The 137,344-nt window shown below is 50.4% G+C and overlaps 5 protein-coding genes and 1 non-coding gene across 13 annotated transcripts; 4 read left to right on the top strand and 2 right to left on the bottom strand.

Moving 5' to 3' along the window:
* Nucleotides 1–17,055: 17,055 nt before the first annotated feature.
* On the top strand, nt 17,056–50,784 carry ZP1 (zona pellucida glycoprotein 1). Its single transcript, XM_019484929.2, has 27 exons — nt 17,056–17,292; nt 17,951–18,072; nt 18,199–18,403; nt 19,348–19,491; nt 20,196–20,380; nt 20,468–20,565; nt 20,713–20,808; nt 21,207–21,334; nt 21,423–21,612; nt 21,703–21,853; nt 22,682–22,766; nt 23,263–23,388; nt 24,570–24,695; nt 27,116–27,173; nt 29,310–29,376; nt 40,715–40,949; nt 41,499–41,620; nt 41,906–42,941; nt 43,481–43,624; nt 44,315–44,499; nt 44,587–44,684; nt 47,810–47,937; nt 48,021–48,210; nt 48,313–48,463; nt 49,297–49,381; nt 49,897–50,020; nt 50,632–50,784. Exons 1-26 carry the CDS (start codon nt 17,109–17,111, stop codon nt 50,004–50,006), a joined length of 4,449 nt encoding a protein of 1,482 aa, XP_019340474.1. The 5' UTR covers nt 17,056–17,108; the 3' UTR covers nt 50,007–50,020; nt 50,632–50,784.
* Nucleotides 50,785–62,330: 11,546 nt separating this feature from the next.
* On the bottom strand, nt 62,331–71,919 carry PRPF19 (pre-mRNA processing factor 19). The gene is made up of 16 exons (XM_059722482.1): nt 71,528–71,919; nt 68,087–68,236; nt 67,630–67,706; nt 67,332–67,473; nt 66,985–67,058; nt 66,832–66,894; nt 66,591–66,632; nt 66,320–66,394; nt 65,271–65,346; nt 64,854–64,963; nt 64,473–64,628; nt 64,256–64,325; nt 63,954–64,039; nt 63,378–63,548; nt 63,014–63,119; nt 62,331–62,887 (listed from the first exon to the last, which is right to left on the bottom strand). The coding sequence occupies exons 1-16, from the start codon at nt 71,544–71,546 to the stop codon at nt 62,790–62,792; spliced, it is 1,515 nt and encodes a 504-aa protein (XP_059578465.1). The 5' UTR covers nt 71,547–71,919; the 3' UTR covers nt 62,331–62,789.
* Nucleotides 71,920–71,990: 71 nt separating this feature from the next.
* On the top strand, nt 71,991–78,070 carry TMEM109 (transmembrane protein 109). Of its 8 annotated transcripts, none has more exons than XM_014593462.3 (4): nt 71,991–72,067; nt 72,903–73,168; nt 74,885–74,987; nt 76,318–78,070. In XM_014593462.3, exons 1-4 carry the CDS (start codon nt 72,064–72,066, stop codon nt 76,704–76,706), a joined length of 762 nt encoding a protein of 253 aa, XP_014448948.1. In that variant the 5' UTR covers nt 71,991–72,063; the 3' UTR covers nt 76,707–78,070. The 8 variants fall into 8 exon arrangements, with proteins under 8 accessions (XP_014448948.1, XP_019340834.1, XP_059578466.1 ...); XM_019485289.2 differs by lacking the exon at nt 71,991–72,067 and adding an exon at nt 72,084–72,144 and having other exon boundaries at nt 72,906–73,168; XM_059722483.1 differs by lacking the exon at nt 71,991–72,067 and adding an exon at nt 72,092–72,144.
* A 3,129-nt stretch (nt 78,071–81,199) lies between these two features.
* On the top strand, nt 81,200–96,443 carry TMEM132A (transmembrane protein 132A). Its single transcript, XM_006264603.4, has 11 exons — nt 81,200–81,384; nt 88,266–88,480; nt 88,625–88,843; nt 89,322–89,698; nt 89,927–90,076; nt 90,760–90,952; nt 91,039–91,182; nt 91,842–92,047; nt 93,147–93,423; nt 93,766–93,957; nt 94,403–96,443. The coding sequence occupies exons 1-11, from the start codon at nt 81,312–81,314 to the stop codon at nt 95,630–95,632; spliced, it is 3,276 nt and encodes a 1,091-aa protein (XP_006264665.2). The 5' UTR covers nt 81,200–81,311; the 3' UTR covers nt 95,633–96,443.
* A 2,098-nt stretch (nt 96,444–98,541) lies between these two features.
* On the bottom strand, nt 98,542–109,918 carry SLC15A3 (solute carrier family 15 member 3). Its single transcript, XM_006264602.4, has 8 exons — nt 109,120–109,918; nt 107,535–107,833; nt 107,282–107,447; nt 103,108–103,218; nt 102,381–102,549; nt 101,987–102,145; nt 101,468–101,626; nt 98,542–100,837 (listed from the first exon to the last, which is right to left on the bottom strand). The coding sequence occupies exons 1-8, from the start codon at nt 109,681–109,683 to the stop codon at nt 100,659–100,661; spliced, it is 1,806 nt and encodes a 601-aa protein (XP_006264664.2). The 5' UTR covers nt 109,684–109,918; the 3' UTR covers nt 98,542–100,658.
* A 5,672-nt stretch (nt 109,919–115,590) lies between these two features.
* Nucleotides 115,591–115,663, top strand: TRNAK-UUU (transfer RNA lysine (anticodon UUU)). Its single transcript has one exon. It is a non-coding gene; the product is annotated as a tRNA-Lys (tRNA).
* The last annotated feature ends 21,681 nt before the right edge of the window (nt 115,664–137,344 follow it).

The raw sequence follows: 137,344 nt of genomic DNA on the forward strand, positions 1-137,344 counted from the left end.
GATCTTGTTTTCACTCCTGCTAAAAAAAATTGAAATGTTTATAATGTGTGATCAGTATCATTCTCTGGGTAGGAAATGTGTATTTTAAGAAGTTTTTCATTTAGATACATACCCATGCTTTGCATAGTCGCACCAATATTTCCCTCCCCCTGCTAAGAAGTACCTTGTCTAATACATTCTGGAATTACGCTAGTTGCTCATGGCTATCTTATGATCAGCCAATGCATCCAAATCCCTCTCTGCCTCCAACCTTTAAACACCCAGCATGTAGCTGGGTCATTGTGTCATGCATTACCAGATGCAACAAATCAGGGCAACTCAGCTGCTTCATGAAGATTTATCTGAGAGATTGCAGTGTCTAAGCCATGCAGCTGAGCTGGAGGAAGAACTCAGACTCCATTTCTGGATCATAGGATGTAGGTGGTTGGGAACTGTGACTTGCCCAATATCCCCAAGAACACTCTATAGCCAGACCCAGCCCAGGATGAAAGCATAGAATTGCTGAGTCCTTGATGAGCACTTGGTCCTGCAAGGCTTCATCCAGAAGGTCCCTGAGCACCTTTACTGCTGGGTACTCTATCCACATGACAGGATCTATAGCACTTGTGTGAGAGAGCAGAGTCATAGCCATCTCGGTTCTTCTGGAGGTGAAGTCTCTGTACTGGGGAAAAAGAAGTGCTCTTCCTGTGCTAATGCCCTACTCAAGTCAGATGAGTCTTGCTAGGGGCTGCTAGAGCTAGTATGAAGGGCATCTGCTTCTCCCTCACATAGCAGATTCTGAGTTTCACTCTGGGAGCAGGCAAGACACCAGCGTGGAGAGCTACTCCTTGTGCAAGTCCCTGATATAAAGGTCCTCTCAAGCCTGCTGGGCTGTGACAGTCCCATCTGTGCTGCCAAAGAGGCCAAGCACTGAAGCTGGGAACCTCAGGAGAAGAAGGATATGAACACATTCCTTGGCCCATAGCTGTGTCACAGCCAAACCAGGGCTTGGTGTGCCTGCCTAAGACAGGGGATGGTCTGGGGTCTAAACCATTTCCTTCTCCTCTTGCAGCCAGGAATGAGAGGGAACCCTTCCACCTGGCCAGGTCTGAGACCCTGCCCCGAGATGTCAGACTGTGGCATCACTCTCCGTATTGCAGGTGACAGGGACAACCCGGGGAGGGCTGGATGGCCAGTCTGAATCATGCTTGTGTTGAGGGGGGGAGAGTAGGGCTCCAGCGCAGCCATCACATTGGTTGCTGGTGCCTCTGGAGAGATAAGCAGGTGCTTCCACCCTCTGTGAGGTGCAGTAGGAGATCCTTGAATGTAGGTCAGCCTCCTCCCAGGTGTATAGTTATTCTCCCACTCTGCCTCTTGGTCAGCCAGGGGCGCTTGAGGGAAATGGGTCTGAGCCCAGGCTCTGTGTGGCACCACTAGAAGAACTTGGCCATCCCCAGCTGCTGCTCTGGACTGTGGCCTCTCTTCCTTCAGCAGCCTCAGTTTTAAGCACCCCTTGTCTGTATCTTCTGGAGTAGACATGGGAAGCCTGCTGTCCCCTGGGTCTCTGTCAAAGGAAGGGGCAACACACTGTGTTGCAGAAGTTGCTGCTATGAAGTGGGCCTGCTGGGCCATGCCAGTCCTGAGGCCTGATCTGTGTTGGCAAAGCACCCAAGCACTGAAGCTGGGAGCTGCAGGAGGGTAGGAAGGACTAGAATGCATGCCTCAGCACATAGCTGGTACAGAGCCAAACCAGCATGTGGCACACTTCCCAAGAATGAGGAATGATAGCCCTGTGGCAGAGGGGAGTTAGCCCACCATGATGGTCTTGGGCTCAAGACCTGTCTATGCACTGGGTTTCCCGATGAGTTCTTCTCCTCTGCCTCATGTAGAGAGCCAAGGTAGCTGCTCCAGCAGGCTTTGAGGCTAACAGGAGCTTGAGGTTCAGGTGATCAGCATGCAGCATCCCTTTAGACACCATTTCTGAGTGCTGAGGCTGCAAGGCCAGGTGGTTGCAGCCTCACTGGAGGGGTGAACCAGGTGAGCAGAAAGGCTGCTCTGGGGGGCTGGGTCAAAAGTGCACAGTTCAGAGGCAAAGAAAACTATAAGTCTAGCTCTAGCCCTCACCTCCAAATTCAGCCCCATGCTGCTGCCACCAACATCCCTTTCTGGGTGTGATTTTGTGAAGGGAACTTTGCTTACCTTCTCCAAATGCTCTTCTCCCCCATTCCCACTCTCCTCTATGCCTTCTCTGTCTCCCACCTCCTCTCCCAATAACACTCTTCACATCATTATCCTCCCTTTGCCCTTTTATCTTTATCCCCATCTGTCCTCCCTTCATCTTTCTCTCCCTCTCCACCCTCATCCTCCCCATCTTCACAAAATATCTACCAGAAGGTCCTCCCACCCTTTATTGTGTGGGCACTATAATCACATGCTGTTCCTTTAGGCTAGGGACAGACATTACACATAAAGCAATTTAAGTGATCAGAAATTGATTTAAACCTGTAACAGAACATATGTTCAGTGCACATAAAGCAGTTTGAGAATGGCTGAAACCAGTTTGAGATAAACCTGGTTGAGTGTAGTATTAGACTTAACTAATTTGGCTCAAACTGGTTTATGCAATGTCTGTCCCAGACCCCTTGCTGGTTTAAGATAAACCAGATATGCCCAGCATCCTGGCATGCTCTCTGGACTGGGTGGGGCTCTCTGCTCCACAGCAGGGCTGGCCCCTCCCCCACTCCTTGCTAAGCAGGACTTTCCCCCTCCCCTCTGCCTTGCTGAGGAGGTGTCTGTGTATTAGCTAGCAGACCACATGCTGGCTACTGTCTACAGGCAGAATCAACAAGTATCTGGTAATGTCCCTTCTTGTTTTCTTAATTGGGTGATAAACACTGTTATCAATTCCCTGTTGGACTAATCAGAGCTCCTGCAGAGCCTGGCCATGCCCCCCTCAGCTCCATGCTGTGGAAGGAAGGGAGGGCTGTTCTAGCACCCCTCAGCTTCTAGCTTGAGCCACTGCAGGTGTGTACCTGCATTTCTGGGATGTCTGTTCAGTTACAAAACTGATTTAGCCTAGCCAGGTTAGACTAACCTGCAAAGATTGAATCAATTCAGGCTCAGGCTTTTTGAATGTCTGTCCCTAGCCCTAAAGAGATCAAGCACCTGCCTCATGAAGAATGCTGGGGGATTGCTGAACACTTGGGGTAAGATTTCTCTAGCCCTGGCTTCAGGGTGGGTTGTGACTTGAAATACAACCCACAGATGTGCAACCACCCCTGGGGTTAGCAGCTCAGTTCTGGGAATGATGTTTCCAGAAACAGCTGCCAGAGGTGTGACTAGGGCAGCTGCACATTGTGGAGTGGGAAAAGGTTTCTAATAACTGGATGTGACGATTGGAATTGGCAAGAGTGTTTGCTTTTGTTGAGGTTTGGGCAGGGAGATGGTGGTTGGGGGGAGAAGCAGAGAGCTAGAGTTCTTGGATTTTGGGGTGTTGTGTGAGGAATCCAGTCAGTGGGTTATTGATTATTAGCCTTTTGGATATGGTGGGATATAAACCTAATACATAAATACATTGTTTTCTGCTAGGTCTGACCAAAATATTGGTTCATAGGATTTAATGGAGCTGTGTGGTAGTGCAGTTGAACTTTGCAGGATGTCAAAACATGCACAATGCAGGGAGGGCACTGGACACCATATCAAGTGCTGTGCAGTAACTACAATCACAAGTGCTTCAGCCCTCTGCACCTCTGCCTCTTTAAATAGTGGTCAGCATAGGCAGAGGGAGCAAAAATTATTTGGGGGTGCTGAGCACATGCGTGTATGCATACCCCCTCCAGCAGGTAAGTCTGTGGGGGAAGGGGTGGGGGGAGGGGAAAGGGCTGTTGGGAGGTGCAGATCGAGGCCCCAGCAGTGAGGGAGGGAGTGGGGCACAGGCAGGAGTAGGGGCTGGGGTGGGGGCCTCAGCTGGGCCAAATGGCTGTTGGGAGGTGCAGATTGAGGCCCCAGCAGTAAGGGAGGGAGTGGGGCACAGGCAGGAGTACGGGCTGGGGTGAGTGGGGCCATTTGGGCCAGCCGAGGCCCCACTCACCCCAGCTCCTACCTGTGCCCTGCTCCCTCCCTCATTTGCTCATTAACTCATCAAGTCCAGTCCCTCACTGCCACAGGCAGCTATGTACTAGAGATGAAGTCTAAAAGACCATCCAACCTGTCCGCAACCCCTGCAGTCCCACACTCCACTACATGGGCAACTGGTGCCTCCTGAGTCTGAGGGGGCACCAGGTCACCAAATGGGGGGCGGGTCCCCCAGTGGCCAATCACCGACTGAGGGGGGGAGGTCCCCCAGCGGCTGATCGCCGATCACTGAGCGTGGAACCACCAGCAGTGAAACTGGCAAAACCGGAAGTGCACTTCCGCTGGCACTTCCGGTTTTGCAGCTGGTGCTTCCAGGGGGTGCACAACCAATCTCAGGGGGTGCATGTGCACCCACATGCACCCCCTACGTGTTGCCGAACCCAGAGGACCCTTAACAATCTTGGTGTCTAGACTGTAAGCAACGCAGAGAAGGCAGTTGTTAACACACTTCTCCATGTTCTCTCACATCTTGGGCCACCAACCTTCTGCCTGTACCTGTGTCAGTGTTTTATCGATCCCCAGGTGTCCTTGGTCATGTACCATAAGGATCAGTTTGTCTCAGATCCCTGTAGGGACCACCCATACAGGAGCCTCTTTACCATTCTTCTTCTGGGTCAGGACTAGCCCATTTGGGTGTTTCCAGATCTTCCAGCCTTGGGATTCTGTTCACTGCACCAGATCTGTAATAGAGGGATCTTCTTGCTGCGGAGCTATTAACACCTTTTGTTTAACCGGGCTACAGGGGTGGCCCTTGACATTTCTAGGTTCTCTGGCTTCCACAGTTGGCCTTCAACTACCCCCCTCTTTGCTTCTACATCCGCCATCTGGTTCCACTCTGCATACAGCGTGTGCCTTCACTTTTCCCAGCAATATTGGGGTGTCCCATTGCTGGGCCATTCCCCAGATGTACCTCAATACCTCTGCATGCACCACAGACTTACCATCTACTGTTTTCATTCCTCTCTTTTCCCAGACCGACAACCAATCTGACAGCACTCTAATAACCCAATCCAAATTAGATAAAATTACCACTGAGTGCTCAATTACTGACAACAGAGCCCATGCCACTGCTACAACTTCTGCTGCCTGTGCCGAATGTGGCTGACACTTCCCTATAACCTGAATAGGTTCTGCATCTAGACCAGCAGGTGGCACTCATACTACCACAAATCCAGTCTGTGGTTCCCCTCCTTCATAATAACTCAACCCATCAATAGCCCACACCTGCTGTTGCCCTCGATTCACTTTCTTGAGAGGTATGACTCTGAAAGGAAACTTGTCAGGTCTATATTCCTCTGGGAGGGGGCACAGGTGTTCAGCTGCCTCTATGACCAAAGCATATGGCACAGGGGACAGGCTGGGTGCTTTCTCCACCTGCATGTTGTGATTCAGTAGTGCTAAAGTCCACTTAGCCAACCAGGGGGATAACACTGGTCTCTCATTTGCCTTTCCAGACAGCACATACTTCACCATTGTATGTGTTGTTTTAAGAACCACCGGGGATATCCCAACCACATACTCTCAATGCTGGAGTGCCCACACCAGGGTGAGCACTACTCTCTCACAGGAGAAGAATTCCTGTTCCACCGGGGTGAGGATTCTGGAGGCATATGCTGCTGGTTGCAAACCTGTACTATGATCTGGCATGAGGACTGCTCCTATGCCTTGGGAAGTTGATCTCAACTGGAGCACAAACAGGTGGCCATACTGAGGGTATGCCAGAACTGGGGCTTGGGCCAGTGCCTTCTTCAGTGCTGCTACTGCCAAGCCTTGCTCTGGTCCCTGGCTCCAAGGTTCCCCCTTTCAAAGCAGATGGTGCAATGGCTCTGCCTTTGAAGCATAATCTTCGCTGAATTCTCTGGAAAAAACAGTCAAGCCTAGAAAAAATCTTAGTGATAACATCTGCAGGTCTTGGCAACTGTACAATTAGCTTGATCCTACCTTGGTCAGGGGACCATCCTTCTTCCCCTAGCTGTATCCCCAAGTATTTACAGGAGGTCACCATCAGCTGTGCCTTTCTGGAGTTCACCTTGAACCCTGTCTCTTGAATAATCTGCAGCACTCTCTCAGTGCGGTCCAAGCACTCCTGCTCCTCCCTACCAAGCACCAGAATATCATCTACATAGGACAACACATACCTCTGATCCTCAGCTGTCAACCTGGTCCACATCTTAACCACATGGTGATGGCATATGTCAGGGACATTATGGAACCCGAATGAAGGTGTACTGTGTACCTTGAAAGGTAAAAGCAAATTTAATCCAACAATCAGGGTGCAGAGAGATTACAAAGAATGCATTAGACAAGTCCAATACTGAGAACCACTTTGCTCCTTCACTGATGGATGCTATGATCTCTGGGAACTTGGCTACCACAGGTGCTCGGAGTGGTATCACATTATTGAGAACCGAATAGTCCACTGTCGGCCACCAGGTTTTCCCGTCACTTTTCCGCACTGGTCAGATGGGACTCCTTGTTCCACCAGATCATCAGTAACTTTCCTGATCCCAGAGGAAGCAGTCAGTGGTAACTTGTACTGCAGCTGAGGGACTGAATCCCCTCCTACCTTTTCCAATGCCTGAATCTTACCACACTCACTCTTACTCCGTGCCCAGGCTGACTGGAACCACAACACCAGATCCTGTACAGCAGGAATCCAGTCCTCTGGCACTTCCAGAGGCTCAACTGCCTTCAGGGCAGCACACCGATATGCTGCTTCAATCACTAATCCTGCACCAGAGCCTGGGCTTTCCACTTGCCTAAGCTCCCAGTTAACCAAGTCTGTTCTCACAGACAACTTCTGTAGTGTAGCAATATAGGCTTCCCTTGCTTTATGCTGTACATGCGTTCCTGGAAAATGGTGTATAACTCGAATTCACATAAAGGGAACCCACTTTATAATGTAACAAATAGGGATATGTTGTACTGACCCCCAGACCCCACTTCTGCCACTTTCACAAGACAATTTTGGCACTCACCAAACAGCAGACAGTACACACAAACACAGGGTGGTGGTGAATGTTACCGCAACAGGGATGGCAACTACAGAAACACGTGTCACAGACAACAAGTGTGGAGCACAGATCCACACAGTAAACTTTATTTTGGTGCATGTCACTCCCACAATGCACCTCACAAAGCAGCTGACTGCAGGTTTCCATCACATCGATCGCATAAGAGTGAATTTACCTAGCATATAGCGAATTTTTGGTATAAAAAGGGTCATCGCATAAGAGTGACTTTGCACATACAGAACCCACATAAAGCGAGGGAAACCTGTACCTAGGATCCCTGCCCCACTCAATCTTGCTAGATCAAATCTCTCTTTCCCACACAGGGGACTCTACTGAACTCCAAATTCAATTTGACCCATACTGGGGTGGAGGGGTCATACTCTTCTTCCCATTAAAGCATTCCAACATCCTGCATTCAGCAGTTGGCTTTGGTGTTTCAAATTCCAAGCTCAAAAGCGACACTGAAGCGCCTGTATCCACTAGCATTGGCTGAGTCCTCATAGCCCCATTGCCATCTTCCCACCAGATTGTAACCACTGGCCATCCCCACTAAAAGGCGCCACAATTTCAGGGGACAAGACCGGGGCAATGGGGTACCCCTATTGGGAAACCCCAGGGTGGGGGCTTTTCACTTCCTCTTCCCCTCCTTTCTTTCTCCTTGTCCCTGTGAGCTGCCAGCCTACGCAACAACTCAGCGGTCGGCTTTCCGTCAGTGTCATCCCTATTCTCATATTTCAACAACTACCTCCACACTTCCAGCCTCTCAGGGTCATCTGGCCATTTCCCTGGAGATTTTCCTCACTGACCTTTACCACGACCACTTAGTATGGCTGCAACCTTTCCTCCCTGTCTTGACTTCCCAAAAATCTGGGATACAAAATGACAAACATCTGCTAACTGGTGTTCTGTGGGGAACCTAGCTAGCAAGTTTTTGTCTGGGAAGTACACCATCAATGCATCCCTGTACAGGAGAGCCATATTTCTCCATACCCCACACTTGGCATCACAGCACAAGTTACTGTCTAGGTCAAGGTTGTCCCAATACCCTAAGGAGGAGAGATCATAGGGTGGGGGAAACAGCTCAGGATCATCTTCAGGGAATCCTCCAGCCTTCACAGCAGTCACAATTCCCTGAGCTCCCAAAAACTGCTTCCTGAGTTTCCCTATTTCCTGGTAACACTTCAGGTGACTCTCCTGTTAATGAGCTATCTCCTGAGTCTCCTTAAGGGCCTGTCGTATCCCTGCCTTGGATTCCTCTGTTCTGGCCTTCCAAGCCTGCACCTCCTCCTTTAGCTGGCGACATTCCAGCTCCTTCTCATCTACTTTTCTCATAGCAGCCTGAACCTCCACCATCTTATCCAGAGTCTGACTCACCATAGATTGAGTCTGTGCCTGTCACCTCTCCACATCCTTACTCAGTGGGGCATTAATACTCTTTTTCTCATCCAATTCTCCCCGCAGCCTGGACACCTCTTCATTCAAAAATTTACACACCAGCAAAAGCCCATGCAGTGCAACTCCCTTACACTTGTTCTTATCAAGCTTGCGTTTTACACTATCAAGCATATCCCAAGCTGACTGCAGCTCACTCCATGCATTCAGACCTTTAAGCTTGTCAGAGGACCACAACTTTCTCATCACCCAGCCTCCTGCACAAAAGACTCTAACACAGACATAGTCACTTAGGTTAATATAGGTAGGTTCCTGGTTGGAACTACTACACAGTTTTACCTTACCAACAGGTCTCCACCGGCAGTTCCACAGCCTTACTCCACTACGAATCTTGGCTGACCCCTCTAGAAAGATGCACTTTGTATCAACAAACTCCCTGATTGGTCAGGTTACTGCCCTTCAGTCCTGGTGGAGTCGCCAATTTTTGGCACTGGATTCACAACCCAACCCCAATACCTTTGCTCCAGGTGAGCACAACCCTCGGATCGACCACAGCATCTGCCAGTTGATAATAGGCGAGTTTATTGATACACAGTGATAAGAAATAAAAGCAATGCAGGCAAAACAAGCACAACATACGTTACCCAAATTCCCCAGTCCCAAAATATACACAAGGTGAGTGGTCCTTCTGGCCGGTACATAAATGCCACCTTGAGGTTCTTTGCTTGAGCGTCCAATGTCAGCAGCCTTGGAGGTCAGGAGTTGATCCCAACTGTTTCCCTTCCTGCTGTTTTGAAAACTCTTCCTTTTGTATGCTTTCTCCGCCTGGTGACTTCTGATGATTCTTGATCCGTAGCTGTTGCTGGTTGGTCACACAGTCCATGTCCTATGTTGTCAGCCAAAACCCCATTTTCATAAACCTATCACATGCCCGCATGGGGCTTTACCTGTGTCCTCCTAATTTGGTCTGTCCCCGCAAAACCAGAAAGCTTGAGGTTTCTTGCAAGCATGCACTACGGCCCTGAAGCCCTGGAGCCCAGCCTATCTCTATTATGAAAATAAAGTTTGGATGTTTTCAGTAACCCAGGATGCATGGCCTTGCTGTTTTCCTGCCTGGGTTAGACACCCTGTGTGCTTCTGAAGGCTGGGAAACCTGTGTATGAGACCCAGTCTTTTAAAAAATCCATTAATCCTTGCTGCTATAACCATTATTCTAATACATATATATTACCCATAAGCCAATTTTCAAAACCAAATCTCTAAATATTATTCCTAAGCCAACAAAGTGGCCACAAGGACTTCTTGGGGTGACTTGCCATTGATTTTACATTTCTTCACCCTGCACATTAGGCTAACCAGAAAGCTAACAGCAGTGTCCTGTGAGCAGGGTTGTGGCTTCCTTGCACAAAGCTCACTAGCAAGAGCCACCTGTCACCTACCCAGAGCCACTACCCAAAACAAGAGTGACCCTATACATCATCAATAGCCAGAGAACGCTGTACCTGGAAAGTGACCTCCAGTTACAGCTGATCACATCAAGCAGCTGATCAAGCAGGAAGGGAAGTTTGGTGAGCTGGGGACCATCTCTGTGCTGTCAGGGACTCAGGAGCTCACAGACCTTGGTGCTGCAGGGAGTGACAAACCTTGCCCAACTGTTCCTCGTTTATAAGCGCATGGATAGGGGGGATCCCCGGCATATGAGGCAAGATGATCTCTGGCATACAACTAAATCAAACACAAAGTCTTTGTCCCCAGCTGAGTCTTTGAGGGACTTCTAGGGCACCAGACTATGTGGGAGCACAGTGCTTGTTGCTCGGTCCACTTTTTCATGCTGGGTTTAGTTTAAAAAATACATTGTTTTTTAAATAATTGCCTTTTGCCAAAACATTTGCCAAAACTTTGCCAAAATTGGAGGATTGGGCCAAAAGGAATCTCAGGTTCAACAAGGACAAGTGCAAAGTCCTGCGCTTAGGACGGAACAATCCCATGCACTGCTATAGGCTGGGTGCTGACTGTCTGGACAGCAGCTCTGCAGAAAAGGACCTCGGGGTCACAGTGGACAATAAGCTGCATATGAGCCAGCAGTGTGCCCTTGTTGCCAAGAAGGCTAATGGCATACTGGGCTGCATTGGTAAGAGTGCTGTCAACAGGTCAAGGGAAGTGATTATTCCCCTCTATTCAGCACTGATGAGGCCATATCTGGAGTACTATGTTCAGTTTTGGGCCCACCCACTACAGAAAGGATGTGGACAAATTGGAGAGAGTCCAGCAGAGGGCAATGAAAATGGTGAGGGGGCTGGGGGACATGACTTATGAGGAAAGAATAAGGGAACTGGGCTTATCCAGTCTAGAGAAGAGAAGACTGAGGGGAGATTTGATAGCAGCCTTCAACTACCTGAAGGGGGATTCAAAAGAGGATGAAGTAGGACTTCTCAGTGGTGGCAGATGACAGAACAAGGAGCAATGGTCTCAAGTTGCAGCAGGGAAGTTTAGGTTAAATATTGGGAAAAATATTCTCACTAGGAGGGTAGTGGAACAGATTACCCAGAGAGGTGGTAGAAGTTCCATCCTTGGAGGTTTTTAAGACCTGGCTAGACAAAGCTTTGGCTGGGATGATGTAATTGGGGATGGTCCTGCTTTGAGCAGGGGGTTGTTCTAGATGACCTCCTGAGGTCCCTTCCAGCCCTAATTTTCTGTGATGCTATGATTTCTTACAGACCTTCTCTCCAGACCACCCCTGGCCCTTGTGTTCCTTGGCTGGGATCTCAGCAGCACTACTATGACTCTGCTGTATGTCAGAGGCCACAACCCAAAGCCTTAAGAGGATTGCTGTAGAGAGGGGATTGGGAATGATAAATCTTGTTGCATCATAAGAGTGACCTGGGCTCACTGCTCTCCTGTTTGCAGGGTAGCTTATAGTACTAAGATGTGTCTCCATTGTCCAGCCAACTAGTTTGCAGAACTATCGAGCACTGGTAGGAGCCTAGTGCAGCGCTACAGAAGTCAGTGCGCATAAGGTTGGTTGTAGCTGTGTCAGTCTAAGGACATAGGCAGACAAGGTTAATACCTGGAAAAACAGACTCCCTGTGACTGAAGAAGGGTGTTCGTACCCAAAAGCTTGCAAAGAACAATTTTTCCAACTATTAATTTGGTCTAATGAAAGATATCACATTTACTCAAAGAACCTTGTCTGCCACTGAGCTAAGGAGCATTCAGCAGACACTGTCCAGTAGTGGGTCTTGCAGTCCATGCTGAGTTCTGATGGTGTGACTACACCTCCCCCATCCCTTTCCCTGCAGACTTTTCTGCCTGAGAGAAGAGGGGGCATGTGCACTCAGCCTCCACCTGCAAAAAAAAAATTTCTCCCTCCACCTATGGCTCCGTGCCTCCACATGAGGCTTCCAGCATTCCAGCGGGAAGCTACATGTGGGCACACAGAGCCCACTTGGCCTGATGACATGCGACTCTGTGCTTCCATGTGCAGCTTCCTACCTGGCCCAATGATGTGCAGCTCCCGGGTCCATGCACCATCGGGCCAGGCCGGCCCTCCATCTGGGGCTTCCAGCACTCCAGCAAGAATCTGCACATAGAGGCATGGAGTCGCACAACATCAGATGCTTCCACCTGCAGCTTCCTGTTGGAGTGCTGGAAGCCACACATGGAGGCACTGAGCTGGCTGGCCAGCCTGGCCTGATGGTTCACGGCCCATACCCACCCACAAACCCCACACCACAAGCACCCCCATGCCTACCCACAAACCCCACACCCACGCCCACTTCTCTCCTGGAAGAAGGAGCTCCCCTCTCCACTTATCCAGCTGAGCTGTCCAGTTGCATGGCTCTGTGTCTCCACGTCGTGGAGGTGGAAACACAGAGCCCGCCACAGTTAAATTATGCCAAATTGTGCAATTATGCATGGCAATGCCTTTTATGTGCAAAATTGCATAAGCACATAATTGCATAATTCCCCAGAATGTACTTTGGACATCTGTACCCTGTTGCCCATGTCCCTTCCAAGCCTACCTGAGAAGAGGAGCTCCTTTTCTCTATACTACATGAAGGGCAAGGCTGAGGCACTCCCAGCAACACCTCCAAGATATCCCTGAAGAGAACACTAGAATCCTTCACTGTAGGACTGCACCAGTAGGCTACTACTGAGCTTTCTTGTCTTCCAGCTTTCTGCTCTGGCATGTTGTTGCCTGCTTCTTCCTCTAATGCCTTGAAGAGCCTGGGTGGATTTCTTCAAGTCAGAGGGAGCTCCACTTGAGAAACCGAGCCTAATTTTTTAAGGCTAACACTCTTTTCATTCCAAACATCCTATTTTATCTAGGTGGCTCTCTACCACCTCCAGCTGTGGGAAGAAGTGCTGCTATGAAAATGTGCCTCTCCTGCTCTGCTGTCACTAAATCCTAAACAATGCTGTACAGCCTGAAAGTGGAGGTGGACCTGCCCCAGATAACAGCCTGAGCAGCAGGAGTGAGTGGGCAGGATGCATTTTTATGACAGTGTTTAGATCCCAGAGGCTTAAAACCCCAACAGTCAATTTAAAAAAAAATCCAATACAGAGTTCTCAACATATGACTTTTCCAGTTACAATGAATGGCACTTACAATGTTTATAAATTGACACCATGTTTCGACTTTCTGACTCGTGATCTGACACAAAGCCATGCCAGCGAACAAGTTCACTGCGTCGCCCAGCTCTCTGGCGAGCATCTGTCCAAACTTCCTTGGACACTTCCTTTAAGAAAGCAGACAAGACTCCAGAAAAAACCTGCAGCCAAGGCTCCTGAGAAGACTCCAGCCAAGAACCCTTCAAAAAGTCCAACCAAGAGCCCTTCAAAAAGTCCAGCAAAGTCACCTCAAAAAAGTCCTTTCAAATCAATATGATTGCTACTTACAATACAAATACATTAATGTAGCTATATTACTCACCTATAATTGATTGAGTACAAAATTCTGGGTTATTTTTGGTGAAAATAGGGTATCGAGCCTTGGTTCAGGAACCAATCCCCCATTTATAACATTGTTCCTATGGGAAAATCGGTTCTGAGTTACATTTCAACTTAAGACGTGGCTTTCAGGAATCGATTGTGCCGTCAGTCTGAGGACTGCCTGTATTGCTAATTCCCACACTTCTTTGATCCCTGACCTGAAATGTCAGAACAGCAGTAGTCTGCAGGACCGGGACTCATCCAGCTTCTGAGTGGAGGTCAACACCTTCCTGAGGCAGTTGTTGAATGAGTGATCTCTTTTCCAGCTCACTCAGCCCTTCAGTACAGGACCAAGCCACCCAGCCTGTGACAGCTGTGGTGAGATGAAGTTAGATCAAATCTCTAAGACATCTCTGAAAAAAACACTGGTGACACAATCTCCCTACCCTGCTAAGAAACCACTGGCTGCCAAATATCTAATCCCTGCTGTCCATTGCTTCTTTTTGCCACCAGCATATGTTGCGGCATGACAGGAGGCCCTTATGCAGTGCTTTGCCATACGGGTTTCCACCAGAGGTACTAAGCACAACTCCCGAAGTCTAAACAGGCTTACCTAACTCCTTCCCCCCTCCTTTCTCCATTAGCCCAGTGAACAGGGACTGTCCCTATCCATGTACATGACTGCCTGTGTTCAGTACCCAGCACAAGGAGCCTGGATCTCAAGCAGAGCCTCTAGGGGATGCTGTCCTACTACAAATTCACGAGCATGCCTCATTAATCTCTCAGTGGTGACAGACGACAGAAAAATGAGCAATGGTCTCCAGCTGCAGCAAGAGAAGTTTAGGTTAGATATTAGGGGAAAACTTTCTCACTGGGAAGGAAGTAAATCACTTGAACGGGTTACCCAGAGAAGTGGTGGAATCCTAGGTAGATTTTCAGACTTGGCTAGACAAAGCCTTGCCTGAGATTATATAGTTGGGGTTGGTGCTTCTTTGAGCATGGGGTTGGGCTAGATGACCTCCTGAGGTCCCTTCCAGCCTTAATTTTCTTTGATCTTATTATAACACACAGCTCAGGCTGCCGGGAGGCATATTGTGCCTTTCCAGCAAAACTCAACTGTCCTGAATGCCAAGAAAGGAAGAAACTAAAGTCATTCCAAATTCAATGCCTGGCAACTCAGAACTGCAGGAATAAGGCCCACATCCACACACCCATAACAATTGCTCTAGGCCATGCATGTACTCCAGCTACTTTTGCTGGGCTGTAATGGAGTAGGGGAGGGATGAGCTGGAGCAGCTCAGTAGCACTGTGATCATGTAAGGAGAAGCACCTGGTGTCCCTCCCTGATGTCACACCCAAAGGCCCTCAACCTGCCCTGACCCCCTTCTGCTGCTGTGGCACTCCGCTCCCTCCCCAGTGTCCATGCATGCCTTCAGATACTATGAACCTATGGATAGTTCCCTCCATTAAGCCCTTTGCACCCCCAAAACCAATGAACATATGTCTAGACTCTCTCTCTCTGTGTGTCCAGACAGTGGGCATTGATAGGGGACATGGAGAGATGTTTCTGTCCCTACTCCACCTTCCTCCTCGACCCTCCATACACCTTGAAAGTTTGAGGGTCCATGGCAGTGGTGTGAGGAATGTACCAGCTGGAGGTAGCAGAGTGGAGATGCAGATTAGAAGTGTGCTGCTGTGTTGGCAGAGTCCATCCTGGGAGTACATGGTATATAGCGGAAGAAGAGGCTTTTGCTACACCCTCCTCCTGAATGACATGAGCTAAGCTCGCACCAACCCTGTTCTGCCAGCCAAACTGCATCCATACTGGGGACATGGAGGTATAGCTACACTGCTGGGGGTATATGTGTGATCTTTTCATGCCCCTAGCTGACATCCCTAGGCTGGCAAAACTTGGTAGTGGAGACCTAGTGTTAGGGCCTGTGTGCACCTGTGCTGCACAGGAGGCTGAGAAGTGTGAGATGGCCCATTTGCCTCCATGAGATGCTCTCAGCTGAAGGAGAATACCCCATGGAAAGGATTGCAGCCTGAGACAACAGTAATGAGTGCTCCATCCATCTCCTTGGCTGTCCTCATGCCCTCTCACAACTCCCAGCCAGTGCTTGAGAACTTGTGGTATGCACCGAGCATGCCTGTTCTCAGCTGCCCACCCAGAGAAGCAGGGCTCTGACCCAACACACAGAGGGACAAAAAGAAGGACCCTAAGATCCTGGCACAAACATAAGAAGAGGAGAGGGGCTCAGGCTTCCTCAGAGGGGCAGTGCCACTCCCCACATATCCTGGTTCTCGTGGGGCATTGAGAGGTCCTTACACTCCCCCAGGAGGAGGCAGGCCTCAGCTCAAAAGGTGATTTAAAATGACACTCAGATGCTCCTTAGGCAGCCCCACTTCTGATCCCAGCACCCCAAGGCATCCAGAACCCTATAGCAGCTGAGGCTCCTGATCCGGGCACACACACAAAAGCTCAGGGAGGGGGCTTGGCCCCATTAAACAGGGCAGGGCCTCCCTCAGGGCCTGGTTCACACATAGAAGAAACAGGAGGGGCTCAGACACCCCCAAAAGGGGCAGGGCCTCCCCAGCTCCTGGCATGCACACACCCATAGGAGGGGAGAATTCGTATCTGACAGCCCTGCCAGTCCCTAATGCCCCCATTCACCCTACTACACACCCTCATGTCTACCCCTTCCAATCACTGGAGACACCTCCTGGCCTGAGCCCCCCGCCATTTCTATCCCATCACCCACCCCTTTCATCCCCTCTCCCAATTCTCCTCTTCCCCAGCCAAGACCCTAAACCCCTCTCTCTTGGCTTGATTTGAAGAAATGCTGTTATTTTTTTCTTTTTCAGGGGGCTGTTTCTCAGCCACTCCTTTCTGACCATGACTTGAGGTCTGGATCATTATCCCACAAGGTACAGCTCATTTCAAGACATTATTGGGAGCAAATAGGCTGATAGGAGACCACTTAGAAGAATCATCTCTTCAAGAGAAAGGACTTCTCTGCACCTGTAGTAAAAAAGTGGCTTGGCTACAGCCACCCAGAAAAGCTGTGGCAAAGTTAAGCTCAGCCTATTCTGAGCCCATAACTGTGCTCAAGCATCTAACCCTTCCCACCCCTGCAAACCGCTGGCAGGGTTCTGGACCTTTGCTGTAGAAAACTGCTGTGATTTCTTAAGCAGTGGTTGCAGGGGAGTTATCTTGGAGGCTGTAAGGGATGCCCAGGGTGGAAGGGTGAAGAGATAGAGTGGGGTCCATAACACCTGTAAGCACAATGCCAAGCTTAGGGCCCGCCTCCAATTACTCAATCACAGCAACTCCTGCCCCCCACCCAGCAAAGAAAGTGACTCTTGGAATGAAGCTGCCCCAAACTGATGTCTTGCAAGGGGGCAGTTACAAAAGGGGGAGTGTGAAAGTCCTGAAAGGGGAGAGGGATTCAATGGTTAAGCTTTGCTTTCACCCAGAGCTTTACACTTTTGACACAACCCCTGAGATCTGGAAGCAGCTGCCCCAGAGCTACACCCTCTCTGCTCACCTGGGTCACACTCCAGCCCCTGCTTTGTGTCTATAAAGCCCCAGCCCCACAGCCTCCCTTTCTATAAAAAGTAATTGGTCAGTAGGGCTTCTCTGTTGGCTGTATAGCCATGAGGCTGGGCTATAGGTGTCTGGTAGCCTTAGTGCTGTTCTTTCTGGGGACAGCTCAGAGGCAAGATGCCTTCCTCAGGATCAGCTTCTCAGTCTTGCAGCACAGGTATGACTGTGGTGACTATGGGATGCAGCTGGTGGTTTACCCCAGCCAGGGCTACACCATCCACTTTAAAGTTATGGGTAAGTTGAGAGGATGCCTGCTTGGCTTTGTGCACATGCATGATAAAGGTTTTTTCTGAGCCACCTGTGGAAATCCCTTAAGAATATCACATGCAAGGAATTTTCCCTTCCTTCTTTGTTCCTGCTCCAGTCTTTTTGCTGGCCTGCAAATCTTCAGGCTTCTTAAGACACATGTGCCTTCCTACTTTGAGGTTTCTATCTCCTTGGGAAAACCCTGGGGTTGCCTATCTGTCTACAATAATGTTAGCTGTAAAAATGACTTGCAGTAACCTCTTTGTGAGCTGATGCTGAACTGAGGGCCTGAGGAGACTGTAAAAGTATCCCCCTCAAACCATGGCTTGGCATCTCTTACTTGGTGGAAGTTGCCCTTCTGCAGTCTGGACACCTGACACTGCCACGTTTACCTCCATGTTGTAATATGCCAGCATGTGAAGGCAGTGCCGTGCCTGCTATTTGAGGCTGTCGCCCATGGCTGTAAAATGGGTTGGGTAATGGGCCCCTTCCCTGTGTCTTGGGAAGGTGTTGAGCAGATGGCAAGTCTGCTGCCTCGAACGTTGTGACAAACTGCAGTCCCCATTCCAAGCATAATTGCCAGAGGAGGACACTTTCTGAAGAGCTTTTCCTCTTAACTATAATGAACGTGACTTTCTTTTCCCAGATGAGTTTGGGACGTCTTTTGAGGTTACAAACTGCTCCATCTGCCTCCACTGGATCACAACAGGCTGGGACGGAGCTGTGGTCTTCTCCACTGGTTATGATGGCTGCCATGTGCTGAAGAAGGTGAGATGGCTGGCACACGCAAACCCTACACATCCAAGCAACTACAGTAGCTGTCCTTGCAGCCTCTGCAACTGGGGACAGAACTTACACCACTAGATGATAATGCTCCTTTTGCTTTCTCTGCAGGATGGTCGTAACTATCTGAGGGTCCATGTAGAGGAACTGCAGAGCACTGGGGAAATTGCTACCACCCTCAATGTCAATATGATCTGCCCTAAACCTACTGAGCATGACTCAAGTTCTGAGGGAAATGTGCATTCTCTGCCTCAGCCCAGCCTCCAGCACCCAGCACCACCACCTGGATTGGTGCACTTGGTGCCAAGCAATATAGGTAGGCATGATTTTTCTGTGGAGTGTGTAGAAGCAGGCTGCCTCTTGTAAGTGGTTGTATGGGAGTCTTATGATGTGGTGGTGAACAGGGGACCTGCAGACAATCTAATGCTCATGGCTACCATCCCATATTGTACAGACCATACTCCCAACACCCACACTCTAAAATGTTGGTTACCTGAAGGACAAAATGCATCTTAATCTCAAAATGTATGTGGAGGGGGCCATCTACCTTCAGGGTTTTGAAGCTCTAGGGAGAAGCCTCTGCCCCAAAGCATGTGAGGTTTCTTCTTTTTCTTTTAAGAAGGCAAGCCCAGCCTCAGGGGCAAGTAAAAGCATTCCCCACTGAATGGTTGAGCAGAGGGGTGTCCCATCTTTATTAGGATATGGGAGCTCCTAAATCTATCCCTTCAACTGCCCCATGCTGCTGTGCCCCATGCATCTCTTTCCATAACATCTCTATTTCTCACCATCCTTGTATCCTAATAGTACCTGGCTTCCATAGTGTGGAAGCCATTGAGGGGTGGTTAGTTTGTTTTCCCACTAAAGATATTAAAGTGACTGCACAAAATGTGAGGTGGCAGCCATCTTTTATTAAGAGCAGCCTCACTTCCACATCAAAACAAGCTGTAAGCAAACAGCTGCCATTCTGAGAGCATTAGTTATGCCTTTCCCACCCCTCTCAATGATCATCTAAAGTAAGGGAAAACTTAATGAGTTGGCAGTCTCTTTTCTCGAGTCATGAGTCTGGCATTAAAATTGACCTCAAAGTACAAGAGTCCCCATACAACTTGGGAGTTGGCCGTGCTATGGATTCTTACAAAGAGGCTGTATAAAGCTTTAGGGGTGCTGGGATTTGCACAGAGATCCCAAAAGTATTGGGGAGAGCATACTGTGGCCCCTGTGAAGAACTCTTGCTCACTGGTCTCCAACCTACTCTCCCAGGGTCCCACCTCACATGGCAGCAGTGCCAAGTGCCAGCTGGCAAGATCCCATGTGCAGATACCCCAGGCCGAGCTGCTTGCTTGCAGGCTGGCTGTTGCTATAATGAGATAGACCGAGTGACTCCCTGCTACTATGGTAACACAGGTAAGAGGAGACCTGCCCTCACATCAGCTCTTGGAGCCTGTTGCTATGTGTGTCCCAGAAGTCTGGTGACAGACTTTTCTCCCCATTGTGGTTACCACCCACCGGTGTGATTTTTTTTTTTTTTTTTTGAAGGAGCTTTGACCTAAGCTACTGCTATAGAACTCTCTTCTCCAGTGGGGTCACTCTTCCCACTGTACCTCTTATTTGGGGCTGCAGCAAGCACAGACCTGGGGAGTTGGGGGAGTTACCTCCAAGAACATGGTCAGTCTGTCTCATCACTGTTGATCACTTCATGACAAATATCTAGATAAAACACCAAATGTGTGTTGGAAGAGGAGGAACAGTTGACTAATATAGGTTAGCATTTATCTGACTGGTAGATAACTCCAGTATCTATCACCTGTGACAACAATTCATCTTCATGTCTGAGAAGGCAGGTGGAGTATACCCATTCCTGGCCTAGAACCTTAATTTTAAGCTTTTATGGCATGGACCTCTCCTGAGACCGAGGGAAATGCTGCCCAAAACCCTACAGCATGAGAACTACACTGTCTTGGTTGGTGCTTGTTGGGGTTTTTTAATAAACCTGATCAAGTGCGGTCCATGCAACAGGATGCATTTTTAATTTTTGCCTTGCCTTGCCTTGTCCCAGCTCCCTCTTAGCCTGGAGTTCCTGTATTTACTCATGTTCCCTTGTGTTGCAGCCACAGTTCAGTGCCTCATGGATGGCCACTTCATTCTAGTGGTCTCCAGAGATATGTCTGAGTACCCCATCAAGCTGGATACTGTCCGATTAGCTTATGCCCAGGCAGAATGCAATCCCATCCACATGACGGAGGCTTTTGTGATGTTCCGATTCCCCTTCACACAATGTGGCACCACAGTCCAGGTAACAACACCTGAAAGCCAGGGAGAGTGCTCTCCTTGGGCCCTCCAAGAAGGGCATAATCTTCTCCTATATCTTATCTTTTACCAGTTGACTAGAAGCAAACTGATTTATGAGAACCAGCTGATATCCAGTATTGATGTCAAGAATGGACCATATGGTGGTATCACCCGAGACAGCATCTTTATGTAAGCTTGCTTGGCTTCCATATGAGAGTGGGGAGAAGTCCTACAACTTGCCCCACCTGGATCAGGGGTGGGAGTGAGAGGACTTTTTTTTTTTCTTTTTCCCTTTTCTACTCGCCTCCCAAATTGAGGGTTTGGGCTCTCCTACAGCCTATCCTGTCCTCTGTGTATCCCAAGAATTTTGCAGGCTCCAGATAAATATCCTGGAGTTGGTGATGATATAGACCTTCTCTGCATACCAGGAATGTAAGTGTCTCTTAATCCAGAGGGAACAGTATCTAACTGACTAATTAGGTTTTCCTGAATGAGGAAACCCTTTGCTCTTAATCTCAAATGGCATTTGTAATTTAAAGCTAATTCAAGTAAGTCAACCTCCTCTTATTTCTCCTGAGATGGCCATCTCAGGAGAAATGAGGCACTTCTAACTCGATGGGGCTGGGGCAGGTGGAACACCACTCCAAGTTGTTGTCCAAACTAATATAGTAGCCCAGGGAACATCTCTGGATGCGGCTTCTCCACATCCTGGCTCCTGCTCTAGTGACAGGACAAGATCACTTCTGGGGTCATTCTGACTGGAAACCTACAGTGTCTGGACTGACCTAGCATCCTACTGGATATCCTAACTCTCTCTCTGTCCTGCACAGTCTTCATGCTCGTTGTATCTTCAACACCAGTAACTTCCTGCCAGTCCAGGCTGAGGTTTCCTTGCCTCCCTCGCTTCCTCCTGTGTCAGAGGCTGGGCCCCTGCTGCTTGAGCTGCGTATTGCCACAGGTAGGGGATGCCTCCCTTCTACACCCTGCAAGATCTACATTCTTTGAGGAGCCCACAAGAGTCTCAGCTCTGGCCACACTTCTCACAGATGGTACCTACAGTACCTACTACGTGGACGGAGAGTACCCTGTGTTGAAAGTGCTCAAGGACCCTGTTTATGTGGAGGTTCGCACCCTGGAGAGAACCGATCCATCCCTGGTTCTACTTCTAGAGAAGTGTTGGGCCACCCCAAGTGCTAACCCCTTGGAGCAGCCACAGTGGCCCATCCTGGTGAATGGGTAAGCGGTGAAGAAAGGAGCATACATTTGGGAGGAGGCGGGGGGCACAGTTTCTAGGATCATAGTTTTATTTGTCTATTTTGCTCTCAGGTGCCCATTCATGGGAGACAACTACAGAACCCAGCTGGTGCCCACAGGATCTGCCTCCTCTGAGCTACCCTTCCCTACTCACTACCAGCGCTTTGTCATCTCTACCTTTGCCTTTGTTGACACGGCCTCCACGGTGGCACTCGGTGGACCAGTAAGAGGAAACCTGGCTGTCATTGAAGGGGGAGCATTTAAGAGTTCCTATTCCAGTGGTCACTTGTCACCTCTGCTTTCTTGCTTTTTAAAAAAAGCTTACTCCCATGCATGAAACACGTGTCCAATGCACTTTTGGGTGGAAGTGCATAGAATTGATGTTTCCATGGGGACAGTAGGATCAAGCTTAATTATCTTGATCCTGTTGGCCACCACCCAGAAGTAATTACTGGCCTCTTCTGTCTCTTGCTTTCACCATATGATTTAAGGTGATGGTAGTATTTGCCTTGAGTGCATCATCCTGTGAATTCTATAGGCCTTTGTCATATGCCTGATCAGTGACCAGCTGATGACCCAGTGTCTAAAGATGTGAAGAGTAATGTCCTAGCTTCTGCCAGCTAAGCAGAGAGCTCTGTAGGGTTTGACTCTTCACTAAAGAGGACATCCCCTTCTTAGCAGCAGTTGCCCATAGCAGTGTAGCAGCATAGCAATGCTAGGTACAAGTCTGCCACCCTCCCCATGTGTATTCCTTGGGTTTTTACATGGATGAGCTTTTATATCCATCCCAGTGCATGACACCACTATGTGGAATCTGTTCTGATCAAGTCCTTCCCCTTTACCAATACCTGGCCAAGAAAACAAAAGCCCTAGTCTGGCTAATTGGGCTCTCCAGCAAGAAGTGGTTGGGCCTGAAGGACCCAACCTCTTCTCTCTTTTCTGGGTGCTACATATGGACAGATGAATTGGTCACAAGCCCATAGCCCCCTGTGACCCACAGCAGGACTGGCCCATCACTCACTACCTCTGTTCCAACTTGTGTGGGTTTCAGGTGTACCTCTTCTGTAGTGCCTCTGCCTGTCATCCTTCCCAGCTGGAGCCCTGCAGACCCATATGCAGCAATCCCCGACTGGACAGTAAGTTGGAGTGGCTTTCTCTATCTGCTGGTGGCTAGGCTCTATATGTGCTAACTCTTCCCTATCAAAGTGGAGGACCTGATGCTGTGTTAGAGCTCTTCCACTGTGATGCATGTACTGGGACAGGTAACTTTAGTCAGGCTTCCTGTTCTTGCTAAGCTCCAGGTGTAAAGTAGCTGGCTTAACTGTATGCCTAAGGATGATTACATTGTGGTTTATACATGAAATATTCCATAGCCATTGGGCTCTCCAGAAGGGAATCGTAATGCCTTGTATTGCTGCTGAACCTGTCCCTCTTCTCACTTGCTCCTATGATCTTGAGAAACCGATTCCTGAAAATCTGACTTGCTTCTGATTTGAATACAGCTGTCCCATTGAGTTGGACAAAACAGCTTGATAGAGGAGTCTATCATGAATCTGCAGGGCATTTTGTACTCTAGACATCACTGAAGAGTCCTTTAGTTGCAGCTGCTAAACTCTCCCATCCATCTTCCAGGAGTCCGACGGTATCTGAATACCAACAATGGGACAGAAAAGCCCTTGGACCTGGTGAGTTCTCATGGACCTGTGATCTTCCAGGGGATCCATGAGCCACGAAGAGAGAGAGTCTATGAGAATGAGGGTGAGTTATCCTTCATGATCCAATAGACAGCAGATGTATTCCAAGTTATTGGAATACAGCACATCAACACTGTCTAATTTAGGTTTTAATCAACACTTTGAAAGAAGCCTCAGGGGAGAGGGGGGTGATAATTCTAGGTAGAGATGACCCTTCCTCGAATGGAGGAGTTTCACTAGATCTCTCTCTATATTGTAGACTAGCATGGGAGCGTGCCAGAGTGCATGGAGTTGGCTGCTTCCCTCCTGGGGCTGCCTCACCGCCCAGTTTTCACCCCACATGACTGCTGGCAGTAGAACCCACTTGCCCAGGTGGACAGATGGGCATTTGATCGGGTGGCTTGTTCCACAACCTGGCAGCCAACCCTTCATGGCCTGGTACTGGGCTGCAGCCCAGTGGTTGGGAACCTCTGCACTAGATGACCTCTTTCCAGCCCTACTTCTCTATGATACAGGGCACATCTACATGTGCCACAAAGGTGCTGTTGTTACTGCATCATCACTTTAGTACTTCCTTTTGGAAGTACTAAAAGATGGCACAGTAACAGCCCATGCTGCACCATGCCTCCGCATGGCCTATTTTTAGGCACTACATCACCCATAGTAATGTGCTATACTGAAGGAGCATGTCACTATGGTGATAGAGCTGTGGCATTACAGGCTTTTGCCCATGGGTGCTACGTCACTGTAGCAGGTTGCTATGGCAACATAGCATCACATGTAGATGTGCCTACATATGAGCAAAGGGATCTGTCTCTTTGTAAGAGAACTTACAAAAAGACTGGCTACTTGTCTGAGCTCTCCCACGTGTACACAATTTCTTTCTCTTTGGGCGGGGAAGAAAAAATAGCTCCTCAGCCTCTTCAAAGGGTAAAAGAAGGGAGCTTGTGCAACTCTTCACAAATTCTGAACAGTGACTTTACAACTCAATTTCCTTGGCTTGTAATACATGGGAGTGCCTATCTCTGTTCTAGTCAAGCATCTCAAAGTTGGATCCTCCAAATGGGACTGAAGTTACCACTTCATCTCTTCCCAGAGGTGCTGCTGCTGATGGCCTGGGTTGGAGCATGCCAACCAATCCCTGTTAATGGGTAGAAGGAGGGTAGTACTAAAGCAGGTGTATCTCATTATCCCTGCATTTACACCATTCTACTCAGTATTGGCTCTGCCTCTTCTTGTCCCCAGATGTGGTCTCCAGAACACACCCAAGCCCTGTGTTCCTGGGTGCACTTGCTCTACTGGTGATGACTTTGCTCATAGCTCTACTGCTACTCTACAGGAGAAGAGGTGGGATGATGACCAGGACCCAGAGTCTTTGAGACTTTCTCCTATTTTACAGTGATCAGAAATAAAATCTCTGGATTGTACTAATGGCCTGTCCCTCTGCAGGCAAGGAACAGCAACTGCCAGTAGGGCACAATCTACTTCAGTATTGACCTGAGCATATTCTACACTGCAAGGGGGTGGAAAAAGTATTTTGTAGACTTCTGATGTTTATCACTGCACTAAAATAGGACCTGAAAAGGAGTCCTATTAGCCTGCAGCAGGGATGGGGCACAGCAACAGCACCCTCAACTTGCTGGGGTTCTGGAGAAAAAATGCTATTCAGATTGGAGTGTGTCCGTCTGGTTCAAAGGCTTGACTGAGAAGAGTTGGATTGTAATTTGACTGAGTAAGAAGATATATTGCATTTTGCTAAACCTTTTGACAGAACCAGGATGGTCCAGTTCACAAAAAGCCTTCTGGACTTTGGTCAGAGAATGGCTGTGCTTAGGGAGACCAAGATGGCCTCCAACTATGGCTGGAAAAACTAAGCCCCTACCTTCTGGCAGTAGGGAAAACCATGGTGCAGCAGACATGCTGTGCTCCACATATGATACACTTTGAAAGGATCCAGGCTTGTTGCCCTTGGCATGGCGCTAGGCATGTGTCACAAGTTCCCAGTCTGCCTTGGCTGTGCTTATTGGTATGCACTGAGCCTAGCAGCTCTACTACCTTTTTCTCTTGGGAACAATGCAGTGTGCATGGTATACACATGCTGGTATTTTCCCTACAGCACTTGCTAGCATAGTCATGAGGCTGTATAGGTAGATATAAAAATACTCTAATACCAAGCAAGTGAGGTTCCCTGGCTTACATGCTATGGATAAGATTAGATTTCTAAAGCCTCTGTAGGCTTTCCTGGGTGTATCCACATGCTGGGCCCTCCATCCTTTTCCCTGCCCCACTTTGCTCAAGCAGGCCTATGAAGTGAGGAAGACTTTGACAGAGGGGACCTAATCCAAAACGCATTCAAGATGATGGGGCTCTTGATAACATGACTTTTGACAAGTGGTTTTTAGAGAAAGTACAGAGAGCAGAGTTTAACATGACAACTCTGGAGTGGAAAAGGACTGGATTGGATAAATAGTAGAGTGAGAAGCTTCTTCCCCACAAGGAGAAAGCCAGACCCTACAAGCAAATGATCAAAAGTGTTTTTGTGTCTTAGTCCTGTGGGTCCTCACTGACAAATGCTTTAAGCCTGGAACTAGTGGAGCAGCTTTCTTTCAGAAGTCACCAAGGTAGGCACCACTGCTTGCCTTGACTTGTTGAAAACTTCTATAAACATGAAGTTTGTCTGTTGTCCCTCATTTCTTCTGCTGGTCACTACAGAGACGGATAGCAACAGCATAGGTTTTCATCAGTGCAACCAAAATTGTCTGTTCTTTTTATACCCCCACCACCACGAAGTCTTGGATGTTGCCATGTGCTACCAGAGAATACAGAACTCTAGCTGATTTTTTTTTTTTTTTTTTTTTAAATATATTGGGTATTTGTACTTCTCTCCTTTAAAAACTCCCAGGGTTTACCAGACTGAGGCAGCTGCTCCAGAGGAGGCATCTTCCCCCTACTGGTACTGATGGCCAAAGGAAGATGGTAATTCAGTCCATAGCTGTAATGGTAACTCCGGTCCATAGTTTTATAGCTAAAACTATAGCTGTTGGATGCCCATTTTGGTTTCCTTCTGTATTGCAGATCCCTGCTGCTTCTGTTAGTGTGAACATACTCCAGTATTATTTTCTGTAAACTTGCTAGTAAGAGGATCCTATTATCTTTGTAGATGAGTACATTGGTAGTTGTGCCTGAACCACAGTAAACTTTCTCCCAAAAGAGTTGTATAATGGATTGTGTGATTGTTCAAACACTGCATGGAGTAACAAGGCTGTGGTGCTAAGCATTGTGTAGCTTTCTCATTTGTCCACTTATTCACATACCATCCATGTGTTTGTTCAGTCTCAGCCGCACAGCCAGTATATTTCTTCTTGGGCCAATATTCTTTTGCTGCCTTGAAACAGCTGCCACCAACTGCAATCACTTCTAGAAAATTAGATGATTTATTGCTCCTAAGCTTCCAGGCAGGAGTTAACCTCTTTCCCACCCCACCCCCTTTCTTTCTAATATCAAACTAGAGATGCTAGTACACTAGCAACCCCAGAGGGTACTGTAAAATTAAGATGGTGACATAGCAACACAAGTGCAAGGGCTTTCTGCAAAAGTCACTGTACATCCTTTTTAGGGCACTGACAAAGCAGTTATCTGCTGGGATATCCCAAAGAGCTGGAAGGGAAAGTGGAGCTCCATCACCTGCAGGGCTGATTCAAAGAAGAGGATAACAAGTGGGATACAGAGGCCATCTAAGGGGTTTGGTCCTGCAGCCCAAGTAACAGACACTCTGGCTGTTAATGCTGAAGATTATAGTTTTGCCCCAATGCCAGCCCAAGCAGAGGTAGTTAAAGCTACAAAGCAAAGGTAGGTAGATAAGTAGGGTCAGAGGGGTGGGCAAGTTGTGGCAGAGTAGATTTTGCAGAGCTGTGGACGCACAAGCCAGGATGAGCAGGAGTCTCTCTGGGTCACATCTGAAGGACACTGGCAGCACTCTCTGTGGGGAGCTCACATGGCACTGGGCCAAGCTCAGAGCAGAAGTGTCGATTCCCCATTTTCAGGAAGTTTCCCCTCTCCCCTCACACCCAGCAAGAACCAAGTGTCTTTTGAATAAGTTTCACTTCCCTCCATCAGTGACCCAGAGTGTCAACAGCAGACCTAGAAAGTGAGACAACAGGAAGAAGGGAGATGGGGACAGGGTCACAGTGACCTGAAGGAGGAAACTGGCAGTAATGCCTAGTGGGAGGGGTTCTGATGAAAGGATCTGATGGTCATGGTTTTCTTTCGCCCTGAGTTTCTCCTGACACTGGTTCCCCAGAGCAGGAATCAGCTTTCATGGAGGCTCAGTCTCTCTGCTTACCTCATTCACCCCACAATCAGTCCTCCTCATTTGCCCTGTAAAGCTCCAGACCCCTAGTGTTACTAGCAATGAGAAGTCATTGCTAAGCAAGGATTCTTTCTTATATGTTTTATCCATGGGATAGGGCTGCACCTATTTTGTGGGGTCACTTCTACTCTTGTCCCTGGTGCCATCCTTTGGGCAGAGGTGTTCACCCAGGGTCAGCTTTCACTTGCACCATAGGTGACTGTGGACACTGCAGACAGCAGCTTCTCCTCCTTCCTAGCCAGGGTTGCACCATTTGCTTTAAAGCTGTGACTAATGGCAACCTGGCTGCCTATTAATAAATGCAGTGACAATCTTGCTGAGCTTTCCTCTCTTACATGCAGAAAGAAGATATACTCATGATATGGCAGGTGGTTGGACACTCTTCCCTGAGCCCCACTCTAGTGACTTTTAGTGGTTTGACTGTTATCCACAATCCTTAAATTCCTGTGTCCCCTCGGGAGAAACCTGCATTTGCCATGGATAAGAACAATGGAAATCTCAGGCCTGCTGCTGTGCCAGAACAAAACTCCCTTAAGTCTTGCAGTTCTCCAGACATGGCTCCTTTAGGACTGGACAATAACAGTGGATGATATTGGCACATCCAGCATTTAGAACCGTCTGGCTTTCAACAGGGCATGTATGCAAAACCTACTTAGTGAGATCTATGGCATGTTTTGAGATGGGTATATCTCACTCCCAATATGACTCAAACAAGGTTACAAATTGTGATATGAGGGGAACATGGAGACGATGTGGGTTGTAATTTAGCCAAGGGTTGTCCAACCTCTGTTATTGCCCCCATAGCATTCCCTTCTAGTCCTCTGTAGTAAGCGTGGAGGATCAGGACTCTGTGACACTCCACACCTTTTCTACATCAGTCATTCCTTCTGTACAACCAAAGCTTTTCAGCGCAGTTAATGAACCTCTTCTCTACCCATGATCACAGAACAGTAAGGCTGGAAAGGACATTTGGAGGTCAAATCTAGTTCAATCTCCAGCTCAAGGAAGGCTCATCCCTAACTAAACCATCGCGGTCAAGAGCCTGTCTAACCTGCTCTTAATAACTTCTAAGGATGGAGATTCCATCCTTGTGATATGGTTGCCTGTCCCCACAGATGAGTTTGAGATGCACTTTCAAGTTTCAGATTGCTCTGTCTGCTTCTGCTGGATCAGCTTGGGTGAGAAAGAGGCTGTGCTCTCAGTCAGTTAATGACAGCTGTCACATGTTGAAGATGGCAAGACTCTCCATGGTGACACACAAATCTTCAAAGCTCCTTGGCTTATAACTCTTGGGATTGAGAATCGGATCATCTGCTGTTGGATGGAATCTGCTCATGTAAAATTTCTCTATTAATAGAAACTTGCAAAGAATAGAAGTCACAGCAGCTGGGAAGAGAGGGACAGAGTGATTTCTGAGGGAACCGAGTTGGGATGGGATATCCTTAAATGCGATAAGCACCAATCCATCACTAATAGTTGGTGGAAAGCACCATTAAGACAAGAATATTTAGTTGTCATCTTTGCGTTTGCATATCACAAAAATCAGTTTCTTTCCCACCTTAGTCCCAGTCTCCAGTGCAGACGTGATCCCTGAGCTTCCAGCTATGCTCTCACAGGTGGCTGCAGCCTCCCTCACTGCTGTACTCCTTCCCTGGAGAAGAAATGAGCTGGGTGAAGATCACTGTAAGATAAGGGTAAAAAAATGATGCCAATGCCATTAATGACCTGTGGTAGCATTTGGAGGTATTGTCAGGGTCGGTCTCCAGCTCAGTGCTCAAGCATTGTTCTACCAGCTTTCAACAAGGAGAAAAGCTGATCTTTGCAGTACCTCTCCTTTCACAGACCAGTTCTAGAGTGGGTTGGGATGGGCAGGGCAGCAAAGGAGCAGACTAGAAGGGGCCCCAAAACATATAGGGCAACTTTATCCTCTGCCTCAGGATTCAGGGAGGAAACTGCCAGTCCCATCAGAAGTCTCGGGTCCATATCCTGTTTGAGGATCCAGTTCAGCAGTGCGTGCAGACAAAATAGCTGGTGCTTGCCAAGTTGCTGGAGAGGACAGAACATTAAACCTGCTTCCTAGTCTTGGAAGCTCCTGCTTCTGTTGTCATGCTCAAGTACAGACTGAGTCTCAGAAGCTAGTACTGTACCACACAGGGGAAGTCCAACACTGTTCTTGTCATGCAACCAACAAAAACTGAGGCTTCACAATCTCCACTGACTAGACTGACTAATATAATGTATATCACTCCATCCCTTCCAGAGTCCTATCAGCTACCCATGGCCAAGTCTTTGCTCCACTATCATGCAGAAGTAGGGAAAAGGCCTGTTGTAACTGTTGTCAGTAATGCCACTCTCCTCCTGTCACTCAGCCTTGCCCCCTTGAGTTTACTTTTGCATCCTCTAATCACCAACAGGTTCTTCTGAAATCTTGTCCCTTCCCTTCCCCTGATCCACTTCTCTCCCTCTCAGCTGGACACTGACAACCTCTATCTCAACTCTTCTCCAGGAGGTACTCCATCTACCCAGTATCAAGCTGCTAAAATGAAATTCTCCTTGCATCACTCCTAGCATAGCAACATGTTCCTCCCTGTGATATCCCTCTGGGAAGCTTTGTTATTCTCTATATGCAAGCAAATACCCTAACCCCTCCTCCCACAGGTCTAGCCCTGCATTGTTTTTTGACAGCATCTATTACTGTATTAACTCGCATATCACATGCACCCTTTCCCCCAGAATCAGCCTTCCTAAATTGGGGTGAGTATTTTATGTGGGGGACACTATTTTTTCCCCTGGAATAGAAACAGGGAGGAATAGAAGCAGACGCATGGTCACTAATGGTTTTTGGAAACTAGTAGTGTATTAGGGAGGTCAAGATGCTGCCACTCCTCTGGCCCCAGCAAGCAGAAGGGGAAGAATCCTGTGTTAACCCTTTCACAGCCACTAATGGTTTTGCAGTAGCTATTGGCTATGCACTGCAGCTTGCACCTGAAGCAGCAATCGAGCTGCTGCATGTAGTATCTTAAGGAAGGTTGTGGTGTGGGAAAAATGCTTTATCAGAACATATATAAAGATCTATTTACAATGAAGAAGTAACAGTCTTGCTACTGCCTTTGCAAGGGTCTTGTTGCTGTCCTGCCATACCAGCAACTTTCTGTTGCTTCACCAGACCGTACCCTAGGATGTCACACTTTCTGGACACTCCATGTTTCCAGGAGGACTTACTCTGTCACATGACGGGGGGCAGTTAGTCCTCAAGGTTTTATTCTTTGCTCCCTAAATTGAAGAGGTGGGTTTTAATTGGAACCCATAATTTCAATGTTTCCATCACATTACGGTGAGGGGCCCGATCCTATTGTTTTGTTTTAGTTTTTGTTTTGTCTGTTGCCGGGGGGAGGGCAAGCTGCCGGTGGGCTGAGCAGTCCCTGAGCTGCATGGGACCCTGGTCCTTCCCTCCATGGCAGCAGTGTCCCCTGGGGCCACCCAGCTGGGATGCTAGCGGGCTGGGTGCTGCCCTAGTTCAGAGAGCATCTGGCTTGATTCAACTCTTCCTGACCCCAAGCTGGGGCAGCACCCAGGCCACTAGCAGCCTTTCTGGGCAGCCACAGGAGGTGCTGCTGCCATGGAAGGAAAGACTTGGGCCACCCATAGCTCAAGGGCCATTCAGCCCATCGGCAGCTCACCCCCTGGCCACAGGAGAACCGGGCAGGCTCCACCAAAAAATAAACCAACTCTCACCGCTTCTGCTTTCAGCAGGCTCCTGCAACTGGCAGGGCAGCTGGGGCTGCCTGGAAATAGGCTGGCTTGCCCTTGGGGCTGTGCAGGGAGGTGGCAGGTTTCCTGCCTTTTTTTTAAATCTCTTTGTTACTTACCTTTAGAAGATGCAAGGTCTTCTTGGTAGGAACGACATGTGTCTTGAGCTTTGTAAAACATCACATAAAGTTAAAACTGTAAATATCCCTAAAAACTAACGAGTGCCTATAGAGGTGCTCAGGGATGGGGTTGGGGGTGTTTTTATTACCAGTTTCCAGAGAGCCGATCTAATGAAAATGCCTGTGTCACACTGGATACTGTGTCACAGGGCACTCCTCTACTCATGTCTCTGGGCAGAGTTTCACTGGTTGGCATCCATAGGCTCCCTCGACTTGTTCAACGGGCAGTGGGCACTGGCTGGTGTGCTCTGCTCAGTGTCCCCTTCCAAGTCCCTTGTTATCAACCTGTGACCTCTCTCCCATTCCTGTTTTCTTTTTTATTGTCCCAAGTATTCAGTTGATATGTCACCAGTGGCCTCCCATCTTAAGGGAGGCTTATAGTTTTTCATGATGGGCCAAAGCCCATGACCCTTGGCATATCAAATAGGCTATGGCAGACAGTGGATGATGAAAGGGAGAGTGAACTAGGTATTACCAGGGTTTTTTCCCCTGTTTCTCTCACTTGCAGCCTCCATCATTTAAAGTCTAGGCAGTTCTAATTCAGGGGCTGTACCCCTAACTCCCATGCTCAATAGCTACCAATGCCTCTCTCCTCCACTAATTTGTCCAGTCCCTTTTTGAATCTGTCTAAACTGTCAGCTTCTACAACAGCTGGTGGCAAGGAGTTTCATACTTAAATTACACACTGGGCATATCTACATGTTGCCATACAGTGACATTGTTACTGTACCATGTTTTAGTACTTGCTGTGCAGAAGTACTAAACATGGCACAGTAACCGCCCATACTGCGGTGTACAGGCGACGCACACTTAGATTCACCGACTTTGTCACTGTAGCAGCACACTGTAGCTGAGGAGCACACTACTATGTTGCTGTAGTGTGCCATAAAGCAACGTAGCACATTGCTATGTCGTCATAAGGCGACATGTAGACACAGCCACTGTGTGAAAATACTTCCTTTTATTAGTGTTAAACTTACTATCTAGTAGTTTTATTTTGCCTGCTTCATATATTTCTTTTTAGTGTTTTTCTTGGCATAAGGTAGAGCCAAGGTGGAATGTCCTCGAGACCTCAAGGCTGACGGGACATAGAAGAAGTTACCACCAAATTGCAAAGCACCTGAGAGAGATAAGGGTGGTTGAGGAGTTGTAGATTATGAGGCCAGAAGAACACATGATCTTGTCTTTCCTCCTGCCAGATGTAATTGTTTATAATACAAAGTGGAGCAGTACAAAGTGGTTCACTCAAAGCTGGACCTTGGATATGAGCCCCTACATCCTAGGGGAGTGCTCTGATCATCAGACTATAGAGTTGGTCTTCAAAGCCTCACAAATGCAAAGCCATGGCTGGAAATAAACAGGATGGCTACAAAATAGGGAACTATAACCCATCCCTGCAAAGAGAATTTGTTATTTTCATACTGCCCTTGTGGCTTTCTGTGTAGCCAAACACCAGGACACAAGTGGAGAACTTGGACTGGAATGCATCTAGGAGACAATCTATACCAGGGGTAGGTAACCTTTTGTAGCTGCCTGCTGGAATGACCTACCCTGGGTTGGAGCTGAACAGGCAGGTGTTAGGACTCTGCCTCCAGTACCACTTGTCTCCCTGGCAGCACAGGGAAAGCACCCACAGCTGGCACTTTTCCCCATGGTAGCATGGAGAGAGCACCCACAGAAGGTCCCCCTGCTGCCAAATGCCACCAAAGCCACACATCCATAGGTCAGATCCAAAGGTTCCTTGAGTTAAATCTGGCCCACAGGCTGTAGGTAGCCAACCCCTGACCTAGATCATGAGAAATGAGCTGTAGGAGGGAAAAATAAGAGAACATCAGATATACAAGCTTACATGTATTTTGTGCTACAGCTCACTGAATTTTTTTAAACTACAAAACAATTACTGGAAAATATAATTTTGTCAGCTTGGAAATTTTTTTTCCATCCAGAAATGCAAAATAAGCCTTACATTTCAAAGTGTCAATCCGAAACTAAATGAATTATTTATTGCTTCTAAATACTGATTTGAAATGATTCCTCCCTCCCTCCATTTTGTTTTGAATTATTCATAGATTGTGATTTTGAAAATGAAAATGTTGTCATTTTTTAATTTTGGGTCTATTCCTTTCCTTCTCCCTCCTTTATACTTTATTCCTTTGATTTCTTTCCCTGGAAAAATGATGGAATATAGTAAAAAGTGGGGGAAATGATAGTTCTTGCAAAAACACCCAAAACAGTTTGAGGGAAAACATTTTAAAATGGTGATTTTCCTGGTAGCATTTACCGCAGAGAAAATGTCTGCTTTCCTACTATCCCTTCTAGAATCTTTCAGATTGGCATGCTGTGATGGGATAGTCAGTATTTTAGCAATCTATACATGGAAATTTAATTTCAGTTCACCTTTCAGATCCTTTGAGGGGTGGTTTAATCTCTCTCATTCTCTCACTGCACATAAATGATTTGATCTCTTGAGGATGGTGAGGAACCTGATGAGCAGAGCTAGAAAAGAGGAATGTCATGGCAACTGCATGCTTTTAGCTGCCTTGAGATTGCTTGGCAGAAGGCAGGGTAGGGCTGCATTTTGTAAACGGAATCAAAAGTGCATAAACTATCCAGCTTGTTCCATTGTCAGACCCCTCCTGGGAGTGTAACAAGGATGTGATAAATAGCGTGGGAGGACTAGGCAATGATTGTATATATTCTCTATTCAGTATCCCCTTAATCAAGGCATAGCTTTGCTTCCAGATTAACTTGGAAGATTGACAGTAGTGTAAAAGAGATGTTGTAGCCTCGATGGTCCAGAAGGTATGTGAGAGGAAAGGATTTCTTAGAGTGATATCTTCTACTGGACCAACTATGTAGCTGGGATTAAATTAGACAAACTTTCTAATGCAAGGCCTTCTTTGTCAGGTCTCTGATCACAGGAGGCCAGGCACAGCATAGTGAAAAAAAACAGCAGAGGGGACAGAGAGAGAAAAATCTTAGAGATAGTAGACACACACCAGTACTAGGCATCTGTCTGTCTCATGAGACAATAGAACTATGCTGAGTGAGACATCAGCTTGCTGAACATAATCCTCGCTTGAAAATAAAGTGAACCAGGACACAAAAGCCTGGGCAGTGTATATGGAGATACTGGGCTGCCCACACACCAGTGTCCCCTGATATACCAGCAGACACACAATTAGGCAGAGTGACTAGTGCCTCCTGAATCTGGAGGGGCACCCGCAGAAGCCGCCGACCCTGTCGGGGGGGCACCAGCCCTACTGACAGCATCAGTGTCGGCCGTCGGGGGGGCACGTGCACCCCCATGCACCCCTTACCAGTCGCCTATGCAATTAGGAGAAGAAAAGCTGATACTGGAAAATCAAGGCATATCAAAAGGGAGGAGTGCCGTTCTCACCTTTCTTCTTATGTTAATGTGGAAAGGATTCAGGAGTTGAATAAAATATAATGTGCCTTAAACCCGATATCAGTGTTTAGTTCTTGGTTCTTTGTGTCTGAGCAGCTTATGTATTTTTGTTCCCAAGTTTGCCTTTTAAAGGTGTTAAATAGATTTCCCCTTCAGGTAGGGAGGTCAGAGAGGGTCAGACACAGACTTGGTCAGTGCTGTGAGAATTCATGCTGGCTGTGTTTAGCTTCACTCAAGATTGACAGGCAGTCAAGGAACGTGGAAAGTGGATTGAAATGGTAATGCACCAACAGGCAAGAGAAAGGAATGGTATCTAACTGTACATCCACGTGTTACTTGTGATTGGATGGTTCAAAGAAGACTGTATTAAAAAGTATGTTTTCTTGGAGAGCTTCAGACTGGTGTGTATTCTGGCATGTTTCCCCTCTTCCAGTTAGACAAGGCAGACAAGTGAGAGGAGAACAAAGGCTATTTGGATTTTTTATTTTTTATGGGGGGGGGGCTCTCGGTGGCAAACCAGCAGCAGTGGGGTAGTGAAGTGGTCTGGAAGTTGCAGCACACAATATTTGCAGCTCCCTTCTCCCTCCCCCATTTGACATTCATAGTTGATTGGCTTTGTGACGGTGAGGGGCTTTGCAAGGAATGAACAAGACAACAATGTTAGAAGCTGCCTGCTTCCTACACAATATTTTGCAATGGTCCTTCAAAGCCAACCAGATGGATTTTAGGGCCCTGATACTGTAAGGAGGCCTGGGCAGACCCTTGCCAATACACGAAGCCTGTGGAAGTTAGACGGTCTCACCACAAGGAGCCATCCCATCTCTGCTTTCTGCTTCCTACAAGGGCTGCCTTGCAGAGTTGGGTCCTCAGTGTCCAGGGCTGCACTGGCTGGCAGGACCTCAAGCAGATCCAATTCCAGCTGCTGCACATAATGCATGCGAAACTCTCACCTAACTAAGCCTGCAGTGTTTTGGTAATACTTGCCTGTGACCCTCCAAAGCTGCTGATATTGCCCTTGCCTCCATCTTGAGGCTTCAGATGGATCTGAGCAGTGGGGACCAACGTTTTTGGCAGGCATACCATAAATTAGCCCTATACCCTCCCCAGGTGTCATTCCAACCCTCTTTCCCTGCCCCATCTGTGTCCCTGCTTTCTGCTTTCTATCCTGCGTTTCCTGCCTGATCTGTTGCTTTGTTTTTTGCTGCTTGCCCTGTCTGCCCCTGGGCTGCCTGCCCCCTCCCTGGTCAGTGGTGCATGCAACACAGAAGGTGCCCATGCTGCTTTTGTGGTGCACAGGCCACAGGTTTGCCACCTGTGGGCCATGGCCAAGTGAAGCCACATTCCTGAACAGGCGTAGACCCAGGAGCTTTCCCAGTAAGACACCTACAAGATTTGTCATAAGGTATTTAACCAATTAAATATCCCTGTTTAGCTCATTCCAGAGTTGGAATTGAGCCAGGCCATCCGGGTTAACACCCCTGCTCTTGTTAACTTCATCCATTAGTTGAATTAGGGGAGCACCTAGAGGTCTCCATGGAGATCAGATCTCCCTGGTGCTAGGTGCTGTACACGAATGCAGTAAGAGCCTGTCCCTGCCCTCCAGCTCTTACAAGCTAAGCAAGAGAGAGACAAAGGATGGGAAGGGAGGCAGAGATATAGTAGACACTGGGCTGAACCCGAGCATTTCTGTTGCATTACTCTCACCAGCAGACCAGACAACTTTTCCCAGAGACTGTTGGGACCATTCAAGCCCCAGGCTTCATAACCATGATACCTATGCAGATCCTGGCACAATGCTGGAGCACGTAACCCTGACTTGGAGAGAATGGGGTGACCCACAGAGCATCCATACCACCTTTTCCCACAGATCCACCACCCAAGTGCTGATCCAGCCTGACCCTCTTCTGGTTTGGGAAGTCCTGTTAGCATCTTAGCTTTAGCTGGGCTTCCTGGTAACCTGATTTCCTGGTAAGCTTTCCCTGCATAGTGTCATCCCATAGTGTCCAAGCTGTGGCCTGCAGGTCACTGATAATTTATGAGGGGATGGTAACTTATCCACTGATCACACCAGAGCCCATGTGCTTTCATAGCATTTCCCATTAAAAGCTTGATATAAAGGTGCCCATTTGTCCATGAGAAATCTTGAAACTTGATGGTTGCCCATTGGTTGAAAAAGTTGTAGAGCAGTGGTTCTCAACTTTTTTTGTACCAGGACCCAACTGCAAACATAGATGGCCAGCCCCAACCCAGTGCCCCTCACTCCCGACCCACTGTCCCCTACCCCCAGGTTGTCCCCCAGTGTGTAGGGAATGGGGGGGAAAGGGGCAAGCAACCCCTGGCAGGTTGGAGCTCTGCCAGCCTGCAAGGGAAAAGCCACAGTTTCCCATGTTTTTCTCCTTTAAAGGAGAATCCATTTTAAAATTTTGTTTGGGACCCTCTCATATATTCTTGCAACCCACTTTTGGGTCAGGACCCATGGGTTGAGAAATGCTGCTCCATAGTGCTGTGCTAAGCAACAGTGTGACTAGTGTGTCTGACTACACCTGCCCAGGTGTGATTATGTTACCCTCACTAGGGGAATGTGGGGCTCCATCACCTCCAGGGGCTGGCTCACAAAAATGGTTAACGTGTGATACAAGTGTGATACAGAGGTCACCTAGGGGCATAGCCCTTCAGCTCGAGCAATAGAGTCTCAGGGTTTTGATGCTGGAGATGACCACATACCAATGCTGCTGTTGGCTTGAGAAGGGGTTGTTAAACTTTGAAGCCAGGCACAGACATACAGGGCCAGAGGGGTATGAGCAGATTTTGCAGAGAGGAGAAAGCCCAAGTCCAGATTCATAGATTCATAGATGTTAGGGTCGGAAGGGACCTCAGTAGATCGAGTCCGACCCCCTGCATAAGCAGGAAAGAGTGCTGGGTCTAGATGACCCCAGCTAGATACTCATCTAACCTCCTCTTGAAGACCCCCAGGGTAGGGGAGAGCACCACCTCCCTTGGGAGCCCGTTCCAGACCTTGGCCACTCGAACTGTGAAGAAGTTCTTCCTAATGTCCAATCTAAATCTGCTCTCTGCTAGCTTGTGGCCATTGTTTCTTGTAACCCCTGGGGGTGCCTTGGTGAATAAATACTCACCAATTCCTTTCTGTGCCCCCGTGATGAACTTAAAGGCAGCCACAAGGTCACCTCTCAACCTTCTCTTGCGGAGGCTGAAAAGGTCCAGTTTCTCTAGTCTCTCCTCGTAGGGCTTGGACTGCAGGCCCTTGACCATACGAGTTGCCCTTCTCTGGACCTTCTCTAGGTTATCCGCATCCTTCTTGAAGTGTGGGGCCCAGAATTGCATGCAGTACTCCAACTGCGGTCTGACCAGCGCCCGATAGAGGGGAAGTATCACCTCCCTGGACCTATTCATCATGCATCTGCTGATGCACGATAAAGTGACATTGGCTTTTCTGATGGCTTCGTCACACTGCCGGCTCATGTTCATCTTGGAGTCCACTAGGACTCCAAGATCCCTTTCCACCTCTGTGCCACCCAGCAGGTCATTCCCTAGTCTGTAGGTGTGCTGGACATTTTTCCTCCCTAGGTGCAGCACTTTGCATTTCTCCTTGTGAACTGCATCCTGTTGTTTTCTGCCCACTTGTCCAACCTATCCAGGTCTGCCTGCAGCTGTTCCCTGCCCTCCAGCGTGTCCACTTCTCCCCATAGCTTTGTGTCATCTGCAAACTAGGACAGAGTACATTTGACTCCCTCGTCCAAGTCGCTGATGAAGACATTAAAGAGTATCGGTCCAAGGACCGAGCCCTGCGGGACCCCACTGCCCACACCCTTCCAGGTCGAGACCGACCCATCCACCACAACTCTTTGGGTGCGACCCTCTAGCCAATTCGCCACCCACCGGACTGTGCAGTCATCCAAGTCACAGCCTCTTAGCTTGTTCACCAGTATGGGGTGGGATACCGTATCGAAGGCCTTCCCGAAGTCTAAGTATACGACATCCACCCCTCCTCCTGTGTCCAGGCGTTTCGTAACCTGGTCATAGAAAGAGACTAGATTGGTCAGGCACGATCTGCCCGCCACAAACCCGTGCTGGTTTCCCCTCAGCATAATTTGCCCTGCCAGGCTCTCACAAATGTGAGCCTTGATAATTTTTTCAAAGACTTTACCAAGGATGGAGGTGAGACTGACTGGCCTATAGTTGCCCGGGTCCTCCTTCCTCCCCTTTTTGAAAATGGGGACCACGTTAGCCCTTTTCCAGTCCTCTGGGACTTGGCCCATGCACCACGAGCGTTAGAAAATTCCTGCCAGTGGCTCTGCAGTGATGTTGGCCAATGCCTTCAGCACCCTCAGATGGAGCCCATCCGGGCCTGCCGATTTAAAGGCATCCAGTTCTTCCAAATGACTCTGCACCATCTCAGGATCTACGTATGGAAGTCTGGCGCCTTGCTGCTGCCTCTCTACAACCCCAGTGAGAGACTTGTCGTGTCTCTCACTTAGGAACACTGAGGCAAAGAACTCGTTGAGGAGTTCAGCCTTGTCCCCCCTGTCCGTCACCAATTGTTTCTGCCCATTTAGCAGTGGTCCTATTCCTCCCTGGGCCTTCCTTTTACTCCCTATATATCTAAAAAACAATTTCTTGTTGTCTTTTACTTGGGTTGCCATCCTCAGCTCCATGGTAGCTTTGGCCCGCCTAACTGCCTCCCTACAAGCACGAGCAGAGGAGGTATATTCATCTTTGGTGATCTCTCCCTGTTTCCACTTTTTATGTGCTCCCCTTTTGGCCCTTAGGCTGCCCTGGATTTCTCTGGTCAGCCAGGGAAGCCTCCTGGCCCCTTTCCCTCTTTTGCCTCGCTCGGGGATCGTCTTGCTTTGTGCCCAAAGGATCGTTTCCTTTAGGCACAGCCACCCTTCTTGGGCTCCCATCCCTTCAAAACTCCTACTCTGCAGTGCATCCTTGACTAATCGCCTGAGTGCATTGAGATCAGCTTTCCTAAAGTCTAGCACTTTCACCCTACTAGTTACCTTACCCACTCGCCGTCTTATGTTGAATTCTATTATTAGGTGATCACTGTCTCCCAAATGGCTACCGATCTGGAGGTCCCCTATCATGTCATCTCCTGTTGCCAATACCAGATCCAGGATGGCATTCCCCCTAGTGGGACCATGCACCTCCTGTGTCAGATATGCAGCAGATCCCATGGGTCACATTTGGAAGACACTGGCATTGCATGGCACTAGGCCAGGCTCAGAGCAGCAGTCTCTGATTCCCCATTTTCAGGAACAGTTTCTTCTGACTCCTTGCCTTTGGCAAAGAAAGCAAGATGCGCCTGAATTAATTTCACTTCCTTCCTCTATCAACCCAGTGTCAGTCCTGGGAAAAGAAGAAAGTCAGTGGATACAAGGGTGGATATAGGAAAGATGAAGGAGATGGAAATGAAGCAGGGAAATAAGAAAAGTGAGAGTGACTGTAAGATCCAAGGAGATGGGGTTTTTCTGATCGAGGGATCTGACAGTTCCACCTCCCCCTCACCCCGAGTTTCTGATGTTGTTGACACAGCCCTTCAGAGCAGAAGGCAGCTTTCCAAGTCCAGCCCTTCTGATCACCTGATTCACCCACATCTTTCACCACCAACACAATGAGCCCTATAAAGCCCCAGCCCCAGATCCTCATTCATTCTGAGTAGTGGCTGCAAAACCAGGCTTCTGTTTTTTATTGTCCAGCTATTTCAGCCATGTGGCTGGGCTGCAGATGCTTTATCCCCTTGGTACTGCTCATCTCCCTGGGAAGAACCCATGGGCAGCTGGACTTCCACCGGGTCACGCACTCATTCTTACAGTACAAGTATGACTGTGGAGACTATACGATGCAGCTGCTGGTCTTTCCGAGCTGGGGCCACACCATCCAATTTAAAGTTCTAGGTAAGTGGGTCCCTGGCTGCTTAAGAAAGTTAAGAGCAATTCTGATTAGTTTTACTGTCAAAAGGGCAGGAGGGAAATGCCTTAATTACAAGGCATGGGATGGGGCTTCCAAGTTCCAAGTCATGACTTAGTTGTTGCCATGATTTTTAGAGTTTCTGGATTCCCTGTAGTAGTAGGAATCTCCTACTCTGGGGGGCTTGTCTCCTGACAGTATCTCACAGTGCTTGCTGGAGTGGAGCTACATTCCCTCCACTTTCACATTCCCAACCTTCTGATAAGGAGTGTCTCTATAACTCTGCTTTTATAATGCAATTTCCTACCTGACTGTGGCACTGTAGAGTGCCAGAGCAAAATAGCACCGTGCTCTAACCCCCCAGGATTCAGGCTTGGCCAACTTTCAACAATCGATAAAAGCAATCCTTGATAAATTGGGACTGCTATATGGCTAGAGGTAAAAGACTGTTGTCCCTGCTCTGCATCCCATAGCTCTTCTTAAGCTCCCATGCTTGCACTCTTCTCTCCCTGTGATATCTGTGCTTGTCCTCACAGATGAGTTTGGGACACCCTTTGAAGTTTCAAATTGCTCCATCTGCCGCCACTGGATCAGCTCAGGCGAGGGAGGGGCTGTGATCTTCTCAGCTGGCTATGATGGTTGTCGTGTGCTGAAGAAGGTGAGGTCCTCCATGCATCTGAAACTCAGCAGTGTCAGTGTCATACCTATGGGGCTCTTTAACTTGGAATTGGCTATATTGAAATGACCCTCTAAATTGGTCTGTAGAAATAGCACTGCCTCATGCCTCATGTGAGAGGACAGCAGCTTGCATGCCTGATGTAATGTATAATCTATAACAACCCCACCCTCCACCTAGCAAAGGGCAGGAGGTCCATTACACTGACAATGATACAGGTAGTCCATTGCACTGCAGTTCTGACTCCTCACTTCTGTTTCACTGTAGGACAGCCGTCACCACCTCAGGGTCCGTGTTGAGGAATTGCTGAGCACTGGCATCATCATGGCCTCCTATGATGTGAACATGACCTGTCCTAAACTGATAGAATATGACTCCACCTTGGAGGACAATCTGCGCTCTGTGTCTCCACCCAGCCTGGTGTACCTTGTCCCTCAGCCCCAGCCTGGCCTGATGCGCCCAATGCCCCAACCCCAGCCTGGTCTTGCATACCCTGTTCCCCAACCTCAACCTGGCCTGCTGCATCCTGTCCCTCGGCCCCAGCCCCAGCCCCCGCCCCAGTCCCTGCCTGGTTTGGTGCACTCTGTGCCCCAACCCCACCCTGGTGTGGTGCGTCCTGTCCTTCAACCTCAGCCCCACCCTGGCGTGGTGCGTCCTGCCCTACAACCCCAACCCCAGCCCCAGCCCCAGCCCCTGCCTGGTCTGGTGCACCCTGTGCTCCAACACCAGCCTGGCCTGGTCCGTCCTGTCCCTCGACCCCAGCCCCAGCCCCTTCCTGGTCTGGTGCACCCCATACCCCAATCCCAGCCCCAGCCTGGTCTGGTGCATCCTGTCCATCAGCCCCGGCCCCAGGCCCTGCCTGGTCTAGTGTACCCTGTGCCCCAGCCCCAGCCTGGCTTGGTGTACTCTGCTTACCAACCTCAGCCAGGCTTGGTACACCTTAACTCTCAACTCCAGCCCCAGCCTGGCCTGGTGTATCCTGCTCCCCAAACTCAGCCTGGCCTGATGCGTCCTGTCCCTCAGCCGCAACCACAACCACAGCCTGGCCTGGCCCGCCCCATTCCTCAACCCCAGCCCCACCCCCAGCTCCCCAGCCGGATACGCCCCGTAGTTCAACCTCAGCCAGGCCTGGACCAGCCTATTCCCGGCCTTCTGCGCCCTGTGCCCCGGCCCCAGCCCTTGCCTGGGTTGGTGCACCCTATCCCACAGCCCCAGCCTGGCTTCGTGCACCCCATGCTGCAGCCACAGCCACATCCCAGCCTGGTGCGCCCTGTGCCGCTCTTCTACACTTCCACACAAGCAGGTACGTCCAGCCCCTTAGTCAGTGCACCTGGGCCCCTCTCATGGGAGGCCACATGGCCATCTTGTGCATCAGGTCTTCATCAGACCTGCACCCTGTCTCCTCCTTGGGGCTGCCATGGTAGAACTGACAGTGGTTGCGCCACTGTGGGCTTCAGACAATGGGGCCTTCTGGAGCAAAGCAGTAGGCCTGGGACATGAATTCACCTGTGCAATTTTATCTTTGTTCCTTGTCTAGTATGCCAAGAGGAGACAGGTCATGACTGGTGGTGTTTGGAGGCATTGGTTGAGGGATGTGGGTCCATGGCTGTATGGGGCAGTAGGTGGCCTATAGTTGTTGGACTATTTGGTATCTGAGCTAGAGGGAAACTGGGGGAGCGCTCAGCAGTGTGAGACGAGCAGCATTTATAAAACCCACTCAACTAATTGGATGCTTGTGAACAGCTCCTATGCAGATACTTGATGTCCTCTGACAGGGGCACTGTGGAGGGCACAGTGTGGCCCCTGTGAAGAACACCACCTCTCACTGGTCTGCTCTTCCAGGAGCCCAGCTCACATGGGAGCAGTGTCGAGTGGCAGCTGGCAAAATCCCCTGTGGAACTACCCCCGGCCGAGCTGCTTGCTTGCAGGCTGGCTGCTGCTATGATGAGACGGACCGAATGACACCCTGCTACTATGGCAATACAGGTAAGAGGAGAATTGCTCACACATCAGCTTGTGAACTATGGTGCTGTCTGTCATGAGCATCACCCATCCTTCTCAGATGAGTTTGGTCACTGCCTGTTTCTTCATGGAATGAGATGTGGATTCAGCTCCCGCTATAGAAGCCTCATCTCCAGCAGGAACAATTTCCATGGACTGCTTCCTTGTGACTGCAGTGGGCACTCTTGGAGGGCAGCCTGATTGTTGCTCCCAGACCAAGGCCTCTCTCCTCTGTCTGGATAGGCTCATGGCACCTCTTCTAAACAAAACTCAGAGGAGCAGAGTCAGAGAAGGCATGGTGAGGCAGCAGAGGCTGGCACCCCCAAATCCATTGGTGAGAAACATAGACTTTGGGCCAGAGCACCCCACACAGCATGGGTTCTGCTTCTAGCTGGCCTGCAAACAGAATTCAGCCTTCTGGCTCCCTGGGGTTTCATTGCCTCTAACTATGAGCCAGAAGCCTCCTTCCCTGAGCATTGCCTCCTTTTGATAGATGATCAGATAAACATGCTCCTCCCCTAAACTCTGGCCTACAAAGGATACTTCATATTGAATCAACATGTCACTATAAACCAAGATGAGAACATGGTATGGCATCCAGACCTCTTGTCCCATCATGTTGCAAATCCATTCATTGTCGTACCCTGTACTTACTCCTTTTCCCTTGCGTTGCAGCCACAGTTCAGTGCCTCATGGATGGCCAGTTCATTCTGGTCATCTCCAGGCACATGTCTGAGTACCCCATCAACCTGGACAGTGTCCGGATAGCCTACGCCCAAGCAGGATGTGACCCCATACGAATGACAGAGGCTTTTGTGATGTTCCAGTTCCCCTTCACGCAATGTGGCACCACAGTCCAGGTAAGAATGCATCCTCTGAAAGCCAGGGAGAGTGCTCTCCTCAGAGTCTCAAGGAAGGAATAACCTGCCCTCTCCTTAATTTCCCAGGTGATTGGTGACAAACTGGTCTATGAAAACCAGCTGATCTCTAGCATTGAGGTCCGGACCGGGCCACGTGGCTCCATTACCCGGGACAGCACTTACATGTAAGGTGGCTTGGTCCCCATACCAGAGGGCAGGTGTTGATAGAACAGACTTCAGCCTTCTCATATCGGAAGAGGGAAGGAATATACTGTTCCACTGATGAAGTGGAGTCTGCAATACCTCATTTCCCTATTTCTACAGCCTCCCTCATCTTATAGATTCATAGATTCATAGATGTTAGGGTCGGAAGGGACCTCAATAGATCATCGAGTCCGACCCCCTGCATAAGCAGGAAAGAGTGCTGGGTCTAGATGACCCCAGCTAGATACTCATCTAACCTCCTCTTGAAGACCCCCAGGGTAGGGGAGAGCACCACCTCCCTTGGGAGCCCGTTCCAGACCTTGGCCACTCGAACTGTGAAGAAGTTCTTCCTAATGTCCAATCTAAATCTGCTCTCTGCTAGCTTGTGGCCATTGTTTCTTGTAACCCCCGGGGGTGCCTTGGTGAATAAATCCTCACCAATTCCCTTCTGTGCCCCCGTGATGAACTTATAGGCAGCCACAAGGTCACCTCTCAACCTTCTCTTGCGGAGGCTGAAAAGGTCCAGTTTCTCTAGTCTCTCCTCGTAGGGCTTGGTCTGCAGTCCCTTAACCATATGAGTGGCCCTTCTCTGGACCTTCTCCAGGTTATCCGCATCCTTCTTGAAGTGCGGCGCCCAGAATTGCACGCAGTACTCCAACTGCGGTCTGACCAGCGCCCGATAGAGGGGAAGTATCACCTTCTTGGACCTATTCGTCATGCATCTGCTGATGCACGATAAAGTGCCATTGGCTTTTTTGATGGCTTCGTCACACTGCCGACTCATGTTCATCTTGGAGTCCACTAGGACTCCAAGATCCCTTTCCACTTCCGTGCCACCCAACAGGTCATTCCCTAGTCTGTAGGTGTGCTGGACATTTTTCCTCCCTAGGTGCAGCACTTTGCATTTCTCCTTGTTGAACTGCATCCTGTTGTTTTCTGCCCACTTGCCCAACCTGTCCAGGTCTGCCTGCAGCTGTTCCCTGCCCTCCGGCGTGTCCACATCTCCCCATAGCTTTGTGTCATCTGCAAACTTGGACAGAGTACATTTCACTCCCTCGTCCAAGTCACTGATGAAGACATTAAAGAGTATCGGTCCAAGGACCGAGCCCTGCGGGACCCCACTGCCCACACCCTTCCAGGTTGAAACCAACCCATCTACCACGACACTCTGGGTGCGACCCTCCAGCCAATTCGCCACCCACCGGACTGTGTAGTCATCCAAGTCACAGCCTCTTAACTTGTTCACCAGTATGGGGTGGGATACCGTATCGAAGGCCTTCCCGAAGTCTAAGTATACAACATCCACCCCTCCTCCTGTATCCAGGCGTTTCGTAACCTGGTCATAGAAAGAGACTAGATTGGTCAGGCACGATCTGCCTGCCACGAACCCGTGCTGGTTTCCCCTCAGCATAATTTGTCCTCCCGGGCTCTCACAAATGTGAGCCTTGATAATTTTTTCAAAGACTTTACCAAGGATGGAGGTGAGACTGACTGGCCTATAGTTGCCCGGGTCCTCCTTCCTCCCCTTTTTGAAAATGGGGACCACGTTGGCCCTTTTCCAGTCCTCTGGGACTTGGCCCGTGCGCCACGAGCGTTCGAATATTCCCGCCAGTGGCTGTGCAATGACGTCGGCCAGTGCCTTCAGTACCCTCGGATGGAGCTCATCTGGGCCTGCCGACTTAAAGGCATCCAGTTCTTCCAAGTGACTCTGCACCATCTCAGGGTCTACGCATGGAAGTCTGGCGCCTTGCTGCTGCCTCTCTACAACCCCAGTGAGAGACTTGTCGTGTCCCTCATTTAGGAACACTGAGGCAAAGAACTGGTTGAGGAGTTCAGCCTTGTCCCCCCTGTCCGTCACCAATTGTTTCTGCCCATTTAGCAGTGGTCCTATTCCTCCCTGGGCCTTCCTTTTACTCCCTATATATCTAAAAAACAATTTCTTGTTGTCTTTTACTTGGGTTGCCATCCTCAGCTCCATGGTAGCTTTGGCCCGCCTAACTGCCTCCCTACAAGCACGAGCAGAGGAGGTATATTCATCTTTGGTGATCTCTCCCTGTTTCCACTTTTTATGTGCTCCCCTTTTGGCCCTTAGGCTGCCCTGGATTTCTGTGGTCAGCCAGGGAAGCCTCCTGGCCCCTTTCCCTCTGCCTCGCTCAGGGATCGTCTTGCTTTGTGCCCGAAGGATCGTTTCCTTAAAGCACAGCCACCCTTCTTGGGCTCCCATCCCTTCAAAACTCCTACTCTGCAGTGCGTCCTTGACTAATTGCCTGAGTTCATTGAGATCAGCTTTCCTAAAGTCTAGCACTTTCACCCTACTAGTTACCTTACCCACTCGACATCTTACGGTGAATTCTATTATTAGGTGATCACTGTCCCCCAGATGGCTACCGATCTGGAGGTCCCCTACCATGTCATCCCCCATTGCCAATACCAGATCCAGTATGGCATTCCCCCTAGTGGGACCATGTACCTCCTGTGTCAGGTGGAGGTCCTGTACACAGGTTAGAAACCTGCGTGAGCGGTGGGACTTTGCTGTCTGTGACTCCCAGCAGATGTCCGGGTAGTTTAGGTCCCCCATGACTACTGCCTCTTTAGCTTTTATGGTCTCCGAGAGTTGCCTCAGGAGCCCCGAATCTCTTTCTTCCCCTTGATGTGGGGGTCTGTAGCAGACCCCTACCACCAAATCCCTTTCTCCTTGCCCCCCATGTAGCCTAACCCACAATCCTTCTACTTCCTCATCCTTGGATCTTGAGGAGGGAGAGGACCATGGCGTGGAATGGGAATACTAGGGATGGGCAGGTAGTCGTAGTCTCAGAATGCAAGAGACACCCATGTTCCCAGCTAATATCTGACTTGGTTTGATGCCGAGTGTCTGGAGAAAACCTATGATTACAAGTCCCTCTGTCACTCCTTTGAAGGCCCTTGGAGGCCTGTAGGGCCATGCTAAGGCACTGATACTCTGCTCCTGTTATGGTGTCAAGAACATCTGCTCAGACTTGCACCGCTGATTCCCATCCCCAAGCACTGATCAGGCCTGCTAGGTATAAAACATTGAAATTGCCTAAGCATCAACCCCTGTACTCTAACTCTCCTCTGTCCTGCACAGCCTCCATGCACGCTGCATCTACAATGCCAGTGACTTCCTGCCGCTCCAAGTTGAAGTCCTTATGCCCCCAACACAAGCTTCAGTTGCTCAGTTTGGGCCCCTCCGACTTCAGCTGCGCATTGCCACAGGTAAGAGGTCTCTTTCACACCAGTGCAAGGATCCTATCTGGTGAGGGACCCCTAGGTGTCAGCTCTGCTCCTGTCTCCCACAGATGAGACCTACAGTGGCTACTATGTGGATAGAGAGTACCCTGTGGTGAAGGTACTTAGGGACCCTATCTACGTGGAGGTTCGCATCCTGCAGAGAACAGACCCATCCCTGGTTCTGGCTCTGCACCAGTGCTGGGCTACCCCAACCACCAACCCCATGGAGCATCCACAGTGGCCCATTCTCGTGGATGGGTGAGTGAAGCACAGGTGTCCACGTGACCCCTGAGGCTATGGAAAGAAGGTATGTGAAGGGTGTTTGGACCACAATGAATGGAGGATTCTCCCTGCCTGCAGGTGCCCGTTCTCAGGAGACAACTACAGAACCCAGCTGGTGCCCATGGGATCTGCCACTGCTGAACTACCCTTCCCTAATCACTACCAGCGTTTCATCATTTCCACCTTTACATTTGTGGACACTGCCTCCTATGCAGCCCTCAAAGGAGAAGTAAGAAGTGGCCTGGATTAGGCTAGGTGTGGTGGGGAATAGTTCCTCTCTCGGTCAGGACAGGACCTACAGATTATCTAGTCTCTGCCTTTTCCCCTTGTGAAGCTTTCCAGCACAGGATGCCCAGGCCAGGTGGGAGAGCACGGGGAAGGGTGTGTGTAGGAACCTGTAACTTCTCCCACCGTCCCACAGCACTATGATTTATTGAGTTAGTTTTCTTTGCCTCATTGAACTCAGACCATCCTACCTGGGTACCTTGCTATGGCCCACGCAATACAGCTCTCTGCTTTGGGTAACATACCCTGTCCTCTGAACTCCATGAACGGGGATCATGTGCCTCATCAGTGACCAGAGGATGACCCAGTATCTGATTCCAAGACTAACATCTTACCTTCTGCTGACTAAATGATATGACTGCAGGGTTTGCCTTTTGCATTAAAGAGGGCACCCTGCCCCCCAGCATCATTTGCCATAGAAATGCCATGTGGCTAGGCACAGGTCTGGTACCCTGATTGCATGTGTTCTCTGGGGCCTCATGGTGTTTATGACCAATAGAACTGTCAGGCCTTGTCATGTGCTGTGGGTGCCTCTGTTGTGTGGATCCTGTTCTGATCAAGCACCTCTCCATTGACCAGTGCCCAGCCAAGGAGGCACAAGCCTTGCTGTGGCTGAGGGACACACCTTTAAGATAAGTGGTTGGGTGTGGCTGTCTGGGGCTGAAGAGCCTGATTTTACTCCATTGATGCTACATATATGAACTGGTAGCTAAGGCTCCATGGCCTGCTCTCCTCTTGCCAGTCACTCACTAACTCTGTTCTAACGTTGGGTTTTAGGTTTATATTTTCTGCAGTGCATCCATCTGCCATCTCTCCCAGCCAGAGCCCTGCAGGCCCACATGCCAATCAGGAGCTACAGCAAGTAAGTCTTAATAATGCCTTCACCTGTGGTAGGAGGGTTGCATCCAGGTGGGTCATGTCCAGCACCCAACTGCTAGGGGACCTCCTACTGTGTACAAGGTAGTACCTGTCCCGCTTTACATACAAAACAATAAGAGCTCAGCCTGATCTTCTCCATATGATCGCCAGTGTGTGGCATGTCTGGCTAGGGGCAGGTTGGGTGAGGACACAAGCAACCCAACCAAATGGGACAGTGGTCTGCTCTGTGACTGCAACCTGGCTTTGTGGGACCCCCCAGAGAAGACTTCTGATATCAATTTATTCCTGCTGGAACTTCCTCTCTTCCCATCTCATCCTAAAACATAAAACACTCTGCTCAGGTGGCCCACTCTGGTCATACCTAAATGAAAAACCTTTTAATGAGCAGTGAGGTCTCAGTGTCCTCTGCCTCCTCACATGATGCGCCCTCCACCCCACCTTCAACAGCATTGCAAAGCCCTCCAGAGACAGATCCCTGACTCCCTTTCCCTCTCCCAGGAGCCCGCAGGTCCCTGCGCACCAACAAGGAGAAAGAAAAGCACCCAAATCTGGTGAATTCTCATGGACATGTGATCCTCAGGGGGAGCCCTGGGACATCCAGAGAGTGAGATGGAGAACGATGGTGAGTTGTTCTACCACGGTCTAAGGCACAATGGGTGTTTGGTGTTATAGCCTGGAATCAAGCAAGTCTAACACTGACCCTAATGCAAATGCTGCTCCAGACATGAAAAACAGGTAAGGGATGATGATTACCTCAGACCAATGCCCTGCTTTGGATGGTTCTCAAGGTGACAAATATTTTACGGGAGGGCTGCGATGACATCCGACCCAACAGTAAGAGTGCCTAAAAGCAAAGTAGATCCATTGGGATTTGAGTTATCTTAAGTAATTTGTATTCCATCAAATCTTATCGGCTGGGTGTATTCTGGGGCGGGTACCAAAGGGCAAGCACTGCTAAATGGAATCTGCCTTCTGTGGTGATTAGAGCCTGCAAAAAAATAGGAGTCACTGCCTTTGGGAAGAGATAGGGAGCATTTTAGATATAGATGCTTATTGGGAAAGCTAAACCAATATGGTGTGGCCTGAAATGGGTGTCGTGAAGACCAACGTATCACTATTGGAGGTCACAATTAGGCAGAGGCGTACACAATAGTCATCTGGGCAATTGAAGCATTCTCCACCACTACCCCACCCTCCCAAAATGGTATTATCTCAACCTCTTCTCATCCACAGACCCTGTCTTCAGCCTAGTTCTGTGCTCCTGGCTGTGCCCTCCCTCTTGGTGATGGCCCTGCTCTGTAGAGGAAGGGGCTGGATGACCGGCCCTAAAGCCTTCATGGGTAATCACTGGAACATAAGAGGAAGAAATAAAATCTGTGGACTACACTAGCAGCCTGTGGTGCCATTTTCTGTGGGATGAAAAGAATGGAGGGAGCAGCAGCTGGGGTGCAAGTAGCTCAGCCAGTGCCCTATCCTTTCATAACAGCAGGAGAAAAGCACCTGCAGGGATAGGAAACAAGTAGAAGGAGCTGTGAGGGATTGGACTGGAGCAGGTGTTTTGGCAAAGCTAGTTGGACAGCTTCCACGTGTTTACAGAGGATCTAGGAAGGAAATTCCTACCCCAAGTTGAGGATATATTTGAAGTCCAGGTCAGCTGGGGAGGTCACCAGAACTGCTAGTGCTTGCCACATGAACCAAGACAGCAGGGCCCAGACCACAACATCTGGTTCCCAGGCTTGTCAGCTTCTACCAGAGCCTTCATCACCAGCAATGTCTTACCAGCATCTGAGGCTCAACAGTGATTCCATCCTGGAGAAACTGAGACTTCCAGATCTTTTGTGAGTGGCTTAATGTCAAAGTATCTTCTCTTTCTAACTCAGTCACATGTCACAGAGTCTGTCCGTGTTAGATTGCCAACCTTGACTCAACCTCCAGGCCCCTTCCGGCCCCCTTGCAGCGATCTCTCCTGGGGCTCCTGTACCTTCTATCTGAAGCGTGTTTACACTCTACATTCTCTCTGTATCTGATGTAATCAATAATTAGCTTCTCCCTGAGACCTTCTCTCTGCAGGGTTGCTGTGACTTAGTCCTCTCCTCATTCTGCTATGTGGTATCTCTTACCCTGGCAGACCCTTCGCCTCTCTGTTGCTGGCTGCCTAGAGCCAGTCCCATGACCTCTTCAATAACTGTACAGTATTGCCTGGTCTGCTTCCTTCATACCACATCTCTCTATGGGTGTTCCACAGCTTCCTCTCAGCTACCCACAGCAAGGCCTTAGCTAACTTCTTTCTTGACTACTCTCCTTCTGCCTTTGGGTTTACATTTGCCTTTTTTTTTCATTCCTAGGCTCTCCCCTTCTTCCTCTGAATATTTCTGAAATCTGCCTTTCCCTCTCCATTCCCATAATTCTCCTCCCTCTCCACTGGGCCCTCCAGCAGTGGCCCTCCTGCTGCTAAAAATTAACTTCCCTTCACAGTCACTCCTGATAAAGCAACATTCCCTCTCCCCTCACCACCTACTTCTGTGATATCCCTCTGGGGAGGTTCCTTTCTCTGCACTCAAGTAGAAGCCCTAACTCCTCATCCCATGAGCCACATCATGCAGGGAAAATGGCGTTAGAAAGAGAAATTGCACCCAAGTTGGGCAAAGGGCAGGTGTCTAAATGGCCAGTCAAAAACACACTACATACCAACCAGTACAACTGCTGCAATGTCTCTCTTTGCAGATTGTTTCCTTAATGTGCTAGAAACCCTAAAGCTGGCAGGACACAGAGGAGGACAGACCCCACCTGCAATTTTACTGGGGGGAGATAAGAGTAGTAAGGACACACAGGAGTTGCAGTTTGCAAGGTCAGAAAGGCTTCTTGTGATCTTCTGTCCTTCTTCCTGTAGGAGATAACTGCAGTGCTTACACCACATATTGCCACATGAACAGGAGACATTGACTCAGAGCAGGAATTTGACCTTCAATTTCTCACCCCTCCAGGAAAAGGCCCTGGCCCCATCAGGTTGTGGAGTCATCCTCTAACTCAGTGGTTCTCAACCTTTTCAGATTTGAGGCACGCCTCCATAACGTTTCTGCATTGAGTGGCACCCCATTTCAAAAGCTAATTTGTTCATTATAGTGCTTACCTGCTTGAAGACAGGCCAGCAAGGAGGAGGAGCAGCTGTCAGGGAAGAACCTGCACTTATCTCTTCTATCTAGGTGGCACCTTTCAAAGCCTGTCACAGCACCCCAGGGTGTTGTGGCACCCTATTTGAGAATCACCTCTCTAACTCACACCTCAAAAATAGAAAACCTGGTTGCACAGGAGAGGACATAAAGAAGATGGCTCCCAAATGAGGGAGGGCCAGGAGCAATGGCAGAGTGGTTATGGGGGTCTTGCTCTGGCTCCATGGATGTCTGTTCAAGCCTTCATCCAAATTCACAGCAAAGGCTTCTCCTTAATCTGCTATAAATGAATGACCAGCTATTCGGACCGTGAGGTCAGTTGCAGTCAGGCATGATGGCAGCCCTCTTTTGTGTGCTGTTGGCCACAGAAACTGCTGCATGTATCATGAGGCCCAGGTCAACCTTTCACTTGTTCCTAAATGGGGTGACAGAAGCCATCTCATGGAAGATAATTGATTGTCAATGTGTGTCCTTCATGTTGCCCTCATTACAGAACCATGCATTAGGGCAAAGTGTGGGGAACTGGGACAGGAAAGCATCTATGAGCACCTCCACTACACCGCTGCCTTCCCATACCTAGGCCCATGGCGCCCCATAGCAAGCCCCATCCGCTTGTTCCTCACCACCCCTATTCATTATTTTTCAGGACAGGATAGGTTAGGAAACACTGTAGCTTAGTTCTCTGTATGTGGGGAGAGTTAAGTTGCAATGCACTTTATAAATCCAGAGTTCATTTTATACAAAATGCCTCTTAGAACATTTGGTCTCTAGGGATGGTAAGGAACCTGATTAACAGAACAACAATGGGAAATGTCACAGCTCTTCCACATCACATATGCAGTCCCCTTCTTCCTGCCCCACTTATATGCATGTGTGTGTGTGTGTGTGTGTGTGTGTGTGTGTGTGTGTGCACGTGCGTGTGTGCATGTGCGTATGTGCATGCAGTTAATTTATGCTCCTCCACCTTTGCTTTGTGGAAATGAGAGAAATAGAGGGAGAACCAATAATACCCATTTTGGGGCATTTCCGCCTCAGAGTTAGAATCTAGCCAGGGTCATCACCCCTGATATGATTAACATTATTAAAGCCCCTGTAGGCTTCTGTGAAGAGCAGAACTCCATGGTGCTAGATACTATACATGCACACAATACAAGACAGTCTCTGCCCTTCAGAGCTTAGATACTAAGTAGGAAAGAGCAGCAAATGATGGGAGGAGAAGCAGAAATTACAGCAGGGCCAGAGCCAGATGCCAGCTTCCCTTTTCTAGTACCGTATCTAGTGGACCATGCAGCCTAGACTGAGCCCACTACAACAATTTATGACCAAGGTCTTATAACAACAGCAGCAACCACAGGCCCTGGCCTTGTGCCAGAACACAGCTCAGAGGGCACAGTGACCCAAACTGCATGTACACCACCACTTCCTGCAGATCCACCACCCGCATGCTAAACCCAGTCTGACCTGCCTTCAATTATGTGAGGTCAAGTTGGCATCCTGCCCTCAGTTGGGTTCTTTTATGGGGACATAGTGGCAGTACTTGATTGTGATGGTCCAAAATGCTGTTGTGAACACGTAGGCGACTATTGTTTAGGACAACACCCATTTGGGGGGGATCATGTCATCCCAACAAAGGACCATCACCTGTAGGGGATGGTGCAGAAATGTAACAAAGGGGCCAGCTATAGTCCATCTCAGCTAGTAGTGGCTCTGGCTTTTGGTTCTGAAGGTCATGGAGTTCCAGCCCTTTGTCACCGAAGCAGGGGGTGTAAAAGCTACAAGTGAGAAAGATAAGTAGGACCATAGAGGTGTTCAGGTTGTAAGTGATTAGATTTTGCAGAACAGTAGAAGCCTGAGCCTCTGAGAACAGGAGTCCCACTGGTTCATATCTGAAGGCCACTGGCAGCACTCTGTGGGGAGCACATATGGCACTGGGCCAAGCTCAGAGAAGAAGTGTTGATTCCCCATTTTCAAAAACAGTTTCTCCTCTCCCTTGACCACCACCAAGAACCAGTATCTTTGAACAAGTTTCACTTCCCCCTACTCCATCCCCTCAAATCACTGACCCAGAATGTAAGCAATAGCTCAGGGGATACTGCAGAAGCCACAGAGAGTGAGAGAGAGAATGGTAAGAGGGAGATGAGGACAGGGGTATGAAGGGGAAAACAACGATCAGAGTCTATAGGATGGATTTATGTTTGGGGGAGTCAATGATTGCATTTTCTTTTGACCTAGAACAATTTACTTTGGACCCAGCCCCTCAGAGCTCTGTCTGTAGTTAATGCCCTACTTCTTTCCTCCATCAATAACATAAAGTGGCAATCCCACACACTCACTAGCCATGAAAATGGTCTGCTAAGTAGGGTTTCTGTGTTAGCCGTGGATGAAGCTATGGGGCAGGGCTGCTCTTGTCCCAGGACCTAGCCTATGGGAAGAGTGATAACCTCATGATCAATCTTAAAGCAGGGATATGATTGTGAATATTATTGGATGCAGCTGCTGATCCTCTCCAGATAAGAATATGCTTCCACAACATCTTGCAAAGATGGCTCAAGTTGGTTTCACCCACCTTCTCACGTGCAGCCCAATTAGAGATGCAATGCACCAGCTGCAATACACCAAAATGTAGAGATGCTAGTTTGACACAGGAAGGGAACAAGAACATTGTGTGGAATGGTTATAGCGAGCATCTGTGGGGAAAGAAACCTAAGTTGTAGATTCTGTTGCACAGATATAGACTATGCTGTGGTAAGGTGGCACAGAACAATTCATGGGACAATGGGATCCCTAGAGGGTATTGCTGGTATCTGTGGGTCTTCTTGAGCCTTCCTGTCTTCTCACTAGATCCCCAACCTCCCCATGATCTGTTCATATGGACTGCTCTAGTCTTACCAAACAGGGAGTCACTGTGCTGGCCAGGTGGGTTCACAATGGCCTCTGTCTCTTTGTATGATGCATCCTCCACTGCACCTGTTGGGCCTTCCCAAATCCCTGACTCACTTTTGCATCCGTCATTAGGCTAATGGTCCCTGGATCTCAAGAAGGGGACAGAAGAGATCTTAGCCCTGGTGAGTTCTCAGAGAAGTGTGATCTTCCCAGAGAGCCCTCAATCACACTGACAGCAAGTTTAGGAGAATGAGGCTGCTCCAGTCTCATGGGGTACTGGGACTGGCAAGTTCAGCACTGTCTCCAGAGTCAGTATAAGGGGTTGCATACAGCTGAGGAAGAAGTGATCCCATGTTGGCTTATGATGACTGTAGCCATATTAGAAGTGACTGGGTATGTCTACATGTGCATTAGTGCACTTTTCAAAATGCACATTAAATTTAGTACCTCCAATATGAGGTACTAAATAAATGCACATTAGGCTGGCGCTAACGCACAGTAGTAAAAGCGCATGCTTTTCAGGTGATGCTTAATGTGCACATTAGAGTATTAGCACCATTTTTTATATGCCGCTTTAATGTGCACTAGAACAGGATATTGTGCATTAAAGCACATATGTAGACATGCCCACTCACAAGTAGGCAAATATCCCTCTAGTCCCCCTTTGGCTGGGGAGTGAGGAATGGTCACTATCCAGAAGGTAAAAGCAAAACAGAATTGATGGCTTCAAAGTAGCCCCTTGAAGCTGATGTGCAAACCTGCTCGGCCTGTCATGCCAGGGCTGTGGATCAGTACTCACTTGTGCTGGATGGAGTCTGCCCTGAGGAAACTCCTGCATTGACTGATGTTGGCAAAGAACTTGCCGTCTTTGGGGAGAAAATGGCTGGTGAAAATACCAATGCTTAGGAGAAGCTGAATGGAGCAGGTACAGCTTTAAATTGGCCAATGCATTTATCTAATGCTAAAGATAAACTGCCCTAGGAGCAAGAGTGCTCTGTAGCTTTCTATGCAGTTACATACTTCTACATACCACCCCCTGCCCCAACTGCCCCCACCCCCCAAAAAACAAATTATCTGTCTTAAGTTCCTCTCTTCACTGCAGATCCTGTTTCTGGTACAGACCCTGGGCTTCTATCTGCACTCTCTCTGATGACTATGGCTTCCCTCAGCAACATGCCCGGGAGAAAAAGCCTAGATGATGACCGGGTTTCCGAGCCTTACTGGCAAATCCTTCTAGCTTAAAATCTAGGAAAAATCTATGATATCCTAGTAAGTTTGGGCTGTAGGGTGTTGGGGTGGGTAGGTGTGAGTAACAGGGAGAGTGAAACAGTCTCCATTGCAGTGCTCAGGTGTTGTTCTGCCAGCTCCCTACCCTCCTCTAACAAAGCACAGTGGTACTTCCCCTGCACAGACGGGATATGAATGGGTATGGAGCAGGTAAGGAGCAGGCTAGAGTGGGGCAAAGCCAGTCAGACAGTTCTCTCCTGATTCTCAGAGGTCTAGGAAGAAAACTCAGGCTCCTTCAAATGTGTTAGGTTCCAAACCTCCTCAGTCCAGTGTGCATACAACATTACCTTATGTGGCAAATTTAAACACTCATTCTGGTGGCTCAGATTTGTTCCACACATAAAACCCAGCAAAACACCAGCTGCTGAAGCCTCATAAAGAATAATGGGCAAACAGCTTTGGGAAAAATAACTGAACTAAAGATGGGCAAATGTGATTACAGAAATGGTAGGGAAAGCCTCGAGCCCTCAGCCAAGACATGCAAGCCCTCTCTACTTATGACATGACAGCTCCAGGACTTGCTCTATGGGAAGACTGAGGAAGGATGCAGTTGTGTCCTGGGAATCATCAAAACCATGAACCTGAAGAAACTCCACAGGTCTCAGGAGGTGCCCGGCCACTCTGTCAGAGGGTGAAGTGCCCAGGATCATGGAAAGTGTAGTTCAGCCTGAGATGTTCACACACAGGAAAGAACAAGGATGTTAAGCCCCTGCACATATGCACGCTAGAAATTACACAATGCAGTGCTCCACAGAAGGGTAAAGCAGTCACAAGCTTATAGTCCAGCCCTTTCCTGTCATTTTGGTGGTGGTCTTTTATCCTGCCATTGCGCCATTGAATTTTCTGAAGATTACCATGGCACAGTAGCAGGATAAAAGACGACCACCATGAGAATAGCATAGCCTTGTGCTGGATAGCAATCAAATTTCACGGAGGCATCAAGCCTACACAGCACTGAGATGGGCAGAACCTCATTGCACAGTGGCAGTGGGAGATAAGGGCAATGGGGAATGAGGGGTATAAGACCTAAGGGGACCTGACAGCCTGCTGAGCCTCGCCTCTTGAAAGTAGCGCATTCCCAACAGGAGAGACTGATTCAGAGCAGGAACTTGGATGCAGCTGAGCTCTCAGTTCCTCATTTTCAGGAGCAGTTTCCTTTCACTTCTTGCCAAGCCCAACGAAAAGTTGCCTTTGGAAGAGTTTCACTTCCCCCAGGAACAACCTGACATCAGCAAGAGAACAAGGGCCAGAAAGAGCATGACAAACAGATTGAATTAGTAAGCAAGAGAGGGGGAAAGAAGGCAGGCAGATCACCAAGGGGACAGTAACAGGAAGGTTTGATAGGAGGGATTTAGAGCTGAAGGATACAATGCTTATAGTTCCCTTTTACCTGAAGCTTTGCACTTTGGACATGGCCCCTCAGAGCACCTGGGTCACACCCCAGCCCCACCCAACCCCAGTACCACTGACCTTACAAGGCCCCAGTCCTGGCACTCCAGAATGATAGGAAGCAGTGGCTGAATAAGGCTTCTTCAGCTATAGGACAGGGGTGCCCTTGTCCCTGGGGATCTGCCCAAGGCAGGATGTCTTCCTTAGGGTCAGTTCCTTGGTGTTGCAGCACAGGTATGATGGCAGGGACTATGGGATTCATCTGATGGTCCTTCCCAGCTGGAGCTGCACCATCCCCTTTAAAACTGCAAACAACAGCTAATCAATAAAGTGGGCTCCTTCTGAGCTTTCCTTTTAGAGGGAGTCAAAGGAAACCTCTTCCCCCAAGCTGCTCTTGTAGTATATCTTCATGACCAGGGATTTGCATTCAAGACCTTCTTTCCAGGTCTTCAAAGAAAGGAAGTGCTTCCTGCCCCCTGAAAAAAACTTGGGTCTAATGCTGTGCTGGAGCCAAATCTCCTGGTCTTACCAGCCCCTGGCATGCTGGCACAATAGTCCTGCCATCCTCAAGCTCCAAGGCCTGCAACCCTCCTTAAAGGACATGGACAAGAGCTGGCTCCATGTGGCTGGTACCCAGGTGGCAGAAACTCAGACCATTGCTCTCCTCTTCCTTCTGGCTCATCTTCCTCAGGTGCTGTACCTCTCCTCTACCGCAACATGTGTGACTGTCCCCACAGGAGTCTGGGACTTTCCATAAAGATGCTCCATCCACAGCTATTGGTATGAATTTGACAGAATACAGCACCAAGGTGAGGTTCTTAGAGCACCTAAATCTTGCTGGCAGCAGCAGAAAGACCAAGGATCCTCTAGCTGACCTTAGCACGGATCCATAAAAAACTGCACTGCCTCACAACACATGCAACTTGTGTGCTGGCCTAGCACTGAATCCAGAGCCTGCCCACATGCTGGGGAGGGCATGCAGTTAACCAGCTCCCATCATATCATGACATCATAAGGTTGTCTAGCTACTGTCACACCATGACATCAGAATGCTGACTAGCTCTGACTTTTGTGATAGGACAATTGTAACTACCTGAATATCCATTGGGAGCAAGCACTGAGCACACCAATCTCTAAACAGAAACAATTCTCTGTAGAGCCCAGGCAGGGGTCTAAATGGGTAGTACGGTGTAGGCCACGTCTAGCCACCTGCTACTGGGAAAAATTTGGCAGACAGGAGGGGTTAATGGAGGAGCTCCCAACCCACCAGAAGTGAAACATGTAAGGCATAAGAATGGATGGAAAGCTGAGGGGCCTGTATGAGTATGGGAGAATACCTACAACCATTCACAGCCTGCAGTTAGAGCTTGCTCAAAGGAATAGTATGGGGAAGGGCTGACTGCTAGAGGCCCACCATGGAGAACAAACCCATCCCTGCTTCTGGGTTCTGCACCTGCACTGGGGCAGCTTCATGGCTTGGCGGGGTAAGTAGCAGGGGTGAAGGACTTACCTGAGCTTTCTAAAGGATCAAGGGGGTTTCAGGGAATGACTTAAATCTTATGCCTTTGCACATCGAGGTGCCTATTCTCAGATGAGAGAACTGAGCTAGTGCCCATGGGATCTGCTCCCTCCAAGCTACTCTGCCCTGATCACCACCATTACTTTATCATCTCCACCTTTGCCTTTGGGATGCTGCCTCCCAGGCAGCAAGCAGCTGAAATCCTAACTAGAAGCACAGGCTTGCAGTTCCCTCAGGCTGGGAGCTACTTCTGAGTAAGCGCTAGGCAGAGTCTGTGTTCACATGGTGGTTGCTGGTGTGCAAGTGCAGGGTGGCAGAGGCCAGAGGATGAAGTTGAAAGAACCCCATCAGCTCCCTCCTGATCCCACAGACTGTCTTTTGACAAGATCATTTGCTTCCCAGCAGTAAGATACAGATAAACTATCTATATGAATTATTCACCTACCCACATCCTTCTCAGCAAGCTTTCCTCACTCTCATGATACTTTTTAAAGTGACTTGGCTCTGGGGTGCCCAAGCAGATGGTTGTTCTGAAGCATGGTAGCTTCAGCAGGCAACTTTGGCAGGAACACTCTTCCACTTATCAATAAATAGTGCCCACTTTTCTGTAGCCATAGACCACTTCTTCCTATCACCTAGGGATTCTCCTGTGAGCAGTCCAGATAGACTAACAAACTTGCTTGATTCCAATGTGCTAGGCCTGGTGGGCTATAGTGGATGGATCTATTGACTACAAGGCGTTTGGAGGCCCTGATGTGATGGTGGAAGGCAACTCGGAGCTAAGGGCCTGGCTTTTTCACCCTACAGTTAAAGGCCCCAGGTTAATTCTCCTTCCCTTCCCCACTCAACCATATTGCATAAGAGCTGGGCTTGTGGCTGTGAAGTCACTCCTTTTTAACACCTAGCAGGCCTGATCAGTGTGTCTAATTACCATCTAAATTGTGGGCTTCAGGTGCATCTCTGCCAGAGCTAAGCCTGCCACACTTCCCAGCAGTAACCCTGCAGGACCACGAGCCTGCCACCTAGGGGCTGATTGAAAACAATCTGAAGTTTCAGACACACAGCAAGCAGGATGCAGCAAGCCACCTGCTCCAGCATGATCCTCTCCATCTCTATGGACCCAAACAGCAGTAGAGGGCATAATACATCCAGATGAACTGTCTCATCCAAGCTCAGCCTGACCTCTGACAGGTACATGACCTTCATGCTAGCTGTTCCTGTAACTTTAGTGCAATGCAACTGGCATTGTGAGTTATCTTGCCCATAGAGCCAAACTGGAAGTTACCTGACCAGGTGCAAGGCAGGGAAATCTCCCTATCCACAGGGGGCCAAACAAGTGGCAATGGAGTTAAGATGCACAAAACAGATTTACATCAAATCTTAGGGAAAATTTCATGAAAACTACCACAAAACAGCAAAGCAAGCTGAACGTGGATACTGTGGAATCACCTTCACTGGAAGTTTTCAAGGGGCTGGATAGGCTGTGTCTGGCATGGTATAGAGACAGAAGAAACCTGCAGGGGGTTGACCTAGAAGACCCTCAAGGTTCCTTCCAACCCAAGAATTTCAGGTATGGTCTTGCATAGCAACTGCTGGGTGACAGCACATTCCCTTAACCTAGAAGGCAGCATTAAGAATGTGCTGGTGCTTTTCTCTCCACCTGTCCGTCGTTGGATACTCTCAGGAAGACCCAAGAACTCCAAGTGAAACTGCCTTACCAAGGTGGCAGGCAGTTCTGTGCCTGAGCCTAAAGATGGTTTCTGTCCCTCTGCAGGGTGGCACCTTGCTACCAATACATCTGGAAGCGCTATGCCTCTTACAGTTTTCCTCCATCTTCTTAGAGGCCACCAATAATTGTTCCATGTTTGGATCTGCAACAGACTTACTGAGCTCTTGTTGGTCTCTGAAACACTCTTCGGAGGTGGTGGGCAATACCTAGTCCAACCATAGGCTGGATGGTGGTTCCAAACCAGTGGCCAAAGCCAGTGCAGTGGGCATCATCCAGTCATGTGGAGAGGGGTGGGGGTCAGCCTTTCTCCAGACTAAATAAGCCCAGTTCCCTCATCTTGTGCCCCAGGACCCTAACCATTTTTGTTGCTCTCTGCTGAACTCTCGCCAATTTGTCCACATCCTTTCTGTAGTGGAGGGCCCAAAACTGGACACAGTACTCCAAAAGTGGCCTCACCAGTGCTGAAGAGGGGAATAATAACCTCCCTTGATCTGCTGGCAACACTCTTACTAATGCAGCCCAATCATTAGCCTTCTTCGCAACAAGGACACAGTTGGCTCATATTCAGCTTATTGTCCTGAGGTCCCTTCCAACACTAATTTTCTATGATTCTACGATCTCACAGAGGAATAGTGAAGACGCACATTCCCAACTGTTTTACAAGTCTCTCAGCCAGGGGTCTCCAAAACATTTCAGTTTGTCTCTTTATATGAAGCTATGGGCAAACCCAATCTAACAACTGCTCTCTTTCTGAGCTGGTTGAAAAAATTAACTTCTATTGTGGCCTATCCAGAACTGTGCTCTGATCAGGTGACAAGAGGGGCAGGGAGCATATCACATCTTCCTGTCAGAAGGACTCGCGCGGCACTCGAGCAATGAAGCAAAAGGAAGTAACAGGATCTCTAGCCTTTCGGTTCCCCAGAGCCTCCATGCACACAATCCTCACAGCAAGTCCTTTAAGATGAATAGCTCTTTATTTTTTTAATGAAACTAGATAGCTGCTTACAAAAATGCACATTCTCCTTCCCACCCACCCCACTCCTCTTCCCTTTCTTTCCCTTCCCCCCCTGCCCTGGGCTCTCATTCACAGATGCCTGTCAGTGGATGGGTTTTTTTTCTGTTTGTTACAATCACAGAACGGAATCTAAGCTGGAAAGACAAAACACGTAACCGGGAAAACAAATCCATTTAGTGCAGGAGATGTGATGGCCTGGGGATGAAGCCCCTTCCTGCTGATGAAGCAGGCGGCCAAAGCCCACCGAAAGCAATGATCATCCTGCCCACCCCCCACCCCCCCAAGTGTTACCCACCCCCAGAGTCCACCCACCCTATCCTGATCCCCAGCCTCCCCCCCATTAACCCCAACACTACAACAAAGGACATGCCCCCATCCCCCAGATCCTGGGAGAAGAGGCTACAGACTGTAGAACTTAAGGCTCCTGTCCATGCCTGTTGAAGCGATGAATTTTGCATGGTGGCCAAAGGCTACACCTGTGGTCAGGCCACTGTGCTCTGTAGGAAAGACGACATGAGAGAGTAGATGGTTAATTTACAGCTCAGCTTCTTACATTCACCTAAATAGATCCCGCTCTGGGACAGAGACACAAGCCTGCTGGTTCTTCCAGCTGAGATCCTCACCTGTGAAATGGAGGATCTCCGTCCACTGCTTGCAGATGTAGATCTGGACATCGGTGCCACCCAGGGCCAAGTATGTGCCACTCTGATCAAATATGAGGGACTTCACCTACAAGGAAGAGGTATTTGAGACTGAGGTAGAGGACACTCCTCACACACCTGTTCCAGTCATCTGGCTTTCAGAGAGGGAACTACTCCTGCATGTCCCTACACACCCCCATACAGGAACTCCCTCCACCTCACAGAGTAACTCAATCAAATGAGGCCGCACAAGGTAAGGAGGTGAAGAGTTACAGAGAAGTCACACCCTCCTCAGCTGGGGGATGGCCACTAGGAGAGGGTGGGGGAACAGGCAAATCATGTGCACCTCAAAGTTATTGTCCAGCTGCAGCGTCTTGAAGTTCTTGAGTTTACGCAGATCCCAGAGCTTCACAGAAGAATCATCAGCGGCCGTGGCCAGGTAGTAACCATTCTCAGAGAACGCGATGCTGGTGATGGGGCCGGAGTGGCCCGGGAAGTTGGCCACATTGGTGCGTTCCTGAGAAAGACAGACAGAAGGTCACCTCTTGCTGGCAGGGAGCAATGAACCAAATCTAGGGCGAACTGGAGAATGGCATGGGCAGAAAGAGGGTTCTCTTGAGGGGGAAAGAGCTTTTTCCTCGCCCCATGATCCCCATGGCATCTCATGCCAATAATTTATTTCTTGTAAATCTCTCACCTCTGTCTACAGCCAACACAAGAGCTGCAGACTTAATTCTTCCATGGATTTCAGAAAGCAAGAAATGTCACCACCCTGCTGAACTGCCCTGAACAGACTGCTTGAGGAGTACTGGCAGCAGGACTTGGTTTGTCTGTTCTGCCATAATTATGTAATCCCAAGCTTGCTTTACTCCCCCACCAAGTTCTGAACCAGCTGAGGTTACATGCAGTAAGCCAGACATACCTTCAAGTCCCAGATCTTGATCTGAGAGTCCATTGTTCCTGTTCCAAAAATGAGTCCATCAGGATGAAACTGGGCACAAGTAAGAGCTACAAATGCAAAGAGAGAAGTTTATGGGTAGCTGAATGCTGCCAAGCCTGGGGGGGGAGGGGAGGGCAGGCCACAAAAGAACACCAGAAAACATGGAGCCCCCTTCCAGCCAGGGGTCTCCAGGACTTATGTAACACAGGCATAGAACATAAGCCTTCCCCCACAGTCCCCTTTGTCCATGAGGTCATGATGGACAGTAAATATACAACCCTTACCACAGCCAGAACTCTCGTCCGTGACCTTGGTGAGAACGCGGCCTGTCTGGATATCTGAGAAAGCCCAGTACTGAAAGAGAGGAACAGTGTATGACCATGTGCTGCAACCAGCCCTCCTCAACACCCCACTCACCCCTGCTCCCCAGTTGATAGGTGAAACTAGCAAGGGGACAGAAGTACAGGGAGTGCCCATGCAACTCTGATCATGGTCTCTCACCTGGTCATCAGAGGAGCTGAGAAGGTAGTCACCCGTAGCGTGGAGACTCAGCCCCGTCACAGAGCTCTCATGGGCACGGACAACCTGTACACACGAAGCATTTGGGACAGACCAGATGCGGATAGTGGCGTCGGGAGAAGCAGAGAACACCAACTCCTAGAATGGGAGGGAAAGCAAAAATGCGCCCGAGGGTTAACAACCACCAGGTTCAGTGGGGGAGTCCAACCACATCAGAGGGAGACATTTCCACCTCTCATCCAAGAGCCCCAAAAGCACGTTGTAGGAAGAGACCGGACTGCTGCAGATGCAGCCTTCATAGAAGGCAGCCCCTGAGATGGGCTGGAAGCCATACGAAAAGAAGCAGTTTGCCGCAACCCTTACCTGAGAGGGGTGAAACACTACACCGGTGACCTTCTTGGTATGTCCCTTGAGAGTTGCCAGGATCTGCTCTGAGCTCTTGTCGAAGACAATGACATTTTTATCTGCTCCACCTGAAACATGGATAGGGACTGTGAAATACGAGGCCCAGATCCACAGAGATTCATCCTCCCCTCCCCCACAAATACTCAACATCAAGAATGAGGGGGACTCCTTCTGAATAACCTTCACAACCAGCCTTGGGGAGAGAAATCCTTGCTACCCCAATTGGTACACAGCCTGAAAGGCTGGGTTCCCAGGAAGCAGTGAAACAAGTGACCTGTATCTGAGCCCTTCAACGTATCATTAGATTGGAACCAAAAAGGAGACAAAGCCCTATCAGTCTGGTCAAGCAGGCTTGGGTAGAAGCAGTTCCCTTACCAGTGAGGATCTTGTTGGTGTCAGATGGACAGAGGTCCAGAGCGAGGATCCCTGGGATGCTGGCACTATGCAGCCCCTGGGCAAAAGAAAGAGGGCATCAAATTGCTCCATAGCTAAGCTGGAAGAGAAACACAGTCCCTCAAGGCAGGGAGGAACCTTCATCTGGAGCATTAGGTATGGGACTCCATTAACTGGGCTCTACCTGGGATTTCTCTAGAGCAGGGCCTGTGGGAGAAGGGAGACCTAATCCCCTGCTTAGTACAGCTGCAGCAGCAAATGTACCAGCTCTGGTCACGCTCCAGAGAGTTAGTAAGAAGAAAAGGAAGCAGAGCAAAGGAAGATATGGCTCTGAATCCAGAGGCCAAAAGGAACAGTAACCACTAGCCAGCCAGATAAGACCAGGCAAGAGCATCACCTCCCCAGCAGCACAGCACTGCCAAATGCCAGGCTGGAGAGGGGGAAGGGGGGGAGACGACACATACACGACACAACTAGGAGACTCAGCATGACTAGAGCAGCGTTTTTCAACCCATGGGTCATGACCCAAAAGTGGGTCACAAGAACATATGAAAGGGTTGAGAACAAACTTTAAAAATGGATTCTCCTTTAAAGAAAAACGTGGGAAACTGTGGCTTTTCCCTTGCAGGCTGTCAAAGTTCCAACCTGCAAGGGGCTGCTTGGCCCTTCCCCTTCCCCCACACACCCCCTGCCCAACACAGTGGGAGGCTGGGGCCTGGGGGAGGGGGAAAGCAGGTCAGGAGTGAGGGGCGCTGGGTCAGGACCAGCCATTGATGTTTACAAATGGGTATTGGTACAAATAAGATTGAGAAGCACTGGACTAGAGGATACAGGGCAGCATCCCTGGCAGCACAGTACCCTCTAGTGTCACACTGGGGTAGGAATCAAGCCCACACTTTAAAGGACACAACAATCGCCCCCTGGTGGCAAGCTGGACCACTCCATCTGGGTAAGGCCTGCCTGGCTATTCCCAACCACCAATGAGGTTTGCAGCCCATGTTAACCACTGGTTCCTGCATCTCTGCACTCACCACATGCGAGGCCACCTGGCGGTATTTGCTGAGCTCCTCTGGCTTCACCAACTCCTCTGGAACCGTTTTGCCTCTCTGCAGGGTGGGAGGGAAAACAGCTGTTCTCCTGAGGCCTTGCTTCAATGCTCACCACCCTATCCCAGGAGCAGTCACACCATCCCCACAGCACATTCCCCAAACACCCATCCTACCTCCCTGCTCCTGTACCCCACAACCCTTAGTACCTCCAGATCTGCAGGGAAGCAAAATGCTCTGGGAAGCAGGCACTCACCTTCTTACGCTCCGTAGTCAGCACCGTGGCTTTGTCTTGAAGCTGCAAGATGAGAGAGGTTTAATGAACTTGGTTCAAGAACTATAAAGCCAGCCAATCAGAGACTAGCAAGTGGGGCAGCTGTCTGACTGCCCTGTCCCACCCAGGGACCAAGACTGAAGGAAGACAGGAGCAATTCTCCCTTCCACCCCTGGGAAGGATGAGGTGCAGGTGAAATCAGAGATGGAGAACAGATCCTTACCTTCTGGATTATCTCGGGGGTCATGCCCACTAGCTCTCCCAGGTCCATTGGCTCTCCAGCACCCTAAATGGGAGAAAGAAGAGGCCAATAAATCCAGGGGAGGAAACAGAAAAAAAAGAGATGTGGAGATGGATCCATGCAGGGTGGACTCACCGCAGCGTTAGGCTGCGCAGATGGCACAGTTTGGGGAACGATGAGGCCAGCCTGGGGTTTCAGAGTGGCCAAGGCTGCAAAGAGAGAAACACAGATTCAAGGGGTTGAAACAGAACTGTCTGGGGGCTCAGAGGAACAGAACAATAGTATCATCACAGCATTGCTTCCCCTGCATCATCTGTACCAGCATCTCACTGCTCCATAGTGCTAAACCCTTCCTTCTCCTCACTCCCACCAGCCTCCAAAGTCTAAATGCCCTTCACCCGCCCCGCCCCGCCCCCGCCCCCATTGCTCAGGCACAGAGCCCTCAGCAGGTCAGCCGACACCCCCCCCCCCCCCCGTGTTACCTTCTCTGGCAGCGGTGACCTCTTTGGTGAGACGGGCAATGACACGACAGGCAGCATCATGCTGGTACAGCGCATGTGACAGCTCCTGGCGGGTGGTTTGCAGCTGCTGGCGAAGCGTGAAGCTATGCAGCATAACAGCATCCTGCAGAAGGAACCACAGCATGAGGGGAATCAGAGCCAGCTCACCAAGTTCCTTTTGCCTACTCCGGACAGGGGATCCTGTGACCTCACTTCAGAGCAGCAGTGAGGGCTGCCTTCCCAACATAGTTTGTATGGCAAGAAGGAGTCAGGCACTTACCCACTCATCTTGGAGGGCCTTCAAAATGGCCGGGATGCTGGTAGCAGAGGGTGGCTTGGGTCGTATTGGGTGGGCAACTGTGAAGGAGAAACACAGGGGGACATTAATGCCAACAGACAGGATGAACCTGATTATCCATCTCTTCCTCTCCTTAAAGGCACCTCTTTCATCCACCTGCACCTCTGCTCCCATTCCATTAATCCAGATCCAGCCACACCCTCAACGTATTTGTCGTTTTGTGATTAGTGCAGTAGCAGGTGGACTGTGGATCTATACAGGGGATTTATTATGTTGTGTTGAAGCATCTGGGCTGGTGTCTCACTTGCTTATCAGGCTAGAAGTCCAGCACCAGACAGAGCAAAGTGACCAAATCACAGTACCAGCTCAGGGGCTCAAACGTTGTCCCCTTGGTTTGCCCCCCTCCCCCCCCCCCCCCTTTCTCCTTTGCCCTTGGTACCTTTGATGTCAATAAGCTGCTCTTCCGATAACGGCTGGTTGTTCACAGGGTCAGTGCCATTCTCAGCGATATACTTTTCAATCAGCCGGCGCTCATAGACATGATTTGACACTGGAGACACGCAGGGGTGCTCAGGCACCTCATTCGAAACTGCAAAGGGTCAGAGACAGACAAGACACGAGTGGCATTAAAGCAGGAAGGGTAATTCAGGCAGCATGAATCCCCTCCCACATCCTGGGGCAGTTCAGCAACATGGGAGCCCTGGGAGGATAAATAAAACAACCAGTCTCTCAGCCTCCCAGGATTGCACAAGAGATCAGTTAAGTTTTCCCATAGCCTCATAACACACAGAGCAACATACATCTTTTTGCATGTTGCTACTGTGATCCTTACTCAAGTTTATCTTCACTGACCTCTGCATCTCCATCCTGGGAAGTTTGAGTAGGTTAGACAAACATTTGCTTTCTAAACCTGTCTTCTGGTTTAGAAAAGTATGATGCTGCCTTGAGAAGCAGGCTGGAGTTGGGAACATCCTGTGGTCCTTTTCCACTTTATTTTTCTATAATCAAAACCTTCCCGCAACACCTGCAGTCTAGCAGTGCTCACAGCTCCAGTTGTTCTCAAACTTAATTGTATCACATACCTTATTTTAAGTTTCTTATAGTGCTGGGTATCATGATTCTATACTAGACAACACTGTATCACTCTCACCACATCGTTACCTCTCCAACACCCTAAGAGAAACTGCTGAGTTCATATTTTCATCTTTTTTCTCTATTTCCCCTTTCCTTCCTGACACTGTCCTGTTCCTTCCTCTCATATATCCCAGTTAGAGAAACACTGGCCTCTTCATTTTCTTTCAAACCACCAGCTTGGCTTTCTTTAGAGGGTGAGACAGTTAATGCTGAAGCTAATTCAAGTGAGCCTAAAATGCCACACATATTGATCTCTGCTGCTGTGTTGTCTGTACCATAGATCGCAACAGCAGTTTGCCTGTCCTACTAATATTACTAAGAGATGTGCCCAGGATAGTGGTAAATGGTTTACTTAATGTGGTACAAAAAAAAAAAAAGGACTTATCTTGTATTCAAGAAACCTTCAGTACAGTACTCAGGGTTAGAACAGGAAGAGCTATTGGGGAAGTTTTCTGAAATTTTGTCCAGCCTCAAGGACTGGTAGGAGCAGCTTTCCATGACGACCTGGTTTCAATTCTGAGTCCTGGGGCTAGCAAAGTACCTGGGATTCTACCTAGTCACAGGTCTGGCAAAGAAAACCCTGCGTTTCTGAGCCTGACCAGGAAGGCAGTATGGCCTAGCACTAACTAGCACTCCTTCAAAGAGCTGGTCATAATCCGAGCTCTTCTATAGGCCACTGCCAGGTGACCCTGTACAAGTCGTTCCTCTCTCGGTGCCTCAGACTCCGCCGCCAGTAAGAGAGGGATAACAGTACTGCCCTTCTGTGTAAAGCTATGCAAGATCCATTGACAGGTATCATATAAGAGCTGAGCATCTCTTTCTCCTACCCTTAGTGCATCTCTATGAGAGAGAAGGGGTCTGTCTGCTGAGCTTGGAGCTTCACTATGGAAAAATATGGGGGGGCAGGGGAGATGTGTGTAGGTACATACATGCATGTGTATACATACATATCTACATAATTAACAAGTAACCTCTTGGGCTCAGCAATGTACATCACTTTGCCCTCAATATCCTGCCAATGGAGCCCTTGGAGTCTGCACCCACCACAGGGGAACTGTGGTACCTTTATCAGCACTTACACACACTGTTCCTGCCCAACCAGGAAGGACTCCAAGTGCCTTGCCAAATGGCAGGTGTGTATGTCAACCCCCTCATCATTATTGATACTACTGACACACCTAGGGGCCCTAATCATAAACCACATCCCCAGTGGTAACACACTACACCAATGACTCATGGCAACCCAGGGTTGCACAGCACCCTAATTGAGAATCACTGCACAATACAAATGCACACGAGCCACTAGTTCAGAGGCTCGTCTGCATGCCCAGAGACATTCTCCTATCCCATCAGCAGGAAAAGTCACAGTAAGATGGAAAATGTATCAGATTCCTGTAGCCCCTGCTACATGTTACATATATTTACACAATTAACTGTTTAATCGCACAACCCATTTAGACCAGCCATAAAGTTCTTGAAAAGTTATAACAACTCTATAGCTGATTTCTTTCCAGCTTTAATTGGAATGTGTAGGAGGGCCCTAAGTAAGCTGTTTTTCTGGCACTTTCATACCTGAGCTAAGACAATGTTGATCACGTATTGCTTAAAAATTAACTTTTGATCTCAAGCTAATGCTGAAAAATGTTAGGCCAGGGGAGGGAACATCTGGGAAGGGTGTCTGAAGCTGAACAAAGAACTAGGGTGGAAACTGCCACACATCCCAAACTTCAACCCCGACTGTTTCCACATCAAAGGAGCGGTCAATGAGCTGAACCTTCACCCTAGGGCAAAATGACAGAATCACAGAAAGTGAGTGTTGGAAGGGACGTCAGGAGGTCATCTCGTCCAACCTCTGCTCAAAGCAGGACCATCCCCAACTAGATCATCCCAGCCAAGGCTTTCTCTAGCCAGGTCTTAAAAACCTACAAGGATGGGGCTTCCACCACATCTCTGGGTAACCTGTTCCAGTGCTTTACTACCTTCCTAGTGAGAAAGTTTTTCCTAATACCTAAGCTAAACTTCCCTTGCTGCAACTTGAGATCATTGCTCCTTGTTCTGTCATCTGTCACCACTGAGAACAGCCTAGCTCCATCCTCTTTCGAACCCTCCTTCAGGTAGTTAAAGGCTGCTATTAAATCCCCTCTTAGTCTCCTCTTCTCTAGATGAAATAAACCCAGTTCCCTCAGCTCCTCACAAGTCACATGCCCCAGCCCTGCCACGGGTTTTCACTGCCCTTCGCTGCACTCTCTCTGGCTGACCCCCAGGGGGCTGGGGGAGGAGTGGGGGGGACATTAAGGGCAGGATTTGGTTCAACCCTCTAGAAGTACACTACAGATTTGTATTTGAACTCTCTGGGTTGTCCCAGGGTTGGGCTGTGTCAGTGCGCCTGCTGGGACCAAGACCGGAGGCTCCTGGCCAGGGGGGCCATGGCCCCGCGCTCAGGATCAGACCATCCCCACATCTGGGCTCGGGAAGACCCGTTCCCCCGGCTCCGGCCTGACACGGGCTGCAGGGGCTTCGCCTCTCCCTGCTCGGGGCGCAGCCGCCCCCGGGACCTGCTGACAGCGGTGCCCAGAAGCAGGCCGCTGGCTGCGGGGCGGCCCCGCTCCCCACCCCGACCCGCCCCGCGGCCGCCCCCGGGGGGCTGCGCGCCGCAGCCTCCAGCGCGGGAAAGGTGGCAGCGCCTCCGGCCGGAGCGCTTAGGGAACGGGGCCGCGCTCGCTCCCCCGCGCCGCACCGCACTCACTCGAGCAGATCAGGGCCATGGCGGCTGCTGGTCCCGAGCCCGCCTCGCTCTGGCTCCGGTTTCTGCTTCCGGGTCACGGGGTTCTGCTTCTGGCGCGTGTGTGCCAGGCCCACGAGGGGGACGCGGGGACAGGGGGACGGTCCCTCTCGCTCTGGTCCTCCCACCAAGCCCCGCGGCAGGGCCGCGCCGACCACTTCCGTCTGCGAATGTGTTTGGGGGGCCCGCCCCGAGGCGGAGCGGGGAGCTGCCACTGGCGGCCAGCGACCTGTGGGACCAGTGTACCAGTTCCGCCTGCCAGGCCGCGAATCCCACCGAGCACAGCCTCCCTTCCCGGCATGCCCCGGGCGGCGGCGCGTTGCCGTGGCAACCGAGCGCCCGCGGCGCCTAAGAGACCCTCGTGGGACCTGTTGCTCCCGTCATGCCCCGCGCGCGAGGCGGCTTCCGACCCACAACCGTCATTCCCAGAATTCACTGGGCGAATTTCCCCCCTCACGTCACTGCCTCCCTGAAGGACTACAGCTCCCAGCGTGCACCGCATGGGTGAGGGGTGAGCTCCAACCGCTGAGAAAGCCACGCCCCCTCAGCCCAGCCCCGCCCCTACTCCCGCCCGCGCTGGGGTGAGCTCTCAAGGGGGGGCGTGTGCTTTCCCCCCCCGGTCCCCGCGTGGCTGGGCCGAGGCCCTGCTCCCGCCCCCAACCCCGTCCTTGGGCTTGCTGGGGTGTGGGGACAGCAGGCAGTGGCAGAGGGGGCCCGCATGGTGCCGCCCTCCCGCCCAGCACTGGCGCCCAAGCATCTCTCTCCACCCCGCCTCCCCCCAGTGTCGGCTTCTGGGACTGCGCCAGGGGCAGGCCTGAGCAGGGCGTGTGGGAGAGGGATTGTGTGTCACCCCCCCACCTGCTGCGGGGGGCCCAGCTGTCCTTTCCATCTCTGCAGGCCCCACACTGAGGTCACTGCCCAAAGTGGGAGTGAGGCAGACTTGACCTTTGGCCCCTGGCTCCTGGGATTCTTCTCAAACGAAGGGCCGGTGGCGTGGGTGCGGGTGCCTGCTCTTAGACCCAGGTTCAGTCAGCCTGAGCAGCCGGCTGCTGGGGAACAGCGCAAGGAGCTGCCTCCGGTCGCCAGTCGTTGGGAAACACAAAAGGTTGGGAGCGGAGACAGGCCCAAGCGCCAGTAATGAGAGAGTGGCCCGTGGAGGATCCTCAGTTGACAAGGGAGCATGCTGGTACTGCGGGGAGTGCATTTGCCCTCTTGGCAGTCCAGGGTGGCCCTCCCCATGGGCAGGATAGCTCTGACCCCAGGACAGGAGGATCCTGGGTTTCTACAGCTTTGTTACTGTCTGTGACTTTACTCATCTCTCCTCTCTCATTTCCTTCAGCAGGGCTTCTTGGTGTAGAGAGAAGAGCTGGAGAGATGGCGGGAAGGGATTGCAGGTCCTGGAGCTGCCGCCAGCTTCTGCTCCGACCAGCTGTTGCTCTCCTGATGTCAGCCGCTTTCCTTCATGTGGCCAGCGCTCAGAACCGGTCTGGCAAGCTTTGGAAAGAAGCACCCGTCCACACTGACTTCTTGTCCCATTTGGGTCAGGCCATGAAGGAGACCCTGGAGGAGATGATTGGGCAGGAGGCTGTTCAGATGGTGGCTGAGGTAAGGCTGGAATTCCAAAGGGGCTGGAAGAGGGTGGAGGTGAAGGTCTCTGTGCACAAAGTTTGCCCCCCTCTGCCGGTGTTAGAGAAATAGCTATTAAGCTTTGCCAAAGTTGTTCAAAGAGCTCCAGTGAGAGAGTCCAGTTTGAGCTTTGGACTGTGACTCTGGAGACATGGTTTCCAGTTTTGTCATTGGCCTGCTGAGTGACCTTGGGCAGGTCAGTTTGCCTTCCCCTGCCTCAGTTTCCCCATCTGTAAGATGGGGATAATGCCAACTTCCCTTGTGGAGCATGTTGAGGCTATGGCTTAAAAGCACCAGATAAAAGCTGGGTGCTACATATATCAAGGTTAACATTGAGCAAAGTTATTGATCTGAAATTTCTTATGCAGCTTGTGCTGGCCAGTCCTTGCTTCCCTAAGCCTCCTGCTACCGAGGGAGGTTTGAGTCACTTTAGCTCCAGGTATCTGCTCTGAAAAAAGGCAGCATGTGCCCAAGTGACTGAGATGTGGCGCTGTTGTTAGACCTCTGGGTTCCAGTTGTAGTTCTGTCTGTAATGAGCTCCTGCAGCTTCTTAGCTAGCTTATCTCCTGGGCAAGTAACAGTTACACACCCACCCCCACCCTCCAGCAGGGGCATAAGGCTTCATTTAATAGGGGCCGTGAAGGGCACAAGTCAGGAGTAGAGAGGCTAGGTAGTCTGGTGGGTTAGGCACCGAGCCTGAGATTTGGGAGACCCAGGGTAAAGCCTTTATCTGCTGCCAGCTTCCTGCTTGACTTCTGGCAGGTCATTTAGTTCTCAAAGGAGTCTGGTTTGAAACTGCCTCCATTTTCCCTAGGTAAAACTAAGAATAATAGACATTCAGATATTGTTGTGACAGGCTAGAAGATAGAAGCATCAGCTGCTTATTTCAGGCAGAGCTCCTTGACGATGGAGCCAGCTGGATGGCTGAACAGTACTCTGGCCCCATGGGAACAAGCTTTCAGCACAGATTTACCTCTTCAGGAAGCTACCCACTTCTCAGGCTGTGGACAGATTTAACTGTCAACCGTTTTAAAAGGGGAGGAGTTGTTCCGCTCTGCAGCTTATGTCAGCTGTGACAGCATAACTGTTGTGTCTGCATGATTCTGTAGGGAACTAAATTGTTGTAACTTGAATCCTGTGGGATGCAGGGATAGGGTTACAATGGCTTTGCTACAGTGGTCTCCCTGCTGGAGCATGCATATGTGACAACTTATATTGGTTTCATTGATAGATACACCATGGTTTGGTCTGCATACACTGTGTTGAAAGAAGCACCAACCAGCTGGCTCTGAAGCTGGCAGTATTGGTTTCTGGTTGGGGTGTTTCTGCCATCTGTTAGGTGGACTGGTTACACAGCTTATCCATCTGAGCTGAATTGCAGCTGAGCTGGGCACCAAATCCAAAAGGTAGGGATGGGGAGACTTGAGGCCACTATTGTACTTTTCCTAGTACAAAGCCATCTCAGCCCCTGTGGGGGGGGAGTTAAAGCATCTTTGGGGTTGCTGTAAGTTATGTCTAGTGGGTTCCTGCTGCACCTACAACCAGCGAGGGCTATTTGCACCCAGCCAGGCATTGGTTCCTATCAGAGCTCTCTCATGGCCCCTGAAACCTCATACGCAAGTGGTCTTGTCTCCCTTCTCCCCACTGGTGTCTTTGAACACATGGCAGGGACTGAAATTTCTCTCTTCCCTGCAGACCATCTCTGCCATGTTCTGGATTGTCTCCAATGGCATCTCTGCAGGGCTGATCATCCTATCTGAGATCATGGGACAGATCCTTAGTGCTTTTGGCATGAATGGTAAGTTGCTTTCTATCTGTGTGATGATATTAATGCCTAGAGACCCCACCTGAGGGCAGGGCGCCATTGTGCTGGGTACTGCATAAAAGCCCAGGCAAAGGGAGGGAGGGGAAATTGAAGCATCAGCTTGCTCACAGCAGAGGCAGAATTAAGAGCAGGAAGCAAATCTCTGGTTTTCTGGTTAAGTGCCCACTCCCCTGAAGCCCCCTTCCACAGCCCCATCTGTGGAAGGTTGGGAAGGCTGTTCCGCATCCCTGTCTCTGGGGCAGAGATGTGTTTCTCTGAAAACCAGTCTTTCACTGGAGTATGTGAGGGCCTCAGTCCCATCCCTCACAACAGACAAGGGTGTCTGAGCTTCCCCTTTCAAGGCCTGTGGCATAGGAGGGGTCAACTCAGGCTTGACAGCCCATATCATCTGGGGAGAGCAATTTTACTTTCCTTCCAGTACTTAATGGGCTAACCCTGATCCTTATCCCTAAATAAAGAAAAGGGGCTCCCATCTGGTAAGGAGCAATTCTCTCCAAGGGTTTCTCTTCCCAGCACTGGAGAGAGCTCTCTTGCCACCCGCACCACTCCCCTTTCGACTCCCATTATGCCGCTCTCTTCAGGAGCAGCCTGCCCCAACATCACTTGGGCAACAAATAGGGCAGTCATCCAGCTTCTGGGTAGCCAGGGACCACATGCAGCACAGGCCCCGGACCCTGGTGCTGGAGGAGCTACCTGCCACACAGCTGAACTGACTTCCCTCCCCTTCCCCCCATCACATGTGCAAACCCCTCTCCCAGCCACACATGATGTGGGGGTAGCACACAGTGTGGGCAGCCTGGCTTCTTTTTTTTCCCCAAGCACACAGCCTGGCCCTTGCTGTGCTGCACAGCCCCCAAGAGCAGGTGTGGGAGGGAGGGTTGGGGGGCAGGAACCAGAAGTCGGAGGAGGGATGGAGAGTCTATAGATCCCCGCCATTGTTGCCAGAGCAGGGACTGGAGTAGCGGCCAGGCAGGAGCGTGTGGGCCACATGCTAAACCAGGGGTGGGCAAAATGCAGCCCACGGGCTGGATGTGGCCTGCCAGGCTATTGTATCCGGCCTGCGGGGCCCCTAAAAAATATAGAAAATTCATGTTTATCTGCCCCTGGCTGCCTGCCATGCAGCCCTCGATGGCTTGTCAAAACTCAGTAAGCGTTCCTCTGCCCGAAATAATTAATTGCCCCTGTGCTAAACCCTTGTAGGCCACCATTTGGACAGCCCTGATGTGGGGATGCCCTATCCCAGAAGTGCCAGCCCGGTGCTGGGACACCCACGCACCTCTAACCCCTTTCCTTCTCCCTCCAGGGGACCATGTGATGCAGACCTTGAAGCTAGACCCTGTCCATGTGCAGACTCTGCTGCTGTGGGGCCTGGCTGCGCTGTTTGGCTATTGGCTACTGTCGCTGGTGCTGGGCCTGGTGCTGAACATCCTGGGCCACATCATGACAGGGGTGAAGGTGGCCTTCTTCCTGGTCTGCTTCATCTTCATCATTTCCTCTGTGCCCAACCCCTCCTTGCAGGCCCTGCTGCTGCTGGCCCTGCTCACCGTCTATGCCCTGCTGGGGCGCCTGACTAGGACGCAGCATTCTGGGACACAGTTAGAAGCCAAGGTGCACAGCCTGGAGCAGCAGGTGGATGAACTGCGGCACCGCCAGAGGCAGGTGTCCCCCAGGGACCTGGAGCAGGAGGATTGAGGGGCTGGGAGGGACAGCCTTTTCCCATCATGCTATACCAAAAACTGACTCAAGTAGCACCACTGCCTTCATGCTGCCCCTGCTCCTCCCCTCCCCTTTGTACACACTGCCAACCCCAGCCACCCCATAGACTTCCAGAGTCTCTCCCTTGTGTGTAGGCTCCCAGGCCCCACCTGCCCAATGCATTCATTCTCCCGAGCCCCTTCTCTGTGTACACCCATTTCACCCCACCCATTCCCTCCTAGAATCTCTCAAGCCTTTCTCCTCATTGCCCCTGGCACTTGCAGCTGCCTCCCTCCTCTAAGGAAGACCAGAGCCCAGTGGAAACTCACTAGAAGGGAAATGAGCCCCTGGGAGAGGATATAGCTCCCTGGCCTGCCCTCTTCCTGAAACAACAGGGGCTGGACAATCCCACAACCATTTCCTGTAGCATCACTGCTCTGGGGCTAAAATTTTAGGGTTCATGGGGGCAGGTCCTTTGTGGGGGGGGGCAGTTCCAGTCACTAAAATGCTAAACTTCCTATTTCCCTGATGTCTTCCTCATCCCCTTTCCCAGCATCATCCTCTGAGTTTTTCCCAACCGCTCTTCTCTCCCTCTGCCCCTTCTCCCTATCATCATCATGGCTCCTGCCCCCATGTCATGCCAGACCCTCAGCCTCATTAAGGTGGCAGAGTCCTTAGGGCTCAGTTCACTGCAGTTCTCTACCCTTTACTTTCCCAGTAGCTTCTACTGGCATCAGGGGCTGCTCAGGGCTCTTCCTGGGGCTGGACATGAAGGGCAGGGGCACAGTATTTCACAGGAGAGGGGCGGGAAATCTCTGTTCAAAGAGGATGTGTCAAGGGACAGGATAGAGTCATCCTCCTTCCCCAGTATCTTAATTTGAGCCAACAGTGCCTTTCTATGTTGTTTGTCCAAGACTGGTGTCTCAGGTGTGAAATACAGACCTGTGTGAATGTGGAGGTGTTTGCATACCATTTTTAAGGCCTTCCCTCCAACTATCAGCCAAGCCAAAGATACTCTGCAAAGCAAGGAGGTGCAGTTTAAACCCTGGATCTGATGAGCAGGGAGGGAAAAGAGCATTGTGGCTGGCACACATGCCATGTTGTAGGGGACTTTTATCTTCCTCTGTCCTATAGCCTAGAGTAGATGGATGCAGCTCAGCAGAGACAAGAAGTACAGGACAATAGCCTACTGGGGTAGGGGGACTGACAGGAGGGGCCTGCTCCTTCTCCATGCTCCCTCAGTGAGGCTGGGGAGCAGGGGCTCTAGGGCTTGCGGGGAGTTGCCACGCCATCTTTTTTAAATTAGAATTTTTAACCAACCGATTATTGCCTGTTTCCAAATAAAGTCTATTTTAATCACAGCGTGCCTGGCTCTGGTGATACTTGGTTTCAGTTCTTGGGTCCCAGGAGAAAATGCCTCAGGGAATGACTGCCAAGCACAGGATGGAAGGGTCTTTGGCTCCAGCCTGTATCAGCAGGGGTACAGTGGGAAGCATGGCAGGAGTGCTGGCTATGGAAAGGAGCTCCTGGCTACTCCAGCCCCAGACTGCTCCAGCCTTTCCCAGCACTGGGAGCCATGGGGAATGGGGCAGGATAAGTGGAGGGAGTAGTGATGTCTAGCTGAGGTGCAGTGCCAGCTGGCAGCAAGCAGCCACTGGGGGCCCCCTGGGAGGGCTGTGCCAAGGCCACCAGCATGGGCTGCTGGGATAGCTAAGCACTTCCCTGTGCCCAGCTGTCAGGAAGATTTCTGCGCTCAGGCAGGGTCACCTCGGGGTTTCAGGCACAAGAGCCCCAGGCTCTTTGACAAAGATTAACTTCTCCAAAGCTGCCTGTGCCTGTACTGTGCCAGCTGGGTCCCCTAGCCCCACAGGCCATGTCTGGGGTGTGAAATGGGATCAGGGTTGGGGGAGGGGGTCATTCTGGCACCCCCTGCCCTGCCCTGTAAGAAGGGCATTTCCTAGCACAGTGGGGCAGGCCCTGAGTGACAGGGCTGAGTCATGCTGGCTACTCTTTTGGGCCCTTCTAACCCCCTGATTCTGCCAGGAGGCAGCTAGCCTACCCCCCATCTCCCCATATGCTTGGCCTGAGTGCTGGGGGGGTGACACAGACCCATGCTGGCAGTCCCCAGAGCCAGTAGCAGCAGAACAGTTGTTTAGAGAGGCCCCAGCTCCTTGTTCCATAGGGGTCACCTGTAATTGTTCCCACTGCACCAAGGTCACAGCCTAGGTCTGGCTGTGCCAGGCACTGAACAAACAACCCTGCACCCCTGCCAAGGATCAGGGGCTTTCTGGCTGGTTTGGTTGTAGGTGGGGGAGGGGGTAACATCTCACAGCCCCCCTGTGCTTGGAGTCCCCTCTCCCCTTTTCCTACCAACTCCCTCCTTTGCTCCTCTCCACCTCTCCTCCAGCCCTGGGGGAGGGAGGGAGGAGCTTTGCTGTAGGCTGCAATCTGTTGCTTTGCTGGTTTATTTAACCCTTTGCTGCCTGGGTTGCAAGCAGCCAGGGGCAAGGCCAACCTTCCAGCTCTGCCCTGCTGCACCGCCCAGCCAGCACCTGTGATTTCCCCTAGCCTGGGATGGAGAGAGGGTAAGACAAGTCAGGGCAGGAGCATACAGCCTTGCCAGGGTGCCTGGGGGCTGGTACTGACAGGCTGCAGCTGGGCTGGGGGACCCCCCCAGCCCTCCCTGGGCAGCAGGTTCATGCATGCTTAGGAATCCACACACCCTGTCTACCTGGCTGGCTGCTTGTGTGCAGTGGTCCAGTCTTGGTAAGCGGGGTGGAGGTGGGGGGCAGGTGATCTGTCCCCTCCAAGGGGCCCTGCTACACATTCAAATGAGAGCTGGCAAGAAACCAGTTGTAGAGTTGGTACACATTTTCAAGCACTAACTTCATAGCTGACTGGCTCTTTTCATGAAGGCACAGTCATTTTTTTATGGTGTGAAGATTACTTTGCAGGTGTGGCCAGGCTAAATTTATTGCACGCTCACTAGTCACTTGCCATCATATATGTAACGTGTAGAGCAGGGAGCAATATGTCTGTCTGCCTGGTTATTTTCAAGCAGCTGAAATGGGATGGAAGGGGAGTAGAGCTGGAGCCAGTGTGGGTTACGGAATGGAGGGAAGCGGGGTGCTCTGTCCCCTTATCTGTCTGTCTGTCCATCTGTGGCATTCTGCTGTTTCTCTCCCCCATGTCTTCCTCTCTTCCCCTACCTTCCTGGGCCTGGTGCTTTCACCCCCTTGCTTCTTCCATCCCTTTTCAGCTAGGATCCTGATCAGGCTCACCCAGCCGTTGGTGTCCACAGCCTAGATGCTACCCCAGGAGGTTTGCATGCCAGGTCTCCACGGTTTAACACAGGCGACCCACTGGATTCACCCTTAGGAATTTTGGACCACATCAAATACAGACTGAGCTCTGTGTTGCACATTGAGGATTTGCGAATTAATCTGAATGAAATCATTGCAAGGGTGACTAATTCGATTTCAGCCCAGTATTTGCCAGCAGCTGGACTGCACCTCTATTAGTCCCAGTCATAGAATCATAAAAAATGAGGATTGGAAGGGATCTCAGGAGGTCACCTAGTCCAACCCCCTGCTCAAAGCAGGACCATCCCCAACTAAATCTTCTCAACCTAGGCTTTGTCTCGCTGGGTCTTAAAAACCTCTAAGGATGGAGAGTCCACCACCTCTCTGGGTAACCTGTTCCAGTGCTTTAGTGCCCAGGTCTGTTGGGAGGGCAGCTCTTTCTCTCTGTCCCTGGTTGATTTCCACCCCCCAGTCTCTGGTCCCATGCCCTGCCCAGTCCTGCAAGTATGGCCAGTCCTGTTCAGCAGTCACCAGTGTGGTTTCATTGGTAGGAGAGTTACCAGCAGGTCAAGGGAAGTGACTATTCCTCTCCCTTCTGCACTAGTGAGGCCACATCTGGAGTACTGTGTCCAGTTTTTGGCCCCCTATTACAGAAGGATGTGGACAAATTGGAGACAGTCCAGCGAAGGGCAACGAAAATGGTGAGGGGGGATGACCTATGAGGAGTGGGCAGCCTTCACCTACCTGAAGGTGGGATTGGAAAGAGGATGGAGCCAGACTGTTCTGACAGAACAAGGAGCAAAGGTCTCAAGTTGCAGCAAGGGAAGTTTAGGTTAGATATTAGGAAGAACTTTCCCACTAGAAGGGTAGGAAAACACTGGAACAGATCACCAAGAGAGGTGGTGGAAGCTACATCCTTGGAGGTTTTTAAGACCTGGGAGCCTTGGCTGGGATGATCTAGTCGGGGATGGTCCTTGCTTTGAGCAGGGGGTTGGACGAGAGGACCTCCTGAGATCCCTTCAGCCCTCATTTTCTACGCTTGTGTGACTGCCCTGGCGGTGCTCGGCGCTGCCAGCTCGGATCTCCGCCAGCCCCAGCCCTCCCGAGAGCCAGGGGAGTTTAGGACCCGGCGCTGGCTGGTAGGCAGGCGAGCAGCCCATGTGCTCCCTGTCCCCTCCCTTCCCATCCTCTATTGTCTGGCAGGAGCAGCCCGCAGCCAGTGGCAGGGGGGCCGGCGCTATGCTGCCAGGCAGCGGCATCTGAGCGCCGGGCCAGCAGCCCCAGCGCCAGGGGCACAGGGATGGGCTCCCAGGGCAGTGCCCCTTGCCTCTGGCTCGTCCTGCTGGCGGCAGTGGCCCTGGAGACAGCGAGAGGTGAGTACCGGTCGGGGGGTGGAAAGGCTAAGACAAGGGGTTGGCATCCCTGGGCTTGCTGCCGCCCACTGCCCTGGCCCCAGGGGGAGCTGGTGGCCTCCGGGGCTTTGTCCACCCCCATCAGACAGATCTGCACCCACTTGCCCACCTAGCTGCGGTGGGAAGCAGCAGGGAAGTGCTGCCCATCTGACGTGCGACCCTGCTAGGACCCCCATGCATGCACTGAAGGGGCAGCAGCACCCCCTGCCATATGGCTTGCATCCTGAGTGGACCCCACGGTGCCCACCACCCTCGCCAGGGAACCGTCAGGATCCCCTGCCCCTCTGAGGTGACTCTGAACCCAGCTGGACCCCAGAGGACTTGTGTGTTTCCCCCCCATGGCAGGGGAAGCAGCAGGGACCCCCTTGCCATAGGATCTGGTTCTGCATCCAGTTGGACCTGCATGCCTCCACCTCTCCGGGAGCCGGCTAGGATCCCCTTGTCCCTCCCATTCAGTTCTGAATCCGATCGGACCCGGACAGACCCTGGATCTCCCTGCCAGGCAGCAGAGGAATGAGCACGGACTAGTGACCCTCGTCCCACTGGTCTGGTTCTGAAGCCATCAGGCTCTGTAGGATCCTCCTTTCTTCCCCACCCCCAACCCCCGTTCCTCTGAACCAGCTCTGAACCTCTTCAGAGCCTGCAGGTTCCATGAACTATCCACCAGGGCGTGGAAACCAGTGCAGACCCCGCAGGGATTTCCCAGCATCACCCCCTGCTCCCACTCTGGACCCAGTTGGATTTTGCAGGACCTGTGTTCTCTCTTCTGATATCTGTAGGAGCCAAGTTGACACCTCCACCCCAGGTTCCCTGTGGTCCAGTCTAAAGCCAAGAGGACCCCCCCTGCCTGTATCTACAGGCCTCAGGAGTTCCCCATCTCTCACAACCTGGTTCTCACCCATTTGTGAGCCGCCTCCATGTGCCCCCTGCCAGAAGCATGGCCAAGCCCGGGTAGCAGCAGACACCCACCCCATCCTCTTACAAGGAAGCCAGTGACTCCCCCCAGGGTGTCAGAGTTCTCATATTTTCAGTGGGTTCCAGTCCTGTCTGGTGGCCTGGACAGGATCTGCCCCCAGGGCAAGCCTCTGTAAATGCATCTCCCTTATAGCAACTGCCCCTTAGCTTGGCCAGGCTTCCCCCAGCCCTGCATGTCCCCCTCATGGAGGACCCTGTCCCCCCCATTTCCAAGGAGACAAAAAAGGGGCATCTCCTCTCCACTGTGCATTCAACCCTGCAGCGAGGTCCCTGCGTATCACTTTCCCTGCTGAGGCTGTGCAAGGTCATTGGACCCGGTCGATGCTGGGATAGTGTGTCAGTGGATTCCCCTACCCCAGATGCCTGAGGGTCTATTTCTTCCCACCCATGTCACACACTCAAGGCAGCTCTTGGGGTCCCTGGGCACTGGGGGACACTGAGGGACATTGTTGTGGTGATCCAGAATGAGCCATTTCGGGGAGGGGGAGCAGCTTGGGGCCAGCAGCCATAGGATCATGATGGTTTAGAGAATCAGGGCTTTTCAGTAGCACACTGGGAAGAGCATACCTCAGGAGCAAGAAGGATCCTAGGGCTTTTCAGGAAGAGGGGGGCACTAGAAGTGGGGGAGGGTCCTAGATCATCAGGAGGGAAAGTGGGAAGCAGAACTGAGAGTACTGGGGAGCTACACTCAGGTTGTCAGGCTGAGGAGGGGAAACGGATGAGAGGGCAAAGCAATTAGGAAGCCAATGGAGTGGGAAAGGGCAGGGTGCAGAGGTCACATGCTGGGGGAGACAATACCAGGCTTGTAAAGAAACTAACCTGTTTCCTCCCACCCACATGCACACACTCCCACCCCGGACTCGGGAGCAGAGAGCAATGGGGGAAGGGAGGGATGTCATGGTATCTCTCCACCATCTGCTCCTTCCCCAGGGGGAAGAGGCCAGGACAGGCATGATGAGGGAGATGACAGCAGGGAGTGAGCAGTGTTTAAGGGGCCTACTGCTTGGGGTTGGGGGTTCTCTCATTGGGGGTGGGCTGATAGCTGGGGAGGACTGAGGCTTTGTGATCCCCAGCTTCCTGCCTGGATGCAGCTGGCTGAGAGAGGGAGCCTTGATGGAGCATCTTGCTGCTGTGGGTGCCAATGGGTGCTAGCTGCCCGGACCACTAGTTGGCCACCCTCTTGGCTGACACACTGGGGACCTCCCAAGCTAAAGCTGGGGCTGTGACTGACTCGTACCCTCTGCAGAGCAGGCACTGAGGAGGGCTCCACTTATGCTGACCAGTGGATCTCACACACACTGTGACAGGACTTGAAATCTGGATCTGGCCCCGGCTGGCCCAGAGAGTGAGCCACAGAGGCATCAGACTGGAATACACTAGGGTCTCCAGCTCAGAGCCCCCCAGCAAGTGGGGTTTATTACCCTGTTCTGGGTCCCAGGGATCAAACTCAGAGCTCCAGTTCAGTACTGCTACCTTCTACCTCATGCACAAGGGATCCAGTCAGGCTGGGCCAGCCCCCTGTACAGTGAGCCCCCCTCAAAAAAATCAGTGTCTGGCATCCCATCAGTCAATCAGGTTGTGGCAGCCTTATGAATCCTTTCCTGGGGCATCATGGGGCTGGAGCAGATGTCAAACCATTTCATGGCAAGGAGCGGGCTAAAGAGCAAGGGTGGTCCTGATTATAATGCCTGGAGACTGTGGGTGGCTGGGGCCCCTGCCTGGCACCCTAGCAGAGGGATCCATGGGGAAGAGAAACCAGAACCTACTGAAGAATTAGCCTTGGGGAGTCAATTCTGTTTGCCACCCTAGTAAAGGAGATCCCTAGTGGTGTTAGTAGCAGTGGCTGCCTTCCCAGCATCCTCTGCTGAACTGCCAGGACCCCTGTGCTGGATTGTGGGGCAGCGTTACCAGGGTCCCCCAGCACATACAGACCCTTTTGTCTGGAGGGATGCTTCCCCTGCCACAGAGTCCCTTGTACAAGAGATGGGAATTGTAGTTTCCCCAGTCAAAGCATCCTATTCCTTAACAGTGGTAGCCCAATCCTTCAGTCTGCCCCCATCTCATCCCACCCACTGGAGGCAGCACTGCCACTGTTTCTCAGCAGACTTGGACAAACATCAGTGCATCCAAAACAAGTCACCTGTGAATTCTTTAAAAGCTGGAGATGACCTTATCTTTTTAAGTAACACATGCAGTCCTGTAGGAGCTGAAGGCACTGCCCCAGGAGCAATTCCTGCTGGCCCCTGGCTAAGAACATTTTCAAGCCTCTGAACCCCTGACATCTTTTGTGTCTACAGTAAAGATCACCTAGCGCCACTGCTGCCGCTGCTAAATGCAGTCTCTTCCCAGGCAAAAATCACATTCCTAGTCAACTGTGATTGTGAGCAGAGATCAAACCATTTCCAATAACATGTTCAAAACAGGTTGGGTAATTTTTTTTAATAACCTCTGTAAAAACCTGGGAAATTCAGGTGTCAAGTTAAAAGCAAAAGCCTTTTTCTTAACATTAAAATTAATTTGTCTCCAATGCCTCTAGAACAGCTGGCTAAAACAATGTCAAATACCATAACGCCATCTTCAATATTGTGTGATGAATAACATTTAGTGTAGAGCTGGGAGAAATACATTTAAACCACTACTTTCATGAACAGTATTTAAATTGTTTTAATTTCCTTTCATTATTCAAACCATGACGTTTTAATTGAAATTGGCGGCAACACTTTCCTTTTATCAAAAATCGAGTAAAACAAAAAAAATCTCTGATGTTAAACACACAGAATATTTTTTTGTAAAAAAAAAAAACCCACAAAAATTAGTTCTTTGAAAATAATTTTCCTTTTTGCTGGCATTTTTGGTTTAGTTCCTACATGCCCCCTACACCTACTGTTGTTATTGTTTATTATTTTACTGCAATCAGCTCAGGAAGCACAGATTCCTCTCCTGTTCCCTCTCCTCCTCCCCACTCCCTCCTGCCTATGTGCTAGGTACTGTACAAGTGCAGTACAAAAGGTCAGGGCCTGACCAAACAGCTGATAATCCATGTTTATTTGTGTTAGATGTTAAAGATCAGAGCATCTTGTGACTGTATACCTCCTCTCTTCCCCGATTATTCTGTTTTACCCTCATGTCTTTCACGATGTCAAAATTCTCATGCACCTGCAGGTATCTGTAGAAACACTGGGAAGACACAGGCAGATTTTTATGTAAAGCAAAGACAGAAAAATAAGTATATTAAAAATAGCCCTTCTAGCCTTTGGATCTAATCACAAAGCAGCCCAAGCAATATAGGTAGCTCCTGGATACATTGATTGGGAGCCACTGTGTTCATACCCTGAGCAGTGAAGGGCTGCCCCTGTCTCAGAAAACTGACTGTCTCAATAGAAAAAACAGGAGTAAAGGAAGGACTTTGAAAACAGGGCAAGACAATACAGAGAGGAGTGAACACTGGAAATGTCAAGAGCACAGATATGTGGCATGCTGGGTACTTTGGGGAATTTTTTTCCCCCTTATCTGGGTGTGAAATTGGAAAATTAGCTTTCTGGAAAATCTGGCCTTAAATGCAGGTGTTGAACCTTTGGAAATCTAGCCCCTAAGTGACTTGCCTAAAGTCTTCGAAAATGAAATGACGGCAATACGATCGATATTACATTAATTTGCTCATCTCCCTCCGCTCATGTGAGAAGTCAATGAGGTTGGGTCCCCAGGGGTTGAACCCAGAGCAAATTTAGGGTTTTTTTGTAGCCTTTAAAAGATGTCATCTGGTGGTCAGAGGCTGGATCTGTGTCTGGAGTTGCTTCCTCTGCCTGAGTCACACCCTGCCAGATTTCTGTGGTTTGACATTTGCATTTTTTCTTTTTTTTTCCCCTTCCCTCTCCCCATGGGAAAGATCAACACAAGCAGCAGAGGAAACTGGTGCTGCTGAAAGAACTGCTAGCATAGTATCTGGTTACCTAGCTCTGACCTCTGCCCCTCTAGTATGACGAGCAGCTAAACTTAAATCTCTGGAAACCAGGAAATACAGAATTAAATTCCACAATTCAGCTTCAGCTCTGCCCCACCGAGCTGGTAGTAGCCAGTAGGAGTGGATTAGGAAAGATGATGTCATAAGACTAATGTAGTATTATACATACTATACCCAAAGTGCCCCAGATGCATGTGAGGACAAACATTGGCAAAAAGAAAAATAACCTTTTCTGTCTAATCCACCACATAGCTGGTCATCTTAGGTCTTAGCTATAACACTGTCAGGCAAGACATGCTCATGGAGAATATTCATACCAACAGTGTCTCTTTAACAGGGACCATTCAGAATGGATGCTGCCTCTCCCATAGTGTACTACTGCTTAATTTTCTGAATGGGCAGAAGGTCAGGCCCCTCAGAGCTCCACAATGGAATGATGGAAATTCTGATCTCTCTGGGCAACCCCAGAGTGATTGGATCTCAAACCAGGCTGTCCAGGCTCAGCTGCCAGTTTAGCCTGAAGAAATTCTGAGCTTGATATGGGCAAGAACAGGGTTATTATTGCTGGGAAACTGCTAACAACAGCTTTGGAGCTTGCTGGTGGTTAAGCTAAGCAAGGTTGATCTTCTCTGTTCTTTGGATGGGAGACCACCAAGGAAGAGCCTGGTGCTGGGGAAAAGTGGTCCACCTGAGTCTGTGCTGCTCAGTGCTGGCTGTTGTAAGTGATAAAGGGAGAGAGGTGTGGTAGCCTGGCGAGATGTCAGTAAAACTCCCTTGCTGCTCTTTGCAGTGCAACAGGCCTTCTAACAGTTAATCAACAAGCTCTGAACTATAGTGCTTAAGCTGGTGGTTTCCATGGACCCCTGGGGGTCTGCAGACTGTGTGTAAGGGGTACACAAAAGATGACTATGATGAGTCAAAAGTATGTGAATACCCACACTTACAATTCAAAGGGGTCTGCACCTCCATTCAAAATTTCCAAAGGGGTCTGCACCTCCATTTGAATATTTTTAGGGGACCATAAATGAAAAAAAGGTTGAAAACCACTGATTTAAGCATAAACTTTTTACCTCTCAAGCTGAGGGAGTAACTTTATGACTGGGCTGGAGTAGTAGGATCTTATCCTGTATTGGGACAAGGGGCACTTCACATACGTTTTGCCTACATCCTTGTCAATTTCCACCCTAACTCAGCGTCCTGAAAGCTTTCACATCCCATTCCAATTGCATGCATTGGCTTGGAGTCATAATCCATAGACTGTCATTAAGAGTAGATTAATCTTTAGCAAAAGCAGCAAATGCCTGTGTGTTTGGGCTTGGCAGCTGCTTAACAGCTTGCAGCAACACTCCATGTGCATTCAGGGCAGGAAGTGGAAGGGTTTGCCATGGCCAGTCAGAATTGCTGGGGGAGGGGAATACTGGAAGGCTATATGTATAACAATCTCTGCTTTGCCTCCCTGAATATAGGAAAGGGTTAATTCTGTGGGACAGAGAAGTACCTAAAATCAAGGCACATTATTAGCAAGGGAGGCTGTTAGGGCATTAAGCAGAGGAGTTCAAATCCCTCCAGAGGTGAATTGCTTAATGCTTCCGTGCCTCAGTTTCCCATCTTTATACTGTGGGTAGTAATACTATGCCTCTCCAATGCGTGATGCCAGGGAGTCTTTATCTCAGTTCAGACTACTCCAGACTGGAGTACTACAAATAGCTCCCTTTTCTCTGTTAAGAGGTCACCCAAATCACTTGGGAAGCAATTCTTTTCTCTGCTGTCTTTCCATACCCTGGTGGGAAGCCTGCCCAAGTTCCTTACAGCCACAGAGGGGTTGGACATAGGGAGGTGAGGGCTCCCTATGTTGGAGAATGGATGTATCCCATATCAATGGACCCGGTCCTTCCTTTCTCTGCAGTGAATGGAGACTCTGACCCCCTGGACCCAGTTTACCTGCCAGCTGAACTCGAGGTGCTGGACATGCCGAACTATTTCCGGCTGCAGCGGACAGATCGATACCTGCCAGGAAATGTCTCCCTGGGCTCCCGCTCAGAGACCTACCTCCTCCTTCATCACCAGCCCACAGCACAGCCTGTCATCCAAGCCACCTACCTACCCTTCACTGCTCGACAGGTAACCCTGCCCGTCCAGCCACAGAGAGGAGTCTCCACTCTACACCCAGCACATGAGCTTGGAGATGTTATCATGCCCTGCACTGCCCCCTAATGTGGGGAGAGCCACGTCTTTTCTGGGCTCAGCTTGCCTTTCCCTTTGCAGGTGGCACCCACAGATGATCCCCGCCAGAGGGACAGTCCCACCGCCTGGAACATCAGAGCTGTGTCGATCGAGGGCTCAGTGTCCCCAGCTGAGCCATATGCCAGGGTCCTTTTCCATCTCAAGGGTCAGGACTGGCTCACCAGGCGGCAGGACCTGCCCTGTGTCTGGCTGCATGCCTACCATCATATGCGGGCAGTGCATGGAGCCTGCCGCCTCCAGGTCAGTGTGCCAACTGTCCTCAACCTTGCCTGCTCTTCTAGTCTGTGAGGTCATCAGTGTTTGGAGGTGGGGGTGTGGTATGCAGGACCTTCAGACCTTCCCCCCAAAGATTGCTTCACTGAGGCTCTTCCTAGGTCCAGACTGGGTCACCATGGGTGGACTGAAGGTTGCTGTCCAAACCATGGGGAGGGGGGCTGGACATTTGGGCTCTGGTGCATCTGCTCTTCTTCTGATGATGTCTTGGGGATCTAGAGGCACAGAGATGTGCTATATGTTGGAGGCAGCAGTGCCTTGAGAGCTGGGGCAAGGATTGGGAGCCTCTTGAACTGCCTTGAGGATGGGCAATAAGTTGTAGGGTCTGCCCTAGTAGTGGGAGTTTAGGAGGTGTTGGGGAGACTGCAGTGATGAGGTCTCCCCCCAGGGTTGGAGCCCAGTTTGTGCCCTCTGAGCCTGTGCCATACTCTTCTTCCCTGCCCAGGCGCCCCTGGGAGTGTGCGTGGTGGAGCTGGAGATCCCACCACGCTGGTTTTCCTCGCCCAGCACTGCCTCACACAGCCAGCACAGAGCCATGGAGCTTGCCGAGCGTGCCGAGCTGTACTACAGCCTGGTGCCCGGGGAGTGTGGCCGGGCAGGGCTTCGAGAGAAGCCCCGGCTAGGCAGTGAGATCCCCAAGGAGAGCCTGCTGTATGTGGGCTCCATGGAGTTGCGTGTGATGGACCCTCCTCGGCGCCAGGAGGTGCGGTTGGATGACAGTGTATTGATCCGCGTCCCTGACATGGCACTGCGGCCAGGACAGCTCTTCACAGCCACACTGATTCTGCAGCAGAACTTTACCGCCGACCAGCTGACCCTCAGGTGAGGCATGGGGTGAGGTCTGAGGGCAGAGAATGCCACCTGAGACAAGGGGGTGGCCCCTCTCCCAGCATGCTGGGTCCCAGAGGAGCTTCAGGGGGATCCATCTCCAGTGTATGTCCCACCAGCCCCATGTGGTTTCCCTGCTGTGTTTGGAGGATGGTGGCCTCCCCCTTGACCTTCAAACCAAGTTGCACCCTAATTTTGTGCTCTGCTTCTCACTTATTTCAGGATCAAGTTGAAGAAAGGGCTGCAGGTCCTGGCTGCTCGTCCTGCTGTCCCTGAGGCCTGGACAGCCAAGTTGGACAAGTTCAAGGGCTCCAAGCATCACACAGCTCTGGTCACGTGTCACCAAGTGGACAATGGCCAACTGGAATGGAGGTAGGAGCTACTTGCATCATGTTGGGGTGGAACTGGTACTCCTATTCTGCCAGGCACCGGCCTGTTGGCCTGGATGCAGGGAGGCATGTGGCATTTGGGGTGCCTATTCATGCAGGCATTGGCCAATTGGACTGATGGTAGGGAACTGCATGATTCATAGAAAGCACAGTGTCAATGTATCTGTTGTCTCAGGATGTAGCCAGCCAGAGTGCAGGCTGGGATCCCTGTGACTCACTGAATGGGTAGTAGCCATGTTTCTGTTCTCCAAGGATCTAGCCAGTCTAAATGCAGCTATGATCATACCCATGGGCCCAGGGATGTGTCATTTGTTGCCATTTCTCTGAATTCTGGCCAATCAGATGGGAGGGAGAGACTCAGCAGTGCATGGGGTTGCATCCCCATCTCCATAGATTCATAGGTGTTAGGGTCCAAAGGGACCTCAGTAGGTCATTGAGTCCACCCCCTGACATGGGCAGGAAAGAGCACTGGGGTAGGATGACCCCAGCGAGGTGCTTGTCCAGTCTCCTTTTGAAGAACCCCAGTGTAGGGGAGAGCACCACCATCCAGCTGGGCATAGCAGTGAGACTCCCCTGGGTCACCACAAAGCAGGACTGTGGCTTGCCACAAAGCAGGGATGTTCTGGCCACCTCCCAGTCACTGTCCCCTCCTTTTCCCCCGCCTAGTGCGGCAGATTTCCCTGAGTTCCTGTACCTGGACCTGCTGGTGGAGAACGGCACAGGGGGGCTGGCATCCACGCGCCCCGTCACCTGGCAGGTGGAGTATCCCGGCCAGGACCCTGAAGCCGAGAAGGACAAGATGGTGTGGGAGATCCAGGTGTCAGAGCGAGATGTCCGGGCTCTAGTCCCACTGGTGAAGGTAAGGCCTTTTGGGTCTGTTCCCTCACCCCCGCCACTACCCTGAAACCCATCTCAATCTCTGCCTCTCCTTTTTAATCTCCTCAGGAGCAGGAAATCGTGAACACAGCCCTCCTGACGGGAGTTCCCCAGTCAGTGCCGGTGAAGCTGGTTGCTGTGGAGATGGGAGGAGCTGTGTTCGAGGTTACCGAGCAGATGAGTTGTGAGTCCGCCAACAAGCAGGTCCTGCAGGTGAGAACCTAATGGCAGAAGCCACCTGCCTGGCCCACTGCCTTACAGTAAGGTGCATCCTGGGCCATCCCTCCCCATTTCTATACTTTATGTGGTGCCAGAACGAGGAAGGAGCAGAGGGCACAAGGTCAGAGGTTACATGGGTGTGCCTCTTGCCCAGGTCATGTGAGGCTGGTGAGGTAGGCCAGTGAGGCAGCCAGGGGAGAGGGGCAACTTTTTATCCAGCTTCATCTGGAAAAGCTGGGCTTCCTCAGGACCCCTCAAGCCCTCTTCACTACTTCCCAGCTCTAAAAGTTTGCCTCTCTCTTCCATAGATAGCCCTGGCTCTGTGGAACTCTTTAGTGCCCTATCTCTGCCACCTCTCACACCATAGCCAGATGGAGAAGCCTCCTACTTCATCCCAGTGATCCTCCCACAGCCCCTTCCCCAACCTGACTTCATGGCCAGGTACTCCTGGTCCTCTTCTGTTCTACTTCTGCTTTGCTTCCCCTCCCTGGTCTCTTCTCTCCCTTTCCCTAGATCCATTGAGTATCCTCCATGGCCAGCAAGGGCTGGGGATGTGTTGGAGCATGGGGTGGGTGGGGGAATCTATCTGCTCCTCCAGCACTATCTGTGTTTCTGGCTAACTGTGCTTTTTCCTGTGCACCTCCCACCCACAGGTGACTGATGCCTGTGACTCTATCTATGTGGGAGGCAAGGAAAGCCGGGGAGCCCACGGGGCACGTGTGGATTTCTGGTTCCGCCGGTTCCATGCCTCGGCACTCTTTACCATCTGGGTGCCACTGCTGCCACTGCGTGTTGAGCTGACTGACACCACGCTGGAGCAGGTGCGTGGCTGGAGACTGCCCAGCGCCACCTCAGACAGGTTAGTCTTATCAGCTCTCCAAGGATTGGGGCTCCTGGCTCAGCAGTAAGTGGAAGCATGGGGAAGAGACTGGGCCTTGTTCATGGGGAAGGTGCCAGGGCTATGCTGTAGGAATGGCAGTGGGGGTGAAAGAGGAGGAAAAGCAGGGTAGACCTGGGTGTGTAAGGAAGAGGTGGGTGGAGCTGGGAGCATGTTGAGAACTAGGGTGGTTTGTGGGGTAAAGAGGTAGAGAGCGTAGGAAGGGCCTGGTGTGTGAGGCCTATTGCACAGGGATGTATCAGGATCCTCATGTGAGGAAAGCAGGGTAGTGTGTCCACCAGGACCTGATGTGGGAAGGCACTAGAGCCTGGTTTGGGAAGAGGGAACTCAGTTGAGACTCCACTGTATCCTCTGAAGTGTTCAGATAACCAGGGTGATGAGCCCATCCAACAAGCAGTTTTTGAAATGATCAGAGGAGGGTGCAGGGAAGATTTCCCTGTGGCATGGTGAGGAGAGGGGCTGGGAGGCAAGGGGTGGAAAGCCAGCCATCTGAGGAGAGATGTACAGAACTGGGTATGGTTCGCTTGGAGCAAAGGAGATGAAGGACGGACATGATAGCACGTTCCAAATATTTGAAAGGTTGCTGTGCAGAAGAGGGAGAACAATTGTTCTTGCTAGCCACAGAGAGTGGGACACAAAAACATTGGGTTTAAATGTCAGCAAGGCAGATTTCAGTTAAATCGCAGGAGATGCTTCTCAGCTGTAGGAGCAGTAGGACAATGGAACAAGCTGCCTAGAGACTTTGGTAACTCCTTCACTGGAGGTTTCCAAGAAGAGGCACTTGTCTGGGAGGGTTTAAAAACAGTGCATCCTGCTTTTGTACCAGGATACTTTGGGATGGAGGCTTCGCAGGAGGGAGTTGTCCTAGACTCTGGAGGCAGGAGGCCAGGCCCCTGTCAGTGGAGCCTCCCAAGGTGGAGTCCTGGCATCTGTGGTGCAGTGAGGGAGGGATGAGCTGGCTCCCAGGCTTTCCCCTGTTGGCTAAGGGCAGGTTCCTGTGGCTGGACTCTTTCTGCTGAGCCCTTTGACCTTCATGAAGCACATCTCTCTCTTCACACAGCAGCCCAGCAGAACCTGAGGAGCCTGGGGAGGATGTGGAGAAGAGGGTTCGCAGCTGCCGCCTCCAGTACCAGCGTGCCTCTGTCCGCTTCCTGGCACATTTTGTGGCTCACCCGCTAGACGGCGGTCGGCACCTGACCTACATGCCCAGCTCCGACTGGCTCCTGGATGTTTCCCACCTGGTGGGGGGACGGGCCCGGGTGCAGGACCCCCGCGTGGCCACACTGGAAGGCGGAAGTGTGGTGATCGGCCGAGAGCCAGGGGTGACATCTGTAGAGGTAGGGGTACGGGTGGGGCTGGGCAGAAGGTGATGGGTGCTTGAGACTGGGGGTGGGGATGCGAGTAAGAGGGGAAGTAGAAAGGTGGGAAGGTAAGGGAGGGAGGGGGGATGGTGAAAAGAGGTGCAGAGGCTGGTGGGGAAGGGGGGTGGGAATGAAAGAGGAAGAGGAGAATGGGTACGTGAGTGGGGATGGGCAGGAGATATTTGGGGGGGGGGTATGGGGGGTTATGGGTCGAGGGGGACAGTGAAGAGGATGGGGAGGGTGAGCAAAGGGTTATTTGTGAAGTTGGAGTCCTTGGGGTCTTTCCTGTCAGTACCTGTGTCTCTCCCCCTGGCACAGGTACGCTCCCCTGTCTCAGACTCCATCCTGGGTGAGCAGACACTGGTGGTGTCGGATGAAAAGGTGTCTGTGGTGGAGCTGCGGGCCCAGCTGGTTTCTGGCCTCTCACTGGCACTGAGCACAGAGCCAGGACATCCCAATATCCTCACTGCCACCTGCCAGGCACTGACTACCCTGCAGTCCCCCAAGCAGGTAAGGGCAGCTCTGCAGAGAATTATGGGGGCAGGCAATGCTGCACCATGGGACTGGGACAGCCCAGAGCTAGATTGAGCCTGGGCAGATTGAATGGGGGTTGAACATGACTGGCTAAGCCAGGCCACAGCTGCTGCTTTCCTGAGGCTTGGTTCCCATAATACAATCAGGGCATCCCAACCTTAACCAGCTATGGAAGACACAGGCATCTGGCAGGGCCTGGTGCCCATGGGGCTGTGCCTCCCACACACCATCTGTGCACAGTGGTGGGAGTGACCCTAGGCAGGGAGGGGATTCAAGGTCATGCTCCCTGCCTGCTGGTTTTGCCCTTTGTAAGAGGCCAAGGGGAGTCAGAAGGCAGCTCTCACCCTCCCACTCAGAGGAGGATGCAGCAACATGGGGCTCACTAGCATTTCTCCTCCTCCCTGCATGTCCCTCCCTGTAGGAAGCAGCACTCAGCGTCTGGCTGGAGTTCTCCGATCACACCCTGGCACCCTCGGAGCTGTACGGCTGGCGTGATGTGGTGCTCTTGGTCTCTTCCCTGGACCCCAGCGTGGCCACAGTGCGGCTGGCCGAGGAGCAGATTCACCCAGCCATCGTTGCTGAGGGGCCAGGCCATGGGCCTCTCCTGCAGTTGAGCCTACATACCCCAGACTCCTGCCGCAAGGGCAAACACAAGGCCCCACTGGCCTCTGGTACTGCCTGGCTGGAGGTGGGCATTGCTCGGCATCTCCCAACAGCAGGTAGTCCACACCACCATGATCCCCACCCTCACGCGGAGTCACCCTTCCAGCGTGCAGAGGGGGCCATGTCAGGGGAGGCGGTTACGGCAGCCACGGAGACTGTGGTGGGGCCACGGAAGCGAGACCCAGCCGGTGTGGGGCCAGTGTTAACCAAGTTCCAGGGGCATGGGGCCGGCTCCTCTGAGGAGGACAGCCCAGGGGGAGAAGGGGAGGAAGACGAGGAAGAGGAGGATGAGATGGTGAAGGCCCCCGAGCGGGTGACGGACCTGGAGATCGGCATGTATGTTCTCCTTGGTGTCTTCTGCCTGGCCATCTTCATCTTCCTCGTCAACTGTGTCTTCTTTGTGCTGCGCTACCAGCGCAAGGAACCTCCTGATGCTGGGCTGGGGCCAGTTTCTACCAACCAGCAGCCCCACAACTGGGTGTGGCTGGGCACTGACCAAGAGGAACTGGGCCGGCAACTGGACCGCCGCATCCAGCACTCAGAGCCTAGCCCTGAGCCAGCACCTGACCCTTCTGCTCCCCCTGCCAAGGATGGCGGGTGCTGCTGCTGTGGGACACCCCCAGGCACAGAGATGGGCACTGGGGAGACCCCAGCTCCTGAGGTGACAGGACCTGACATCACTGTTCCCACAAGCACCTTCCTCCCCACGGCTCCTGGGAGCCCGGTTCCCACCAGCACCTTGTCCCGGAAGGAGGCATCGGCATCGGGGGGCAGGCGCAAGCGGGTAGAGTTTGTGACCTTTGCCACACCCCGTGCCCCTGAGGATACAGCCTCTCCCCCGCCTGCCCCTGTCCCTGCCCCTGCCTCCAACGTCCAGTCTATCCTGGTGGCAAGTGAGGATGACATTCGCTGGGTCTGTGAGGACATGGGGCTGCGGGACCCTGATGCGCTGAGAAGCTACATGGAGAGGATTCGGGGCAGCTCCTGATCTCTGGGCCTCTGTGCCCTGCTGGCACCAAGCCGGGCAAACCAATAAGGGACCAACCCTCACACTCCTCTGTTGCTCTCCAGGGGGTAGGCCCAATGGCATCCTCCCCCGTCATTTCTCAGGGGAGGACTCAGCCCACAGGGACCAAACCTACCCCCTCCCTGATCAGTGTTAGGGGAGAGCCCTACCTGCTGGCATCTCTAATGGGAAGTGCTCTCCCCTTGGGGGACCATCCCTAGGTCCTGAGGAGGGCTCTGCCTTCAAGGACTGACTCCTAGGTTCTGTCCTAAGGATCTCCCCAGTCAGCTTCCATTATGATCCAAGCATTGGTACCATCTCAGTATAGGGAGTTCTACCTCCACAGGATTGAACCCAGGTGCCCTGATTACCCTCTGAGGGATGCTTTCCTCCATGGAGCCTGAGCTCAGGCTGCATTCTGCTCCAGAGCAGACATGGGTGGGGAAGGAGGGGAGTTGTGCCTGGGTTCCCTTATTGCTCTTGCTCCCATTGCAACTTCGTGTTCATTGTGATGGTTGTGATGGCATATGTCCTTCCGTGTGACCTGGCCTCGAGGATGCCCCTTCTTTCCATGGTAGGTGAAGATGGGGACTTCCAGGGCCACCAGCCAGTCCCTTTCATCCCTGGCTGCATGTTCATTTTGTACGATCTCTGGCATTTTATACCTGTAGCGTTGGGAGGCTGCCACAACGGGTCCTTAATTTATGGAAGATTTTTTGATTCTTAACATTGTTACAAAAATAAAATATTAAAGATGAAAAAAACCCAACAAAAAACAAAACAAAGCAGCCTACCCAGTGTTGGTGTGTTGCGTTTTTGGCTTCTATCGTTGGGATCAGCCTTGTGCTCACAGTGTCCCTTATGGGGAGGGCAGAACTGAGGGATCCCCCTTGTTCTCAGCTGTACAGCAGCGCAGGATTCCAGTTTCTAGGACTCACTTTGAGGCCCCAGGGACCTTAGTCCCATTGGGTGGAGAAGTGGAAGAGAATCATTTTAGATGACGACCTGACTACTGTAGGATGAACAGAAGATACGGTACAAAGGACAGCTGCAGACAGAAAGAAGGCAGTGGGAATAATAAAGTCACATACATGGCTGTAAACCAACCTGATGGTCTTGGGCAGTCTCATCTAGGAACCAATTACCATGGATATAAGACAAGGTAGAGGTACACCTTATATAGACTGACTCTAAATCAGTTTATAAAATCCACCTCTACCTTGCCTTCTGCCTGATTTCAGGCTAACAGCTTACTACCTCTCAGTTCGAGATATCAAGAAATTAGGTGATTTAAGTACCAGGAGCATTAATAGCTGATGATGCTTTGGCCAGAGAATTTCTATCTGCAGACAACTAACGAGGAAGACAAAGCTTCAAATATTAGAGCTAAGGTCAGAGGTCTGTCGGAGACTAGGTGACCCAGTCTAACATGCTATAAATTGTAAGAAAGTAGATTTAGTTGAGATCTCAGGGGAAAAACGTTCTTGCTGTTAAAACTGAGGCAGTGGGATATACTGCCCAAGGAAGCTATCAAATTTTATTTTCCTTGCAGGGGGAGGGGAGGAATTAAAAAGGGAGCTATTTAGGAACAGAACTTTTACAGTTGTTCAGGGGTTTGGACCAGATGATGCTTGAGGTCTTTCTAATCCTGTGATTCTGTGTTTTAAGGCACACACAAGGAGTGATGTGATACTGTGTCCAGCCACCTCACTGATTCTCCAGTTGGCATGATAAAGTCAACTGGGCCTTCAGCATGAGTACAGTCAGGGGCTTGTACTTGTGCCTCAGAAGCTACAGTAAGACCTATAAGGCTTATTGTTTCATATTGGCCTTTTTTCAGCAGGCAGAAATACAATTAAATGCCTTTGAAATGAAAGGACCCTGTTAAGAGGCCAGTGAGTGAGCATGATATAAGGAACACCAGATCTAATAGTGAATTGCAGGAGGCTGGAGGGTGAACATCAGACAGGACCTAGGAGCTTTTTGTGTGAATTTCTAGCAATTGGAGAAATACAGCGCGATAAAAAGAAATGGGGCCAAATTGTAAGAGAGGCCAAAGCCGTAGAGACAGGAGATAGCAGTAATTTACATTGGAAAAGGGAACCATAAGAGAAAGATGGGGCTGCTGAGAATATTTCCTGCACTAAGGGGCTATGCCAGTGGGGGAAGAACTGGCACAATGGCGCTGCTCCTTTCTCTCCAGGAAGGTAAGCAGACTGGGTGAATGTGGAGATTGCAGCTAAGATAGCTATTCTCTTCTCAGGAGATCTGACAAGCAGAGCATGTATTACAGCAGCCTGGGGATTGCTTTAGCACACACCAAGTCTAGGAAGAGCCTGGAATTGCCCAGGCCAGCTCCTTATGGGGGAGTGGATGTCCCTAAGGAGTAAGGAAAGGGTTTCCCTGGGTACAAGCAGAAGATTTGGGGCGGGAGTATCCAGGAAGCAATTACTGAGCTCAGGTCCTGTATGTATCTGTAGCCAATCCAGTCTATCCCCACTCTGCGATCACCCTGTGAGATTTCAAAAGAGTTTTTTTTTCTAAAGGGAAAAGCCTCCTCAGCCTACACAGAGCCACCCTGATATCCTGGCCTCCACCCATCTCTGTGCCCTCAGTTAGACAGTTCATACTGCCAAGAAGCAGTGGAGCACCTCCCAGGGGGGCCTCTCTGAGCTTCCCGAGAGCTCCCTTGTGCAGAAAGCATTCCTACCATGAGTCTGAACATTTCTTTTCCTCATAAGAAGAGTCAGCTAAGCAGAGCAGACAGAATCCCAGGCTGGTTCACAAGTAGGGCCACTACCAAGCCCGGCTCTGCTCTAAGGTTGACTGAAAGGGACACTTCTACTTTTCAAGTCTCATTTAAATCACTCTGACACCTCAGGAGACTGACAGAATATGGACCACGTATTTATTTTTTCCAGTACTGGGGTCTTTTTTTCCTGGCACTACTCTCTGCTTAGGTATAGGCATGAGAGCAAGGAGGAGGGTGGAACAGTGGTAACAGCCCTAAAGTGAGTCTCCAGAGACCTGGACTCCATCCACACCTCTGACACAACTTCCTGTATGACCTTAGACCAGTGTTTCTCAACCCATAGTATGCATACCCCTGGGGGTACAAAAGACACAGGCAGGGGGTACGCGGGTGCTGCTTTTTGGTCTTTGCCTGCTCAGGCTGGAAATTCCAGCTGACGCCCCTCCTGCCGTGTCCGGTGTGCTGGGGCTTTCACTCCCCAGTGTCAGTGTGCCAGGGAATAGGGAGGGAGGCCCCACGCAGGCTGTTTTGCCCTGGGCCACAGTGGAAAAAGTGGGATTCGGCTCACAGTGGCAAAACCAGCAGCGTCGCGGTGGGACTTCTGGTTTCGCTTTTGCTGTGTCAATCGGCAGGTGGTACATAAGGTACCAAACGTTGAGAACCACTGCCTTAGACAAATCACTCCATCAGATCATGCAAACAAACTCATGCCTAACTTAATGTACCTTTGCTTAAACTATGAGTTAGGCACGTCATACCCTTAAGGATCTGGGCCCTTATGCTTCTGGGCTGGAACAGGAAGATTTAATCTCTGCCATTCAATTCCTCATCTGTAAAATGGATGCGACAAGTTTTCCTTCTATCCTGGACCTACACTGGCCAAATCTAGAGACTGATTGGACATGAGCAGACCACTGTGCTCCATGTGCTCTGCAGGATTTGAAGTCCAGCCTGTGGGCAGGGACTGTCCTCTACTTAAAGCCCATAGCATCAGTAGTTTAACTAAGGGGGGCGACCAAGGCACCAGCCCGTCACTGACTCCAGGGGGCAGAGGGAAGAGGCAAAAACAGCAGTGGCTGCACTACAGGCCCAGCTACTGCCATACAGGGCACAGAACTGCCCAGTTATGCCTCTACCTGGGATACAGGGGCTCTGATCTCTGCTGGATATCTAAGTTGCAGAACCTTAACATAAGGTGTAGTAATCCCAGCAATGAATAGTGCAGTTCCCTTCAGGATCTCTTCTCTTGCCATGCTTCAGGCCATGAACACTGAAGGGGAAGCTTTATTTGCTTGCTTGCATCAATCCCATTACAGTTTTAAAAAAACCTAACAGTGCAAAGCATTCCAGTGTGCTGAGTTCTGATGTATGTTGTCAGTCATTGTTCTTTTCTTATAAAAGCACAGGCTGTCTCAAGCTGGGCATTTAAGTCCTATTTGATGTGCCCCAATTTTAGTCTGCATTTGCCTCCATATTAGGGTGACTTTGAACATGTTTTTCTAAACAGAGATAATCAATTAAAGCTCTAAGACTACAACATCCCATATTGACCACCTCTCTGTTTGGAATAACCCACCTAAAAAGAACGGGGCAAAACCCTGGTCACTATCTTCTCCCATCACACCCCATGTAGCATGATACAATTGATTGTGATTCTCCATTACCACCTGTAGGTGGCACCAGCAGATTCTCTCCCAGATCAGGTCCCATCATGGTCTCCTTGAGACCTTAGGTTGGGGCCACAAAGGGTTTGTCTCCTTGCATGACCCTTTGTACAGGAAGGGTCCAGCTCTCCTGGTCTCTGGGAATTATTACCACATTTCCTGCATGGGCAGTTCTTTCTCCTAGCTGACCAGCCCCTTACAACTGCCCATCCCAGCAAGGTCATCTAGGGTGCTCTACAGCTTCTGAGCCTGTTGGGTAGCTAAGTCCAAGCAGGATAGGGCATTCCTGGGACACAAGGAGGATTCTGGATATGTGGTGCAAGGTCCTACAGACTGGGAAGGAACGGAGAAGCATTTCCCGATAGGCTCCATCCCTGCCCCCTCTGCATGCATTACTGGTGATATACCCCACTGTCCTGGCAAGGTACATCCCTTTCCTTTCCTCCAACCCTAAAATGGCTGGGCTGAACTAGCTACACCATGAGGGTGACATTCCATCCACCAGCCCAAACCAAGAGAGCTGGTGAGTGGGAAGGGGAAAGTGGAAGCGGTGCTACATCCCCTAGAGCCTAGGATTTGGTTTGTGGGCATGTTAGTCCTCTTCATGCCCAACGCAGAGATGGCAGAAGTCAGGTTCCTGCTCCTGCTCCCGCTCCCGCTGCTGCTGCTTCTCATAACGGCTGGAGATCCAGACAAAGAGCACGCAGGTCACCATCTGGATCCCAGCCAGCAGGAAGAAGTAATAATCCATATGGCAATGGTTAATGTTCCCTGGGAAAGCAAAGGGGTAGCAGTCTCAGCTCCACTTACTGACACTACCCATTCACCTCCAACTCTTTCCTTTGCCATGATCCCAGGCCATGCTCTACTATTACAGTGCCCCTGCTGGCAGCAAGTGGGCATTGCCAACTCTTTGCAAGCACTTCTGCCAAAGGGAACACCTCTCTCTTACACCTTGCAGTCTGGTGGCCCCTGCTGCCAGCACCTTCCCCACCCCCAGAGACCCTTCTCCCTCAACACTGTCAGTGCAGCCCCACTCTAGCCTTGGCATAGAGGCCTCTGCTGATCACGGGTCATATATATATATTCTCCACATTTAGTGTGGAGTGTGGCAGGGACATCTGGGTGACAGTCTGTTATCTGTGTCATGCAGGAGATTAGACAAGAAGGTCCCTTTTGGCCTTCAGCTCTGTGAATCTCCCATCTCATGGCACCCTGAGTAAAAGTCCCCCAGCTGGTTGTGGGTAAGCACCCATGCTCCACACTCAGCACCCATCCTGTTTAGTGCAAGCCCTGTTGGACACACATGGATCTATTTCCACTCTCCATAAGATCCCACTCCTGGTTTAAGCAGGGAGGTGCTTCTCCTTTCTCTTTTGGGGATCCTGGCCATGCACTCACCATAGTCTTCAGGGCAGTGCATCCAACCCTGTGAGGACACTGAGAGGAGAGTCAGGAGCCCAGATCCCAGGAGTGAGCCCACACCAGAAATGAAGAAGAAGAGTCCCATGATGGCTCCTTGCATGGACTTGGGGGCCTCAGAGTAGGCAAATTCCAAGCCTGGTGAGAGAACAGAGGGGGCCCTCAATCATCACAGAGAAGAGCTCATGGACAGCCCTTCTAGCAACCACAGTAGCAGTCAGTGATGTATAACATGGAAAACATATGGCAGAGCCATGCCCTGAGACTGAGGGTAGAACATTGGCCTTGAACCAGCTAGCTTTGGGTTCAGTCTACTGCCAACCAGCTACTATAAAAGCCAAGACATGCCTAGCATCAGGAAGCAGGAGGCTAGTACTTCCCTTACACCAGCCTGGCTCTTGGAGCTGTTCAGAGCATACACTAGCCATTTCCCTTAGCAGCCCCCAGGCTTGCTGCTGTGCCCCTCACCCCTAGCAGGGGCACTGCTCAATCGCCCACCTGGAATGCTGGCAAAGATCTCGCTGACTCCAATGAGCAAGTACTGGGGAATCTGCCACCAGATGGGAAGTGGGGCAGCAAAGTACTCATCCTTCCCAATACGCTGCGAGATGGTCTGGTTGTGGGTCACGTACCACAGTCTCTCTGTTTCCAGGACACCTGCCAGGAAAAAGTAGGAGAATCAATGTAGATCTGTAGGCACACGCACAGGACTCTGTCCTGGCTGAGCATGTACACTCAGGGGATAGTCTTGGATCCCATCTTTTGGGTCAGAAAAAGCATGTAGGCTCCTTTATGGGCTCCTGTCCTACCCCAGGCAGCTCCAGGCCTGGTCATGGCAGTGCTTCAGTCTCCCAGCAGCTACAGTTTCTTAGCTACTTGTGCTGGGCATTACCTGCTGTGATGATGGAGGCGAAGCCGAAGAACATGCCCAAGGCTATCCTCTTAAGCGCCGAGGGCAGTAACTTCCTCCTCATCAGGAACGGGTCAATGACTCGATCCTTCAGTGGGACCAGGGCCAGTAGGACTACCACATTGGCTAACAGAAGCCAGGCATCTGGGAACTGGGGAGAAAGAGATCTGGGTCAGCACAGCACCTGAGCTAACCATCACAGAAGCAGAAACAGGGAACTGAATAGAGGGACTTGGGTCAGGGAGTGTTGTCTTAATGTGATTCCACCACATCTGACTACCCTCCTACCCTTGGACTTCCTGCACTCTCATCCCCCTCCCCACAAGTCCTCATCCCACTTCCCCTCTGGGAAGTACCCTGGGACTCTGGGTCCAAAGGGAAAGCAGAAGAACCTGAGAGAGTTTTCATCCTGCTTCTGGCCAAGTCTATGACCATGGCCAGAGTTGCACACATGCAGACTCTGCTTCTCAGTGTGCTGTCAGGAATAAGTCCTGCTCTGCTTTGGGAGTCACAGTGTCATCCCTTAGGGTGGTCCCCTCAGCAGCAGGTGGCACCACTCAACACTTGCCTTGAGCCTAGCAACATCCCTCCCCTCTCACTCTGCCTAGGGCTTCATCGCCAGGCTGTTGATGTCACCCGCCCCTTTCCCACAGTGGCACTGTGACTCCCCACTGTCTCCCACCCCCCTCACCCTCACTGTACTCCTCACCGTATAGCTGCTGGTAGTGTTGGTAGGAAGAACACTGCCATTGGTCTGGCTGTCCTGGAAGATGTTGGGAACAAAGAGATGCAGGCCCTGCAGGTAGTAGGTTGACTGCATCTGGAACGCAGTGAGAGGACAGCACTAGGTCAATGGATGGAGCCCAGGCATAAAATGACCCTCGCACCACACCCAGTGATGTTATGCAGAGACGCTTTAGTTGGGGTGACACACAGTCCAGATCTCTTCATGCCCCAGCCCATAGTCAGGATGGCACGTGCCCCACGACAGCATTCATTTGTGAAGGCAGCAGTGCCCTGCTTTCCAATCACAAGCAGCCAAGGAGAGAGGGTTGGTTCATGAGCAAAGGGACTCTCTCTTGAAAGGTCCTCACAGGGCCCCGTATCCAAGCCTGGGCCTCCTCACAATCATTAACACCTTTAGCATCATAGTACCCTACACAGATAGCAAAGTGCTGTTATCACAGGTATACAAGTGGGGACACCGAGGCACCATATGAAAAAGGACCCTCATTGTCAATTCACCAGAGGGAGGATTCAGTGGCAGGAGCTGGCTGTTGCTGTCTGCTGCACCAGCAGATCTTTCAGGGCATCCAGGAGCAGATACTGCAAGGACTGAACCTGGGTCATTCAGAAGCCAGCCTCATCCTGAAGAGTAGTACGGGTACAGAATAAGAAGGAGTCCTGAGCTGGGGATGAAGGGCCAAGGTGGGCAGAACCATATAGCTGACCAAGCTCACTGAATTACTATAGAAGGAATGTGTCCAAGCAGAGCCCATACAGAGGTCTCATTCAGAACAGGGGCCCTATTTGTAGGGATATTGGGGCAACTATTCTGCCTTGTTGGGATAGTCACAGTCCAGCCCAGTGTCTCAGCTCCACATGATAGCCTGGTATTATGACCCAGCACAGGCCTCTTTGAGGTCACCAGCTCAGCATTGCCTAGCTTGCTGAGGTGATGTCACAGAAGAGCCACTGTAAGGTTACTGGCTCACCATTACTTAACCTGCAGAAATGGTGTCACGGCACATGCATCTAACTAGAGATCACTCTCTCAGTGCTACATACCTTGCTACAATGATGTCAAGCATAAGCCCCTGTGAAGTCACTGGTACAGTGCTACCTGGCTTCCTGGGAAGATGTCACAGCGTGGCCTCTCTGAAGTCAGTGGTCCGGCACCACTAATCTAAGCAGATACTGTACAAACTTTAGGCAGGCAGAAACATTGCTTATCAGGAGGACTGGCAGTCTGAAGCTTTAATAAAACCCTCTAGGAAACACCTTTCAAGGCTTGATGACCTTTCAGGTGTTGGTCAACGAGATTGGCTGCAGGGGGACCCCCCAACCTGGTCACTGCCTGGTCACTGGGGGGGGGGCACATGCCCCCCCCCCCCAACTAAGTTGGCACCAGTCACCCATGTTTCAATTTCCTTGTTAAACCACTTCCTGGGCTGTTAGAAAAACTGGGAACACTCTCAAAGCCTGACAGCTGAAGCAGCAACAACATCTGCAGAGGGGTGAGTGCTATCAGACAGTGCTTCATGCAGGCTCCTGTCCTGCAGCACCCTACAGCCACTACACATGCTGCTCCCCTCTGCCCAGTTAACCAGAAAGTACCAAGAGGCCTTCAGGTTCCCACTGAACCCCTTCCACAGACTGAGGCTTCCTCCATTAAAGGAAAGGAGGTTGAACTGGGGGACAGACCCTTGAGTGTCTCTACCCGATGTTGACCAGCATGGCACCACCATACCAAGACAAGAGAGAGTTCGGCTTGCTTTCTAGCATGAGGCAGAGGGGATAGAAAATGATGGGGAAGGGTCTGTGGTAGGCGTGGTGACCTCCATAGCTCTGGCTACTTGTGGCCATCTGGATGCTTATCTAATGGCAGCAGGTAAGGTCATCTGGTGGTCTCCACATATCATACAGTTTCCCCTCTGACTCAGGAGATGAATCTTTGCGATGTTCATCCCCCACTGTGTGCACATCATCAGACAGGTTTTGAAAAGACTCGTTAGATGGGTGTGCTAGTCCATGGTATTTTGCATTACAGAGGGCTGTTGGGTTTAATGTTTTTTAGACATTAAGCCCGACCACCTTCTAAGGGCAGAACAAGAGAGATGAGAGGTGGAGGCAAAGATTCTTAGCTCTTTGTAAAGGGTATGGAGACCCACTAATGAAATGTACTCCATGTAGCTGCTATTTATTAATTATTTCTTCTTGTAATTCTTATTATGTGAATGACTATGAATTAAAATACTCAGCAATTGCCAATTATTACTATAAATCATGATTACAGCTTGATGATTGAGTCTCTACTGTGCTGAAAATACCTGGAAAGTTTGAGCAAATTTCCCTGTGTCCTTCTAGATCACTGGTTTACCTTTTTAGCTTCCAAAAATGTTCTTACTTTCACAGAACCCCTATTGAGAATCCCCTGTTGAGAATCCCCAAGCTAGAATTTAAATTCAGAAAAGATATGGAGTGGGCCTTATGGCTAAAAAGGTTGAGAACCACTGATCTAACTGGTGCCAGGTGAATGCAACAGGGGCAGAACCTAACCCTGATATGCCCTGCTCTTTCAACTGTCTGCCCTCTCCCTGCCCTTAGTTCTGGTCCCTTGCCCCCATCAGGTACAGATCATCTGCCCTCACAGCCCCAGAAGCATGGAAGGAGCAAACAGGATGAACTGCACTGAAAACCACAGCTCTGGCCCTATGTCTGCCTGTCCACCTGAAGCAAAGTGCACTGCTGGGAGTATGGCGGTGGGTCTGGTGGCACAGGGGCTTTCAGGAGGAGTAGGAGAGGTCAGCAGTGGCAGCAGCCCCTTGAGAAGCTGCTACAGGCACCACTAGGGTAGCTGGGCAGGTACAGAGCATGGGCAGGCATAGAAAGGAGAACACATACCTCCTTTAACAGGGATTGTGTAGCACAGCACCTTTAAAGGGATCTTGTGGCACCCCAAGGTACTGTGGTACCCCAGGGTACTGTGGTACCCCAGTTGTGAATCACTTTTCCAGGGTCTCTTCTTCACTTTAAGAGCTAACTCAAGAGTTGCCCCCCCAAGCCTGAGTGCTCTTCCCCGACATAGACCCCTCACTTAAGTGGGGTAATGTCTTTCAGTCATGTTGGCAGAAAGGCCAGAGTTTTACCACTGCACTGCTAACACAACTACTGTGCAGTATGAACACTGCTTTGTGCAGCTGGACTGTTGCTAGACCTCCAGTGCCTTTCCACAATTCCTTTAGGTGGCATTGTCTTTCCACATGCCTATTCCCTGCATTTGGACCTACCTGGTTCTAACTGGTTTCAGAGGGGCATGAACTTTTGTAGGCAACAATCTATTTTGTCAGATGCTACAAATGGACAACATAGTAGTAGTACCCAGTAGTCCATTAATAGTATGTGACAAAGTAGGCTGTCATAAAAAAGCGCATGCCTCTCTGAATCTGCTAGTCACCATTAGGCACCACTCTGCCCTGCCTTCTGCCTGACTTCAGATTATCACACCTAACTAACTGTAAGCAGATCCTTTATCCTGCTGCTGTTTGTGGGCTAGGTAGCTCTGCTATTCATTCCTCATACAGTTCAATTCCCACCAAACACACAACACTAACAGAACTAACCCAAATCCTCTGCCCTCCCTGGACATTAGGAGAAGAGCAACTTGCCACTCTGGCTTTTCCCCAGCAAGCAGCTCTCTTCTCTGGGGTTTTACGCTCCCACTGGGACACTCCATCTTTAGCAGAATGCCCCACAGCTGAACATCCTTAACAGGGCTGGGCTGGCTGCCCCTTCTTAAGGAGACAGACCACCCTGTTACACCACCTCTCTGTTTGAACCCTGCATTCGTACATAGTTTACTGTACCAGTGACACCACTTAACCAGCTCCAGAACCAAGCAAGACCCACTGATAACGCTGTCCAGGAGGGTATCTTCCCAATGTGCTGCCAGCTGGTCAGAGGCTAGCACCACAGTCCTGGTGGATCTCTGGTGAGAGGCCAGCATGAACCATGAATTTGGGACCAAGATCTAGAATCTGAGCCTCTATGAGGACATCTCAATGGATGTGACAGCTAACCCCAAGCCCTTCCCTCCAGACCACTTCACAGTTGCACACCCAGTGCCCTTTTTTGCACCAGCCAGCCTAGTGTTGCTCACACACCTGGAAGTAAACCATCCAGTAAGGGATGAAGGTCAGTAGCACCGGCAGGAGCTTCATCATTACTTGGAAGTTGGCAACGTCCTCTTCATAGGAAGAGGCCCCAGGCTGTGGTTTATCCCCAGCAAGAGAACTCGCAGATTTTGCATGTGGCCAGTGGAAGCCCACCCTGGAGAGAAGGGAAAGAACATGATGGCAAGGGGAGGCCTGGAGATGGGTTGACACCGGAGATGTGAGTGTTGGGACACTTCCTGACCTGGTGCAAGTGCCTCTGATCCGGGGGACACGTCTGCAGCAGCTGCTCTGGCAGGCCAGTTGGAGCAAGACAGAGACCTGGCTGCCTGTGGGCGGCTTGGTGACAAAGGTGGGAGAGGCCAGGAGGAAGATGAAGAGAGCAAGGGCCACACAGGAAGCAGGGATGGCATAGCCAATGAGAAAACTGATATTTTGCTGGACAAAGGCCACAACCAGCAAAGAGATCACCGCCCCGATGTTGATGCTCCAGTAGAACCAGTTGAAGAAGCGCCGTGTAGCCTCCCGGCCGCGATCTGTCACCTGCAGGGTAAGCATGACAGGGGAAGGGAAGTAAGCACCACCTCACTACTCGCAGTCAGTGTCCCGTTCCCCACCCATGCCCCAACCCAGACACCCTGGTACCTTGGCCCAGGGCTTACCCCCTGCAGAGGCCAGATCTGAGCAACATATAGGGCTTTTCCCCCCCTCCCTGTCCTCATCCTTTACCCATACCTCCCCCAGCCCAACCCTCATCCACACCTCCCCCATTCTTGATGCCCTTCCCTCCCCCATCCACATAACAAACCTACCTACACCCATCCTTATGACCCAACTCTCCCCCTTCACACCTCTCACACCAATCCCAACCCTCTGCCTCTTTGTCCTTTCCCCAAGAACTTTCCCATCTCTTAGCACCTCCACTGCCTCCACCCATGATGTCCCAGAGTAGTCACAACTTTGTCCCTTGGGTCTATGGGGGAGGGGGCCAAGGGCTCTGCCAGGGGTTAGAGAGATGGGAGGCAGCCCCTCCAAGGGATCCAGATGCTCTTGTTCAGAAGAAGGGAGTAGAATTAACTTCTTACAGGCTGGGAAGAGCCACCACCCAGAGAGGAAAGAACCCTTCTCTCAGTTAGACCCCACTCCTCCTCTAAAGCCAGGGACACAACTGTTAACCACTCCTAGTGGGAGAAGTGACCCTCCTAAAAATGATGTCCATCACACCCTTCCCCCACATCACTTCTTCATAAACTCAGAGTGGCAGAGAGGGGAATTCTTACCCATGGCCTCCTGGGAAGAGAGAAAGAGTCTCCTCCTCCACTGCAGCAAGGGAAAGCCCCCTCCAGTACACATGCATGGGTATAAGCATGCATATTTGTGTGCTCACGTGTGTGTGTGTGTGTGTGTGTGTGTTAGCATGACAACCTAGCAGTAAGCATGTCCTGTATGTGCTTGCACACACCCCCCCCCCCCCCACACATTTGTGGGTTATAGATGTAAACCTGTACTTCTGGGTGTTTGTGCCGGCATTGCATGACTGTGCCTTGTGTGCATGTTTGTGTGTGTATGGCTATGTGTATGCATGGCTGTAATTCATGAGTGTGCATGTGTGCATGTGCATGGCCATGCTTTGTGTGTGTGCACCTGGTTGTGTTTTTAATTGCAAGTGCATGCTGCCTAGGCTAAGCTCTCTGAAGCTGTGATATATGGGGCAGGGATTAGCATCACCCAGCATATCATGCAAGCAGAGCTCTGCTGGCCAGGCGTAGCTGGGATGCTCATCATGCGCAGAAAAGAAAAAGGTGAATCTGTAGTCTAAGGCCTCTTACCTGGTCAGCACCGAAGGGCGTGAGGTTGGCCTTGATGGAGCTGACACCCAGAGCCAGCACCAGGAGGCCAATGTATATTGTGGGTGCACAGTACTGGCTGGGCGTCTGTTGAGGACAATCCCCGCTGTGGTTCTTGCAGGAGGGATTAATGTGGGAGCTCGACATCTCCCCACAGAGTGAGAGGCGCCCATCCTTCATGGCTGTGACAGGCAGCAGGCAGGCGGCCCCCAGGTAGAGCAGGAAACTGAGAATGATGGTCCAGTAGCGACCCAGGTAGACATCGGCCAACCAACCGCCAATGGGTGAGAGCAGGTAGGAGGCACCAAGGAAAAGCAGGGCAGCCCGTGACGCCTGCGAACCCCCCCAGTTGAAGTTGCTGCTGTTGAGGTAGAGGACGAGGTTGGAGACGATGCCGAAGAATGCAGCCCTCTCTAGGATCTCCACCAGCAGCACAGCTGCGCAGGCTGCCTTCCGGCCCTTGAATGCAGACCAGAGACTCCCATCCAGCGATGCCTCCCGCCCCAACAGGGGCTTGAGCTCCCCTTGGCCCCTATCTCGGGCCATGCATCACCCTGCCTCAGCACCACACAGGCCTCCCCTTTTTTCTCTGCTTGTCTGTCTGCCTTCAGGTCCCTGTCTGTCACCCCCCTCCCCTCCCTTCCCTAGCCTCTATGTCTGTCGATGCTTTCCCCTCTCAATTTCGTATCTCTGCTTCCCCTACCTCAGCCACTGGTCTCTCTCTGTCTGTCTGCTTTTCTGTCCTTCAGTCTGCCTGTTTCTCTCTGACTGCTTCTCTTCCTTTCTGGGCGGGCTTTCTCTGATCTCCCCCCCACACCCGACCCCACCCGGTCAGCCCAGCTCCCACTTCCTCTTTTCTTTACTGAATGGAAACATCATATGACTTCAGCCTCCCTGAAATGAAACTCCTAATGCTACAGGGCCCAACACGGATTCATCTCTCCACAGAAGACTTTCCCCTCTTAATCTTTTAAGTTCTCTTCCCAAGACATTCCCTCTCCTCTTTCCTTTCCCAGAGTTTTCCATTTCCCCTCTCCCCATCCTTTTCTTAAGACAACTTCGTCTAAGTAACAATAGCAAAGAAAAGTAATGCTTTGTCATCCATTTTCACCTCTACAAAGAAGGTCAGGATTGTTTTCTCCATTTTACAGAGTGGGGGAACCTGAGGTCCAGAGCAGGGACCAGGAATAGCACCCTGATCTCCCAGGTCCCTTGCCTGTGCTCTGTCCACCAGTACACAGCTTCCCATAAAAGAGGGCCTGCTCGGTGCCAAGTGGGGTGGGCCCATAGAGGGGGTGGAAGTGGCCAGGGGCAGTCTCATGGCCAGATCTCCCACTGTAAACATGAAATGAATACCTCATATGACTGCCGAGATGTTACAGTTCCTCCCAACAGGATGTCCCACAAATGGGAAGTAACTAAGAGTTTGTTTTAACAGTTGTTGCCAAACAGCAGTACCTTTGACTGACAAGAGCCGTGTGCAAAGAACGTTCTTTTGATAATAGGGAATTAATTAAAATGTGTACTGAACCTCTATGAGTTATTTTTGAAGAGCCCCACTAGAAGCAGGAAAGAAACACAAGTTCATAGGTGCTGAGGTTGTTCAGTCCTCCTAGTCTGACTTGCTAGTCACTGGATTTCTTTCAATGGCCTCATATTGAACCCAATACCCTATGACTGACCATGGTATTTCCCAGAACAGCTGCCAGTATTGCTTTGAGATGGGGAATTCATCACTTCCCTCAGCAGCTTGTTCCAGTGCTGGATCACCCTCCCAGTTACAAATGCATGCCTCATTTCTAATTTGATTTTGTCTGTCTTTACCGTTCAGCCATTGGTTTTTGTTGCACATTTCTCCACTGAGTTACACAGCCTGGGCACGTCTACATGTACAATTAATTTGAAGCAATAAACTCCCAGAATTTATTGCTCCTGGAATTGTCACTTGAACTGCAGCATGTTGAGCCAGGTTGGAGCAGCCCCAGCTGGCAGGGAACCGAGCTGTACATGTTGTGGGCATCCTTGTGCATCAGCCAGCTAGGTCAACATCTACATGTCCGCTGCTGTGGATTAAAAACTCTCCAGCAAAATAGTTTATTAGTTTACTCCAATCTAATAGTCCAGCACATGTAGATGCTAAGATGTTTACTGCAGAGTTAATTACTCTACCCCTCAGTAAACATCTCATGTAGACATACCCCCTGTGTATTTCCTCCTTTGCAAGGTTCTTACAATCCATGATTTTCAAAAGCCTACAGGAAATACTTTCCTGGCAGTGCCCATGGGCTGTGTCTATTATGGAGCATAGGAGAGCAGCAAATAGCTCTGGCAAAAATGATTAGCTCTCAAATATAATTCTGGGCCCTGCTAGATTCATGGAGCATGGGCTATGTCAGATTTCTCCAAATCTGCAATCAGCAGTGACTTCTGCCATGTGCATAACTTGCTGAGCCAGGGGACAGAATGTGGCCCACTGAGGATACATCTCTCAGGCCACAAGAATCTCTCAATAGGTTCTCAGGTCATCAGCCTGCATGGAAGCTGATGCCACTACTTCTTTACTGCTGTTGTTACCCAGACCAGCTAAGTTATAGTTTGTATGAACGTGCCAGCCCAAGCTGCAGTCACTCACTCATTCCAAGTGGGGAGCTGGTTAGTAGGGCTGTGCAAAGCTTCAGGTGGTGATTTGATTTGGAGAAGATTCGGCTCAATTCGGTGGTCGAATCTCCGAATCCTTGTTTCATAGATTCATAGATGCTAGGGTCGGAAGGGACCTCAATAGATCGTCAAGTCCGACCCCCGGCATAGGCAGGAAAGAGTGCTGGGTTCAGATGACCCCAGCTAGATGCTTATCTAACCTCCTCTTGAAGACCCCCAGGGTAGGGGAGAGCACCACCTCCCTTGGGAGCCCAGTCCAGACCTTGGCCACTCTAACTGTGAAGAAGTTCTTCAAATGTCTAGTCTAAATCTGCCCTCTGCTAGCTTGTGGCCATTATTTCTTGTAACCCCCGGGGGCGCCTTGGTGAATAAAACCTCACCAATTCCCTTCTGTGCCCCCATGATGAACTTATAGGCAGCCACAAGGTCGCCTCTCAACCTTCTCTTGCGGAGGCTGAAAAGGTCCAGGTGCCCCAGTCTCTCCTCATAGGGCTTGGCCTGCAAGCCCTTAACCATACGAGTGGCCCTTCTCTGGACCCTCTCCAGGTTATCCACATCTCTCTTGAAGTGCGGCGCCTAGAATTGCACGCAGTACTCCAACTGCGGTCTGACCAGTGCCCGATAGAGGGGAAGTATCACCTCTTTGGATCTGTTCGTCATGCATCTGCTGATGCACGATAAAGTGCCATTAGCTTTTCTGATGGCTTCGTCACACTGCCGACTCATGTTCATCTTGGAGTCCACTAGGACTCCAAGATCCCTTTCCGCTTCCATGCCACCCAGCAGCTCATTCCCTAGGCAGCAGGTATGCTGGACATTTTTCCTCCCTAGGTGCAGCACTTTGCATTTCTCCTTGTTGAACTGCATTCTGTTGTTTTCTGCCCACTTGTCCAACCTGTCCCGGTCTGCTTGTAGTTGTTTCCTGCCCTCTGGCATGTCCACTTCTCCCCACAGTTTTGTGTCATCCGCAAACTTGGACAGAGTACACTTCAGTCCCTTGTCCAAGTCGCTGATGAAGACACTAAAGAGTATCGGTCCTAGGACCGAGCCCTGCGGGACCCCACTGCCCACACCCTTCCAGGTCAATACCGACCCATCCACCACGACTCTCTGGGTGCGACCCTCTAGCCAATTCGCCACCCACCGGACTGTGTAGTCATCCAAGTCACAGCCTCTTAACTTGTTCACCAGTATGGGGTGGGATACCGTATCGAAGGCCTTCCTGAAGTCTAAGTAAATGACATCCACCCCTCCTCCTGTGTCCAGGCGTTTCATAACCTGGTCATGAAAAGAGACTAGATTAGTCAGGCACGATCTGCCTGCTACAAACCCGTGCTGGTTTCCCCTCAGCATAATTTGTCCTGCCGGGCTCTCACAAATATGAGCCTTGATAATTTTTTCAAAGACTTTGCCAAGGATGGAGGTGAGACTGACTGGCCTATAGTTGCCCGGGTCCTCCTTCCTCCCCTTCTTGAAAATGGGGACCACGTTGGCCCTTTTCCAGTCCTCCGGGACTTGGCCCGTGCGCCACGAGCGTTCAAATATTCCTGCCAGTGGCTGTGCAATGACGTCGGCCAGTGCCTTCAGTACCCTCAGATGGAGCTCATCCGGGCCTGCCGACTTAAAGGCATCCAGTTCTTCCAAGTGACTCTGCACCATCTCAGGGTCTACGCATGGCGGTCTGGCGCTCTGCTGCTGCCTCTCTACAGCCCCAGTGAGAGACTTGTCGTGCCCCTCACTTAGGAACACTGAGGCAAAGAACTCGTTGAAGAGTTCAGCCTTGTCCCCCCTGTCCATCACCAATTGCTTCTGCCCATTTAGTAGGGGTCCTATTCCTCCCTGGGCCTTCCTTTTACTCCCTATATATCTAAAAACCAATTTTTTGTTATCCTTTACTTGGGATGCCATCCTCAGCTCCATGGTAGCTTTGGCCCGTCTAACTGCCTCCCTACACATGTGAGCAGAGGAGGTATACTCCTCTTTGGTAATCTCTCCCCGTTTCCACTTTTTATATGCTCCCCTTTTAGTCTGCAGGCTGCCCTGGATTTCTCTGGTCAGCCAAGGAAGCCTCCTGGCCCCTTTCCCTCTTTTTCCTCGCATCAGGATCATCTCCCTCTGTGCCCGAAGGATCATTTCCTTAAGGCACATCCACCCTTCCTGGGCTCCTATCTCTTCAAAATTCTTACTCTGCAGTGCGTCCTTGACTAATCGCCTGAGTTCATTGAAATCTGCTTTCCTAAAGTCTAGCACTTTCACCCTACTAGTTACCTTACCCACTCGACGTCTTATGGTGAATTCTATTATTCACCATTGTTGAATCAGGGGACCAATTAAAAGGTCCGAATCGATTCAAAGCTCCTGCGCTGAACCACCCATCTCACTGTGCCCGTCCACCTGCCAAGATCCAAGTGCCTCCTTGGGGGCGCCTCACGTCTGGGGTACCACCGCCACTACCCAGGCATCTAGACTGTCTCTAGGCCTTGTGCCCCCTGGGGTACACAGGCCTTGTAGTTCTTGAGGATGCTGGATCCACTGCAAACGCTTGGGGTGCTTCATCTAGCCTGAAGCACAAAAAGCAGTGGTGATGTGTAGGGAGTGCATGTACACCTCCTGAGAGTGCTAGTGTACCCCCTGACAGCCAGCACTCCCCACTTAGGTGATGGGCAGGGGGGGCAGATGGGAATGTCAATGCCGCCACTGCGTGCGCCAGCTGAGGAGTGGAGGTGCCAAGAGAAGCACCACTGGCACTTCTGGGAATGCCGCTGGCCCCACTTGCATTTCTGGGTCGGTGAGATCAGCCACAGGGGGACCCCCCGCTCACTGACTGTCTGCGTGCCCCCCTGACTCAGGTGGCACCAGTCACCCATGACAAAAAGTAGCCTCCTTTAGTTAGCCCGACCAAGGGGGCACAAAGGAACGCATTTCCCAACAAGCCCACCATGTTTGGTACAGTGAAGAACTTTATTGGTTACAGAGGGAAGGCTTGGGGAAGGGTGCAGGATAGAGAAGTATTACAGAATAACTGTAGAGTAAACAGGGGGGCCAGTAGCCTTTGATCACACATCTACTTTACAGAAAGCTATATATTTAGTTAGGTTTCAAGTAGCTTACTCACAAGGATCCTCCAGAGGCTGATAGAGCTTTCCTCTGGAGACAGGCAGTTCATATTGTGTCCATGTGGTGTGTGTCAAGAGACAGAGAGAGAGTGCACGACAGATGTTTAACTGCTCTCTGTGCCTTCATCATGGCTGCTTCTTCTTTCTGGGAACCCCTTTTATCCCCTATTGTGACCTCATCACTAAGGTCCCACCAGGAGCAGCCCCATTGGCTGATGTCCAGTGCTTTCAGATGACCTAAGATTGACCAGGTGAGAGATCTAGTCACCTGACCTACAAGGGCGAGATAGGAGACAAAGGGAGCAAGTTCCCCCCTCCCTTGGGAATGTCTCCAGCCCTGTTTCCATGGAGACCAGCTGCATCCAGAGTTTCTGACCAGAGCGGGACAGGCAGGCAGAGAGGTTGATTCCTCCACACATTGGCCTGATTTCTCAGGACATATGAGAGCACCTCTCCTGTTGCCCCCATCCTGCTTGCTCCTCTTCCAGGTCTCCTGCTTCTTCACTTACCTTGGGGCTTTGGTCTCCATCCCCCTGGCGAGCCTAGTTTAAAGCACTTCTCACTAGGTTAGAGAGCCTGCCTGCGAAGATGCTCTTCCCTCTCTTCATCACGTGGATCCCATCTCTTCCCAGAAATCCTTCTTCTCAGAATAACATCCCAGTAGCTGAAAAAACTATGAGCCTGGATGGCTCAGTTGGTAGAACATCAGACTTTTAATCTGAGGGTCCAGGGTTCAAGTCCCTGTTCAAGTGTTAACTGTTGCTTTTGGGGCTCGACGTGTATAAATCAGCAGGTCTGGATGTTCTTCATCCAAGGGTACTGAGGGAATTGGTAGAGGTCACAGAAGGGCCCCTGGCATGGCTGTATGAGTGTTTGTGGTGCTCTGGCCAGGTCCCAGAGGACTGGGAAAGGGCCAGTGTGGTCCCCATTTACAAGAAGGGGAGAAATGAGGTAACTATCAGCCAGTTAGTCTCACCTCGGTCCTAGGGAAGACTTTTGAGAAAATTGTCAAGGAACACATCTGCGGAGGCCCAGTATCAGAAGTAATGCTCAGGGGCAACCAACACGGGCTCATTGCAGGTAGAGCCTGCCTGACTAACCTTGTTTCCTTTTACGACCAGGTCACAAAGTCCTTGGATGTGGGCGTTGAGGTGGATGTCGTCTATCTGGACTTCAAGAAGGCCTTTCACTCTGTTTCTCACCTCATTCTCATAAAAAAATTAGGCGACTGCGATATTGATGGGTGGCAAATTGGCTTGATGGTCACACCCAGAGAGTGGTGGTGGACAGGTCATTTTTGACCTGCAGGGATGTGGGCAGTGGAGTCGCACAGGGCTCGGTCCTCGGCCCTGTGCTATTCAACATCTTTATCAGAGACTTGGAGGTGGGTGTGGAAAGCACACTGTCCAAATTCATTGATGACACAAAGATGTGGGTAGAAGTGGGCACATTGGAGGGGAGGGACAGAATCCAACTAGATCTAGACAGGTTACAGAGGTGGGCAGATGAGAATAGGATGGAATTCAATGCAGACAAGTGCAAGATGCTGCATCTAGGGAGAAGGAACCTGCAACACACCTACAGGCTGGGGAACACCCTTCTCAACAACACAGTGGCTGAAAGGGATCTTGGAGTCATTGTTGACTCCAGGATGGACATGAGCCGCCAATGTGAGGAAGCTGTCAGTAAGGCTAACCACACCTTGTCATGCATCTACAGATGCATCACAAGCAGGTCCAGGGAGGTGATCCATCCCCTCTATGCAGCGCTGGTTAGGCTCCAGTTGGAGTATTGTGTCCAGTTCTGGGCACCGCACTTATTGACTCCAAGATGAACATGAGCCACCAATGCCAGACCACAGCCAGCAAAGCTAGCCATACCTTGTCATGCATCCAAAGATGCATCTCAAGCCAGTCCAGAGAGGTGGTACTCCCCGTCTATGAGACATTGGTCAGGCCATAATTGGAGTACTGTGTCCAGTACTGGGCGCAGCACTTTAAAAAGGATGTGGCCAGCCTGGAGAAAGTTCAGAGGGCCACCCATTTGGTGAGAGGGCAGCAGGATAGGCCCTATGAGGAGAGACTGAGGGACCTGAACCTGTTCAGCCTCAGCAAGAGGAGGCTGAGCAGGGACCTGGTGGCTGCCTACAAACTCATCAGGGGAGATCATCAGCAAATAGGAAGAGCCCTGTTCTCCCCAGCACCACCTGGGGTGACGAGGAACAATGGTAATAAGCTGATGGAGAATAGGTTTAGGTTGGAGATCAGAAGGCAATATTTTACAGTTAGGGTGGCCAGAATCTGAAACCAACATCCCAGGGAAGTGGTCCTCGCCCCTACCTTGGGCAAATTCAAAAAGAGGTTAGATGATCACCTGTCTGTGCTGTTTGTATGTCAGGTTGAGTTTGCAAACCTCTCTAGAATCCTTTTCCCAGCCAGGTGGTCCATCAGCTCCCAGTCCCACCACTCGCTCAAACTGTACAGTAGATGTATGAAAAATAGGCCGGTATGCTGTTCTCTTCCCATTCCCCGGTGACCTGGGTTATTCAGGGATCTGGGGGTCTTGTGAACCCAGCATTCATTCCTGCCTGTGGCAGGGGGTCAGGCTAGATTATCTGATCAGGTCCCTCCTGACCCTAGCTACTATGAAACTTCAAGAGGGATGTGGCTAACCTTGAGAGGGTCCAGAGGAGGACCACTCACATGGTCAGGGGGCAGCAGGCCAGGCACTACAAAGATAGACTAAAGGGCCTGAATCTATTCAGCCTCCTCAAGAGAAGACTGAGAGGGGATCTGGTGGCCGTCTATAAACTCACCAGGGGGGACCAGCAGAAAATAGGTGAGGCTCTGTTCCCCCGGGCACCACCTGGGATAAAAAGGAATAAGGGCCACAAATTGATTGAGAGCAGGTTCAGGCTTGATATCAGGAGGAATTACTTTACGGTTAGGGCTGCCAGGTTCTAGGATGGGCTCCCAAGGGAGGTAGTGCTCTCCCCTACCTTGGGGGTCTTCAAGAAGAGGTTGGATAGATATCTGGCTGCAGTATTGTGATCCCAGCACTTGTTCCTGCCCAGGGCAGGGGGTTAGACTAGATGATCTGTTCAGGTCCCTTCCGACCCTAGAAACTATGAAACTATAAGCCAAAACCCTGCTGGCAACACCACCTGCGCAGCCAGGTGTTGATCTGCAAGCTGCATCTGATCCTGCCCAGGCCCTTTCTTTTGACTGGAAGGATCAATGAGAACACAACCTGAACCCCATACCCCCTCACCTTGCACCCAGAGCCTAGTAGTGACTTTTCATATGTCCAGGGTCTCCTCTGGCAGTATCATTGGTGTCCACATGGAGAAGCAGCATGGAGTAGTAGTGGAAGTGCTGGATGAGTGTTCTTCTGTCCCAATCAACATAGAAATGTTGGTCTGGAAAGGACATCCTGTGATGTGGAATCCAGTTCCCTGCTATTACTGGAAACTAAGTCCTAGAATATCTTTCCTCAAGTGTTCCTGCTCCCATCTTAAAACTAGTTATTTTCTCCCACTACTCCTACTGGGATCTGTTCCAGCACCTTGCTGCTTCCGTTGAGAAACATCCTTCCAATTTTCAGCCTACATTTATTCGTGGCCTGTTTATCCCTATGGGTCTCTGTGCCAACACTGTTGTTTCACTTAAAGTAGGGCTTCTCCCCTCCCTGGTGGCTACCTAGAAGCATAGTCATTGCCAAAATGGATCGGGTCAGATCTCTATATTTGGAGATGCTATCTCTGGCAGCTATTGGCTGCTTCAGAAGAAGGTTCAAGTACCCTTGTGTAACAGAAGTCTCAACCCCAGTTACTGAAGGGAGCCAAGCAGTTAATTAAGTAATGGCCACAGGAAATGGCAGAGGTAGTCTGCAGGGAGGCCTGGAAGATTACTTAATTAAACCTTCAGATAATGGTAAAAAAATTAACATTCTATAGGCTGAGTCAAAGAATCATGGAATCATAGAAAATTACGGTTGGAAGGGACCTCAGCAAGTCATCTAGTCCAAACCCTGCCTCAAAGCAGGACCATCCCGAACTAGATCATTCCAACCATCCCCAACAAGGCTTTGTCAAGCCAGGCCTTAAAAACCTCCAAGGATGGAGATTCCTCCACCTCTCTTGGCAACCTGTTCCAGTGCTTCACCAGCCTCCTAGTGAGAAAGTTTTTCCTAATATCCAAATTTAACCTCCCTTGCTGCAACTTGAGACCATTGCTCCTTGTTCTGTCATTTGTCACCACTGAGAACAGTCTACCTCCATCCTATTTGGAACCACTCTTCAGGTAGTTAAAGGCTGCTATTAAATCTCTTCTCAGTCTTCTCCTCTACAGACTAAATAAATCCACTTCCCTCAGCCGCTCCTCATTAAGTCACGTGCCCCAGCCCCTGAACCATTTCCATTGTTCTCCACTGGACTCTCTTCAAATTGTCAACATCCTTTCTATAGTGGGGGGCCCAAAACTGGACACAGCACTCCTGGGGCACTTGTACACATGACGAAAATTGCCCTTTTTTGTGGGTTAATTGCATCACACTTTACTACACATGCAGGGGTTTTTTTTGCAGTTTAAATAAGTTTGTTGTGATGCAAAATAAACCACTTCCTGACACATTTTAGTTTGCATCAATGCAAATTGCAACAATATACCCACTGAACTGTCATATGTACATGTGAATTCACTGAATGAAGTGTAATGAGCTCCTTTATCCACCAGATGCCATTACAATTTTTGTGCAGTGAGCCCCTTTGTCCACCAGATGTCACTTCAATTTACAGGTAATCCACCCCTGCTTCATACAAGGAATACAAACCCACCTGGTTGCTTTACCCAGGTGTCTGGGAGTGGTATAATTTCCCATGAAAACATGTGTGACTGGTGTGTCCTGGATCTGGGGGGCCATCAGTGGCCGATTGCCAATGGAGGGGTCCTCCAGCAGGTGATCACAGACCAAGGGGGGGGCAGTGTCTGATCGCTGATCGCCAACCCCAAAAGCACTGGTGGCAAACAAGAAGTGACACCAAAAAAACTGGAAGTGCCACTGGCACTTCTCGGGCATGCACCAGCCAGCACTCCCCACTCCCTGGCTGATGAGAGCCAATTTCAGGGGGGGGCATTTGCCCCCCGTGTCCCACCCCCATGCATCACCTATGCACTAAAAAGCAAATTGCAGCCACCTGCTCCCAGCACTGCAGGCAGCTCCAGGAAGTGGACACCACCTGCATGGACACCCCTGCCAATCCAGCATTGCCCTGGCCAGGGTTCCCACCTGGGCCTTGCTGCCCCTGACTTCCCAGGGGGGGCCCTGATTTCCAGTGGCACCTTTGGCCCATAATCCACCACTGCTTCATGCAAGGAATATAAACCTGCCTGGCCACTTTACACAGGCAGCTGGGAGCAGTTTCATTTCCCACTAAAATAGAAAATTGTGGAGGGGAGCTATGCTCTACAAAGAAGCTTTCTGCAACTGTTGCATATTATGCTGGAGACAGTTAGCGAGTATTTTAAATGGCCTGGTGCCACTGGCGGGGGACTTCTGGAGAGTCGCGGTGGGGAAAATAACCTTTGCCAAACTCGGTGACCTAGGCACTGTGACCCATTGACCTAGACATTGCTCTGAGCATCTTCTGGCCAACCAACTGACTGACTGCCCCCCCCCCCGATGTGCTGACCCTCTGGGACATCGCCTCCCCCTTCCCTGGCATTGGGTCAAGCACAAGCCTTGGATCTGGCATGTATTTGAAACCTCATTCACCAGGGTAAACCATCAGAAGTGTCTTCCCTTGTAAAACTAAAGCTCGGCTGTAGGTGGGGGGGGCTTGCAAACCAGAAAAATTGTTATGATGTCTGCATGCTAGAACCTGAAATCCTGGAATTGTTCAATGCTATACTGCTTTAAACAGCAAATGATGCCCTTTGTGATGGGCAAGACTCTGGTCAGCGATGTCCAGAGATTCCCCTGGTGACATAGAGGCATGGTGTTGTGTGGGCCAAAAAGGATTTGCAGTCATCATTGCAGCCAAATAACCAGTTCCTTCTTTCAGCCATTATACTTAGCAGAGCCTAATTTTCCACCCAACTCCATTTATTCACTTACCGGTTTAATGTAAGTCAGGCAAGCAGCTTTCTGTGTGGTTGCTTGAGTGTTAAGCACGTCTGCTTCATGGTTAATGAGTCAGTTCTGTCAGTATTCATTCCCTCACTGGCTATGGAAGAAACTGTGAGCAAGAACTAGTGTCTTCACACATGGGTCACTGGTGGGTAGCCCGCTGTTGTGCCATGTCCTGAAGGGGACCCTGTGGGCATCCATTGTGGGCCTAGACATCGGTACATGGCGCATTGATTAGCTACATTTTTTATGCCAAAACTTGCAAAAAACCATCCCGAACAAGTATGCCCATAAGATACAAAGTTGCCAGCTTAGCACCAGCATGTCTGGTGTCCACACTTTGTTCACCAAAAAAAGAGGGTGGTGGAGGAACATCCCTGGAACCATTCACCTCAAGACTTACAAATTAAGGGCACAGATCCCTAGGTACCCCTTACTGATCCACGATGTCTGAGGCTGGGGAGAGAAGAGAGTAGGCCAGGGCCTGTAGGACTAGGATAACTTGGTCCTACGCAGAAACCAAGAGCCAGATGTAGGCGCTGGGGGATCCTGAGGTATTGCACCAGTTCGTCAACATCCTGGGCAACATAAGGGCAAACTGGCACATTTACATTTACTTTGATGTGTCCAGGAGACTTGCTGAGCAGGGGCACACCAAGATGGTGGCTCAGTGCTGGGTCAAGGCCAAGATTCTTCAGGCTGCTTTCTGCCATGATGTTTAAAGAGCACAGCGGCAAGGCACTCCAGTGCACGATGTGTCACATTACAGGTACCTCTATCCACTAATGCAGGTACTCATATGCTCTCCACACGGCACAGACAGAGGTCTCCAAGCCATCCTCTGCTCTGGAGACCTTGCCAACCATGGCTGTGACTTGAGCTGGCTCAAGCAAGGAAGATAGTGGCAGGGTACAAGTCTGGGCACTTGCAGATTCCTCTGAGGAGGAAAGACCCACAACCTTGACCTCCACACCCAGTATGTGAAACCCTCTTGGGACCCTTTAAGTCACCTGTCACCTGAACTGACATCAACGATTAGGCTGGGCTGTGAGGTGAAGGTGGTGGGGAGATTGGGTTGGTGTAGGACACTATTTCAAAGACCCCATGAGTTAGTGGGCAGTGCAGGGATGTGCAGGTCAACTCACAGTAGGGAGGCTGTGATGGGCAATGGCTTGCAGCCACTTGGGGCCTGCAACCCCCTGCAGCTAATCAACCCCTTCTTGATCATGTTTGCTCAAATGCTACTTATCCACTGGCAAGATCTGCTGAGTGCAGAGGTCTCAAAAAGGACTCTAACTCCAGCATTTCTTCATTTTCAGCTCTGTTTGGTACGCCACCACTGAGCAGACACAGGCCAGATAGGCATGCTGTCAATGATGCCTGGACAGATAGTTCATAAGCAACATCAATAGCTGCACCATGTGGCTGTGTGAGAATGCCAGGCAGGTCCATCTCATCAGTCGCCGCTTATCAGTCAGCCACCATGGCAGGAGGCATTCCCGGACAAGGGGATGAGAATGGCAGTCAAACTTGGAAACCAGGAGGCATTCCCATACCAGGGCAAAAGAACAGGAGTCAAGTTCAGAAAGTTAGAATTCTTGTTGCTTAACTGTTATAAAAGTTGTTGATTATTGCTCACTGTTTGTCATTATAAAAGTTGTTGATTATTGCTCACTGCTTATTGTTACCTTGTAAATGCTGTTTTGGGGGGAATTGCTAAATTATGGAAATTATGCTTAATATATCAATTGTGTTTAATTATGTAAATAAAGGTTTCTATATGCTTGACTTCATGTTCCATGTATGCGTTTCCTTACCAGTGAGGTGCACTGTTGAGTTTAGGAGGGGCTGTGGGTGGGGAGGGGCAGGGAGACCCTCCCAACAGGTGCCCAGCACCCAGTTCTTCCCAACATCCCTAACCTCCCTGAACCCAGGGAGTCTTGGGACTGTGCAGTCACCATTTGCTTTGACCAGCAAATGAAATTACTCCTGGGCACACACATTAACCAGCCAAATGGTTATTAATTCCTTGCATGACCCAGGCTAGAGGCTGCAGTTCTGTGACCAGGTAGCTGCAATTTGCTTTTTAGTGGGTAATGAAACTGCTCCCTTCTGGCTGCCTGCATAAAGCAGTTAACAGTTTTTTTATTTCCTTGCATGAAGCAGGGGTGGATTATGGGCCAATGGTGCACCTGGCAATCCGGGAGCCAGGAGCTGCAGGGCCCAGGCATGCACCCTGGCCAGGGCCATGCTGGATGGCTGGGGGTGTCTGTGCAAGCAGTGGCTGCTTCCAGGAGCTGTCTGCTACCTGCAGTCCTGGGACCAGGCTGTCGCAATTTGCTTTTTGGTGGGCCATGAAACTGATTTTGGCCTCCTGCAAAAGGTGGCCGAGCAGTTTTCTATTCCTTCATTAAGCAGGTGCAGATTATGGACCAATGGGGACACTGGCAACTAAGGCCACCCCCAGGGAGAGCCAGGGGCAGCATGAGCCAGGCAGGTGGAGCCACAGCTTGCCACAGCTCCTGTGACTGGGCGGGTGCCCTTTATTGTGACCAGCAAATGAAAGCACTTTAGGGCATTCACTTTAGGGCATCCAAGAGGTTATTAATCCCTTGCAGGAACCAGGGGCTGATGGTGCTGTAGGAAATCAGGGCCCCCCAGGGGCAGCATGGCTTAGGCAGGCATCCTAGCTGCGACCATCCATGGCATCCGTGGGGGTCCCTGATGGCAGCAGCTTTCCGGGAATGTCTGCTGCCAGGAGACACCATGGGCAGCTCTGCTCCCATGCCCTGCTGTTTACAGTCAAACACGCCCCAGCTTCAGTCCACAGGTGGGCCAGTCCTCTCATTACTGCAATGTATGTGAAACAAGCCAGTGTATGTTTAGCTTGGCTTACATCCCCCACATCCCCCCAAACCAGGAATGTACAACCCTTCCCATAACAGCAGGCAAACATGGATTTCCTTCAAAAAGGAAATTCCTTTTTATTTGACCAAAGCAGTTACTTTATTGACAATAACCCAAGCAGACCCAAAATAACGCAGGATGCCCACTCCCTGATTTCCTAAAGAAGCAGCAGCACTACCAACTAAGAACCCCTCACCAAGCAGTATTACCTGAACACCAGCAGCGTTACCAGAACCCCTCACCTGTCATATGCTCTTCTTTCCTGGCCATGTACCCTCTGTCTGACCCTCCCCTTCTGCCCTAAACTGTAGTGGATTCTCCTGATCCTAATGGAGTTGGGACACCCTTCACTTGCAGACAGTGTGGGTATCCCTGAGGTTGACATGGGGTGGGGGGGCAGGGACAGCAGCCTCATTGTGGGTTACCTCCTGGATAGAGGCAAGCTTACTGGATCTTGTAAGCTTGGTCCGGGGGTGGGGAGGTGCTTACAATCCGGGGCCTTGGTCATGCACCTGAGGATCTCCTCTCAAAACACTAACTCTGAGCAGTGGGTCTCCTCAAGATTGGCATGGCACCATTAGGCCAGCCTAAGGAATTGTTCTGTGTTGTCTATGATATCTCTTTGTAATTCCCTAGCACTGGTCATACTTTCCATATCCCTGTCTTAGCCTCTCTAAGCATCTCCCAGATTTCATCCTGCCAGTCATTCACAGTGTTCCCTTGTGATTCTGTAGCCACCACAAAAGCCTCCATCATTCTCTCCCTGGAGCATCCCTGCCTGTGGCAGAATTCACACATTCGCTGTGCTACAGTGAGAGCTGGTGTCCATGGTTCAGGCACACCTCCCCAACTTCCATTGGGTGCAGTAGCTGGTAACAGGAATGGGAACACAAAGTGTTCATGGTCAAAGATCTCATCTCCACTTGCTAAACGAAGTAAAGGTTAACCCCTGCCTAAGCAACTTGCAGAAAAACCACAGCACATCCAGCCCACTGGAAGCAAAACATTGCATGCCTGCTATGGTCCCATAAATCAATATAATGCCCCATCCCCAAAACTTCCAATCCCCAGGCATGGATCCTCTGGCATCTCTGGCACTAAAACCAATCTTTGGGTCTCTGGAACTTCTCCCGTGTCACACAAGCCCGGGAGGGGAACGGGAGTGGAGAGGACGGACAGGACAGTACAGTTTCATCCAATGTGTCCTCCTCCTCCCCTGTGTTCTGCAGTCAAATCATTAGGGAAAGTGATTCCCTGATCAGGAGAACTAGATCTGGGATGTCCCTGTCTACCAGCTCCTACAAGCAGTGCCCCATTCCTCTGACGTGTTTCCTATAGGAGTGGCAGGACAGTCTGGACTCTTGACTAGGTGTGGCCTCCTGAACCCCTGTTGTCCCAAATAAATGGAGACAAATCTCACCTGCATCCTTGGTGAGAATGACAGACGGCTGGTCATAGAATGGTGCAATTGTCTGTCCTGACCCAGAACGAGAGTTCTCGTCCTTGGCCCAATGAAAAGCACATTTCAAGGCCTTGATCTTGCTGTGGCACTGTATCCAGTCCCGGTTGTGCTTGTGCACCTTCATTTCTTTAGCAATAGCCATATAGAATAGCTTATTTAATCTATTTTCCAGCTGCTCAAAGATCTTTTCTTCCAACCAAATATCAATCAAATCTTTAAGTTCTTCCCAGGTCCAGCTGGGGCCCTGATTTATGGATGTATCTGGCTCCTGCTTTGTACCCTAGAGACTTGATTTGTTCTTCAGCATCGCCATCGTGTACTTATTCATGGCCAAAATGAGTCAAGAGAGGGTTTGCTATGCTGCCACCAGAGTGATGAGATGCTTTCTAGTAAAGGCTGAGAGCAGTTATATAAACCTGTGTTTAAAAAACCTTTTCTGAAATTCCACATATGCATACCTATGAAGGCGTGAACTGTGTCTCAGTACTGGCAGCCAGGGGAATCTGCTCTAGTAACATTTCCTAACAAAACACTGGTGATATACATAGCCTGCCCCAAATTGCCCCCCATTGTTCAGAAGGATAGATCATAGTGGCTCTCTGCCAATCACACCCAGAGGTCTTTGCCTGGCAGCTCTCCCTTCACGCACACACCCCTTCTCCCCAGTGTCCCACCTATCAATCGCTCAACTGTTCTGGAGGTCTATTTGGTTTGATGGGAGGGAAAAAGCAGGGTTCATCCACTGAGTGTTCAGTTCAGCGTCCCCCTTTTTACCACTGAGTACTTGATGGATTTCAGGGGGAATCGCCAAGATCCTAAAATTCCAAGTTTAGGGAGGAAGGCCAGTTAGAGGAACCTGATGTGTTTGGGAATTTAAGTGGAGCACGGCTGTTAAAGCTGCACTATTCCAAAACTGGGTCCAGGGTGATTTAGAACCATTGTGAGTAAGATTACTTGATGGTTCTGGCCCCTCAATGCCTGGCATAGGTGTTGATGTGCTAATGGCAGCTACTCAAAAATAGCACCAACACCAGCCACCCACATTTCTTCCCTGGCTTATTCCAGGGTGGGGTACATTGCTAGGGTGATACTTCTTTGTTAGTCTATTCATCGGTCCAGTAAATGCCATTATCTGCTCCTCTGGGCATATGACAGTTTTCTGGGCTTATCCTACACCCCATTCTCTGCAGCCCAAACGCTCTGCTGAGCAAATGCCCAGCCCAAGGCCTCCTGAGCTGTGTACGAATTGAAGGTAAATATCATGGCACCCCGGAGATGTCCAACTACAGAATGAAGCAATCAATAATGTGGAGATGCTGCTACTGACTGCAATGCAGGGTATGACGAACCTTTTATGAAGTTGCAAAGACATACCAGAACCTAACTGATGACTTTGAAACTTATGCTAAGCTTGGGCCTGCTCACAAAAATTAAAATATAGAATAATAATGCTAACTACATATTGCAAGAAGATGCAAGTTCATGGCTAGGCCATCTAAGAAGGAATAATAAAGTATCTCTTCCAGCTTATCTTGTTATATTTAAAATTATTTTAAGCAGACTTTTAGTTGTTTGGTGTGTAACCATATGAAATGTCTGTCCTTGATTAATTAGTATGGTAAATATGTCTTTTGCGACTAACTCATGTTTATGTGCAGGAAGAGACATTCTCCATATGTAATAGATATCGCCTCCTGATTTGGTATGTTTTTCCTGGCTGTTAATCAGTTTCTTAATATGTTTCAAACTGGATAACCTCTTGTTACCAAAGAAGGTAACTCATTCAAATAAAAAATTTCTGATAACCAGTAATGAGCAGGTTTTTCCTGTCAATTACTGCTTGGGACTCTCTCTTAATTTACACAACTAAAAGAATGCTTTGAAGATGCTAAACTAAGGGTATAAAAAGGCAGTAAAACAGCAAACAGTGCATGCTTCAACAGTAAGAAATCTCTCTAACACTAGTTGCTAATGCACCCAACTTACTCAACAAGTTAAAAAAAAACAGACCGCCTCTTCGTCGCCTGTTTAGTAAGAAATCATCACCTTATAGTTAATTATTAGACATTAATTTAGTTTAAGCTCACTTAACTTCATTTTAAATACTTGTAGTAAATAAAGCCTTTCTGTCACTCATCAAACAAGGTGTCATGTCAATCCCTAGGCTAGTCCAGAATCCTAAATTTTTATTTGCTAACACTAATCATGCCTGGCTATACCAAGTAATAGCCTGTGTGGTGGAGTGGAAGAACCAAGAGGCAGCCACAGATATTGTGGGCTCTGTGGATCAACCTAAACAGCAACAATTGCAGGGTCTGGGCCCACGCGAGCACCTCTGACTTGTGGAAGTGAATCATACTGTCAACTTGGGGTGATTAACAATGGCTGGCGACATTCCTCATGAGCTAGGAGACATTTAATCACATAGTCTTAATGCTAGGGCTGCAAATGGTGCAGGAGACTGTCATGAGTCAGTCCGTCACCCCAGACAAGAGGGTGGCTATGGCCATCATGAAACTGGCCACCGCTACCAGCCTCCATTACATCAGGAACCAGTTCAACATGGCTTCTTGCATGGCCAAGGTGGCAATACATGAGGTATGCCAGGTGCTGCAGGACATTGCTGCAAACAACTTTCTTTGCCTCCATAACCCCATGGAAGTTGTTGAAGGCTTCAAGGCCATGGCATTCCCTAAGTGCATGGGTGCACTGGACAGCACACATCCCAGAGTTATCCCCATTACAAGTGAGCCAGTCATTCACAAGCAGGAAGGGATTTGGGTCCTCCAAGCTATGGTGAATCACCAGGGCTATTTCACTAACATTTATACAGGCTGGACAGGCAGTGTACATGATGTTCATGTCGTTAGAAACTCATCGCTGCCTTGTATGATGAAGAAAGGCCAATATGTGCCTGGAGTCCCTGACAGAGTGATCTGGAGTGTTGCCATGCCCCTCCTTATCATAGCAGATGTGGCTTACCCCCTCCAGCCCTGGCTTATGAAGCCATATGGAGAACATATTACTGACCCACAGAAGATGGCTTTCAACTATTGTCTCAGTGAATGCAGGATGACTGTTGAATGCACCTTTGGCCACCTGAAAGAGATAAGGAGTAACTTAGAGTAGTGGAACAAGGCTTGGAGCCCTAGTCCTGTAGTGAGGGGCTTGGGGCCTGATGTGAGGGTCCTGGGGCCCAGAGAGAGGTTGGAACTGAGAAAGGCTTGGAGCCCAAGGATGGGGCTGGCTTGTGGCCTGAAGATGGGGCTTGGAGCCGTGAGAGGCTTGTTGCCTGGGGACGGGGTTTGGAGCCTGAGGATGGGGCTCATAGACCCAGAGATATATGTTGGGCTCCCAGCCCTATAGACAAGGGGATAAGGCTGGGTGTGAGGCCAGAATAGAGAACCCAGTTTGAGGGCACTGAGACCTTGAGCTCTGGTGGAGAGCAAGAGTCCCACGTGAGACTCTGGAGCTTGGGTGCCAGTACTAGCTAGCTGGAGAAAACATCTGAGAGGCATGGGCCATGTCAAGGGGAGGTCAGAGCATCTACAGAGGCTCTTGTCATCAGGGCAGGTAAAGGGCAGCCTCCCGCCTTGTTAACATCTTACAATCAGAACATCAAGGCGTGGCAGTCCTGGGACTAGGTGGGTGCCATTTGGGGTGAAGGGCAAATGAAAGCGCTCCTGGGTGAACATGTTAGCCAGCAAAAGGGTGTTAATTCCTTACAGGAGCCAGGGGTGTATTGTGGGGCAATGGGGCCTCTGGAAACCAAGGTACCCCTTGGGGAGCCAGGGGCAGCATGAGCCAGGGAGGCAACCTGGGCAAGCCTATGCTGGGTGGGTGGGTGTGTCCGTGTAGCTGGTGGCCACTTCCCAGGGCTGCCTGCCGCCTGCAGTGCTGGGACTGGTCAGCCAAAATTTGCTCTTTACCAGGAGATGTAGCTTCTCCTGGCTGCCTGCATAAAGCAGCCAGGTGGTTTTATATTCCTTGCATGAAGCAGGGGTAGATTATGGGGTAATGGTGCCCTTGGCAATCAAGGCACCCTGGGAAGGGCCATGCTGGGCAGGCGGGGTTGTTCATGCAGGCAGCGGCCACTTCCCAGGACGCCAACATGGCCCGGGGCGTGAGAGGCACAGGTAGGACCCCTTGGGCAGCCAGGCAGAAGTGGCAAGGGGCCCGATCCTTTTTTTGGCAGAGTCTGACCACCATCCCCTGCAGCCAGGGGGCAGCCTCTGAGCTGCAGTGGGGGACCAGGTCCTTACCCCGTGCGGTGGCAATTTAAAAATGCATGTTAAAAAGTAATAAAATTAGAGAAATTACACTTAATTAAATTTATTAAATTTATGAAATCGCAACAGTTTCAGTGAATTGTACGTGTCAGCAACCTGCAAGCTGCAGATCACCAGCCAGCCTGTAGCAGGGATTAGTGGTTTGGCAGTGCTCCCTGCTGTAATTCAGTACCAGAGAGATCAGAGGGGTGGATTGTTATGTGGCGCCCCCTGCAGTAATTTGCTTTGAATAGCATGCTGAAATGTATTTGATTTAAGAGCCGTCACTTGTACATATTGATGGAACAAATTAAAATACACTGCGTCAATTTTAATAAATCCATTTAGTTTAGTGAGGATTAAATCCCCATTGCATGTACAAGTGCCCCACATGTAGCCTCACCAGCACAGAATAGAGTGAAATAATTACTTCACTCAATCTGCTAGCAATGCTTTGACTAATGCAGCCCAGCCCAGTTAGCCTTCTTGGCAACAAGGGCACATTGCTGACTCATATTCATTTTATTGTCCCCTGTAACACCCAGATCCTTTTCTGCAGAGCTGCTGCCCAGCCAGTCAGCCCCCAGGCTATAATGGTGCAAGGTATTTTTCCATCCTAAGTGCAGGACTTTGCACATGTCCTTGTTGAAACTCAGGAGATTTCTTTTGGCCTAATCCTCCAATTTGTCTGGGTCACTCTGAATCCTAGCCCTACCCTCTAGTGTATCTGCTGCACCCTGTAGCTTGGTGTCATTTGTGAACTTGATGAGGGTGCAATTCATCCCATTTTACAGATCATTAATGAAAATACTGAACAAAACAGGCCTCAGGACTGGACCTGGGGGCACCCCACTTGATACTGGCTACCAGCTAGACATTGAGACATCGATTACCACCCATTGAATCCGACAATCCATCCAGCTTTCTATTCACCTAACAGTCCATTCATCCAACCCATACTTCCTCAGCTTTTTTGCAAGAATGCTGTGGGGGATAGTATCAAAAGCTTTGCTAAAGTCAAGATATATTATGTCCACTGCTTTCTCTGCATCCACAGAACCAGTCATCTCATCATAGAAGGCAATCAGGTTGGTCAGGCATGACTTGCCCTTGGTGTATCCATGCTTACTGTTCCTAATCACCTTCTTTCTCCACCAGGTGTTTAGAAGTCCTTGAGAATCTGCTCCATGTTTTTTCCAGGGACTGAGGTGAGGCTGACTGATCTGTAGTTCTCTGGATCCTCCTTCTTTCCTTTCTTAAAGATGGGCACTATATTTGCCCTTTTCTAGTTGCCTGGGATCTCCCTCAATCAACAGGAGTTTGCAAAGATAATGGCTAGCGTCTTTGCAATAACATCAGTCAACTCCCTCTGCATCCTCTGATCCATTGCATCTGGCCCCATGGACTTGTACATGTCCAGCTTTTCTAAACAGTCCCTAACCTGTTTTTTCACAACTTTGGGCTGCTCACCTCCTCCCCAAACTGTGCTGCTTGGTGCAGTAGTCTGGGAGCTGACCTTGCCTGTGAAGACAGAGGTAAAAAAAGCATTGAGTATTTCAGCACAAGGAAGTTGTCTCCAACGCTCTCCAAAAACTTCCTGGATTGCCTGTGCACTGCTGTATTGCTCTCCCAGCAGGTGTCAGGGTGATTGAAGTCCCTCATGGGAACCAGACCCTGTGATCTGGAAACTTCTGCTAGCTGTCTGAAGAAAGTGTCATCTACCTCATCCTCCTGGTTTGGTGATCTATGATACATGCCCATCACAACATCACTCTTGTTCTCCCCTCTAACCTTAACCCAGAGGGTTTCAATAGGCCTATCTCCTGGAGCTCTGAGCAATCATATGGCTCTTCTACATAAAATGCAACTCCTCCTCCTCTTCTCTGCTGCCTGTCCTTCCTGAACAGTTTGAACCTATTCATGACAGTGCTCCTGCTCTGCAAGCTATCCCACCAAGTCTCTGTTATTCCCATCATGTCATAGTTCCTTGAATATGCAAGGACTTTCAATTTTTCCTGCTTGTTTCTCAAGCTCTGTGCATTTGTGTACAGACACCTGGGGGTATACAGCTGATTGCCCTACTTTCTCAGGAAGAATAAGGCCTCCCCTGTTGCCCCCTCCTCCTTGTGCTTCCTCCAGGTCTTCTGCTTTCTCACTTACCTCAGGGCTTTGATCTCCATCCCCTGGCAAACCGAGTTTAAAGCCCTCCTCACTAGGTTAGGAAGTCTGTCTGCAAAGATGCTCTTCCCTCTCTTCATCAGGTGGATCCCATCTCTTCCTAGCAAAAATTTTGTTGGAAGAACATGGTCAAAGAAGCCAAATCCCTGCTGGTGACACCACCTGTGCAGGCTTGCGTTGAGCTGCAGGATACATCCACTCATGCCAGGGCCTTTCCCCTTGACCAGATGGATTGAGGAGAACACAAAACTTGGGCCCCCATCCCCTTCAGCCTTGCACCCAGAGCCCTGTAGTCACTCTTGATCTGGTCAAGGTCACCCCTGGAAGTATCATTGGTGCCAAATGGATGAGAAGCATGGAGTAGGAGTCAGAAGATTGGACAACTCTTGGCAATCTTTCCATGACATCTCGGATTTGAGCTCCAGGCAAGCAGCAGACCTCCTGAGACAACAAGTCAGGCCCATTGATGGATTCTTCCATCCCTACAGAAGGGAGTCTCCATTCGCCACCACCTGTCACTTCCTCTTATGTGAGTGGTCTCAATCCTCCCTACCTTGTGGAGTCCTTACCACCAGGGACTGATGAACCACGGCAAAGGTGGAAATGTTTCAATCGCCTACATACCAGAGACAGACATTCCTAGGAACTAATGAAGAAATGGGGCTATACCATTTGTTCAACTACCTGTGACTGCAGCACAGAGCCTCAGACTATACAACATCTTCTGCAATGCTGTTGTTTGAAGGCACATTGTAACAAGTGGGCATCCCAAGGCCAGTCCAATCGTTGGCCTGCCCACTTGTCTCCAGGCAAACCACCCGCCTACTTTGCTCAACACACCTTAGATGATACAATTGTATGATGATAACAAGGTGGAAGACTAGCCATTAACTTGCACTGGTGCCAAGGATTTATATACACAGCTCCAACCTTCCCTGTACCGTGTCCCATGCCTCGCAGATGGCATCCATATTTATCTAGCATCTCACACTGGGACCCATGCTCCAGCGTCTCACATAGGACTCTCACTCCCCACTGGAGCTCACAGTCACTGTGCCCTCACACTGGGCTGTCCCTCAGTCCATTGGGCTCCAAGCCCCATCCCAACTCAGGGCTCCAAGCCCCATCCCCTTCCTTATACTTGGCCTCTTCCCCTGCCCTATGCTGGGCTGCAATCCGTTTGCCCCAGGAGCTTCATGCATAGCTCCCCATAGGCTCAGGGACCATCCCTCTGGAGCCTCACTGCTCCCTTAGTGTGCCTCATTGCTTGCAATGAACCTGGGCTGTCTCTGGCCCCTTCACCTGGCCAGGACCCCACCTCAGAGCTCACAGTGAGCCTGGGCCCTTGCTTTGTTCTTCAGGGTGTGCTCCCCTAGCCTTTGCCCTCCACAGGGTTACCTGCAAGGCAGTGGGGGCTGAGGTTTTCTGTCACCCCATACTTTCCCTTCACTGGGGAGGTCCCAGGTATGGCATTTCCTGGAGACTGCCCCACCACCAGCAGTCCCAGCACACCAAACAGCCCCAGTAGGGTGTAGTTTTAGATCATGCCCCTGGACCAGGAGCCTCCAGCCATAGCCATAGCTCCTGCCCTTACCTCCAGGATGTCACAAGCAGCAGTTCCAGCCGGGTGGTATCTCCCAGCTACTAGCAGCAGCCTGCTTGCTTTGCTGCTCAGGACCCTGCTTTTATAGTGAACAGCTGGACCCTGTTCCCAATTAGATAATTAGGCCTGATTGGGAAAACAGCCAGCTTCAGGCTGCTTTACTGTTGCCCACACCCCTGGGAGTAACATAGCACACGCTGTGCTCTGTTACACACATGTACAATAAAAGACCTTGCAAAGTACAACAAACAAGCACAAGCATGTGTAAATGTGGTGTAGAGGCATGAGAAGAAGAAAAGACCTGCAGATAGAGGATTAGTAGCACCTGGGCCCTGTTGCAAGGGGGAAGGTGTCTAGTGACTGGAAGGAGGAGTCGTCAAGAGCCTGGCTCCTAGGCTAGAGAGGGGAGTCTGGCCCAGATCCTTGGGGAAGAAGAAGCACAGAAGAAGGAGCTCAAGTCTCAGGCTGAGATGAGCTGCTGTGTTTCCATGTTTACTTGTCATTGGGCCATGAGCCATGGGAATGGCTGAAGGGGAGAAACAGGGTCACTGTGGGTACCTGGGGAAGGTGCTGCAGGTTTGCCCAGTTGACATCGGACTGTTAAGGACTGCAGACCATGAGAGAGATGCCTGAATGCAGGGGTTCCTGAAGGGCTCCAGGATGCTGTGGGGGTTCAACCAGGCCTGAAGACTCTGGGAGGGCCATTGCCAGGTCCAGGAACTCTACAGAAGAAGCATGTGGAATCTCAGTGCAGGGGAAGCCAAGAAGAAGCACATAGCCCCAGTAGCTCCCCACAGTGTCCTTGGGTCTCCCAGTAGTCCCCTCAGAGCTCCTGCAGCTATACTAAGCTATGAACTTTTTTTTATGGTAGGCATACTTCTGGTGTATTGTTTCACCTCTATAAATCAGCATGTCTCCACTGGTTTATACCATTTGAGCATTTGGACCCCAAAGTTGGCTTGTAGCTCGGGGGGGGGGGGGGAACGGAGAGGGGGGGGGTTGGTTAAAAAAAAGTCTTTACTGCTCTAATCTTCCCCTCTATTCTTATATCCCCCCTCTATAGTTAAATAGTGAAGTCTCAGCTGTCCATCACTGGTAAAACACCCACATTATTCCTCCCAGTTTGACAGAATGCATCAGAAAACCTCACTCTGAAAATTAATCCCAATTGGGTTGTATGGAAACAGTGTCATGTGGATTGACATCTGGCAGACAGCTCTTCCTATCCAGTCTCATCTATCATGCTTGGATCTCAGCAGCAGCTGCTGAAAGAAATACACCCACATAGTTATGTTAACTGGGTATGTTATGACTTGTTCTTCAACAGTTTCTTAGATAGTCTATAGCTATTTAGTATCTGTCATGTGATGTGTCCTTGAAATGGCTTAAAGGAGGTCAGATATTATTTGATATACTTTTAGACAGATATTCTTGCCCTCTGATGAGCAGTTATATATTTCAGGACTTTGCAGTTCCCCTTGTCCCTGGAGGAGAAATGGGTAATGCAAAGATCAGGGTATTTTTTCACAGTAGCTCACTTTAATTTACCTTGTATACAGGAGTCCTTGCACAGAGGTAGCCACAAACAGCATGCAGGCAAACCCCTATGCCAGGGGATCACAGTAAAAATAAATAAATAAATAAAATCAGTGCTTGGTTCCAAGGGAGCAACTTTCTCCCAAGAACTGACTTAAGTACAGAAATTAAGGCCAGAATCAAACTCTCCTACAGTTTATAGCATCTGGGGATGTAGGAATTAACAGACTGGATCAGATTCGAGGTCTGTCTGTCGTTGAATGCTATCTCTGAGAATGACAAGCACCACAGAAGAAGGTATAAAACCCCCATTGTAGCAGATATGGGATAATCTTTCTCCATACTGGGTGCATCTACACAAGAGCTTTACTGCAGAGCTGACTAATTAGCTCTGCAGGAGAGTGTCACTGTCTAAACTGTATTAGGGTACAGTAAATTAATTAACTCCACTGCAGGATAGTACTGTCTGGGACAAGTACTATCCTATGTCAGAGTCATTTATGCACGTGCAGCTGGTGACCAGGGCTGGCTGGGGCACGAGGGTGCTGCAATGTAGGGGCCACCTGCCAGCTAGCTCCACACTGTAGCACCCTTGTGCCCCATCCAGTCCTTCCACCTCCCCACACTGCCACCCAGAGCCTGGGGCTGACCTCCTAGGTCTACTGCCAGCCCAGGGCTGCTCCGCCCCAGCTCAAATTGCTGTGATCCCAGGCACACATGTAAACACTGCACCCAGGAGCAGCTGACTCTGGCGTGAACTGAACCAGAGTTTATTCAGTTGTGGTAATTGCACATGTAGATGCACCCAGTAAGTTGTATCCTGGCCTCTAATACTTAAACCAGCTTATTTACTGAAGTATGAGATGTAATATTCCTCCCAATTTTATTGTTTACATACGATAAAGCCAAATTTTCTTTATCTAAATATCAAGTCTCATTCTGAATCTTGCTGTTTTGGATAGCAGTGCATTCCACAGTACGATAGCACATTGTATATATTTACAATAATTCATTGAATGTTTCCTTAGTCTTGTGTTAAGAGACAAGGAGAGAAGATGCTCCTAATCTCCCTTCTCTGGACAATGAATTGCTTGATAGGCTTTACCATGTCCTTCAGAATTTCACCTTCATGTACTCAGAGGGCTCAGTCCTGCATTACAAAAGTCACTTCAGGTTTAGCAGTCAACCATGACAGAAGTAGGACCAAGGTCTTAGCATATTTTTCTTATATGGAATTTCCAGCCCCACCTGGAAATAGTGCCTGCCTCCACTCACACAAGGCCTATTTCAGCTAAACATGGGGTGACCCACCCACTGGTGAGTGTGCATTGCAAACTGTCCTTTCTGTACCCAACCCACAAAGGAAATAAATGTATTATAGATGTCAGTAGGGAGCTCTAGTATGTTAACTCTGCTTGTAGTGATGCACCTTTTTAGTTCTGGAGGGCCTTCACACCATCCTGGGGTGCAGACCCGGACACAGGCATGGGCGAAAGAGTGGAAAGAGTCTTATTACTTCACTGAGCTTGACTTTAAATAGTGCTGAGTTTGTGGGATTCCTTGGTCCATATTACTGCTAATCAATAACTTTGTGGGTGGGAATCCCCTTCATTCCTTCTAGGCCATGCTTGCCGGTATAAGGCAGCATTGGTTCTGCAGTGGATATGCATGGTGTTCGTTATTTTCCTCTAGAGGGCAGCCTGTTAATGCTTGATGGAGCATGTGCCTGGTTGCCATTTTGTCCCTGGTGTTTGAAGCACCCTGGTGCTGCGGGGCTGGGCCTGGAGTCTCCAGCCTGGTAGGCATGCGTGACATGTCACCAGTTCCTTTTGATGTGACAACACCTCACATCAATCCCTGCCTACTGACAGTCAAATAGCACAGTGTAAGAGGGAGCTCTCTCAGTTGTGTTTCACCTGGTGGATTTGAAGGGTCTATAGAGCACTGTTAGAATATCATGGTCCATTTAGCAACTTTTGTGGGATCATTGGCTCAGAGACCTGTGGGCAGACACCCAACACCTGATTGCCAGTATCTAGCCAGGTACCTGAGCCAAATGCGTTTAAGTTGTTATCAACAGTTTCATAGCAGGAGCCTAGGACAGAAGAAAATCTGTGAAATGCTATGGCAGGAAAGCCAAACGGTTGCTTCTTCTGTGGGTAGGAGAATGTCAGACTCCAACAAGCCAGGAGGCTGCGGTTCTCCTTGTCACACTTGTACTTTCCACACCAAAGCCCTCTGTCCAGCTGAAAGGTGGTCCCATGGAGGAGCAGAGAGGTCTAAAACCCAAAGACGGCATTAGCTCTATTTCCCGAGGAACATCCAGAATGCTCCTGACAGAAGCAACATGCCA

This window comes from Alligator mississippiensis, chromosome 2, assembly GCF_030867095.1.
Source record: "Alligator mississippiensis isolate rAllMis1 chromosome 2, rAllMis1, whole genome shotgun sequence".
NCBI classification, from domain to species: Eukaryota; Metazoa; Chordata; order Crocodylia; family Alligatoridae; genus Alligator; species Alligator mississippiensis.

Excerpts from the sequence above, each read along its gene's own strand:
- SLC15A3 (XM_006264602.4), bottom strand. The coding sequence starts at position 109,683 with ATGGCCCGAGATAGGGGCCAAGGGGAGCTCAAGCCCCTGTTGGGGCGG. Across the intron at positions 103,219-107,281 it reads ACTGGATGGTTTACTTCCAG|ATGCAGTCAACCTACTACCT; the intron begins GTGTGTGAGCAA and ends ACTGCGTTCCAG. Across the intron at positions 102,550-103,107 it reads ACACTACCAGCAGCTATACG|TTCCCAGATGCCTGGCTTCT; the intron begins GTGAGGAGTACA and ends CTTTCTCCCCAG.
- ZP1 (XM_019484929.2), top strand. The coding sequence starts at position 17,109 with ATGAGGCTGGGCTATAGGTGTCTGGTAGCCTTAGTGCTGTTCTTTCTG. Across the intron at positions 21,335-21,422 it reads TGAGCTGCGTATTGCCACAG|ATGGTACCTACAGTACCTAC; the intron begins GTAGGGGATGCC and ends CACTTCTCACAG. Across the intron at positions 49,382-49,896 it reads CCAATCAGGAGCTACAGCAA|GAGCCCGCAGGTCCCTGCGC; the intron begins GTAAGTCTTAAT and ends TCCCTCTCCCAG.
- PRPF19 (XM_059722482.1), bottom strand. Across the intron at positions 64,040-64,255 it reads GGACGAGAGTTCTGGCTGTG|CTCTTACTTGTGCCCAGTTT; the intron begins GTAAGGGTTGTA and ends TTGCATTTGTAG. Across the intron at positions 63,120-63,377 it reads AGCTGGACAATAACTTTGAG|GTGAAGTCCCTCATATTTGA; the intron begins GTGCACATGATT and ends TCTTCCTTGTAG.
- TMEM109 (XM_006264591.4), top strand. The coding sequence starts at position 72,701 with ATGAGAGAGTGGCCCGTGGAGGATCCTCAGTTGACAAGGGAGCATGCT. Across the intron at positions 72,750-72,902 it reads GTTGACAAGGGAGCATGCTG|CAGGGCTTCTTGGTGTAGAG; the intron begins GTACTGCGGGGA and ends CATTTCCTTCAG. Across the intron at positions 74,988-76,317 it reads TAGTGCTTTTGGCATGAATG|GGGACCATGTGATGCAGACC; the intron begins GTAAGTTGCTTT and ends TTCTCCCTCCAG.
- TMEM132A (XM_006264603.4), top strand. The coding sequence starts at position 81,312 with ATGGGCTCCCAGGGCAGTGCCCCTTGCCTCTGGCTCGTCCTGCTGGCG. Across the intron at positions 81,385-88,265 it reads GGCCCTGGAGACAGCGAGAG|TGAATGGAGACTCTGACCCC; the intron begins GTGAGTACCGGT and ends CTTTCTCTGCAG. Across the intron at positions 90,077-90,759 it reads AATGGCCAACTGGAATGGAG|TGCGGCAGATTTCCCTGAGT; the intron begins GTAGGAGCTACT and ends TCCCCCGCCTAG.